Genomic DNA, 144,179 nt, shown 5'->3' on the forward strand with positions numbered 1-144,179 from the left:
CTTTGAGCCCAACATCTAGAAATTATCTCACTGATAGTACTCAGGACTCAAACACTGGGTTTATAATTTGCTCCATTAACCCGTGTTTTTCTTTTCTTTCTATAAGAAATGCCTCTATTCATTACCTACATTGCTCGCACAATGCAGTCCTAACTCTGAGAGACCATCTGCAGGACCGCTCCTGAAACGAGACAACTGTATTTAACTGAACTGACCTGTTCTCAAGACTAGGACTGGTTCATGAGATGTGAAACAGACTTCTTACCTAAGGTCCAGAACAGAACAGTTAAACTCCAGCTAAGAGGGAACAGTGTTGATAGGTGATGTTATTCTAAGAAAAAAAAAAAAAATCTTGTCAAAAGGGGAGAATGTTACTTTGTAACCACACCACAAGGACTTTTGGTGAAAATCTATTCCAGATACGTGTAGACGACTCTCAGTTAGGGTAGATTAAGTCAGAGGGCTCCACTCTGCTGGAACAAGCTAATCATACCAAATATCAGCCTTAAGTGACCCAACACCCAGTCTCAGGAAAATGCTAGCTCAATGGCTTGGTTCTGAAATTCTTGGTTAAAATCTATTCTAATGTTTCTAGCTAAGATATTAGCCTTTTTACTGTTAATATATTTACTATACAAATTAACTTCTTGTTGTGTGCATTGGTGTACTCAGACTTGCCCTAAGCTAATGATGGTCAAATGTCTGGATACTATAAATAATATATACAGTTCTGTATAAAGTTTGACAGTTTATACCTAGACACAACGAAACACTTCAGGCTATAAAATTCTTAAACTTTAGCAAATTTAGATGTTTACAGATAGTTATGCTTTTTAGGACATGTTTGCCTCATATATCAGAATAACTAGGAATCTACCTTCTAGTGCCCTGGGACAAAGAGATACTTGGTCACCATTGTCTCCTACAGGTTGCAATTTGCCAAAAAGGGGGACTGTGCATGAAAACTGCAGCAGGTGACTGATGTCAGGCTTCTGTGAATATCTCAAGTGACCTCAAGGAGATCTCAAAAACAGGAAGAACCAGAAAAGCAGTTAAGCAGAGGTATACAACAATCAGCTCTGATTAAAACATAAGGTATTAAGATGACCTCAGGGTCTTTCTCCTGTGTGGAAATCAGAAAACCCTAAATTTTACAACTATTACAAGTTATACCTTGTGACACACATGCATTTGGAGAACATGTATCCCCTTGTCCGCATTTTGTATATATAACCTGTAGCTAATAAGCTTTGGAACAGTTCTTCAAAGCAATTTGAAAGATTTTACTGGGTGTTCATCCTCAGTAAGACAACTTATAAAGCATTTGCTAATTTACCATTTTGAGGTTGGCTTTCTTTCGATTGACACCCCAATTATGAAAACACATCTAAGTCTGAGCTTTCTGGCAGACTCTTATTAGCTAGAATGCTTATCTTGATTAAATGACTATCTAACTTATTTAGCCTTAGTAGTGAACTCAAAGAAAATTTTGCTAATTTGTAAAACAACCAAATAAACCAAAAATATGCCCCCTTCCCACAACCCAAAAGAACCTTCTTTAAAAAATGTGGTCTATTAAATCTAATTGAATGTGCCTGATAACTGAGACACAGAGAGATTGTGAAAAGGAAGTTTAGAGACAGAATGTGTTAATGTCAGGATATACCTTGAAAGTTGTTCTCTAAAATAAGTCCCTGATTTAAGGTTCTTGTTTTTGTTTTGTTTTGGGGGTTGTTGGTTTCTCCCCCCATTACCTCTTTCTAATTCAAGCAAAATAGCAGAGACCAGTCTGTCAAATTGATTATGTGAATTTTGTCACAACATTTTGTGTTTCCTTGTGGCTCTGTTACAGATGTGACATACTTCCCAAGCCAATGGAGTTCAGCAAGAATAAGGAAACTGTAAGTTCCCATCTAAACCTGTTCTGGTGGGGTGTCCACCTCTCCTCATTTCCTACCACATATGTTCTAGGAGTCCCCAGAGGGATTTGCTAGCTTGGCTTCCTCATGGCACCTGTTCTTCTCTGCTCTGGCCCTCTGTGGTAATGCTGCCAAGGACCACTCACACCCAAAGTGGTAGATGTACCTACTTGTGCCCAGAAGAGTCTGCAGTGGTTGCTGTAACATTTTAACATTAGCACAGAGGCTGCTGTTGAACATAGGAGGCTGTGCTGAGGATCATGGTGCGGACACCCATGGTGGTGGCTTCTGACACCTGACTCTCCACGCACCGTCCATGGAGAGTTTAGAGAAGTCATTCTTCTGCTGCAGTCCCACAGAGTCGAACTACATTGGTTGACAATCCGAATGACCTTACGCACAGTCACCACTTCCTTCCCTTGTGTGTCAACTATCTTTGAACTGAATTTGAACAGCTCTCTTCCATTTTCCTTTAGAATGAATTATTCATCAGGGGTTTTCTTTCCTTAAAAAAAAAAATTATGTCCTCAGAAGACTAGCCCTGTTGGATCTATAAAGATGCCAAGATCCTAGGTAAATGTGACTGAAATTTATACTAGGACCCCTGCTGCATTAACTCATCCATGTTTTTTTTTTTTTTTAATACAAATGGCTATTTAGGTATCTGTACATTTTAATATATCGATATTACTGGAATATATATTTACCTAACTATAGTTAAGGAAATGACTGGATTCACACACAGAATATTTATCAGGCATTTTTTCTGTGCACTTTGGTAGGCACTAGGAGTACAAAAAAACACAAATTTGGACAAACAGGCTGTGGGTAGCAAATTTTTGCTGTTAGTTTGGGCTATTCTTAAAACACTCATGGAAACTTGCTGCAGCTTCTGATTACCCATTCTTTTTTTCCTTACATCAAACGTTTACTATAACCTATATACTTGGAACAAAGTAGTTTCCCAGTATGAGTGTTAGATTCCAGTGGCAGAGCTGTGGATGACCCTGTGCCTGGTAAAATGGAGCTTGAGGCCATGAGCAGATACACCAGCCCAGTGAACCTGGCTCTCTTCCCTCATCTGACTGTGGTGCTGTTGATCATTGGCATGTTCTTCACTGCCTAGTTCTTTATTTATGAGGATATCGACACGTGCACTCGGGATATCTACAAAGAGCTCCTCATCTCCTTGGTGGCCTCACTCTTCATGGGCTTTGGAATCCTCTTCCTGTTGCTCTGGGTTGCATCTATGTATGAGCTTCCAAGGGTTCCAACCAGGTGGCTTCACTGAATCCCTGCTTTTGTAAATTAATTTTTTTACTATTGTTGGAAGTGTCCTACCTGCTGCTCACAATAAAGGCAGATGTGTGACCACCCCCCCCCCAAAAAAATGAGCCAGACTGTTGAAACAGATTATGGGAGAATTGTCCAATTTGACATATTTTTCATCTATATGTCTCTTACTTCAGTTTCTTACTGCTTTCAGCTCAGGTAATTTCACCTCATGTAATTCTTTCCCACAGGCAGGACATATGCTTACTCCTTTCAATCCCCTCTCATCTTAAACCCAGTTACCTCAGGTTGGTCTTTGACTCCTTAAATAACAGAGCCTAGTTAGGCGTTTCTTTTAAGTATGGTCACAAAAGCAAAACCTTACTTATTTTCCTTACTAGCCCATTGAACTAGGGTTTTCTTAAACATCTGTATTTACAGTAAATGGAAAAAAAAATCAAGGTTTTTACTGAAAATTATACTTATCTACTTAAAAATCACATTTGCCTTTAAAATGATACCATTTAAGTCCCAATACACAGTATTTCAACTACATCGTAATCTGTGATAGAAGGGACAGGCTGTTTTTTTTTCCCCCTAGGAAAAATGCCTTTTGAATTTTAAATAACTTTCAGACTCTAGGTTATTTAATGTCACTAACTGATCTACTACAAATGCACCTTTAGAATATTTATTCAAACTAAATGCTACAACGTTATACAAAATTCAGCTATCAAGTTTTTAGCAAAATTGCCTGTATTTTTCAAAGTCTCAAGTTATTTAAAATAACTATATATTACAGTAGCAACAGAAATAGAGTGTATAGGATATCATTGTTTAAGGGAAGAGTATTGTCACTGGGTATCAAATATGAATAAATTAATGTATGAAATATAACTGCTAACCAAAAATAAAATGAAGTGTTTAAGATATTTCAAAATTCATAAATATTTAAAAACGTGCACAAATATGATATAAAACTAAGTAAAAGCATGTGTTTAAGTGGAGAAATGCAGGGTATGAAGATAAAAAACAACTTACATTGATGTTTGTACAAAATTATTTAATATTCATTTATTAGATCTGAAACCAAGCTACTTAGGAAGAATATTTCTTTGATAACATTTATGTATGTAAAAATGGACTCTTTGGTTTATAATTTCATCTTTTTCATTTTAAATATTCTAGAACCAAACTAAATATTAAAATAAACATTTTTTTAAACAGTATGACACATGGTTAATGTGAAACAATGATTCTACTTTATATTCCTCAGCCATAGTCATATTACATCATATTTGTCTTTCATGACAAATATCTTTTGAATAATAGGTGAATAACTGGATAATCTTGAATAAAGTTGAAGTTGAATGTAGCCAGAGTTCAACTTCTTCCTTGCTTATCTGGATTACTCTAGATGTCATCTTGATTAAACAAGATATTTGCTTCCATAAAAGTAGATTGCCAATATATACCCATTACTCGATACACCACATTAGAATTATGGCTAATCCCAATCATTATAATAGAGAGACACCAGCGTGTTCAGGATACAGGCACTTAAACTATTCTGAAGATATCTGCCAAGAACTACTTTGAATTCATACCTATTTTCTTGAGTTTCTGCTTACACACTAAATGTACTATGTAGAGAGTAAAACCACCTTACCCATCTTTACTATGAAAGTACATCTAAGTGCCATTATCTTTCCACCAATATTAATATGGGGAGAAAAGGGAAGTATTTTGCTTGAAAGGATTAAATCCATGAAGTTTACAAGTGTCTGTTGAGAACTTAAACTCTGAGCAAATTATTTGAAGTATTATGTGCTTGCTCAGCCTTCACCCCTGAGGAATTTCTCAGCCACAGAAACTTTGGAAAGTTACTACACCTAGATTCTGACACACAGATGTTTCTGGAGGGAAAAATAAATAAAGGAAAATAAAGACAAACGGCAGAGGAGAAAAAATCTGTGCAAAAGTCAAAGCTACCAGTCACAGGCCAATGAAACAAAGCCTCCTGCACTTCTCAATGCCATGAGGAGAGGAGGAATTCAGGAGCTATTATTTAAAAGCATGGAGCACTGGGTGTTACATGAAAATAATGAATCGCGGATCAGCACATCAAAAACTAATGATGTATTGTAGGTGACTAACATAATAAAATAAAATTTAAAAAAATAAATAAAAGCGACCTGTTTCCAGAAATGGCGGTTGCTGCACAAAAAGGCAACAGGCTTTTGCTTGTAATTAAAAATGATTAAAACTAGTTTATGTAATTTCACCTTCAAAGTTATCTTGCTCTACATTTTAGGACTTCCAATTTCAGAGTTGCCTAAAGACAATTAGCCCATTTTCCTCTTAGGCCTGAAAAATGCCCCATCTAACAAAGAATGGGTAATATTAAAGTCAATCTGGTTTGGGTAACTGTGGGTTCTGTCTTTGGTAAGTGGGTAAAGGACAATGGTCCAGAATTACAAAAGCGAATTTTTCTAAGAGCAAAATGAAAAATCTCTTGCATTCACTGGACTCCAATTCTAATGCTTTTTAATAATTTGATACTAATATATAAAGATTATACAATTTCCTCATCAGATTATAAGCCAATGCCCATTCCAGCCAATGTTATTTTTCTTTAAACGCAAAACTTTTGTAGATCAAGTGGTTACTTTTCCTGTGAAGAATAACTGTTCTCTCTCAAAGTTTTATTTGTATGCTATTACCTCATTAGAAAGTCTGCAAAATTTCCAGTCAATTACATGCAGCTTTCCAAAACAATAAAATCCCATGTTGCAGTAATTGGGAATTCCCTGTTATAATGGGAGTCGTAAAACCTGCTTTTATGAATAATGTTAAACTGGGTCCATATTCTGGATTTGTGTTTATAAAATGCCATAAACGGCTTAGGTTACTGCAATATTTCTGGTATATTCTGGCAGAGACAGAGCAAAGAGAGAGAGAACATTCAGAAAAGTTGCCTCCATCATAATGGAGTAGAAGCCAGCAAGGTATGATGTGGTGTAGTATTGAAAGTACAGGCTTTTGCGGTCAAACCCGATTCTGCGTTCAAACCCAGTTCTACCGATGCAGAGCCATCTGACTCTTGGAAAGTTCTGTAACTTCTCGAAGGGTTAGTTTTCTCATTTGCAAAAAGGAACTATTTACTTTACAGCATTATTGTGAATACTTAACAAGGTAATATATTTAACATTGAGTTCCATCCCCTGCCTAGCTTCCTAAAGGACTGCTTTGCCTAGCACAGACACAAGTTAAACTTGTTTCCTTTCCCTTTTCATTGTCACAGGGCAGCCAGCACAAGATCAAAATGGTGGCCTAGCAATTAAAACTGTCCTGGTAAGTTACAATCAGAAAGTAATATCACTTCCATTCCCTACCTCACCTACTACGATTATTTTGAGCCCTGCGTGTCCTTGTTGTCTGGTGGAATTCAACTAAAGCTTTCTTGGCTGATTACCATTGAGTCACAAAATATAAATATTCTCTCATTTAATTCTCAACAGTTTGGGCGAGGCAGATATTGAACACATTTGGGAGGTAATGGGATGTGACAATGTTACAGACACGTTAGTATAATTACTTATTTGTTATGTGACCTGGAGCATTACCTGAGTCTCAAAGTCTCATTTATCACCTCAATCATCATCTACAAATAATGAGGACAAGGGTACCCACAAAATAATTCTTGTGGGAACTTTAGGTTCTAGCTCAAGACCTGGTTCATACAAGGACTCACTAAATGTTAGATTTTCTTTTCTCTGCTGTCATGTTTTCTCTTGTCATGTTCTCATCGTGTTTTTTAAACACTATGGAATATTATCTTAATGACTGATATTTTAATACTCTCATTTTAACTTAATAGATATTATTTGACTGAATCTTGAATTTTTAAAACAACATACTGCCCCATATTACAACTTAGAAGGTGTTAATATATTTAAAGAGTTACAGAAATGGTGTATCTCAAATGGTGTGTTGTTTCTTGAATTCTGTCCTTTGTGGATGAAGTGCAGCCAAGTTAAAGTCTCTTTAATGGATGTGGGGCTTTAATTTCATTACTTTAAGAAGGGCAAAGAGTATCTTATGATCTAAATACTTGAGGATGATCCAGTTAAGATAGGAAAGATTTAAAACTTTCAACCAGGCTCTCTGGTCATGAAAGAATGAGGCCAGATACCACTTCTCATGTCCATCACGGTACTTTCATGAAAACACTATGCACTCACACTGCATTTGGCACAGCATAAAAAAGAGCAAGAACTTTTGCAAGCAAAACACCTAAGCATTGTTGGACTGCTCTAAGATAAAAATTTATGCAGAAGTTTACATTTCTAAAAGCTTCTTTATCTTAGAGGGGAGGTGTAATTCAGGTTTCCCAAATATCTGCTGGTTGCTCTAAGTTTCAAGGAAGGAATGACTATATAAGTTCAGCAGCTGACTGGTGAGGGCAGCATGGGGTCCTCTGGTCCAGAGTGGAAAGATTTTTACAAAATGAGGAAAAGAAATTCCTACCATGTACCACATGAGGCTGATACTTTGCAAACACCTCAAAATGAAAGATGTGCTGAGCTACATAGTTTAAATTGCACTGTTGCTGCTCAACCAGTTGTGTATGCTCCACAGGAAAATTAATAAAATATAACAAGTTGTCCTGTAGAGTTTAAAGGTAATTAAAACCCCAAAAGGCTTTGTCCTATTTTTCTCATAATTTGGAAATATGAAAACCCATAAAGATATATTATAAAGGGCCACTGATAGTATTAGGATCCTTTTTTAAAAGGAAAGACTTTGGAATGAATGCTTAAAATCCATACACCATCTCTCCACTAAAGTTTCTATTTGAGACTTAAGAAGATCCTCAGTCTGAAGAAGACAATTTACATTCTATTTACCATTACCATTTAAAAAATCATGTGTATAGAGACATTTCATCTACACTGTAATTAAGCACAACTAACTTTATCACACAGAACAACTTTACTGTATATTAGTACACTGGTAAACATATACATCATACCCCAAACTCTCTCCCTACAGAAATCTATTGGCATGTTACAAAAACTGTCCACAAAGTTCTTTGGACAAATGCTTATAGCTATAGTCATTTGTATTTTAAAAACTATTTGAAATTACAGTATTTCATTTATTTTTGTGTATAAAGTTTCCAAACTTCTGCATAAATCCTCGGAACTTGTTTTCATTTGGCTGATATGAGTGATAAACACCAGTGTTGTAATTAAGCATCGGGCTGGACCTGCCATAACTATTGCCTATGGTTGTGGATTTTATTTCTGGGCGGTGCACACCAGTATTTGGTACGTTGCTTGCTGGCTGAATAGAGCTTTCAATCTTATAAAATGGCTCAAAACGACTGTAAATGCGCCTGTCGGTTGAATGAGATTTTAGAAGCTCATTGAGCTTCGGCCGTGGAGAAGAAGCTGGTTTTCTTTCAGGAGCAAGAACTGTATTAATCTCCTTCGAATCTCGGTATTGGATCTGTTCAGTGTTAAATCTCGGGGCAGAAGCATCTCCTGCTCTTTCCAAGAACTTGTTTTCAACTGGACCTGGAGCAGGTATTATTTTGCTACTTTCATCAGATGGAGAATTTATCCCCTGAGATGAGCTAACAGTTACATCTTCCTTACTCTTGTGAATACTGCCTTGAGAGTTTGATGATGAAGAACGCTTTCTTCTAGGAGATGAATCAATTTTTGGTTCTGATTTTTTTGGTTTTTGATTCTCTTCAGCCTCAGAAACTAAAGTGTCAGAACTACTACACATTCTATAAAAGGCAGGTGCTTTATTTTTGGATAGATTTTCTTTCTTCTCTGGGGTAAGGCTAAGTAATGACCTTAACTTCTGAGATCCCTTTTTCAAAAAACTCGGAGAGCCTTTAACTTCCTTCTTTGAAGTGAGTTCTTTGCCAGGTTCATCTTTATTCATATCAAGCAAAGCAGCAACGGAAATTGACTTGGTCGTGGTGCCACTTGGAGGCTGTCTCTTTATGACCTCCCTGTTCTCTTCTATGCTCTGGGTCACGTTGTGCATGCTTTTAGAACTTTTCAGCAAGTCCTCTTTGGGTTTTTCTGGTTGTCTAACTCGATTCCTGGTAAGCGTACTATATACATAATGCTTACTATGTCCATGATCTAGGTTGGCTTTTGAGTGGTCAAAGAATGGGAAACTTCGCCTTTTGAGCAGATTCTCATTTTGTTGATTCTTTAGATTTTCTGTCTGCTTATTTACACACAAGGATGTATATAAATAGTTGTTTGCCTCTGTTTGGCCATTTGTGGTTTGATTTAAGACTGTGGAGTGGTTTTCGGGAACCTGCAAGGTGTGCATTTTTGGTGCCTCTGACTGCAACGGGAGCTTGGGGCTTGATTCTGGCACGGGTTTGTCTGTCACGTGCTGTCCACTTGTAGGGGTGTCCGGGACCTCCTTAGGTGTGTCACTTCCCTGGGAACCAATGACAGTTGAATTTGAGGAGCCAGTCGTACAACTGTTAACTTCCTGCTGTTCGGGTAAAGTTGGTTTAAACACAAAAGAGGAACGAAGCCGAGAATGAGTATAATGGGCATTGGCTTTCAAATTTTCAGAACAATCGTAGCCCTCAAACCGGTCACCTAGAGTCGATCCATTTGAGTCAGGTACAGCTTCTGAATGATCATTTAAGTAGGATTCAATTCTCCAGTTACGCAAGAAGGACTTTGTGGTATGTTCGAGGGTTGGCATTCTTTGTTGCAAAAAGCGAATATGATTATCTGTTCCGTTAAAAGACCTCCGCACATTTGAGTTCCTCTCTGCAAGATTTGCTGTTTTTCTCTGGGCAAGCCGATCAGCAAAACTCTGTGCAGGTGTGTTTTGGTGGCTCACGTAGCCTCCTCGTGATGAGGAGGTCACACTGAGGCTATCTGAAGGCTTTTTCCAATTACCTGGAGGATTAATGTTTCGATTTAGAGCCCTGTTAAGCAGCAGGTATGGTGCTGTTTCTGGCTGTTCCCCAGCATAACTATGCCTCTTCCAATTTTCATTTATCTGACTGGATTGATACTGACGGACTGTATTTGGACCATTAAAGTTTGGAATAAAATGAGGCTTGTATCCATGATTTCTTATGCTGTATTTGTCATGTTCATTTAGAGTATATATCCCTCTGTTTTTGAAGTATCCAGATTCTAGTTTATGAATTTTGTCTTGTCTGCCAAAAAGGTTTCTTTGGCTGGAAACGGAAGCTAATGAAGAAAGTGACCGCTGGTAGGTGCCATTCTCCCAGAGTGCTTTGCCAGGCTTCACCCTTGCTGATTCTTCTTGAGCGAATGAACTGGGGACACAGGATCGGGCATAGAGAGTTCTAAATTCTTCATCAAAGGACTCAACAAGTTGTCCTGTGATTATCTGAACCATGCTGAGGTGAGCTTTTTCAAATGACCACATGTAGCTGAAAAAGAATCAAAATTGGAAAATTTTAATTTTTCTGTTAGAAGATTAATGACAATATATAACTCTACTAAGAAAAAATGTGTTGTTTAACATCAACAAGAGCATTTTTGTTCATTTTCCCTGCCTACCGTAATTTAGAACATCTTCAATCATTAAATGCTTGCAGAGCCTGTATCTCCCTACTCCCACATTTGTATCTTAAATAACAAAGCAACTCAAGTCCTGGCTTTGAATCCACCCATAATTTCTGACATTACTTTCTAGAAGTCCAAAGAAAAGCCTGCTGTGCATTTTGCATCTCTGCCTAAGATTTTATGGTGTAGAAAATGTTATATTTCATAGACAGCAGCCTGGCAGAGGGCAGGCAAGCCAGTATGAGTGGAAAAGTTGAGAGACCTGGCTTTTGTTGAGCTATCTACCCACATGAGTGTGGACCTCAGTTTCCAAAATGCTAGCATAATCCTACCATTCCTTATAGTTCTAGCATGTTATAATGCAAGATAGGTCTTTGCTAATACATTTTATCTCTTTGGCTTACTCAGGAAGTGTACTTTGGGATGCTAGGGCTTGTGAACAGAGAGGGCATTTGTGGGCTGCAGTCTCAGTCCATAAAGGGCACCTTACTGCTTACTTTATGCACGTAGTGGACAGAGAACTGGTAAATTTAGCCTCAAAAGCCATGCCAGTCAGAATGCCAATTAAGATCTTTTCATATAAAATACAATTTCTAGGAAATTAAAGTTTGTAACTACTTTATAGTACTTTGTGGAACTTCTACAGTTTAGAGGTGACAGTTGAAATGTCATGTAAAATTTTAAGTCAGATTTGTAAAAATTTAGATACTGTAACATACAGAGTCATTGAGCCAAAAAAGGAATTGCTAATATGCTATTTATCAAATACTGTTCCTGATATAATAGGGGTTAATAAAGGAAAAAGGAGACAGACATTCTCCACAATGAAGGAGCTTGCTCTTTATAGAGGGGACACAATAACAAAGGCAGATGAAATACTAAAAGAATGTACAGAGTATGAATTTAAAATACACAAAATATCATAAACAAGAGAGTACAACTTAAGAGTCCTATTATTTTATCTAGTGTGTTTACTGGATGCATGGTATGAAAAGCATAACTCACTAAGTGCTCTTTTTGTACAGACGTGTGGGCCACAGGTTGACTTAAAATAAGTGATACAAAGTGAATCACTACAGGAATTTTCAACCCCACTGAAGAACTGAATACAAAACTTGTGAGAAACAGCCAGTAAAGGAATGAATAGTCAACTGTGACATAAGAGAAAATCCCCAGAGACAAATGGAAGTTTAGCTGTATTTTGACAGAAACTAGACAACCCAGAAGTTAAAACACAAAAGGTATGGAATAGCTTGTGTGGGAGGAGAGACATATGGGAGTAAGAAGGAAGTAAGAATGGCCATGTTTTGGTTGAACACAGAAAAGAAATTACATTTAGCGGAAGTAAAGAAGTTATATAAGAGACTGATGAATGGGTGGGGAAAATCTTGAAAGCAAAGCAGAGAGTTTGACTGTGTACGATTTTTTTTTGTCAAATTCAGATAAATTATCATAAAAAGATGTTTGAGGAGTGATTTTTTTCCAGTAGGTATTTGTACTATAGACTTGAAAGATGAGGGACTGAATTTACTGTGATGGGTAAAAGAATTGAAGTAAGGTGATAAGAGCCCACACGAGAGTAGAAATTGGAATAAAGAGTAAAAATGTTGAGGCAGTAACAAGAACTTGAATGTGTATAGGTTATTAAATAAAAATAAGCTCCAGGTGTTGACCTCAGGAAACTGAAAAGATAATGGTACTGGTGAATATGTTGCAACTGGAGAACTTTCCCTGCTTTGGTCAGTCAAAAACAATATTGTGGTATCACTTCAGGCAACAGGAAGACATTCAATTATATATATTCAGTGTAGAGATTATTCTCTGGAAACACTAACAGCCCCAAATAAAAGAGCTATTTTACTGACATCCAGGAAACTTTCAATAAAACTGTCAAGACTACAGCCAATCACTCTCCTGTAAACTCAGCTCTTGATAAACATTTCCCATGCAATTTCCAATAAGTGTTAGAGTCCCTCATTCTTTAACAATACACAGCAAAAGATCAGCAGACATTTGAAGACAGTTTAGAAGATGGTTTATAAAGCTTAAAAGTTTAGATGCAAAACAGACCAAAACAAGCAGGAAACAGGCACCTGGAGGAAACAGAAATTGCACAGATAAGAATATGTATAAAAACAGAGCTACAAAAAAACTATAATTAATATCCTCAAAGAAATAGAGAAAATGATGCATCTATAAAACACAAACTGGATGCTTTGAAAATGGTCCAAGTAGGAGATATTAAAAATATTTGATAAATACCATTCTATAAGTCAAGTGAACGCCTAATTTTAATTAAAATTTCAATTAAAAACCCTGTAAAACCAACTGGGTCTGAACAAATACATACACGTATAATGAGTCTTTAAGAGGACTCGTTAATTTCAAGCACTGGTTGTAATTTCGGCTCTTAACAAGTTTTCCTTTAGAACTCTAAAAGGCACTTTCAAAAAAAGGTCCCAGAGCCTAGAGGGAAAATTAGCAGATAGTAACAGCTAAAGCATGCCTATGGTAATAGCTGACTTCAGGGGCTATGCTGCATTGACTCCTTTGATTCTTACGATGACACAAGGTAGGCTCTAGGATCATCGTTACTTTACAGAGGAGTAAACTGAAGTGCAACCAAGTTGAGTAACTTGCCCATGGCCAATCACTTCAACACGTTTCGTTGTCTCCTTATCGTGGACTTTTTCAGTTCTTAAGAGGCAGATGTTTCCTCTCACACTGTCCTGTTTACCCCCACAGCTCTCCTGGCTCCTTCCCACGGTCGTTATTGTAATGAGTCTGTGCTGCCCTGGTGACTTAGCAGTTCGCAGGTGCTGGTTGGTATTTTCATCTGCCTGGTGATATGACCTTATTGTGTAGCCCATTTAGGACTGATGGCCAGAATTTATCAGCGAGTATTAGAGAAGCGCTTGAACTCTGGAGCCAGCAGAACTTGGACTGGGCTGCCAGTCCTTGACTGCTTCTGACCTTTAGCTGTGGAGTTTTCAGACAAGTCACTTAGCCTTCTGGAACTTCACTTTCATCATTATAAATGTAGATGAGAACAAGTGCCCTTATACCCTGTATAAGTGGTAAGGATGGGGGATGATATATGTGGAAGAGCCAAGCTGGAACAGAGTAGGGATTCCAACCGGTGGTCGCCTTGAAAGATGTCAGGTAATAGTAACCCGAGTGACCTTGTCTAGTGTCTACCATGGCATTTTTAATAGCCTGACTCTGAAATGCTTTTTTGGGTTAGTACTATATATAGTGGCTACATGATGATAACTATCAGATTCTTAATAATACTAAAATAAGAACAATCCATAGGTCAGGTTGCTCCAACTGATAAAGCACTTCTATTTTTATGAGCAACTGATATTATTAAGCCCATACTACGACTGTTTTCGTAAGGAGCAAAACCACTCCTAGCGTTACAGAACTGTAGGGAACCTGAAATATTAGTCAACACCCCACTCCCCATTTTGGGGACAGAGAACTTGGAACCCAAGGAAGTTTTATGACTTGCCCGATGTCTTAATGTTCTTTAGAGGCACAACCAGAACTGAAACCCAAGTCTCCAAGCTTCCATGCAAAGGTTCTTTTTTATTTCTAAGAAATAGCTAAATAGATTATATTAAAATTTAAAATTAATAAATTCTATAAATGACTGAAAATGCTGGAGGTAAACACAATGATCTTACCTGTAGGATCCATACATAACTTTCTGGCAGTCAATTAACAAAAATTTCTGTTCCAATTTTCCATGAAATTTTGCTCCTGTTTTGGAAAGATAATCTTGGCCTCTTACTGTCCGCACTCGAATATTCTATAATTACATGTAAATATAAAGTAAAATTATAACTAGAAAAGAGATATTTTGAAAGTGAAATACATGTCAATATAAAATCTTAGTACCAAAAATGTATACTTGAAATAATCTTTTAAAACACGGAACAGCAACAACAAAAAATGGTAAAAGCAAATTTTAAGATGTCACCCAAAAAAGAAATACTCAAGAAAAACAGTCACTTTAAATATGTATTTTAACATAACATAAATAGGAGGCATTATTTCACATTTACACGGAATGGTTTCATAAATCACCTACGATCCCATTGCAAGAGAGCCTTTCAGGTTATAGTAGCATGATTTCACAATAACTACAATTAAAATCCATGCTCCTTTTTAAGAAGTCAAATGTAACTGAAAACACTATGCCTAATGTTTGTGATAAGCAACATCTGCTGAATCAAAGAATCACTCGAGTCAGTGGTTTCAAGGGTATTCATGGAGAAACTGAAGCATTTATTATGACTGAGCAAAGTTAACCCAGAAGCTTAAGTGCCCCATTATCAAGAAAAGCACCTTCTAAAACCATCATGAAGATGTGTGTTTTCAGTCACATTCCAAAAAAGTACAAGGGTACCCTTCTGTGATCAATCATTATGCCATCTTAAATATATTTATGCATATGTGTATATATTTTTATTTTTGGAGTGCTGTAGCTTAACTTGCCTTAAATTCAACTGAGATAAAAATGGTACACAAAATACTTGAAGAAAAAACAAACAAACATGGAATTCTTACCCTGAGTCGTTGAACTTGACAGCCCTGTTTTTCAGTCATATTTAGGAAATGATTAAAGTTGGACTCATCAAGCAGAATGTATACAGATATCCCTCGAGTTGATGCCTCCACTATTTCTTTGAAAATGTCCACATCTGTAAATATATCCATCACTAAAGCAATGACCTATTAAAGATAAAAATGTAAAACAATTATAGATACCCAGTAGGGAAAGGTTTAGAAATTGCTTGCTTTCAATAATAATTGGATAAAATAGAAAATAATCAAATACATAACACTTATAAATGTATACACAATGTATGCGCAGTTTCTTAAAATAGGAGATGCAAAAGTATACTGAAAATAAACAAGTGACTACATACAGATTTGCAGAACTAAGTAATTTCATACTGGCTTTAAGTCAAAGGGAATCTGCATTTCAGTAGGATGCTGAGCAAAGGACGAACCCAAATCATAGTCACAAGGATGCAAGTAGGGTAGTGGGAGGAGACGGGTAGACAGAAGGCGGAAACCAGTGTTACAATTTTTTGTGGGAAACATTTCTAGGGAAAACTAGCTGTTAGTAATAAATGTTTTGCGGTACTGGGAAAGAGAAAAAAAATCTTATAGAAATATAGCTAGGAAGCAGCCAAAGCTGAGAAAGGATACAGACTTGAAGATCAGAAAATTAAATACATGTGCCTAAAATAAGCTTAGCAGACAAAATAAGCAGAATAAGCAAAAGGCAGAATGATTAAGAAGATAAACACAGAAATTTCCTAAAGAACAGACCCCTAAAATGAAGAGAGTCCAAGTTAACTGTTGGCAACAGAACCATTATTGACTCTGAGAAGCAGTGGGGTGAAATAATGCTGAAAGCAGGGTGAAATCATTCAACTGATCACCTACTATGTGCTAGACAAGAACACAAAATCCCTGCCCTTGGTGAAGATCATACTTTAGGTCAGGGAAGAAACCACAAGCAATAAATACAAGAAATAGATAAACTTGGTAATAAGCTATAAGGTTTTTTTGCATGCATGAGTGGGAGAGGGGTTAGGGGAGAGGGATAAACAGATTCCTTACTGAGCACGGAACATGATGCAGGGCTCCATATCATGACCCTGAGATCATGACCTGAGCTGAAATCAAGAGTTGGATGCTTAACTGACTGAGCCACGCAGGCACCCCTGTAAGATGAGAAGCTTATTGGGGAAAAAACAGAAAAGAATAAGAGGGATCATGAGCCCCCAGAAATTGAGAAGGTAGGGTTTGGGACTTTCTAGGTAGGTCTCTTTGAGAAAGTGTCCTTTGAGCAAAGACATAAAAAGGAATTGAGTTAGTCATCAACATGGATATCCTGAGAAATTGTGTTCCTGGCAGGGGATAGCAGCAGTGCAAAGGCCCAACATAACGAGTTTGCCTGGCATATTCAAGAGACAGCAAGTAGACAGTGGAAGTGACATGAAATCACAATGCCTTGAAGGTATTATAAAGCCTTCAGCCTTCTGTCCTGAATAAGACTGTAAGCTATGAGAAGTTTTTCAGTTGAGGGAATAATATGATCTGATTTATGTTTGAAAGGATTGTTTTGGCTACTTTGTTGATTCTAAGGGTGCGAACCAGGGTGGAAACAGGCAGCCAGTTAGAACTACTGGAGCAATTTAAGTGAGGGGTGATGGTGGCTAGGAGAAGGATAGTCCTGGTCCTAGTCACCACCAATGATGAAGACAAATGGCCAAATGCTGGATACCTTTGAGCCAAAAGATTTCTGAATGGATTGAACATAGCATGTGAGAGGAAAAGCAGGAACAGGGGGTGACTCTAAAATTTTTAGCCTCACCAACCTGAAGGACCAAGCTGTCATCAACTGAGATCGGGAAGAATGCAGCGACACAAAATTTTAGGTAGAAGATTAGAAAGGCTAGTTAAGTTTGAGGGGCCAAGTGGAATGCTAAGTAAAGAAGTCTTGGCCAGAGATATCAATTGGGTGTCAGTTGTGTGGAGATGACAATTAAATCCAAGTCACCAAGGGAGACTGGATAAAGGAAAGGAGATCAAAGACTGTGCCCTGGGACAAGAGAAGCTACCAGCAAAGGACGCTATAGTTTTAGTGGAGTGGTGAGAGCAAAAGCCCTACTGTAAGGGGTTTAAGAGGCAACGGGAAGGGGCGCCTGGGTGGCTCAGTTGGTTAAGCGACTGCCTTCGGCTCAGGTCATGATCCTGGAGTCCCTGGATCGAGTCCCGCATCGGGCTCCCTGCTCGGCAGGGAGTCTGCTTCTCCCTCTGACCCTCCTCCCTCTCATGCTCTCTGTATCTCATTCTCTCTGTCTCAAATAAATAAATAAAATCTTTAAAAAAAAAAAAAAGAGGCAACGGGAAGACAGATACTGGAAATAGCAGGAATAGGCAACTCTTCTTGAGTAAGTTGGCTATAATAAGAAGCACAGAAATGAAGATGTAGCCATGGGGAAAGCTGGATCAAGTGGAGTTTTACTTTTTTGTTGTTTTAGGGTGACAGAAATAACGGCATGTCTGTATGCTAATGGAATGAGTGAAACTGAAAGATGTAGGAGATGGTAGGAGGTGGGTGGGGAAGCAAAGAATTTCTGGAGCAGTGTCTTTGAGTAGGAAATAAAAGAGCAAATCTAATGTAAAATAAAGTAATGAGAGCAGAGAGAATAAAGACCAGGAAAAGATCATCTCTAATATCAAGACAGAAGGCCAAGGGTGCAGATGCTGGAGGAAAGGCAGGTGTGGCGGTGGTGCTGGGCAAGCTCTCTTGTGAATGCTTCAGTGTTTTCCATAAACTGGGAAGCAAGGGCTTCAACTGAGAAGACCCTAGATTATGGGAGATGTGTGAGATAGAAGATGACAAAAGGGGTATTAAGCAATCATCTAGGATGGCAGGAAACAGAATGAACTACAGAAATACCATAAAATTACAGGGCTGTATTAAGGACTCACTAGATCATAAATTTAAAATGAGAACAGTCAATGTGGTTGTGAGTTATTCTCCAGCTTTAATGATCTGCTCCAGCATGGAGCAGGCAGAGAGTTTGACTTAACCACAGATGTAGTTACGGCCATGAGAGTATAATGGAGTGAGAGAAGGAAACGGAACTGAAGGTGTAGGTAATGTGGAGTGGCTAGAGTGACTGGTCATGGGATTTAAACTAGACAAAGAGAGGAAAGAGTCATGGATGTGGGAGGCAGTGAAATGAGAGTGGAATCAATGAATCTGTGAGGTCTTGATGGGGTTAAAAAACAAATATTAAGAAATTACTTTTAACTTTTTGACAGTATATATAATAATAATAATAAGTCTTATCCTTTAAATATACATGATATACATATTAATATAATTACAGTTGAAATAATAGGTTGCCTTGTATTTAGTTCACATGATAGTCAATGAAACAAAATTGGGAAAACATGAGCGTTCTACGTACTTACTTTCTACTTTTGGAAACTTTCACAGCACAAAGGTTAAAAAATAAATAAATAAAGGAATACTGGATACTAGCAAGTACCAGAGGGAAGTGACAATCAGATGGGGATACCTGAGTTAGGTCCTAGAGGATCTGCAGTTACAGGCTATGCTGTTATCAAGGATATGACCAAGAGTCAGTGGCTGAGGTATATGTAGGACAAGATCATGGGAGGCAAGGGATTGATCTTAGAAGCATCTCTTCATGGATAGCGGAGATGAGAGTAGCACTGGAAAGAGTGATGGAGACCAAGGAACAAAAACTGTCAAGAAACGAGAGGGGATGGAAGAGACACATGGCAACGATAACCAGGAAAATGTAATGAACATAACTGTGAATATGTTAGAAGATGAAGAAAGTCATGGATGATATGTAAACTTGTTTTTATTTACTCTAATGAGAGGTTGTAAGAAAAAACTGGACCATACCCAAATTATACAAGTCGATGACATTCTTCAAACTACCAATGAAACATACTTCATCAGATTTTTTCAAGGAAGAACAATTTCAATCATTCTAGCAGCTTTACATGACCCTTTTCTTATTTATGAATGGTATGAGGCGCCAGAACAATGAAAAAGATAGTGGTAACAAACTCATGCATGTCTTGTGCATATTCTTTATAAAACTACATATGAGAACAAACCTTCAGGTCACATCAAAATTATTAATTAATGCATTTACTCTGAAATGACAAGTGGAATGACGATGTAGAACTTTGAGATAAGGAAAAGAAAATGTCTGTATTATAAACTTATTTTACAGAATAACTTCTAAAAATTTAGGTCTGAAGCAGTCTGACACTATTTTTTTTAACTAGAATTTTTTTTAAATAAGAAAACATTATTATACAACATGTATTGTTTAAGAAATTAATCAGCACATCTAAAGAATTTATCTCTTATTTGCTAGAGTCTCATGTAATAAATTAATTAAGACTTTGGAAATAAACAAAACACATTACCAGGATAAATAAAGGTTTCTATTTGCAAAAAAGTAATTGAAGTCAGTCAGCCAATGGATGATTCTAGCATACTAAATGTAGAACAAATTACAGTCTCTCTTGCATGACAGATAATACAGTGGATCAGGATCCAAGAGACTAGATTATACATCTTTGACAAGCTTATCTGATGTCAACCGAGTCAGGTAGCTTATCAGGACTTCAGGTTTCCTGCATCCTCATGAGGTGGAAAATTATATAAAGTCTACAGAAAATTTCAGCTGTGCCAAGGAAGGCAAAATAAAATGTAGTGCTTTTTTTTTCTTATGGGGGTTATATTCCTAAAGGAATAATAATTACTAAGGAGGTATGCCAACCTGATCTGAAAGTATAACAATCCCAAGTAGTTAAGTAAATCACACTGTGCTGTAGAAATGACAATGACTATCTATAATGAAAGAAAAATTATATACCTAATTAACATAAGGCTTTTCAAAAGGTACATCAATTGATTTTATAAGTCAATAAAGAAACCAGTCACATGAAATGGTACTCATTAAACTATCATGCTATATACTGTTTAAATTCTTATTTTGCTTCTTCATTAATTCCTGTTTTATTCTTGCTTTGTAAATTGAAAAACTAAACAAATAAATGCATTTATCAGCAACATGAGACTTAGAAAATTTTTAGAAAGATATCCTGGGTCATTTTTTTTAAAGATTTTATTTATTTATTTGAGAGAGAGCATGAGAGGGGGGAGGGTCAGAGGGAGAAGCAGACTCCCTGCCGAGCAGGGAGCCCGATGCGGGACTCGATCCCGGGACTCCAGGATCATGACCTGAGCCGAAGGCAGTCGCTTAACCGACTGAGCCACCCAGGCGCCCCATCCTGGGTCATTTTTAAGATTTGACTGAAACCTCACATCTTTTAGTAGTTTCAGAGAACCTGACTCAAGGTCATTGGTTTTCTCTCAGCTTACTCACAGTAGCAAATTCTCCCAAAGTGACCCAGACACTGCAGGTCACACTAAGTTAAAATAATATGAATACTGACAATGAATTTCTCATATAAGGCCATTCAGGAGATTATATAATCAGTTGTTAAGTAATATACTGTAATCGTAATTCAGAGAAAGAAAAAACATGCTCTATATGTGTATGGTTATTAGGGGTGGGTCCACAGCAGAAGGAAAAAGACTAACAGAGCTTCATGGATAAGCCTTAAATAATGAGTAAAGATTACTTTTAGCTATCTAAGCTGGAGGACCAGCATTGCAAAGACAAAGAGACAAAGATCAGAATGAAGATGATAGTAATATTTTTAAAAATGTTTATTGAATTAACCTCAAATTAAACACAAAGGTCATTCCTTATGAATATGGAATAGACTTAGGATTTATACAGGTTATGAAAGATCTTGAAAATCTGACACATGTTTAGATTTGATTTGGAGTGCAATATAAATCCTGAAAAAATAAATATCTGGTCAAAATAGTGTCCTGAGAAAATGAGTCTGATAGTAATATTCATATTGAAAGTATCTAAATTCCACTGAGTGATAATGACTGAAGATTATGAAGCCCCATTATTCTCATTGTAATGTTCATATTTATAAATGCACTAAAATACAAAAAAAAAAAGTGAGGCAGAAACCAGTGATAAGATGAAAAGAGCTGAAAATTGAAGATAGATTTGATAGAAAATGTTTATCACAATGTTAATATTCAATACCTGCATTACCTTAGAAACATGCTTCACAATCTTCAGAATTTTAATTTTGAACCCTATCTTATTTTTCTCATTGTAATCCATTAGGAAAGAAAGCCATTAGCAATATGCTTTTATATGACCTAGATACTTCATGAAATGTAAGTATACCTTGGGTTAATGTTCTGTAGTCACAGAACTGTCATTATCATCCTCAAAATTGAAAAACTGAATATTATACCTTTTATGCTTCAAAATACTAAGCACCATTTGAAAGGGTTCGGACTTCCTTGGTAATTGCCTACATAGATACAGGAAGATTTACTTTTTCCAACAGAAGAAAAGCTAAGAAGGAGTTCAAATTTAAAAAAAAAAATAAATTAATGGAGTTCTATAATATGTTTTTAATAAAATTCAACATAGCTAGAAAACTTTGAATTGAGGAAATCAAGGGAAATGATCACTTAGGGAATATATATTTTTGAGTCTACAAAATCTGTCAAAAGCAATGAGCTAAGTGGATTTCAGAAAAAAAGAGAGGCTGATGTTATGAATAAATGCTTTTGGCCTTTATCCTTCTGCAGCCTAAGGAAAAGTGTTCATTTTGTATAAAATGTTACATACAACATATTGTGTGCACTATACTATTGTTTAGTATGACAGCTTTACCTTATGAAGGCCTTAATTTTTGCAGACTGTACTAATAGTTGTTACCAATATATCATTTGCTTGGTCTATCACAAGTGACCTTGGGGAAGCCGCTGAAACAATTCGGAGTCTCACTGACCTCTGTTATACATTAAATAAACCAGAGAAGATCTTGCATTTTATCAAGTTCTAAAACTCTATGTTTCAAGAACTGTTGATTTACTCCTGATTACCCAACATCTGGGGGAATGTTTGGGCTCTATTATGGCTGCGACATAAATTTGTTGAACTAGTATGCATGTTTGACAACTCAGAAGAGAAACTGCATAAATTATTTCCTGTATCTTTTACATTGTACTATATGATTGAAGGTACTTATACACCACTGTTATGGACTGAATGTCTGTGCCCTTTCAAACTTTGTTTGTTGAAATCCTAACCCCCAATGTGATGGTGTTTGGAGGTGGAGACTTTGGGAAGTAATTAGGTCATGAGGACAGAGCGCTCACGAATAGGAATAGTGACTTTATAAAGAAAGACCCCAGAGAGCTCTCCTGTATCTTCCACCATGTCAGGAGAGTGAGAAGACAGGTGTCTATAAAGCAGAAAGGGAGTTCCAGCAGACATTGAATCTGCCAGCATCTTGATCTTGGACTCCAGAACTGTGAGAAATAAATGTTTGCTATTTAAGCTACCAAGCTACTCAGTCTGTGATATTTTTGTTACAGTAGCCCGAACGGACTATGACAACTACAAAAATGGATTATGTTTTTATCTTTATAATTTAATCAAAGCCTTTTATCAGCTCTGTGCAAGTCGGATCTTTGCTTTTTCAAAGACTGATTGATTTTTAAGATTTTATTTGTCAGAGAGAGAGCGAGCGAGTACAAGCAGGGGGAGTGGCAGGTAAAGGGAGAAGCAGACTCCCCGCTGAGCAGGGAGCCCGATGTGGGACTCGATCCCAGGACCCTTGGACCATGACCTGAGACAAAGGCAGACACTTAACTGACTGAGCCACCCAGATATCCCATAAATACTTATTTATTTGAGAGAGAGAGAGAGAGAGAGAGAGAGAGCATGAGTGAGACGGGCAGAGGAAGAGGGAGAATCTGAGGCAGGCTCCGTGCTCAGCGTGGATCCCAACATGGGGCTGGATCTCACGACCCTGAGATCATGACCTGAGCCAAAACCAAGAGTCAGACACTTAACCGACTGCACCACCCCGGTGCCCCTCTTTGCTTTTTAAAATAGCTTTTACCCTAATACAGAAAGAGGAAAGGAAGGAAGGAAAGGGAAGGGAAGGAAGGGAGGGAGGGAGGGAGGGAGGGGAGAGAGAGAGGAAGAAAAAGGAAGGAAAAGGAAGAAAAAGGAAAGAAGAAAAAGGAGAAAGGAAGGAAGGAAGAAAGAAATGGGAGCAGGCCTAAAAGCCTGAAAGCAACTGCAAGGAAGAGCCATACTCCTTTCACTGATTTCACAGTTCAGTACTTCCCCTAAAGTGACTTTTCCTCAAATCTGGCCAGGTAAGGGTCTTCTAGCACGAGCCCCCAAAGCTGAGGCGTCACAGCATCTAGACAGAGGAGTCAGCAGTGGGCAAAAGGAGCTCAGGACTTCCCAGCCTCTGTGATCACAGCACAGTCCACCGGACTGCTGAAGCAGGAGCCCTACCAGGGAAGACGGGGAGAGCCTGAATGCAAGGAGGCAGCATGGAAGCCAATTCTGTTCAACCAGCAACAGTTACCATCCCACTGACTTTGTGCAAAGCCCAACTCAGTGTGTCAAAAGGATGCTCTCTAAAATAAAGATTTGTGCTCTGTCATCATAGCACTAGAAATGCTAGTTTATTCTGCTGCTATGGAAAAATCAGAGTCACATTTTAGTCAAATTCTGGCAACATTTATAAAAAAAAAAAAACAGAAGGAGAAAGTTAAATTTATATATTTATTTAAAAGTAATAACAGACTTTACTAGGAAACTATGAAGCATTCACAATTTCTAAAAGACACAGTACATGTTATATAGTAGCCTAATACTTCAAGGTATATAAGTATACAACAATATAGATATATAGTAGCAGTACCTCCCTAGGACTGAATTAAAATGTAATATTTATATGTGACTTTTTTTTAAAACTTCATTCTTAACTTTTATTTTCAAAATTGTCAAACATGCAGTAAAGCTGAAAGATTATCAGAATGAATATCCATACTGACACCAATATTTAAGAAGTGTTAAAATGCTGTCATGTAAATGTATTAAGAAATTTGGGATCAAAATTCAGAATAAAAATTGAGATAAATTTGATTATGGCTGTAATTTTTACCCAGGGTGTGGAAAAAGGCTTGGGATGGATACATAAGGCACCTGACTAGAACAGAAGATTCACTTGAGACCAACAGCCATTCATTAGTAGTAATAAACATTTCTCTACTTAATTTCTTAACAGCTATTAACCTTTCAATTTTGCCCTAAAATTGTATGTGTAATTGGTTATTTTCACTGATGCTGTTTAAAAGAAAACATTATGGGGAAAATGACTTTATTAGGGTAATTATTATTTTAAATCATTAATTTAAACTAAACTATTCAAAATTCTGACCAAAGAGGTAAAACTATGGCAAAGGGTATGTCATTATATTTTTAAATTTTTTTGCTTTTTAATTTTCACCAATCATGAGTATTAGCATGGCATTAAAATGAGAAATAATTTTTTAAAAAATATTTTAAATTTAAGAGGAAGCCACTGGGAAAGAAAGAATTAGGAGTGGAAAATTCTTTAAAAATCATTTTATAGTCTTATAAAAACTGTAATTTTAAGTAAAACCTCTGTTTAGACTAACACATATTTAATTGTTCTGAGTAAGTGTGCTGTAATTATTGGGTTAGTTAAAACTTTCTGTAACTCCACAAAACTTGAATATATTTACATTGTTACCTAGCCCCCAAGGATAAGTATACCTGAAATAAATCAGGTGTTTAATTAATTTTTGTTGGGATGCAGTAGCTACACGATGCCTGCTCTCAAGGAGCACACAGTTTTGTTTTTTTTTATGAGGGTCATTTGTAGAACTATAAATCAATGTGATACTTGCCATAATAAAATTATGACCAAACTACTGTAAGAGAAAAATTTCTTCTAAGAACTGTATGCCATTAGTACCTGGAGCCTAGCTGAGTGAAGTGTCTCCTTAGATCTTGTTAAATAAGGGAATGAGACTACCTTCTAAGAATTAAATGTCACTGAAGAGTGGATCAAAGCACTGGTACAAAGAGTCCCTTAGCAGAGAGAGAGAGGTCTGCACAATATGAGGATAGTCAAATGAATCCGCATGAATGACAGTAACATAAATAAAAGTAGATGCTTCAACAGAAGAATATGGCAGTTGGTTAACTGTGGAAACAGAGTCACAGAGACAAATACTGTCCACGTTCATTTAAGTACTGTCCAGAGGGACAAGTGGGTGACCAAAGGCATGAACTTGAGCTTTCTGTAATATTGGCCAAGTAGACTTGGTTTAGTAACAGCATCTGAACCAGACACATTCTAAACCTCATTTAACAAGTCCCTCTTACTCTAATTTTGTGGCCTTCTAGTATACTGGGGCTTACTATCATATTGCCACAGGGAAAGAAGGAGACAGCTAGATAACTAAGGTCTGTCAGGACCGTGAGCCCTTACAACGGGCACTGTTAAAATGGCATTCTGATGTCAGACATCAGTGTTCAAAACATAGTCAAAATAGGTTTACTTTAAAGAAATGGATGAGGCTTTTAAGTCTAAGGTCCAGAGTTTAGATCTTGTTGAGTTGACGAAAGTTAACTTTTTTCCCTGAGACTCAGGAGGATCTTTTTATTCTAAAACATAATCATCCATGGGCTTGAAATACCTCGTATGTGAATTTCTGCACTATAAAGGGGTGTCTGTCATGAAGAAAGGAGTGAAGGGCACTGCAGTCAGAAAGAGAAAGAGAAGAAAGAGTGGAAATCCAGGTGTGTTAGGAACACTGCAGAATAGTGCCTGAGGAGGAGGAAGGGTTTGGGTAATAGGAGCTGAATCGTAAGGGAGGCTCAGGGGCAGGGAAGCACTACAGTGGGAACAGCTCGTGATCCAGTTTTGCTGAGACATGGAAATCTGCTGAGGAGGAGCTAACCATAAGGTTAGAAAGACTAGAATGGTCAATTTGGCCCAGATTGGAGGGGGCAGTCCTTGAATGCCAGTCTAATCAGATGCCATAAGGCACAATGGGGAAACATTTAAAAGCTTTATACTCAAAGAATGATGTAATCAAAACAATACTTGAGATTAATATGTTGGTATATATGGGATGAGTTAGAAATTGGAACATCTATCAGCAGTAGAGGGGTTGGGGGTTTCAATCCTAATGCAGCATAAATGTATAGGATCCCAATGTGGATAGTGGTAGCAGAAATAAAAAGAAGGGGTGGAGGTAAATTTGTAAAGGGTGTTTTGACAACATTCAATGGCTAAGTGCTTGAGGAACACAACACAGAGCAGCTAGTCTGGGATCATTAGGGATAAGAGACCCAAATTAAATGGATAATTATAGCACCATTATAAGAAAACTTAAAATTCAAAAGTAGTATTTCACTTTTTTTGTATGTAGGAAAGCCAAAACTGTGACAATGTGCTAAAAAAGTTGTATTTTTTGATTTTTCTATTTACCTATCCATCTATTTATCCATCCAATCATCTATCCATCCATCCACCCACCCATCCATGCAGTCATCTTTTTCTCCTTTTTTTAACCATTGCTTAGGCATTTTTAGGCATATGGGAAAAGTTGGGTGGACACCAAAAGAATAAAATGGGAAAGAGGTAATTAGGTTGATGGCATAAGATCTCAGTGGTGTTAGAATGGGATGGGGTGAGCACAGGAAGAAGAGTTTGTCTTCGAATTAGGCTACACAAAAGTGCTAAGACCACAAGGAAGAAGAGAACCCGTGGTAACTGAAAGAAATACCATACATTTCATGGTTAGAGTTAAAGTGTTCCCCTGGGTGTGTGGTAAGAGCCCAGATTATGGGCTTGCATGGGAATGAAAAAGATCTGCTCTCACGAATACAGTAAAAAGTTAGGGGGAAATCAAGAGAGTTTATGGTGTAAAGTGAGAGACCAATTGGGATTAAAAAAATGTGAACTTGTTGTTGATTTTTAAGCAAGTTTTTGAGAAATTGTCCAGCAATGTTCTATAGCTATCAAAGACATTTTTGTAACAAATAGGGAAATTTTAATACTGACTGGATATTTAATATTAATGATTTTTTTTAGGTTTGTAATGTTTTTTTTAAAAGCCCTTATTTTTTAGAGAATGAAATTGAAACAATTACCGATGAAATGATCTAATATATGTAGTTTTCTTTAATTTAATTCAGCACCAAAGGGGAATATGGAGGAAACAAAATTGACCACAAGTTGGTCATTACTGAAATGAGTGGTGGGTGCATGAGGTTTCATTATATTATTTTCTCTTTTATGTATGTTTGAAAACTTCCCTAACAAGATTAAGTAATCAAGAAACGAGTTTGACTCATCTTATTACTTATCTTTTCTCTTCCTATTTTTATCTTTTTAACTCATGTCAAATTTTCCATTTATTTTTGTACTCATTCTTCCTAAGTCACTTTTTGAGGTTTCCTTTTCTTCTACAAATGTCTGTCTTTACATATCTATTTGAATCTGAGATCAGCCACTTTCTAACTAGGTGAAATCAAGCGAGGAAAATGAACCTCTTTAAGCCTCAAATTTCTCATCTATAAAATCAAGTAAATAACTCCTATCCTGCAGGATTGTTAGAGAAATTAAGATGACGTGTATCAGGTTGCTGGTAAGTGGCCCGTGAGAAAGAATAACAAGCATTATAAGCACATGGCAAAGGATCATTAAATAGTTGTTATTACTAAAAAACAAATGTTGGTGATAATATAGCTTAAAGAATAGACATTTTTGGGCGCCTGGGTGGCTCAGTTGGTTAAGCGACTTCGGCTCAGGTCATGATCCTGGAGACCTGGGATCGAGTCCCGCATCGGTCTCCCTGCTCAGCAGGGAGTCTGCTTCTCCCTCTGACCCTCCCCCCTCTCATGCTCTCTCTCTCATTCTCTAATAAATAAATAAAATCTTTAAAAAAATTTTAAAAAAAAGAACAGACATTTTTATTATACTGAGCAGAACTTTATAGTCCCTAATTTAAAGAGAAGGTGAGTGAAGTGTTTCACATTTCTCACTTCATTATCCTCTTCATTTATAATGTTGGTCTTAAAGAAATATTCCTGAATCCTTAGAAGAACAACTACCACAAAACAGAACAAAACTTTCTATCCCTGCTTTAAGAGGCTGTAGTCTTTACTTGGGAAACAATTGTTCCACTTTAATGCCAACCATAAATAATTAACATGACATAAAAAATAACAAACACACTGCATGGCAAAAATACCACAAATCCTATTTATTCTAGTAATTTCTATTGGAATAAGGAACTTCAGTATCAAGGAGTTAAAGTCTTAAAATAATTGCAGCGGCTTTTGTATTGAATTCAACACATTGCCATGCCTTTACCTTATAGTCAAATCATATGTACTTCATCCCCTGCTCATTTAACTCCAATACTCCTCTTTTCTCTCTTGGGTAATTCCCACACTACTAACTTCTGTGAGTTGAGTATTATTTTTCACTTTGGTGCTTGAAAGTTGCAAGACAGCATTCCTTTGGTATAGGGAGCAGTGTTTCTAAAAGCTAGGAGATACGGATAATAATTTTCAGGAGACCATCAAGCTAAACTGAAAAACTTTAGCCGCATTAGACTACTTCCTGAATAATCCCTCTCCCACGCACTTCAGGTTTCTTAAGCATTTTGAACACCTAATGGCAGTCATTCTATACAGATAAACGATATACAGACACAAAACAGTAAATGTTTTTCAGTGGGGCTCTAATAAGAAGACACAGATTTTGTATTTTATTAGCAGCTGTTTTATTTTCAAGTTTTCAATATTATTATTCAAATCCCATTGTGAAAATCTTCATTTTCTCTGAGAAAATGATAAAGTATAATTTATTTGTTTTCCTAAAGTAGGTTCATAGCAAGGGACGGGTCAGATGTCTACGTAAAGTCTGTTTCTGTTTATTACATATTTGGCATCTGAAAGTTGAGGTTTTATCAAAATGAGACTGTTATCAAGAGCTGAAATAATCACATTTATTCCAACCATTGCCATTACATTAAACCCAATTGTTTCATCTATAAAATTAAGAAAGTTCCATGTCCTCATATATCACCCTTGATTGATAATTCTCCATAAATACAACATTTGAAAAATAAAATGTGTCCCATATAATACATCCTCAAGCATCTAATCAAGCTGTAAATATAGGCAAAATGGAAGTTAATGATTAAAGAGGAGCAGAATGAGATGAGGACAAGAAGAAGAAAAACTATACACAAATTCTCTTGGAATAATACATTAAATTTGTACTTCCCTTCTAACAAAATGTGGGCAAGTAAAATATTTTTTTAAAAAATTAAATATGCCTATAATTTAGGTTTCTTGAGACTTCATTTTTGGAAATAGATCAAATGGCAAAATAAACTTATACAGATAGGCATTAAAACATTCAGATGATCACAGAAGAAAAAATTATCCAAATGATTAAAATGTGGAGCAACTCAGTAAGAAATCCAACCATAAGCTTTTATTACTGAGTTAATCACATGCAGCAGTAAGCCTGCCAACTGATAAGGGGTCCAAAGTAATTTGTCCTCTGAGAGGAGTGTAGAAGAGGGTTATGCAAAATGCTCTTGGGAATTTAAATAACTGATAGAATGTAGCATTTTAAATAACATATTCAGTCTTTTTTTTAAAGATTTTATTTATTTATTTGACAGAGACACAGTGAGAGAGGGAACACAAGCAGGGGGAGTGGAAGAGGGAGAAGCAGGCTTCCCGCCGAGCAGGGAGCCCGATGTGGGGCTTGATCCCAGAACCCTGGGATCAAACATATTTAGTTTTAAGTTAAATTATAATTCATGAGCATCTAGAAAAGATTCCCAACCCTACCTCGTATATCCAGTTAAAAGATCACCTCACTATTTTTTTAGACTTAATGTTAGATCTGCCCTTTTTTACATTGAACTCAAACTTTCTAAGTAAAATTTAGGGGCATTTCTTTCAATTCTAGCATCTGGGTCAGAAAGTAAACAAACCAGCAGTTAGCAACATTGTTATAATATCAAAGTTATAAAATATTTGTCTATTATATAAATACACAGTTTGTCTAATTCTCTCCACCCCCAGAGTAAATATTAAACAAACAAACCCAGACCAAGTAAAGAAAAACAGCAATATTTTCACAGTTATGCCAGGGACAATGCCATCTCCCTTTCATACTGGAGTATGCACATTTTTTTTTTTTACAAAACTGAGATTATATTATTTATGTAATGCCACACATTGGTCATTACAGAATATTCTCCTATTATACAAACTGTCATAACATCACATGTTCAAAAAACATAGTTCTCCAAAGCAGTGTGAAGAATGCAGTCTAGACAGAGAAAGACCAGTTAGAATTCTGCTGCAAAAGTCCAGAACCCTAATTGGAAAAGGGGATTCTATCTTTCAGAGTTCTGGCAGGAAAACAAATTTCCTGCAGGGTTTTAATGTTGACAAATTTATGAAAAGACTATTTACAGGAATGTGGGCACAGTTAAGGGTACCAAGAAGGGAGATGAAAGCCTGGAACTTAAGCAGGGAATGTGCCAGGGAAAAAACAAAAAGAAAATGAACTTTTCTCTGTCCGGTCTTCACTCTCCTGTTGGTGCCCCCCCCGGGCACCCCTTACCCCCCAAGAGGAAAGCAGGCAGGAAGGACCCAGGTGATGCAGCCTACTGCAGCACCCTCCGAAAACCAAAGGGCAGAGAAATGTGGAAAAGATCTGACAAGCATGCGGCAAGAGGATAAAACGCTCACAGATGTAGAACACAAGCCAGATTTCAGAGATATTTAGGATGGAGGTGACAAAAACATATGACAGTCAACTGGATGGCAAAGTACATGAGGAGAGTGTACTTCTGGAAAACATCCAGATTTCTAGATTGTGTGACTTGGTAAGTTGGTATCGTTGATGACAGACATAGGCAGAAGGGAGGTTGGAAAGAATGAACTTGGCTTTGGGTCTGTTGAGTTTCAGCCATCTATGACACAGTAGGTGGAAACCCATATAGTCTGCTGGTCTTCGGGGCTGAGATTCAGGAGAAAGCTTCTGGCTTCCAATTTCACATATTCTGTTCTATACTTCAGAATATTCGAAAATAATTTATGGAATCAAATGTGAATTTTTTATAATGGAATTCACCAATCTAACTTTTCTTCTTAGTTTCATACACCACCGCATATTCCATGCATCCCACTCTGATGGCCATGTTCTTTCACCATCTTTCATATTGTACTACTTGTGCAGTTCCTTTTGTTTAAAATCCCCATCCTTCCCTTTCTCTAGGAAAATCCAACTTACCTTTCAGGCCCTAGCCTACCTGCAGGCCCCTTTCACAAAGCCTTTGCCAACTCCCTGAGCCTAAATTAACTACATCCTAATTTATATTCCATCTGTAGTTTATTTATACTTTTAGCATTTATTTCACTCAGCTCTGCTGCTTATTTAGTCAAGGAAGAAATAAACTACCAGATGGTGGGAGGTATACCAGTCACTTTTGTGTCCCCATCAATTTACCAATAAAACTCAATAATATTACTGTTATTTCTCCAAAGCATCAAGTGTAGTTATTTTCAAATAGTAAACAACCAAATATTTTAAATGAATATTTACATTTCTTCTTTTGAACTCAAGATTCTTGTGATTTTCTAAATAAAGCACTGTCTTGGAAACTTCTCATGGTGCTTTTCATTTAAAACTGAGTACTCAAAAATAATAAATAAATAAATAAATAAATAAATAAATAAATAAATAATAAAACTGAGTTCCAGGAAGGAAGTAGAAGGGAGCACGTGGACCGCTGTTACTACTATGTTTACAGTCTTGCGTTTGTAGGCAATATTTTTTTTTTTTTAAGATTTTATTTATTTGCGAGAGAGAGAATGAGAGACAGAGAGCATGAGAGGGAGGAGGGTCAGAGGGAGAAGCAGACTCCCTGCCGAGCAGGGAGCCCGATGCGGGACTCGATCCCGGGACTCCAGGATCATGACCTGAGCCGAAGGCAGCCGCTTAACCAACTGAGCCACCCAGGCGCCCCTGTAGGCAATATTTTATGTACGTGCACCTCTCGGAGAAAACTAGAAGATTTCCAAAAGGTTATCTGCCCGCTATTCAAATAAAGTATGTCCTGAAATATACTGTAATTGCCACAGATAATGAATGTTAAAAATGTGGGTCGTAGTAAATTGGGAATACAAACATTTGCACTGTGGAAGGTATTAATAAGAATCATATTTCTCAAAACAGTTCCATGAGTTAGGCTGGACAAGTCGTATCACAGACCAATGACATCCGTGACAAAAAGCGAACGATCACAGAAACTAAGATATTTATTTAATATCACACAGTAAGCGATGAAGTTATAACTAGAACTAATTTTCTTCTAGCTCAGCACCCTAATATGATGCCATATGACCCCTTGTCTGAATCAGTGGAAAATGTGTTTACTTGAGGGGGTTCCAGAATATGGTGACCATCTCTTTTGGTAGAATCCAATTTGAGGGGCGCCTGGGTGGCTCAGTCGTTAAGCATCTATCTGCCTTCGGCTCAGGTCATGATCCCAGGGTCCTGGGATCAAGCCCCGCATCGGGCTCCCTGCTCTGCGGGAAGCCTGCTTCTCCCTCTCCCACTCCCTCTGCTTGTACTCCCTCTCTCGCTGTGTCTCTCTCTGTCACATAAATAAAATCTTAAAAAAAAAAAAAAATCCAACTTGATCCCAGATGTATGGTTAATGCTTCACTGATAATAAGAGGCAAAGAATAGTTTGATGCAGAGTTGCATTCTTTTTTTTTTTTAAAGATTTTATTTATTTATTTGAGAGAGAATGAGAGAGAGCACATGAGAGGGGGGAGGGTCAGAGGGAGAAGCAGACTCCCTGCCGAGCAGGGAGCCCGATGCGGGACTCGATCCAGGGACTCCAGGATCATGACCTGAGCCGAAGGCAGTCGCTTAACCAACTGAGCCACCCAGGCGCCCCAGAGTTGCATTCTTGAAATAAAAATGTATGCTACGTTCTGAATGTTGTCTAAAAAATTCTGACAATCCCCACGTTATTATCATTGGATTAAACTAGTATTGAATTCTACTTTCTCTCGATAGTCTATGTAGAGCCATATCTAAAGCCATTACGGGCAGAACCTTAGTCTGAAGGGTCTATTCCAAATGTATATAAAATCATTATGGGCGCTTTCCAATATATGCATAAGTTATATGAGATATGAAAATTACAGCTGGATTTTTTTCTTAAAAAGTATAGCTGAAAAGTGGTTGTTTGAAAAATCTATCTCATTAATTTAAAAATTAAAAATCAAGTAATCAAAATGAATCGTATGTTCATCCATGCTAAAATTCACAGAATATTTACATAAGACAGGTTTCAGAATGTTTAAAGGAGCTCTTTTCTTCGGTGGTAGAGCTGTACCTTAGAAATATTTCTCAGAATGGAAGAACTATACCTATTAAAGGAGTCAAAGCTACAAAAGTATAAACAGAATGGCTCAAGAGAGAAACTGCTTAGTTTCTAATAAAGAAACGAAGGGGAAAAAAGTGGAATGAGATAATAAGGAATTTGAGAGTGAATGAAATCACGGAGTACAACTTCTATTAGTGGAATATCTTTTCTCAGCATCTTTGCTAGCATTTGCTAGGCACTTTTTTTTCCCCCCATGAAATGCCAAGAAGGTAATGCTCTCCACTGGGTCAACAAATGAGGTAGCAACAGCTGCCTTTTATTGCACTAATATCAAGTCCACTTACTTTTTTTCTTCCTCTAAATTTTGGTAAAGGAGAGCCTTAAATAAGTAGTGGTAATTTTTTTAACCCCTTGAGTGGATTTTCTTTCATAATGAGTTCTATATCACATCTGTTTAATGCCATTTCTTTGATAAAAATCATATGGTGACTCAAGCTAAATGTGTTACAACATTTATATTTGGTCCCTTTCCAAGCCATAATAAAAAACATGTTAGCTTTAGAAATTGAGATTCCTTCAATTTTTAATACATTCTCTGAAATTTGGTCAACACTATAGTGTTTAACTGGAATCCTGCACAGAATAGAAGAAATTCATTCATTTATCAAAGGCATAAATTAGGTCAATTCTGACCTCTGAAATTCTTTCAAACTCAGATTCTACGCTCCTTTTAAAAAAAAACAAAAACTAAAACAAACACAAACTTCACAAAACACATCCCCTATGAAAATGTTACCAAGATTTCTATTTCCTTGGTCTCATGCCATCAGGAGGCTCTTTATGCTACAAGCTAACGAGATGTTAGGTACAGAAGTTGAAAGTAAAGATCTAATGAGAGCAAAGAGAGTAAGGAACTGAAGAGACATGGCACTCCCTGTATGAAAATGGTGACCAGTACTCAAAAGTGTTAGCCGCACAAACATTTTACTTTTATATTTTAGCAACATTTTAACAATGCTTTGGAATTTGATGGTTTTCCACTATAACATTTCTAAACAATTGAGATCAGTAAATACAATTACACTAAGAAAAATAACACATTCTTAAATACTATTTGGTTGAATAATGATAGGAACAATCTTTAGTTTAATTAAAAATATGGTAAGACTTATCTTGATAATGGCTGTACACTACAGAAACAACAACAAAAGAGGCTGGAATATGTTTCTTTCTTTTTTTCTTTTTTTTTTTTTTTTTTACAGTTAACCAGCATTCAAGAAAGGGCACAGGGTAAAAATGGATACAAAGCACATATTAAAAAGTAGGCTTTCTCCATATAACTGTAATGAGGTTTATATTTGATGGTACTGCTTACTCTAAATATGTTGCAGTAATAACATAAAATGGAAATGGGCACTTCATAAAACGGAATGAATTTTAATATAATCAAGAAAGGATGTCTAACCAAAAGGGTTCATGAATACATATTGGATGAAGGGCATCATACCTCCTGTACCTGTGGATGGATATTTCACCATGTCATTTAGTCATAGTATTTTACCAGGACTTAAAGATAATTCTTGGCAACATTATATCAAATCTCCATATTTTTAAAATCACCTAAGCAACTGTAGGAATAGTCAATAACTTGTTTTGCTTTGACAATGTAGTCTATAGTATAGACTTAGATTACTGAGTTCTGAGTCTAGGAAAATAAGGATGTTTTACACATTTCAATTTAGATGATCAGACAGAATAGATTAAGTAGCAGCTCCATTCAGTCCATGCGATACCTATATGGAATCACTGTCACAGGTTCTGTTGCTTTTATCAGTTCTTAATAGCATAAATGACCCAGTTTATTTCTAAACTGAGCCAGACATTCTGTAAGTTGTGGCCCTTTGAAAGTGCCACTTAAATGGAGTCTAGGTTCTCTGCAGTGATGGAACAGGGTGGGCAGCTGAAGCAAGATCGGACTCCACGTTTAGTCCCATCAGCATAGTCACACACACTGATGCCTTTACACTGCAGCCATGGGGGGACCCGTTTCCTGAGGAGTGGACTCCTGGTCATGTGGTCAGTATGAGAGCAGCTCCGACAGGCACGGCTGGAGCCCACAGTGACCCCCAACCGCTCCAATGCCCGACACTGTCTCTGCAGCAGTTCCGCTTCCCCTCTGTCCTTTCTTCACCCTCTTCCTCTTACCTTGAGTGGAAGCAGAGAAGACTTTACACTGAGTAAGCGGCATGACTTTAGCCAGCAGCTCCTCCTCATCTCTGCCTACTCTATTCTTGCTTCCACATGGCTCCTGCCTCTGGGATTCCTCCCCAGGCCTTGCCAGAACATCCTTCCCTTTCCTTACGGGTAATCAATTCTCCCTCCCATCCTTTCTCCTCTCTCATTTTGTTTCTCTGTCCCTCTGGATATATATTTTTTCTTTGCTTCTCTTGACCCCTTGTCTTCTCCAGAGTTAGTTTTTGCCTCCCATGCCCACTTGGCCAACTTTGGCTTGCGTGACGTTCCCGTAGGCGGAGCTAAACTCTGGGTCTGACTATTGTTGGCCTCCCAGCTCTAGTGCTAATGTCATCTACAGTCTCATGTTCTGAATGTCTTAGTCTAATGTCTGGGCCAGAACCTCTTAAGCCCATCCATGAAACAAACACTAACGAATGAAATGGGCAGAGGTGGGGTCATGTCCATCCGTATATTTTTTATTTAAAACAAACAAACAAAACACTGTGTACTGAGCTCTCATTCTCTGCCAGGCACTGTGAGAGGTATTAAATTGGGGCTGGAGGGTGGGGGGTGGGGGGGTACCATGGATGACTGTTTATCTTAAATTACCTCAGAAAAGTGTGGGGAGGCAGTATCTAGGTTACAACAATATTCAATCTTTGGGCAATAGTACTTCTAGACAGACATGGTAGTATCTGTAAATTCACTTGACAGGGTGCCTTAGGACTTTTGGAAGATAATGCTATTCACTGCTTTAGAACAAATTTTTGTTTGTTCAGTGAACTTGTTGTTAACTGCCTTCATATCAACATATTTACTGATCATCACTCCCTAACACTGTTAAATATCTGAGAAGAACAACTACTTTGTAAAGTATTTTAGAAGAGAAAGAGTCTTTCACTTATAATTTTTTTAAAACATTGACTCAATACTTAATAACTGAACACTGAACAATATGTAAACAAAAACTTTAAACTACTTGTGATTAGTCATGGGAGCCTTAAAAAGCAAGTATCTTGGCCAAATGGTGTGGGTGCAGGACATAATTTTCACTCTAACGAAGAACTCTTCCCTTAGTCCTACTAGATAAGGTTGACACTAATTCCTTAATGAGGAAGAGCTGGGCAGTGCTATCAGAACCTACTCTGTATGTGCATGATCTGTAAATATATGGAGTCATGATTCTAATATTTGCCTGGAAAATGAAACGTGAATATATAGAAAAATTCACAAAAATTTGAGTAAATGAAAGTGTAATATTTTGCTAGAATTAAATAGTATGCTTCTAACACATAAAAAAATAGATCAGTAGAAAGGAATGGAAAAAAAATAAAGGAAAGAAGAATGAGTCAAAAATATATTCAAGATGCTTTTTGATAAAGGTGATTTTAGAACAGTTGAAGAAAAACAATGTATTACATTAATGGAGTTAGGAAATAAGAAAATAAAGAGTAATACCTCTATAGAAAAATGATTAAAACCAATACACATATCCAATAAATGTATGAGAAGATGTACAAGACCTCAGTAACAGACAGGATTGCAAATTAAACTAGTTATTAGGTTTTACCTATCACCATGTCAAAAAACTGAAACGATTAACGACACACAATGTTGGCAGGTAAAGAGAGAAAACAGGTACTCATATGCAATCTCAGAGGGAGTACAAACTGAAATAATTTTCCAAGATGACAATCTGGCAATGTTCTTTACAGTTAATAGGTGACCAAACTATACCTTTTTACCATACCAGACCAATTCTCTGGACTTACCCTAAGGGGCAACATTACTCAAATGTAGAATGTATGTATTTGCATGTTCAACACTGGATTCTCTATAATTACATAAATAACCTAAATGTCTGGAAAATAAAAGGGCATTGCAGTTACGGTACAATCAAATAGTGGGGAAAAAAGTGGTGCAGATAAGCCAGATTCAAAGCAGTATGTAGGATAGAAACCCATTTACCGAAATATAGAGAAATATACATAGAAAAAAATCTACAACTATAATCGCAAAATTATTTCAGGTTATTTTTATTGTCTTCTTTCCACCTCTGGTGTTGTATTTGTATTAATATTATGATAAGTAGAATTAGTTCCATTTTTTGGATTATCAAACTGTTTAAGTATTTATGAAATTAAATTATATAGATTTTACCTTACATAACTGGGAGTTCAGTCATTCTGAACAAATCGTTTTATCCTAAAGGCTGAAGTTAAAGAGTCCCTCAAGATTCCTGTGCATAGAGAGAAAATACAGTAAACCAGCACTCTAAAAAATTCTGTCTTAATGACAGTATTTATGAAATTTAAGTATTTATGAAAAGTATTTATGAAATTAAATTATATAGATTTTACCTTATTTATGTATTTATGAAAGTATTTATGAAATTAAGTATTTATGAAATTAAATTATATAGATTTTACCTTACATAACTGGATTTCAGTCATTCTGAACAAATCGTTTTATCCTAAAGGCTGAAGTTAAAGAGTCCCTCAAGATTCCTGTGCATAGAGAGAAAATACAGTAAACCAGCACTCCAAAAAATTCTGTCTTAATGAGACTTATTTCTGCCCGAGTGAACAATGGGTTACACGTATAAAAGGTTTTGGACATCACTAGTAGAGTAATAGAAGTAAAATGAAGAGAACAATCTTAAATCTTACTCTTATACAATATAAGGGAGGTCTGCCTAGAATTCTGCAGTCTTTTTATCTTAAGACAAACACAAAAGTATTGGAAATTGTCAAAAACAAGATGACTGTAATTAAGAAGGGCACGCGTAGCCTCTCCGATAACCAAGACAAACTAATTAGAATTCTCAGAAATACTATTATCACAAGAGAGTTGAAGACTCTCGGGATAGACCTGGACAATTCCCACTAATGCGTCCCTAGATAAGACAAAATTCCATCTAGGGATCAGACTTCCAAAATTTCTACTTCTGGAAGTTAGTAGAGTCAAAACAATGGAAATATGATCCAAAATTACTAAAAGTGAATTCATGATTTATAGACTCACATATGCCTCTGAAATAGAAATGTAGGTGCATCTGGGGACACGGTCTTCCAATTTCAGAGTCAACATCACGAAACACAATTACTCTGCTATCTCACAACACGCAGTTTGATTTCAGTGTCAGAAGCAAAGCACAGAGATACAGAAAACAATGTTCAATCCCAAAAGGCAATCCCTTTGCCATGAGTGAGATGAAATAAACAACTGTCCTGAAAGTGATTCGGGCAAATGGTGGCACAATCACATATTATGAATGCAAATAAAGTCAGTCTTATCCTCCCTAAATAAGAAAGACCCAAGGATGGGAAGACAGCTGACCTCTAAAGACTGGAAAAGGAGGCAGGAGAGGGACTCCTGAAAAAAAAAATACAGTCTCAAATTAGCTACTTGCCATACAAATGACACACCTGTCACTAAACAACATCAACCTGTCAGCGTTAAAGTGCTTAATTACCTTAAATTACTTCTTTATCAAGCTGGTTAATAAAAATGATCTGAATGTAAAATACTGACTTCTCTTCAAAGTCATTCCAAGGTAAAACTTAGTATCACCTCAACAGCGTGACTTCAACCAGCAACTGTTCCTTCTTTTGTTTCAGTATTAAAAGAACGGATAAACGAAGCAAGGCTATTTTTATAAGAACCTATGTGTTATTTCATTAATTATCTCTATCATGGCAATGTTGTGTCACCACAGCCTTTTTAAAAGCTTCTTTCAGTGAGTATGTGATGTGTTACGTCTTCTTTCATTGGACAGGAAAGTCTTTAACATAATTGTTTCAGGGGATAAGACCATCACCTCTTTGCCTTATTATAACAGGCTTTTACTGTATATGTTTCAAGTCATAATAATATACAATTTTTTATAAAGGTGAGCCACACTAAACCTGATACAATTTTGCTTACTGAGATACTGTGTTGAGTTAGGCATCTGCCAAATTCCCTAGTTCCTATGATGTTTCCAGTCTAGGAAAACATGGTTAATGTATTAAGAGGAGGGCAACAGATTTCAAGGATAACCTTAAAAAAAAAAAAAGCAGGATCAATATAAATTATATTCTGAGACATTTATCCTCTTTAACCTTCAGACTTGTTGTTTTTAGACTACTCAAGAATCCTGATTTGGCTAGATATATAGACATATCCCCAGTTCTTTCTACATATGTGTCCATAATAGCTTTTGTTGCCAGCAACTCAGCAAAGTTGACTCGTGTCAAAGAACAGTCATGTTCTATTGATGAAATTTAAATTCTGACCTATGATTGCCCTTTAATGTCTGAATACACAATTAACATTCTTTTGAATGGTGAGTATATCGGTGCCTGGTGTTATTTAGCAGTTACACATGTAAACAGAGTTCCTGTGGTCTTGCATCCGTATTTCCCAGCCATTCTTAATAAGTAGAATGGGTGGTCTATCATGCTCACTTTTGGCATCTCTCACTTCCTTGTTAAAGGGACATATGTGAGGTTTACCACCATTTAGCTAGAAGCAGAGTCGGTTCAGCCTTCCTATGTCAAGCATTTTATTTACTATGTATATGTGTTACAGGTATTTATGCATATATTGTCAATGATATGTCCCTTTTTCTCCCCTTAGTCATCAATATTTACTTGATTAACAGAAAAGACAGAATCTGTAACACCAAAATTATTATTTTATAAATGCTTCATTTTGAGTATGTGAAAATATAAAAGGCAAATATGAAACAAAAGTGATATCAACCACTGACTCCTTTTTCAATAGTACTCTCATTTTTTCTGCCCTAATATTCTTCCAGAATAACAAACTCTCGTCAAGGAAAAGCTGTCTTTACACAAGGCGATTCCTACTGTGTCCGAGAAGAATGAACAGTCTGAAAAGGCCCCCAGAGATTCTGATACGCTGCCATGGTGGGATGAGGTTGGGAGTGCCTCACTCTCTTCCGATCACTCCACCCCACTGAAAGGCAATGATCTAAAGATAGATAAATTCTACGTTCTTGCTTTCAGGTTGCCTTGTAATTTACATGAGGATACTAAGAGCTGCAAAGCCCCACCATTAAGCTGAAGTATGCTATAATAATTATTACATTAATAACTTCATGTACATAATCACATTTTGCACACAAGTACACATTTTCACAAAATTCTAGTCAATTTTAAATGTGATACTGCATTTTATAATCATTCATAAACTGTGTATCATGGAATAAACTATTTTAACCTGTTTCATGTATAGGTTTTATTTTTGTCTGTTTATACCTGAATCATTTCATTATGAATCATTTCATTATGATTAAAAAGTGTGCTCTGGGTCATTTGGCCCCTGGAGCTCAACTTATCTTCAGTCACCAATGAACCCTTGAAAAGCATTCAATTTGGCAATTTCCACTAGCTTTTGAACCAACTACTGACAGAACCAGGTAGAGTGCTGGAATATTGTGTATTTTGATTCAGGCACAGAGTTGCCGCATTTACTACTACATCCTAAAATCACAGTGTAAATCATATTTGCTTGTGGTTTTTAAAATGCTTAAGAGAGAAATATTTAGGAAAACCTGGAACCTATTCTCTCATTCACATAAATGCTGTACATAAGGTCTGTTTAAAATACAATAATAAGGCCTTCCTGATTTCTACTTTATCCATTTATACCACTAATTCTGGATTTCACAACCCATCAGCACTTGTTCTAGTCATCATTTTGATTTAAGCAAGATGCTGGACATTTACTATGGGCTTAGAATTTTAAAGTATACCTTTAAAATTTCTTGAGGGCTTCCAAGTCTAGTTGGAGAAACAGAGGCATAAACAAAGATGTGGATCACGGCATGAGTAAGTGCTACAAAGATGTGCACGTGAGCATGGAAGGCAATACTGAACTAACGTGGGAAGTTCAGGAAATGCTTAGCAGAGAAGACATGTTAATTAAAACTTGAAGGTTAAGAAGAAATTAGCAGGAAGGAACACTGCAGGAGAACAGACAGATAAGAGGTTCTCAAAACAGTATGGGCAAGAGACCATGCAAGCCTGAAGTAGAGCAGATGGCACTGGGGACAGAAGAGATAAAACCAATTTGGCATACGTTGGTGAGACAATCAACAGGTCTTGATAAAAATTTTAAATGGGGGTAAAAGAAGGTATATGGGAGAGGGAAGAGTTAACAAAAACGGATTTCAAGGTTACTATTTTCAATGCATGTTAAGATGGTGATACCATTATCCTAGTGAGAAAATACAAATGCAATATCCAATTCGTAAGAAGGGTAGAGATAAAGAGTTCAGTTGGGCAAATACTAAGTTTGGGGTGCAGGAGGCACTCAGATGGAAATGTCCAGAAGACAGTGATTGTGAACTAATGATAGGCAGTAATTCATTCTTTCTGCTTCTGTCCCAATTCTCAACAAGTAACAAATGACCTACAAGACCAGCCATCTCCAAACAAGTAACAAATGACCTACAAGACCAGCCATCTCCATGTTTGAGTCTCCGCACAAAGTATAGCGAATACCCGAGCCTGCTTCCCACCTGAACACAGCTAGTGATGAGTCTCCCAAGGATTCCTATTATTCCTGCAGAGTCTTGGGGTTGGCAGAAAATTCTTTTCTGAGCTATAGGCCGCTTTGGAGGAGAAGAGCAACTGAGGACAGCAATAGGCCAGTTAGAAAATGCCAGAACCTTCTTGTTCATCTCCGGCATTAATTCCCAGGGGATATATACAGAAATCCATGTTGGTTCCTTGGAAATGCTACTTAAGCAAAAAAAAAAAAGTAGCTAAAACATCCAAAGGGGTAGGGAGAACATAACATAACATTAGCCACTCTAAGAAAGGCCAACCTGAATAGAAAAAGGAAAAGTATGTAAGGGATAGCATGATTTTGAGAATGTCTGATAAGGCTAGGTAAAAATGTATACTAATTCAGATATTTTCCCAGGTCTTCTCTTTGGCACAGACAATTGTTTTACTTGATTACACTACAACACTGAAATTGGACAGGCATTATTTCTATTTTATACATGCCTAATCCCTCCCTGCTTGCCAAAAGCATTGCTGTGAACTGAGCTGCTCAATTCTTCTTTGGTCAGATATCTTAGTGTTACTTCCATGTCTTTTTTACTGTCATATTATCCTACTAGTCCAGGAAAAAAAAAAAAAAGTTACTAAGAAGTTCCAGAATATAAATCTACCAAACAAAAGCTTAAACTCTTTGACCTGAATTTGACAGCTAACTTAAGTCAGGTTTTTGTGTTCTTTTGTATTTTTCCAGACATCTGCAGAATTTTTCAGATGGAAATTATTAGGATTTCTGTCAAAAGTTCTAAGAAAATTTCCTTAACCCTCTGCCCCTCTATTCTATTCATAGAGAACGCAATATTACATAAGTAAATGCCAGAAATTTTGACTTTACTTAAGAGCTTTCTATTTATAAGATTTAAACCACCCAGAATACATAATAATGCAATCAAGGCTTTCATTATCAGCAACATTATAAATATTATTTTAGATTAATCATGTGTCCCATCTGTGGGACTATCTACTATCCAGATGTTACTGTTGTGGTTTTTTCATTAGGTCATGTAGCAGGTTACTGCCACACCTGTGTAGAAGCAGAATTAGCAGGTAAAGCTATCCCAGGTCTGTTAGAGGGTAGCAAGTAGCCTAAAGGGTCTGAGGGAGAGGACATGCGAAGGAATGGATGCAGTGTTGAATAGAAAATTAAATGAAGTATTAATAACAACAGAGAAGACTCAAGTGAAGAAAATACAGAGACAACTTTGAATTCAATACTAACAGTCAGGATGGCATCAAATGTATTTTTATATTATTTTGCATTTCCTATTTTTTCCAGCTGAATCTAGGCTTGACTATAATATTCAATTGTGTTTAATTTTTAACAGATATACTTGATTTTTACTAAAGAGAAGTTCCTTCCAAGGATCCTGGCTAACATATACAGTAATTTTCCTGATAGTTGTAGAAATATGACTTTAAGTACCAAAATATGTTTGTTGCTTTGTCCTATCAATTTTAAGTGGAAAACATTCTTACATAGAGAACAATCTTCCTTGACTTTTCAAGCACAGTATACCGAATATAATTTAAATCTGGAATTATTTAAAGATTTCTAAGACAAAGGCAATTTATTTTTTTAATGTATAAATAGTTATTTTAATTTAATAAACAGTTAAATGTACCATAATCGTAAGAATATCGCAGAAGAGCCATAGTTTGGATCACTGGTCTCCCTTTTCACAGGGAGATAATAAATGTTCATGAGTTGAAAACAACTGGGTATAAGTCTCAGGACTGCCTGCCTGCCTTCCCCCCCCTCCTTTTTTTATTTCTTATCTTCTGTCTTTTGGATGTGTTATAGGGTACTTGCAGAATTCTTATAAAGGGATTCATTGTTTGCCTATCATAATATAGAGTAAATATTTTCAATGTCAATAAATATACATGATATATATATAATCTTAAAGCAATCAAAAATACTATTAGTGCTAATAAATGAATTCAGCAATGGTACAGGATAAAAAAAAATTACGGTGAAAATGTATATTTATTGACAATGGCAATTTAGAAGGTTGTTGACAGCGCCAGTCACTACATTTTAGGGCCTTAACTGCTAAGGCTCATGGTATTCTTGTGTCTGCTTCCTACAGTTTTTCTCTTGCTATCAAGATATCAAACTAATCTTTCCTCTTCTTGTCAGTATGGCTCCTTGTATTCTAATTTAGTAGTTGTAATCTGATCTGGGTTGGGAAAGATTAGGGAGTTTATTTTAATTGTGTGTGAAATAAAGATAAATAGGCTCTGGAGGATGACCAGGTGGTGTGCTGCACCAAAAAGCTGTAGTTTATGGTCATGTCTATACTGGCTATTTTAGGGCTGATTCATTGATTTCTTGGTTCTCTGAATCATTCTAGATGCTATAAACAGGCAGCCGAATCTTGAAAGGCAACACGTTAGGCATATACTTTTGGTTTAAGCAATTGATAAAGTATTTTTTTTAAAGATTTTATTTATTTATTTGAGAGACAGAGAATGAGAGAGAGCACATGAGAAGGGTTAGGGTCAGAGGGAGAAGCAGACTCCCTGCCGAGCAGTGAGCCCGATGCGGGACTCGATCCAGGGACTCCAGGATCATGACCTGAGCCAAAGGCAGTCGCTTAACCAATTGAGCCACCCGGGTGCCCAAGCAATTGATAAAGTATTTTAACCAAAGATTTTTTAAAAAATATGCCACGTTATCGGTTATTGGTTTTAAAACCCATTTTCTCTAATTTAGTTGAAGTGTCTCTCAACAGGAACAACCATTATACACAATACATACAACCACACAACGTTAAAACTATGAACGTGAACTTCACATGCTCACTATTAGAACAGGTGTTGCTTTGGTTATGTGAGTGTGTATTAACATTCTCTGATCAAACAACTGTGTTTGAACACATACTGCTTGTGAAAGTAAAAGCCAGAACCACAAACTGGCACATCTACCTGAGGAAAGAAAAGGTATACATATGTTACAAAGGCAGTCTCAAGGAAGTAAAAAGACGTATAATAGAATTTTATGCAAGGCTAAAATGAGAAGGACTGAAGGGGCCTTTTACCCTCCCCTTTACCTTCCCAAGAATAGGCTTGCTCCAGTCAAACCAAAACTTGTTCTCTCCCAGCTCAGGAGTGATCATTTCTTCAATAGCTCTTTGTAATGCTCATTCTCACCCTTCCAGTATTTGGAAATTACTGTTGTTATTGTTTTCCCAGATCCCTTCTGAGTTACAAAGTCTACAACAATAGAGTATTTGTAAGCCTTTGGCTGTAAGTCATAGAGAGGTTCCAGTCTTCCATCTACCATGTGTATCAGCTGCTAATCTTGGTCAAATTACTTAACTTCTTGAAATCTCAGTTTATCTGAAAAAATGGAAAAATAAAACATACCTACGGTGTTTTTGAGGATCCAATGAAATACTCTTTTAGTCACAGGGCACCAGACCTAGCACATGGTAAAAGCGAAGTCGGCAGAACTACAATTCAGAGCCAGTCTGGATCCAGAGTCCATGCTCAAAACCATTGCCTGAAGCTGCCACGTACACTTGCATGTTCTGAACTTTCTTTCTCTCTGAAAGGAAAATGTCAAATTTGTCCCTGCTCATTTCTAATATATTTCTGGCCAAACAAAACCATTCTCCACTAGAATCCTAAATTTCAAGGGCCTGTACCCCTTCCAAACTTAAGGAAGAGGCTTTGTATTTTATTCCAGTCAAAAACAAAAATGTTAATTCAAACACCAGATGGTTGACGACAAACCCCTGTAGAGTTCTGTTTCTTAGTTTCCCTAAGATGACACATATTCTTAATTAAAATCTCTTCAAGTATGTTCTCTCAAATATTAGACACCTGCATAAACCAGATTATATCTGTCCATTTTTTTTGGTATTTTTTTTTTAAAGATTTTATTTATTTATTTGACAGAGAGATAGCGAGAGCAGGAACACAAGCAGGGGGAGTGGGAGAGGGAGAAGCGGGCTTCCTGCCGAGCAGGGAGCCCGATGTGGGACTCAATCCCAGGACCCTGGGATCATGACCTGAGCCGAAGGCAGACGCTTAACGACTGAGCCACCCAGGCGCCCTTGGTATATGTGTTTTTTATTGGCAGACATCACACACATATGTTAAGTTATAGAAAGTGGGTTATATTTCCCCAATTTACCTATGGGATTGTCATCCTAAATGAAATCAAGACATTCATCAGAATCCAATAGACTACTTATACCATCTACTAATTATGAGATTTAAAAAAATGCTTCTAGGACTTGAGAGTTTGCAAATTCTTGGTAGATCCATTGCTTCCCGAATTTAAATATGGAACACCTGGGAGAGTCACTTAAAGCAGCGGACACCAGAGTCATCGAAGGCCACCAGCTGCATATACTACAGAATTAATGTGATTAAAGAGCAAAGGCCACACTGTTAAATACGAGCCTAGAAAGAACTCTTCTCCCTCACCCTTAAACTAACCCTCTACAAATATAAATGTCCAAATGGAAAAGAAGAGTTTCCTTGGTGGCATAATTAAAGAGGACTGTTCTCTGACCACCATAAAACATACTGATTCAGGTTAAAATAAGATGACAAAATACCAATTATCTTTCAGCACTTGTAACACTTAAAGTGATTAGATTGTCAAATCACTTCCAGAATGGAGAAGTAGGATGGCTATAGTCATAAATATTGAGGGCTCACACATATAAATGTCCATTATAAAGTACTTTTTAAGATTCCTTTTTATATTTCTTTGCATATAAGTGTTATCAAAGAAGAATCCTTGGTGCTAAACTTTAGATTTTTATAAAAAAGAATCACTTTCCATCTATATTACTCTGTGCAAGTATTCAACCTCAGATTTTAATTTAGAAATTGGCCCTGTAACTTGTAACTTGATTTAGTAGAATTACAGTATTTTAATTGGTTCATGGATGTTGAATATAACATAATTGGAAATATGAAACTTACGATGCTGAGAATGTCTTTTAAGAACCACCAGGTGATGGTAAACAATTATATCTAGAATCTCTTAAGACATAAAGTGTTATTATTGAATTGATACAGAAATTTGGTTCATATTTTAAGCTCTGATATATTTACATAGTTATTAAACAGTTCAGACTTGTAAAAATTTGCCCTAATTCACCAAAGTATAAAATTTGTTGATGAGTAACTACAATACAAATAAACAGTGTCAAGGAACACGTCAGTGGTATAAATGAAGAGAATTCTAAGGAGGAATCTCATCTCATTAGCAGACATCAGGCTTCCTGTGTTGGTTATCTATCATTGCATAGCAAATTACCCCCCAAATTTAGTGGCTTAAAGTAACATATGTTTATTATCTCATAGTTTATGTGGTTGAAAAATTTGAGAGCAGCTTAACTGAGTGGTTCTGACTCAAGAGTCAAAGGTTGTGGTCATCTGGAATTGGCTGGTAAGGCGTATCTGCTTCCAAGACACTTCACTTACATGTCTGTTGGTAGGAGGTCTTATTTCTTCACCCCTTGGGCTTACCTACAAACTGCTGAGTGACCTCAAGTCACAGAAGCTGGCTTCCCCAGAGAAAGTATTAAAGGGAGCAAGGAATAAGCATTATGTCTTTTGTAACCTGGTCACACCATCACTTCAGCCATGTTGTTTTCATTAGAAGGGAGTCACTAAGTACAGTCCACACAGAACTGGGTAAGATGAGAGAGAGAAGAATCATATGTGATTCCAAAGTATGATGGCCTCAGTGTCTAAGAAAGTGATGATGCCTTTCACCGAGAGATGACAGGAGGGGAAGTATAGTGAAGTTCATAAATTTCTAGCTGTTACTTTGAACATATTGCATCAGGAGTCCCATTGGCCACACAGGTAAAGATGCTGCCGGATGGTCAGCTAGAATTAAAGACCAATGTTCAGAAGACAGGCCAGCCCAGAGTCATAAATAGCAATGGTAGCTGAAGGTGTGAAGTAGAAGGCAGCACTAAGGAATAAAATGCACAGAGAGAACAGACCCAAGGAGAAAAATCTTTGAAACATTCCCTTTCAGGAAACATTAAGAAACAACAGTTAAAGGTACAGGAAAAGAATGAATAGAGAAATATAGAAACTAATGGCAAGAGAATTAAAAGTTGACACTAGCTGACAGCAAAGCGGAAGAAACTGAGGGTGACTAAAAGGTCGCCAGTGTGTCTCAACCACACAGACAACAGTGACCTACAGAGGAGAAGAACGGAAGAGAAATCCAGACTGTAGGAATGGGAGGAAAGAAAAATAAGGTACAGACACTTGATGGAAACTATTTCTGAAGGAAGTATAATGGTTAAAACATAAGAGATAAAAAAAAATGGTAGAAGAAATGATAGCAGGATGGAGGCAAGCAATTCACTCTAGAGTAGTGCTATACTGGAAAGCAGAAAGGAAACACTCATAAATACAAATTAAAGGTATAAAAACCAAAGTAATAGCTTCTCCCATTCTGTAGCTTGCCTTTTCATTTTGTTGACTGTTTCCTTCACTGTGCAATAGTTTTTTATTTTGATGTAGTCCCGGTAGTTTAGTTTTTGCTTTTGTTTCCCTTGCCTGAGGAGACATATCCAGAAAGATGTTGCTATGGCCAACGTCAAAGAAATAACTGCCTCTGCTCTCTTCTAGGAGTTTTATGGTTTCAGGTCATATATTGAGGTCTTTAATCCATGTTGAGTTTATGTTTGTGTACGGCGTAAGAAGGTGGGCCAGTTTCATTTGTTGGGTGTGTAGCTCTCCAGCTTTCCCAGCACCATTGATTTTAGAGACTGTCTTTTCCTTATTGCATATCCTTGCCTCCTTTGTTGTAGATTAATTAACCATATAAGTGTGGGTTTATTCCTGGGCTCTATTTTGTTCCACTGATCTATTTTTGTACCAGTACCTTACTGTTTGGATTACTACAGCTTTGTAGTATATCTTGAAATCTGAGATTGTGATACCCCAGCTTTGTTCTTCTTTCTCCATATTGCTTTGGCTATTCAGAATTTTTTGTGGTTCCATACAAATTTTAGCATTATTTTTTCTAGTGTTGTGGAAAATGTTATTGGTATTTTGATAGGTATTGCACTGAACCTATAGATTGCTTTGGGTACTATGAACATTTTAACAATATTAATTCTTCCAATCCACGAGCATGGAACACCTTTCCATTTGCTTGTATCACCTTCAATTTCTCTCATCAATGTTTTATAGTTTAGAGTACAGGCAGATCTTTCACCTCCTTGGCTAAGTTTATTATTTTTGGTGCAAATGTAAATAGAACTGTTTTCTTAATTTCTCCTTCTGCCACTTCATTACTACTGTATAGAAACACAACTGATTTCTAGGTACTAATTTTATATCCTGCAACTTTACTGAATTCATTTGTTATTTCTAATAGTTCTTTGCATATGATATATCCAATAAAGGGTTAGTACCCAAAATATATAAATATATAATAATAATCCAATTAAAAATGGGCCAGAGGACCTGAATAGACATTTTTACAAAAACAAAACAAAACAAAACACACAGATAGCTAAGTGACACATGAAAAGATACTCAACATCACTAATCATCAGGGAAATGCAAATCAAAACCACAATGAGGTATCACCTCACATCTGTTAGAATGGCTAGAATCAAAAAGACAAGAAATAGCAAGTGGTGGCAAGGATGTGGAGAAAAAGGAACCTTTCTGCACTCTTGGTAGGGATGTAAATTAGTACAGCCACTGTGGAAAACAGTATGAAGGTTCCTCAAAAAATTAAAAATAGAAATACCATAGGATCTAATCATTCCACTACTGGATATTTACCCAAAGAAAATGAAAACACTAATTTGAAAAGATATATGCATCCCTATGTTTATTGCAGCAGTATTTACAATTGCCAAGATACGCAATCAGCTCAAATGTCTGTCAATAAGGTAAATGGATAAAGATGTGGTATATATATACAATGGAATATTACTCATCCATAAAAAAGGATGAGATGTTGCCATTTAGGACAACATGGATGGACCTAGAGGATATTATGCAAAGTAAAATAAATCAAAGAGAAAAGGACAAATATCATATGATGTTATCTATATGTGGAATCTAAAAAACAAATGAATAAAACACAAAGAAGAATCAGACCTATAAATACAGGGAACTGATAGTTGGTGGGGGGTGCAAATGAGTGAAGGGGACTGGGAGATACAGGTTTCCAGTTATGGAATGAATAAGGGTCATGGAAATAAAAAGACACAGCAGGGGTGCCTGGGTGGCTCAGTTGGTTAAGTGTCTGCCTTCGGCTCAGGTCATGACCTCAGGGTCCTGGGATCGAGCCCCACATTGGGCTCGTTGCTCATTGGGGAGCCTGCTTCTCCCTCTCCCTCTGCTGCTCCCACTTGTTTTCTCTTTCTTTCTCTCAAATAAATAGATAAAATCTTAAAAAAAAAAAAGACACAGCACAGAAAATATAGTCAGTGATATTGTAACCTGTATTGTGACTGATGGTAGCTACACTTCTTGTGGTGAGCATCACATGACGTACACAGTCCTTGATTCACTATGTTGTACACCTGAAACTAATCTAACATCATGTGTCAACTATAGTAAAAAACAAAAACAAAAATCAAAGTAATAGAATATCAGGGGTGTGGGTCAAGAGCAGAGATTTTTTTTTTTCCTCTGAAGAAAACAGATTAGAAGAGAGGGTAGCATTTGAGGTGGAAGAGCTGGAAACTCAAAGGTATTCACCTAGAAAGTCCCCAGTTGGGAAGGAAGCTTTGGGGATTTTATCAAAGCAGCCATTGGCATTTGAGAACAAAGATATTCAGTCCAGTTTTAAATGTTAAGTCCCATGATAAATGCGTAATTTAAAAAAAATTGTTATCACTGTTTCTTCTCAGTTAATATGACCACATGAGTATATTGTTACATAGTTATAGCAATCTGTACCAGTTTCTTTAGTAGTAACCAGGGGGAAAAAATGGACTTTTTTTACTTCTGGTGTTGAGGGGAGTAACACGAGTAACAAGTGAGTGCATTCTCTGGGTCACATTTCCTGAAATATTATTTTAAATAATTGTTTGACCTCTCAATTTCTTTGATATCACCTTTAAAAATAAAACAGTGTGCTCCATTCAATACGTGCCCTCTTTAATACCCATCACCAGGATGGAGCACTGGGTGTTATACATAAACAATGAATCATGAACACTACATCAAAAACTAATGATGTATGGTGATTAACATAACAAAATAAAAATTAAAAAAAAACACTGTGTGTTTACTATACTGGAATTATTAATTTAAATAAACCAAAAAATAAAAAATAAAAAAATAAATAAAACAGTGTGGACGCACATACTTATGTGAAACTAAGCTCGGGGAAATCTGTGACTTTGAGCTCCAGGGATTTTGCTACTGTGAAACTATGTAAATAAATCCTAAAACCTATGTTGATTGAATCAGAATTGGTCTACTTTTACAAAAACATAAAGTGGCAGCTGACAGGGCAATCTTTTATTTTAGGAATGAGCTGCATGTTTTTTTAAATTGGACTGTAAACTGAAATAAACTATTTGGAATGTAACTTACAAAGAGAGAAAGATTAGTATACTTGGCTCAATGAATACATTTACTGTTTGAATGTGGCAAATGTTTTTGGAAAAAAGATGAAGTAAACATACACTTGAAAAAAATTAATATTACAGTTTCCCAAACATGTTTTCTAGAACACAACTGTAAAGAACATAATGCTATAAAATTCTTGTTTTTGGTTTCACTCAGGGTTGCTTTCATCTTCATGTTTTGAATAGATTATGGCATTATATACTTTTGTTTAAAAAAATAAGTTTAACTGAAACAGTTAAAATATAAAAGTTATATATATAAAGTACTATTACTAAATTATATATGGCTGTATATGATATTTGTGACATATAGAGTTAATTTTTTAAGACTTTAAACCTAAGAGCATGTAAGCCCTATTAAGTTTCCCAGTTAAACATTTGTAAGTGTTTTTCAAGGACTTGCAGGTCTCTAATATTTTAAACATGCAAAACTGTACCTATCCCCTCATATATACACATGAATGTCCATCCTTACATAGGTAGCATATCTATACCTAACATATTCTTACCTGTATACTATTTTGAGTAGTACTCTAAGCACAAGAATTTATCATCTATAGCTTATACAGACAAAATTTCTTTGGAATACTGGTTAAAATAATGAGTTTCATGACATGCATTATACAGAGAAATGTTGACAAAGTAAGGGCATGAGAAGTTAAAATAAGACACAGGATGGTTTCCATTCATAAAAATATTGGAAATGCTCAAAAGAAGAATAAAATAAAACTAGGCTTTAACTGATTCACTGAATGGTTAATATCTATATTTTTGTACTAGACAGAAATTCTAAATATTTTTTTCTAAACATTTAAATAGTGATAGCTTATCATTTTTAAAAATTTTTATTTAAATTTTGGTTAGTTAACATACAGTGCAATATTGGTTTCAGGAGTAGAATTCAGTGATTCATCACTTACATATAACACCCCGGTGCTCATCACAACAAATGCCTTCCTTAAGGCCCATCCCCCATCCAGCAAAATTATGGAATGCTTCATGAATCTCCATGTCATTCTTGCACAGGGACCATGCTAATCTTCTCTGTATCATTCCAATTTTAGTATATGTGCTGCTGAAGTGAACACTATCAATGGTTTTTATTTTAAACTCCTTTAATATGTATCTGATATGTGTGCTATTTTTTTCTTAAATTCCCCTACAGATTTTGTGATATTTAATCATCCTAATACATTCAAAATAAAATAAAAGGGATTTCTCTAATAATAATTTTATTAGACCAACTCTCCTACTGGAAATAAGGTCCAGAAAAGAATAATTAAGGCAGCCAGTATTTGTGGGGCCAAGATCATAGATAGAAGAGAAATAACAAAGTAAGACAAATTTTTCCTGCCACTTTTTCACCTAACACATTTGCCAATTCAGAGCAAGGCACTGGTAGCAAGGTAAGATATGGTGAAGACCTTCCAGCAATCTCAGAGGGATAGAGAAAACAAACAAAACTGGAGGCCAGTACCACAAAGGCAAAAAGGACTCAATAACCGCTTATCACAGAGCAAAGGGAATCACAATAAAGTGAACTCAAGATTCCTTGTGGTATTGCCCTTAAGACACTTGCCAAATCCTAAATTTCTCACTGAGTAAAAGGGTAAGAAACCAAACAGAAGGAAGTTGGTAAGAGGGGAAAAAGCTTAAGAATGTTTTTGACAATCACATTGGAGTTCAGATTCTTCTAAGAAAAAGGCCCCTGTAAACATCTTCAGTGTTTAAAGGAAATTCCACAAGTGTTACCCTAAGAGTAAGGGAAAACTGGAGATAGACCACTATTCTGAAAGACTAAATCTCAGCCTCATTATATCTCAATCCCTATTTGGAATAAGAGGATCTAATCTTACTTTAGTTGTCGATCCAAAGAAAACTAAATCCTGTCTAAAGGAGATTACCTCTGCAATTTTTTATACTAAATATCCAGCATTCAATCAAAAAATACCAAGCACATGAGAAGACAGAACCAAATGAACAAACACCAAGAGAAAAAACAAACAAGAGAAACAGACCTATAGGTGATCCAGATATTGGTATTATCATAAACAGACTTTAAAGTAACTGTTATTTAGGCATTCAAGAATTACATGACTGAAAAACACCAATACCAAAATTAAGAAATCAATGGATGAGTTTAATAGTAAATAATACTCAAATGAAGAAGGGACAGTAACTTAAGGCTAACTATATAGAAAATACCCAGAATGAACTACAAAGAAAGTTATGGAAATTACAAAAATGAGTATGAAATTTATATGGGATGTTTTAAATAAAGAAACAAAGATGTATGTCATACCTATAATTAGAATTCCTAGAAGAGGAGAAATAGAATAAGGCAGAAGTAATATCTGAAGAGATGCCAGCTGAGATATTTAAACAACAGGAATACATTAAGACACAGACTCAAGAAGCTTTAATATGTCCAAGAGGAAAAAAAAAAGAAAAATACATACTCATGTAGTTACATCATATTAAAGCTACTGAAAATGAGAGAAGAAAATCTTAAAATAGAAAAAAACACATTATCTTTAAACAAACATTAAAAGTCAGTTGACTTTACAATTAAAATGAGTTTAAGAAAAAATTCCATAGGAAGCACTATTCATATTTCATGTTATATCCAACATTGTAATGGAAGACCTAGCAATGTAATAAGATAATCAGAAACTTTGAAAATTAAATGAGAAAATAAAACTCATTATTTATAGATCTGATGATACAGGTAGAAAATTCCAAATAATCTATATACAAAGTACTGGATTGAATAAGTCAATTTACCAAGTCATTGGACCCAAGTCAAAACACACACACACACACACACACACACACACTTCTATATACTAGTAAAGAAGACAAAAAAAAATTAGAACAAAAAACTTTTAAGGTATCAAGAAGGGATATACCTTGTTCATGGATTGGATGATTCAATATTGTAAAGTCCAATTCTTTTCAAACTATTCTATGTAATGTCAATGAAAATCTCAGATTTTTTTTTTTAATTGACAAGATGATTTTAAAATTCCTACAGAAAAGCAGAGGATTTAGAATAGCCAGGGCAATACTGGGAGAAAAAAACGAAAACAACAGAGGACTTACACTACTAAACAAAGAGATTTACTTACTATAAAGCTATGGTAACTAAAATACTTTGGTCTTGGCACAAGGATAGAAAATAGATCATCAGAACAGAGACCAGAAATACACCAGTATATATAAGTGGTTACATGATTTAGGGCAATAGTGACACTGTAGTACAGCATGGAAAGGATGATTTGCCAATTAAAGGTGCTGGGTCAACTAGATCTTCGTACAAACATTAACATGGACCCTGACCTCACATCATACATATAAATCAATACTGGAAGGATTTGTATACCCAAATATGAAAGATAAAATAAAACTTCTAAAAGCCAATAAATCTTAGGATAGGCGAATATTTTCTCCAAGAAACTCTGAAATAGCTAACCTTAAAAGATTGGGCTATGTTAAAATGAAGAACTTCTGTTTATCAAAAAAATACCGTTACCAGGGTGAAAAAGTAAGCCATAGAAGATATTTGCAATATAGGTATCTAACAAAGAATTCATATACAGCAAAGAAAAAGATTACAAATCAATTTTAAAAAATAATGTTGCATTGTGATAGATGGTAACTACATTTGTCATGGTGAGCACTGAGCAATGTATAGAACTGTTGAATCAATATGTTGTATACCTGAAACAAAGACATTGTACGTTAATTATATTTCAATTAAAAATATGAATCTAATCTTAAAAAGAAAATAACCCAGTTGTTTTTTCTTTAAGAGAGAAAAGAATAAGAATCCTGAACCCTATGACAGAATGGAGAATACAGCTCATCTAAAATCAAAGGACAAGTACAAAGTGGCAATATCACAGGAGGTGACTTATCATTAAGAAGGGTTTTTAAAAACTGAATAGGAGACAATACAGAAAAGGATTCTTCAAGTAGGGAAATAACCATTACAAAATTAAGAAGGAATAAGTTACCATGGAATGTCCAGAAAATGGCAATTGAATAAAACTGGAGTTTAAGGTGACTGATGGAAGGAGGAAGAAGATAAAGCACAAAAGGACACAGGAAGAGCTTCATATGTGCCTACTGAGTTGGACTTTATCTGGTAGATAAGCAGGAATCAGATGTGACAGCACCTGCACAAAAGCATGGTGGGAGTTCAGCTGGTCTCCACAGTACCAGCATGGAATGGTCTATCAGAGGTAATACTGATCGTTATGTGTTCTGTTTGGACCCCCTGCCAGGGCTCAAATACCAGCATTGCCATTTCCTACTTCTAAATCCTAGCATAAGTTATTTAACCTCTTTGTTCTCACCTCGGAAAGGAGGTAACAGAGCTATCTATCTTAGAGAGCGGTTATGAATATGTTAATACATTTAAAGAGCCTAGAACCCTGCCTGGCACATGCCATTCAATGAACATTAGATATTATTGATGTTGTTGAGAAATTTACTTCTCCTTCCCAGTAGAGAAGCAACATAACATAAAAAAGTCTGATTAATGGAGGGGCGCCTGGGTGGCTCAGTCGGTTGACTGTCTAACTTGATTTGGCTCAGGTCATGATCTTGGGGTCATGGGGTAGGGCCCCATACTGAGCTCCTTGCTCAGTGCTGGGTCTATTTGTCCCTCTCCCTCTGCTCCCCCCCCCCCCCCCCCCCCCCCCCTGCCCCTGCCCCCTCCCTAATAAATAAATACATAAAATCTTAAAAAAAAGAGTCTGGTAATGGAAATTGAGAAGCCTGAATACTATCTGTCCTAATAGTTACTAATCATTTGGGTGACTTCAGACTTTCAGATTTTCTCAATTTCCAACAGCCCATTTGTAAAAAGACTACATGGTTCATGATTATTTATTTATTTATTTATTTATTTATTTTCAGTAACTGCTCCAGGATTTCAGCAGGCTTTAATAGGACTACTATGACACAGATACTGATTTTTTTTTCATGATTATGGATTTTCCAGTAGCACATATTGGATTGATATTTAGCCAAATGGCAATGTTTTTGCTTTTCACATTTATTTACTTGTTTAAAATATCTGTTTGAATTCTTAAGGGGGAAACTGAAAGGTGATTATTAATAAGAAATTAATACAGTCCAAAGGAAAGTGTTGGTTTGTGAAAAAAAATGTGTACTGATTTTTTTCTGCTTTTAAAGCTTTGTGAGTCAACTAATTATGGAGTGTCTAATGATTACACAAAAACAGTTATGAAGCATTGTTCCTTTCTAAAGGAATATTACCAGGAGACTCTTGTCATATCAGCGCTGGTGTACCAAGGAATGACAGAAGGGGTAAGGTTGGGTGGGGGGAGCAGGGATCTGCCCTGGTGAGGAGCAGCATATCATCAGTGACATTATTTACAACTGCCAGCATATGGTGTAATAAAAAAGCAGACTGCCTTTTAGTAAATCTTATGTTGTTTTAAATTCCCTAGAGATAATGAACTTCCTTATTACCTGCATCCAGGGCAGGCAGCTCCCACTGTTCCTGCTTTGTGATGCCATTGCTTATCAGTACAGGAAATCAATTATTTTATTATGGGAAAAATCCTAAGTGAAAAAAGTAGGAGACATTTTTATACATAATTTCAAGTAGGATCTCAAGTATATTACATATAAACATTCTATTTCAGAGATCTACAGAAGGTGTTAAAATGCATACACACACCCTTGTGTGCACATATACTTCTCTATCCATCTATTTCTCTTACAGGGAAGAAAATATCTAGATTTTATTTCCTTATCTCTGTCCTGTATTTTTCCCTATTTCATGACCTCCTACCAGCCATAACCACTGAACTGATTTGAAAGACCTCCACAACTGGATCTCAATCTACCTCTCCCACCAACCCATGCCTTCCTTTTCTTCAAACCCACTCTCCTCACTCCACATTCCCTAACTGAAAATGCCAAATTTATTCACCCAAATGACCTGTGAAAATAGTGACCTCCCAAGTGACAACTTCCCAGTGTCTTATTCTGTCCTTCACTCACCTGACCCAGCATATGAGAGTTGCTAAATAATTGCCTTTGGGAGGTTCCACATCTCAGCAGGTTATGTAAGCTCCTGCTTTATCAGGTCCTGGGTCAGCATCCAGCCAGTCTTCTTACCTCTCACTCCATTCGCTCATTACTTTGTATCCTAATCTTATGTAAGTTACTTTCCATCCCTCACTTACACCCTCAGGATCAGGACTGATCTCCAAGTCCAGTCTGTGTCTGGATTCAAATGTGATCCCTAATGTCTACTCAGACATGTCTGTAGGTCTTGGTGGCTAGGTTACTGGTCAACCATCCTGGGGAAGTGGTGAAAATAGGAACTTCCAGGCCTCTGTAACCTGGTCTCTGTGCTTCCTGATTCCAACTCTCTGATGACCGACGCCACCCTCAAATGACAATGCCATCGTTCCAATTGCTCAGGCCAAAAATTTTGGAGTAACTCTTTAACTTATTTCACACCGACATTTACTATCTTCAAAATATGTCCAAAAACTAACCATCACTGCTGCCATCCCGACCATTTAATGTATCATCGTCTCATACTTGAATTATTTTCAGAGCCTCTGATGTGCTTATTCTTGAGCCCTATAGTCAATTTTCAATATTGCAGCCAGATGTATCCTTTAATATAGCATATTTGAAATTGATTGTGTCTTTCTTTTGCTCAAAATTCTCCAGTGGCTCCCTATTTTACATAGAGTATATAAGCCAAGATCCTTATAATAGCTCATGCGGCCCTCCACGTTACTTCTCTGAACCCACCTACACATCTCCCCTCTTTCCTGAGTCCAGCAACTGGCATCCTTAATGGCATCCTCTAACAAACAGGAAGCCATGTTCCTGCCCTAAAGCTTACCCTACGTCTAGCCTACTCTGCCTCAAAAAGATGCTGTCTCATTTCCTTTCCTCAACTGTCACTTTCTTGATGAGGTATACTCTGAGCACCCTATTTAAAATGCAGACTAACACCACCATCACTCTCAATCCTCCTGACCCAACCTATTTGTGCTTTGTTTTCTTTTTCTCCATACCACTCCTCATTTATTATGCTTATTATCTACCTCATTTGTATGTAAGCTCCACTCAAAGGCAGGGTTTCCTATGTACTTTACCCTCTTATGTATCCATAGAATTTAGAACAGTACGTGACATACAGTAGGCATTAAATATTTGCTTGAATGAATGAACACCCTGTCATATTTTTTACCTATAAGGTTGGCCAAAGATTGACTGATCCCCCCCCTCACAGTTGAAGCCTGAAGAGACCAAAGGACAGCTTCATTATCTGACTGCCCCTTCTCTTACTTCTTCAAATTTCCCCTGCATTTAAACTCAAGAGATCCCATTTCTTTTTAGTGCCTCCTGATGTAGTCTGCAACCTAGATGCTACATCTCATCATCAGGGCCTGGGATCCTGAGATAGGGAGTCCGGTATCGGGCTCCTTGGTGGGTGCGGAGTCTGCTTCTTCCTCTGCCTGCCACTCCCCCTGCTTGTGCTCTCTCTCTCTGACAAATAAATAAATCAGTAAGTAAATGTGTATGTGTCATGCTTGACATGTCAACTATCTCAACTCTATCCTCACAAGGAGCCCATGGAGTATTAGCATCGCCATTTTACAGATGGGAAAAATAAAGCTCAGAGAGGTTGTTTCAAACAGCTATTTGAACTGGGATTCAACCCAGCCCTAACTGACTCCAAGATTCAGAGCCTTCATACCATTCCCTGAAGCCTCTTTAAAAAAGAGCATTATTTGAATTTGGGTAATTTAAAAAGAGAGAGAGAGAGAGAGAAGTTACAGTGTTTTGTCCATACACGTTTTCAAGTCAACTAAGGAAGCCCATAACCTGATTGTGCAATAAGGTCTGAGTCCCTGCATGGTGCCTTCTTTCCTCTCCCCTCCCGTAAGTAATTGTGTTAAAAACTGTATACTTAGTATCATCAGAGTTACTGCTAATAGTAGAAGAAGGGAGTAGGTAAATGAACTGGGAAGAATGTGGAATGTGTTACCTCCCTGTAGAGCACCAGGAGCTCAGTGGAGAAAGTGGATTCACCTACAGACACCACAACAGTTAGCACAGCAATTTTAACAAGATACCGCTCTCTCTCTCTCACACATATACACAATGTGTGTGTGTGTGTGTGTGTTTATATGTATGTGTATATATATGTGTATATATATGAACATGTAATACATTTTAGAGAAGAGATATTCAAATTAATGCCACAGGACAAAAAAATGTCATTAAATCTGACTACACAAAAAAAAACATTTCCTGGAAAAAACTTTTTTTTTTTAATTTTATTTTTTTATTTACTTGACAGAGAGAGAGATAGCAAGAGCAGGAATACAAGCAGAGGGAGTGAGAGAGGGAGAAGCAGGCCTCCTGCCCAGCAGGGAGCCCGATGTGGAACTCGACCCCAGGACCCTGGGATCATGACCTGAGCTGAAGGCAGACGCTTAACGACTGAGCCACCCAGGCGCCCCTGGAAAAAACTAATTTTGACTCAAGTTCAATGAAAGTATTCACAGTGAGAGTTGCAACAGGGGGGCAGAGAGGAAATTCTTAATAAAAATCGGGAACATCAGGGCAGTGATGATCCTAGCCTAATAAAGGCACTGATAAATACATCAATATCACTTTGCTGGGAAGGATATGATCACAAAGTCATGCAGATGGAAGTGACACACTGTAACACAAAAAAATTATTCATATAATGGACTAATTCAGCAAGGAGTATAACATATTGAAATAATCTTGAATTGGGAAGCACTATTAGAGATCTGGACAGGAACATTAGATTCAAAAAAAAAAAAAAAACACTGAAAGGCTTTGCTTCCTGTCTTTCACTACATAAATGAAGATACCTGGGGAGGTACAATGACCTGTTCAATCTCTAACTAGTTAGTGGTAGACCCCTGATAATAGAGCCTCTAGTCTAGTACTACCTTTATAATGCCAGGCAAATCCCAGGATAAGCCCCATCATCTGTTCACCTTCCCATCTGTGGCCATGGGCCAATTGGTGGTTAATGTTTCTCAGTATTACTAATAGCTCCCCTGGCCATATCTGCCACACCCAACAGCAGTGACTCAGGAGAGGTAGTATAAAACACCTCCGGAACTACTCTGCCCTAATTCTCACTAGATTCATGCTTCTGTGTCTTCTTGAGTCCCTATTTCACAAGAGTAAGATTCATACCTCACAGAAGCAGCTAGCCTAGAATAAGGAAACAGATGAAAATAGCATTCTGGGTAAGCATTCACATATTCAAGACTATCAGAAATCATAACTTTTGGACATCCACCAAGAGGCCAGAAGAAAAATTACTTTAATGAAAGATGACTTTTTAAAGTAATTAGAGAGGATACTTTCATGAGAGGTGTTCACAGTAATTAGGAATACACGCATATATCATCTTGGGAACACCTCTTGAGAGACAAGTAATTACCAGGGAAAAGTCTTGCGAGACGCTATCAGATTATATAAAGTTCACCCAAATATAATTATGGCAACCACATAGGGAAAAATAGGAAGGAGTTAGAAAAAAGAGCCAGTCAATAAAAATATGGCCCACTTAGGGCACAAGTAAGAAGTTATTTCTAACTGGATTTTCCCAGTGGAAAATTCTCTAATAACAAAATAAGCATACAAAGAAAAAACAAACAAATGGAAAAAGCAAGAAAACAAAACAAAAAACCTCTATACAACTTAAGGTTTTTGTTTGTTTGTTTGTTTTTGACAGAGGGGGAGAGAGAGAGAGAGCGCGCAGCAGAGGGAGAGGGAGCAGCAGACTCCACTGAGCAAGGAGCCCAATGTGGGACTTGATCCCAGGACCCCAGGGTCATGACCTGAGTGAAGGCAGACCCTTAACTGATTGAGCTACCCAGGTGCCCACTTTATACAATTTCTGAGTGACAACTGGCAAAAAAAAAAAAAATGAGTAAATAAAAACAAATCTATGGATCTTTCAAATACTATAAAGATTATATTCTGCTTATAAAAGTAGAGTCATTCAGAGACTGTGTGACTTGAGATAGAAACAAGAGCAGATAGGGGTGCCTGGGTGACTCAGTCATTAAGCATCTGCCTTCGGCTCAGGTCATGATCCCAGGGCCCTGGGATCGAGCCCCGCATCCGGCTCTCTGCTCGGTGGGAAGCCTGCTTCTCCCTCTCCAACTCCCCCGCTTGTGTTCCCTCTCTCGCTGTCTGTCTCTCTCTCTCTCTGTCAAATAAATAAATTAAAAAAAAATCTTAAAAAAAAAAAGAGCATATAAATCAGTGAAATTTAAAAACAAAGTATTTCCAGTACAGATAGATATGATATAGTATCATTTTTATTTCCTTTCTCAAGGGACTAGAAGGTTAATTTGGTGGTCAGACTTCCAATGCTTGGACCTCTAAGAAAAGTGCTTTTGGATTCTTTTCATTATTTTAAGATTTTTTCCATCATATGACTTTTTTTTTTTCGTAAGTATCTTCTGTCAATTGCAAACAGAACAGTGAAAATGGACTTAAATTATTCTCCGAGATCACTTTTCTTGGGTTCTGCTTTGCTGGTACTTAGCCCTACCTGTTTGGCTTCATATCCCAACAGTTTCATAATGTTGATTACTTAAAGAATCTCCCTAAGAAATCTGAAGGCAAGAAAATTCGTTCTATTCATTAAAATATACATTACTCGGGGGCGCCTGGGTGGCTCAGTCGTTAAGCGTCTGCCTTCGGCTCAGGTCATGATCCCAGGGTTCTGGGATCGAGCCCCGCATCGGGCTCCCTGCTCTGCGGGAAGCCTGCTTCTCCCTCTCCCACTCCCCCTGCTTGTGTTTCCTCTCTCGCTGTGTCTCTCTCTGTCAAAGAAATAAATAAAATCTTTAAAAATAAATAAATAAATAAAAATTAAAAAAAATAAAATATACATTACTCAAACACTTTATGGAAAAAATGCCTTCCTCTTCATAATGCCATGACAATTCATTGAGTTATCCAATAAAGAGAATTTGTCTTCTGAAAATAGTTTGAAAACAGAAAGTTGACCCTGATAACTAATAAGCTTCCTTTGATTCCAAAGATTATAAGAACCTGACTTATCTGCTGAGTAATGATAGTCATGAAAATCACACTGAATCTACAATGTGTTCTGATTAGCTTTTACTTCAAAATAATATTTGCTCTTCTTATTTTAAATTTTTTCATAAGACCTTGTCCAGTTGTGGGCTAAATAGTGTAACATTTTGTAAAAAATGGGTTCAATAACTTTTTCTTTTCTGGAGTACTGTATCCTTCTAAAATCTTTAAGTAGACATAGGACACACAAAGATATTTCCAAAAGACTAGGGAATTATACATTACATATGTGTGTGTGTGTGTGTGTGTGTGTGGGTGTGTGTGTATACACACACCACTTGACCTCAATATTTAATGCATCCCAGTAGAAATTAAAACATTCTCCAACACTTTTGGAAAACAAAACACTATGTTATCTGGTTTGATTTATATTCAAATGCACAAGGTTCAAATAATTCTCTTTCTTTGAATTCAGCTTGGGTATGTACACACAAAACCCAATAAAGGTTTTCTTATTTCATGCCATTTTGATTTTGTGGAAGAGAAGCAGACCATTAGATCACTGTTTATAGTATGGACTTCACGTTCCTCATCTTGCCAGTGCAAGTGCGAGTTCCCAGCAGACAATGACCAGGCAGAGGATATTACTTTCAGAGGCTCACTAAATAAATAGTTGCCACATTAGAAAGAAAGAAAAACACACCAAACGGTCATGACGACTGTTCAGTTTCCAGTGAACGCTAGCCCAAGAACTTATGATATCTCCTGAATTTCATTTTGCATCACAGAAATGCAATGCTCCAAAGGAAACTAGCTGTGATGTAGGCTCATGAATTCATAACTAAGTTTACCATATTAATCTTCACTGATGTTCTAAATTTTCAGTTACTATTATAGTTCAAAAACATACTGTCTCCTGAAACAAAAATGAGCAAATGTTATAGTACCTGATATTTGTTATTCTACCTTTACAAGGATTCATATATATTCTTGACTTTCGTTCTGTTGTTTTACAAAATACAATTGTATGACGTGTCCACAGAGTAAACAGTAAAGTATTAAAAATACTTGGGGCGCCTGGGTGGCTCAGTCAGTTAAGCATCTGCCTTTGGCTCAGGTCATGAACCCAGGGTCCTGGGATTGAGACCTGTATGTTGGACTCCCAGTTCAGCGGGAAGCCTGCTTCTCCCTCTCCCTCTGCTGCACCCTCCCCCACTTCTGCTCTATTTCTCTCTGTTCAATAAATTAAATTTTAAAAATAAAATAAAATAAAAAATACTCATGGTTCAATCCAGAAAATTTAACTGACAGTTTAATTCAATAAGTTTGGACACCTACCATGTGCCTGATTTTATAGCTAATTTTTAACAAATGGAATAGATTAGTACTTTCTCTCATGTAATACTGCTAAGTTCATGGCTAAAAGCCAGATTATTTGAGTTCAAAAGGTATAGGGGAAAAAAAAGTCACCTTACTTTTTGCAAAGCCTACATTTAACATTAGCCTCAGAACACTGTGTTTCCCTAACATGATTGGGAGGCTTTTAGTTGCCTATCTTGCAAACTATAATGTCACTGAGAATTTCAAGGGTCTTATATTTCTGTACTCCATAAAAGCAAGCTTCTGGAGCATTTCTGGGTCTTGGTGACACAAAACAAAGCAATGTCAAGTGTGGACCCTCAAGTCCCTTTTAGATTTACATTTCTATATTAAATGGCATCTGTAAGAAATAGACACTTTATAGTGAAAAATCGTAACTCCTTATCCATTCATTTTTAAAACTCTAGACTGAGTTCAAAAAAGAGCTTAGGTAATTTTGTTGTAATCTCAAAATTGTCTATCATGGTACTGAGTACCTAGAAAACACTCAACAACTTTTATTTGATTGATTAAAAGAAAATTTCTAGTTTGTTTTTTTTTTTGAGCCCTAAAATAGAATTTCTGAGATTTATAAGCCAATATAAATATTTAATAAAGAACACAGAGGCCTTAAAATGCTAAGTAGCTCAGGACCTTACCTCAGAATTTTACATTGTCATGCCTGATTTTATACCATTTCCACACAACTGAGGAAATTAATAAGTAAATCTACGGTTTATTTAACAGCATAAACTATGTCCAGAGCAAGAATTAGGGCTCAGTCCTTTTGAGTACAAAAAAAATTTCACTAGATTTACCAATAACACATTTCCTTTCAGAGATTAAGGAAAATATAAGTGCTTTGAACTCAAGGAATGTATCACACATCATCTTGTTGCCAATTCATATACCTTAGCCTTCAAAGGGAGAAGAAGGTACATTAAAAGAAGGAAATCTCCTGTAGCAGGGACCTAACCACTCTGTTAAATACACACAAGATATGGGAAGTACAACCCTCCTATGTATTCATATGCATATTTTCTGAGAATAATAAGCATGGTCTACACATACAGAGATTCTTTTAACATACATATCTGTTATACTACTCTGGGGCATTTTCCACATATTTCATATTTTTCATTTCGAGTGGAATGAATAAGTCACAGGGATGAAAGGTACAACATAGGGAATGTAGTCAATGGTATTATAATAGTGTTGTATGGTGACAGACGGTTACTACACTTGTGGTGAGCACCAGATAAGGTACTGACTTGTTGAATCCTAGGTTATACACATGAAACTAATGTAACATTGTGTGTCAACTCTACTTCGATGAAAAAAAAAAAAAAATTTCACTTAAAAGAAAAATTTCATTTAGAAATGGAAAATATTACCTTTCTTGCTTCTTTGATCATCTTCCGAATAGTTTCCTTAATTGTAAGTAATTGTGCTCTCGGTGGATGAAAGAGGAGGTCTATATGGGTGCCCCCTAAGAGTCCCGGCATCACATACGGCCAGCCTAAGTCAAGATTTGGAGCTTCCACATCAGATTCAATGGGCCAGTAAGTCCCTGAAGATGAGGTATCATCGTAGGAGTTATCAGTACCATGTGCTGTACTTTGTGCAACTTTCTGGACATTTTTCAGAATATAATTAATTTCTTCCTCAGCTAGAAAGTCTGATACTCGTTCCTTGGCAAGAAATTCTTGGTATGCTTCTAACCCATGTTCAATTAGTACATCAATGGCTACTCGATACCATTCCTTGTAGTGAGGCTCAATGTAATTGTCTGATTTACACTCATCATTCAATGAGGACAGCATTGATGAGGTTTCCATGATTGCAAGCGTCTGACAACAGCACTTTCAAATGTCCATTCGTGCAGTGATGAGAGATATCTGGGTATTCGAAAGGAAGGAAATCAAGATCAGTTAGAATTCTGTAATGAAAATTTTTTATGATCCACATCAATCACCATTTTTGCATTTACTCATTTCCACTACCAGTAACTCAATATGACATACATTTCACGTCCAAAGTGGCATTAATTGCATCATAATTCACATACATATTACAAATAAGCTAAACAGATTTCCTTTACAAGCCACTAGTTGGTTTTCCTTTTCCAAGGTACCTCTACTTTCAGTTTCTCACCTAAGGAAAAACACTTTCCTTTCTCTGACATCCAGAAAGGTCACCCTTAATTTTAATCTGGGACTACAAATGGTCATATCAGTTTCTAGACACTTTCTTGATTTGGGTTTTACAGTATCTTAAAATAGAGTACTATCAGTACCTGGCCATCCATTAATATGTTTTTACTAGGTACCTGTTATGCATATACTTGCATACTAATGGAATATAAAAAGCATGAAATACTTGCCTTCCAGAAATGTATTAATTAGCTGAAGAAGCAAAACATACAAACTGTCTGTTACCACTTTGAACAAAGCCATATATTGCTAAGGGCCAAAATGCGTACTGCCTATAGTCAACGCTTTCAGGTTAAAGCAAGTAGAGATCAATACAGAATGAAGGATTTATGTATATCCCTATGTGCAGGACCTGGCTTCAGCTGAACCTAGGGTGATAAGAAAGAATATGATCAGTGGCAAGAAGGCATATTTTAACCCCACCCAAGAGAGAAAAACATAGCAAAAGCGCAAATAGGCATGAGCTTGATATATTCATGAATTAGTTAAAAACAAACAAACAAAAAAACCTTGGTCTGCTGGAAAGCAGGTTCCTTTCACTAGGAATAGGAGACAAATTTGAATAGACATGATGGAGCCAGGTGTGGAGGGACACAGGAGATTTTTGTGATTCAACAAAACCAGTCTTTAAAACAATTAGTCTGGCAGTATCAGGGGAATGGAGGACAGACAAGTAGCTAAGTCTTTCAGTGTTCAAACACCCAGTCAAGAAGTGACAAGAATATTCAAGAGCTGGTTCAAAGTAAGAACTCTTGAGATTTGATAGTTTGACAGCATTTAGGTGATGAACAAATTTAAGATATCAAAGATAATTCAGGGATTTCTCTTAGGTATTCAAATCTGCCTAACCAAGCTCATACCCCAACCCCTCACAATGCCCACAAACTGTCACTCATTCAATCCTTTACTGTGTAAGATACCACACTACACTTTATCTCCATCAAATAAGGGCCTTTCCAATCTTTTGAAGTCATGCTCTCCAATGTATAGATTCAAACAAAATTCAGCTCCATGAAGTGCTACAAGCACTAAAGGACTAATTTGACCATAAACCTCTTTGTCAAGGGCCCCGTCCTAATTTAAAACTTTCCACTTAACCCAAGGTTTTCAGACTCAGGACTATCAAAACTCAAACCTGATTTGGGAGGGTAATCCACAAAACTATTATCATGTATTAACTCCTCAGCTCAAAAGATGTAACAAGTCACTAATCATACAGAGGAGTTGTGAAGAAATGGGAAACGGGGCCACAAGTTTTGCTGAAAGGGTGGGGAGATCAGAAAAGATTCAGCACACATACTAACGCAGAGCTAAGAAACAAGGAAGATACAGGATCGACCTGGCTCTTTGAGTGGAGACAATCCTGTCCCCATCCCTAGGCTCAAAATTCTTACCAACAAAGTCTAAAAGTACAGAGAGGCTAAAGATTAAATCTGATACAAGAAAAAAACAAAACATGTTTATCTCCTGGCATGTACTGTGTAGAAGCCAGGGATGCTGTTAAACCTACTTCAATACACAAGACAGCCACCTGCATTAAGGAATTATCTGGCCCAAAATGTCAATGGTGCCATGGTTGAGAAATCTTCATCAAGTTGCTCACTTAATATGCATGGTATTATACTACTAATTAATGACCTTTTTGATGTTCATTAAAGTTCTTTTTTGCACCTCATACTGGACTCATTTTTAACAAAGAAATAAAGTTTTTATTTACTTGACAGAATCAATCCATTGGATTACAGTATAGTTCCCTAAGGTTTACTGAGGTGTGGTGTTCATTTGACAATTCCAGTTCATGAAGGGACAGCATCCAGTGATCCCATGAAAATCACATCTATTATTTGTAACTGCTTAAGACAGTAGTTAACTACTGGTTGTTTATAAAAATCTTAAATTTTCTTAGCACTTATTTCCTAGTTTTTAAAATTTAACTTTTGAAGTCCTATAACATATGAAGTTAAACACCTATTATCTACTTAGAAGCTAAAATGCATGAAGTGCTTTAAAAAATGGTATTGATTCCCAAGTTTTATCTAGGTAAATATATACTCTGCAACTATTAAAAAATTCACTCTTGAGCTATGGGTGAACTGTGAAATCACAGAGATCAAAAGGACCATGAAAGTAAAATAAAACCATGAAGACAAAGACAAAAAGTTAATTATGAGGGAAAAAACAATTGAAGATGAAAAAAGGTAAAACACTATAGGACTCATCAAATAGCAACGCCAGATACAATGTAGAAAAACCCATCACAGAAAAAAAATGCAACAGCTATGAGCATGGAAGTTGAGATATTACGTAAAAGAGTTAAGATAAAAAAATAAATTTGCTTGAGATTTTGTCCTGCTAGAGAAGCTAGACCCTCTAACCACTGTCTAGAGACAAACATTTATCACAAGAGCTGTTTACAAGGGATAATTGTTGAAGGAACCATTTACAAACAAATTTTAAGGGAGAACGGTAAGGTAATGGCACTTGCATAAATGGGTACTGCAATAAAACAGCACCTGTATTTAGTTACAGATTTAATATAGCACTCTCAGGAGCTCAATCACTGAACATTTTAAGGATTTAATTTGAGGACAAAATTAATTGGGTATGCCTTTAAACATGTAAAAGTGCATTATTTTATTAAGAACCATTAAAAACTCCTAGAAAGTATATAAACATACATAATAGAGTTAATGAGTAGAGAAAAAGTTTCACTATGATGTAAAAGCTATACCAACCACTAGGCTCATCTGCTAGTTAAGTGACTCATTCCAAAAAAAATAGGCTTATAAAATATGGGATTCAAATCCATGCCTCAAAGGCATTACAAATTTATTTGATATTGAATCTTTGGTGTCATCTGTGGAAAGTAAACATTGCAGAGGTATTAAACATTAGATTTCAATTCATGGGCTCCTCTGGGAAAACATTTTGGCAGTTTCATTATAAAACTAAACATGCAAATGACATACTTGTTTATGGTTTCTGATCTGAGAAGACTCATTGGAAAGACTTCTGAAAGAACAGGTCAATGGAAAAATGCTCCAAAGAGAAATTACAATTTTCTTAAATCACAAATGGTCTGAGGTTATGATTACTAACATGCAAGCAGATGACCAACGTCAAGACTGAAAGAACACCAAAAAGGATCACGGCTGCTGGTATCTCTGAGGTACCTTTTCCAACTTCTGTCTTAGGCCGTTTCTTTTCCACTACTAAATGCCATTATGGATTAAATAATGTCTTCTAACAAGGTATGTTCAAGTACAAGCCCTCAGTACCAGTGAATGTGATCTTATTTGGAAATAGGGTCTTCTTTGCAGATGTAATCAAATTAAGAGAGGTCATATTTAATCCGTGGTCCACAACAGTTGAAAATTATATATCTCTTTTTTCCTTGAATTTTTAGTTACCAAGATTGTGTTTGACTATGAATTTGATTACCAGAAATTTAAGATGACAATTAAAACATTAAAGAAGATACTATTAAATTAAAAATTTTACTATAATTGTCAAGCTGCCAAGTGCAATTTGATATCAAATTTTGGCATATCTGAACTTATTAAAAAATTCTCAGCTGGTTTCATAATAATACTTACAACAAAATGGACCAACAGTACAGATTACAGTCTTCCACAGGGTCTGATTTCCAGCAGGCCAAGGAATCCATGAACACACAGCACACCCAGTCACAGGGTTCTGAATGCAAGTATCTCCATATGTAGATCACAAATAGAATCACCCACCTTATCAAGCTCATGAAAAGGAAACTAAATACCTCCAATTCATTTCACAAATCCCAAATAAAAATTCTATTTACTCAATATCTAAACATCAATTTCTTTAATTTCTTTTAATTGGGTAATGGTATGACATTATTGACTTCATATCAAAGTACTTAATTCCAGGGTTTGTTTGTATTACCTGTTATTCAATATATTTTCCATCCCCAGTTTAAACTATAATCACTGTTATTTGGAATCAGGGAGTAATTCCTGTAGAGAAATTCATAGGAAAAAAAAAACGATAAACCCTTTTCTCGGACAGCATATATTAGATAGTCACACTTCAGAGGAATACTCTATGCATGGCTTAAAATGCAAGTGGAATTAAAGCAAATTACTCTTTTACCAACACCTAAACGACTCCTGAATTGCATTCTATCATGACACAAGCATTCCAGAAGCTCCAATGAATGAGATAAGGTCATCCTAATGGGGTTGAATCTTGTACTGTAAAGTGTTCCATCTTGCCCTGATCCTGATCAATATACGTAACAATCATTCAGATGAATCAATAGAAATACACTGATACAGGTGGCAGAAATAAACAATAGCATATACATTAGGTGCCAGAATTAATATTCAAAATGATCTTAAAGTGGTGAAATAATACAGCAACATGAATGAGTTTAAATCCAATACAGTAAGTGTAAAAGTTTTAATTTACATTAAAAATTAACCATACAAGTACAGGATTGAGCAGAGCTTGAGGCAGATTATATCACGAAGAATAGCTGAAAAATTAGAGGGTTTAATCCAAAGAGAACACTAAAAGAGACACAGAAGAGTAGTCTTTAACTGTATGAAGGGGGAAAGTAGGGTTGAGGGACAAATCACTGGTTAGCTCAGTGACTCAGAGGGGTGAGATGGCCCAAGTTCTGTCTTCTGCTCTGCCACATACTGGTCTTAAGATTTTGGTCACAAAATTTCAGGGCTCTAAGCTGCATGTCCCTCACTAGGAAAATGGGTAAAGTAACAGTACTGACTGCAAAGGGACTAAAGGAGATAAAAGCCCTCAACTCTATCAGCCATAAAGACTGCTACATAAATTGTTAGGTAGTAACGAAAGAGGACTTCAAATACTTCCATTTTGACCTCAGTGTGTACTTCCTAATTGATTAAATTCTTCTTTCCAGCTCATCTCTTAAGGCAGGGAAAAGACCCTTCAGGCAAAGTATCCTGTGTTGCCAAGGAACTGAAACTACCCCCTCAAGCAATGAGGACTGCCCTGAGCCAGCGAGACCCCTTGTGACTGACCCCAAGACAATAATGGGCCTGACCTTTCCTGCCCACCTGCAGGTACCCACTGACCTTTGCCCCACATTTTCCTTATATACACCTGGAAGTATTTTCGGCACTTTGGAGACAGTCTTTGAGGTGCTAGTCCACTGTCTCCCCAGCGGTGGCCTCACTGAAATAAACTCCTTTCACGTTTCCCCACCACTTGTCTCTCTGCCTTTGGGTTTTTGTCAGCAGCGAGTGGCTGAACCCGGTCTGTTTGGGACCCCGGAGTCAGGCACTCTTGCACCCCCACACCCTGGTTAGAGTAATATAGGAGAGAATTTTACTTAATAAGGTTCTATTTTTCTCTTACTTTCTTAATGAGTATCCTCTTTCTGTATGTAATCAAGCAGAGGACATATTTTTGAAAGAATCCTATAATGTGTAACCAGGTGGGCTCCAGGGCACCCTTGCCAAAATTCTAAGATGATATTCATTTTGCCTGCTGAAAAGATCTGTGATACCCACAAACTTGTTAACATTGTTTGGAGGGAGGGAGGTGGTTAAAAAAAAAGTGTTTCTAGTGTGACAAAGAACTACCTCATGTCCTTCTCAGTTTCTCCTAAGTCAGCCTTCACAATTCAGCTTCATTTTTTTTTTTTTTTTTGAGAGAAATAGAGAATCTTAAGCAGGCTCCATCGATTTCACCACCCTGAGATCATGACCTAAGATGAAATCGAGAGTCAGACACTTAACCAACTGAGCCACCCAGGCACCCCTCAGCTTCATTTTTTTTGAAGTTAAATAAAGAATATTCTACATATTCACTTTCAAACGCAAAACAAATAAAAAGCCAAGAAAATCAAAAGCCTCCTTTAGTAGTTTTGATAGCATGCAAAAACGTTTATATTATGATGCTCTATGGATAACAAGTAGGCTATCAAACTATGTAAGAGCAGAATTATAATTTAAAAAATTCGTCCAAAAACAAAAATAAAAACATACATAAAAATGAAAGTGACTGATTTGGAGAGGTGGTTTTATGGGTGATTTTTTAAAACTACTTTACACATTTCTGTATTTACCAAATGTTTACATATATATTGTTTTACTTTGGAGGGAAAAATGAATTTTTAAGAGAATTATTCCAATACTTATTTTTTACTTTAGAATACCCTCCTCTTTATCCATTCATGTACTAAGTTGATTGTCATAGGTAATTCAAAATGCTGCATATAAAAGAGTTTAATAATTCTTACAGAGCAACACATGAACAAGTGCAGAATATGAGAAACTAAAGCTGTATGGATTCAAGGACCAACAAGGAAAAAAAATAAAATAAAAATAACAGCATACACTTAATGAGGTCTGAGTAAGTAGCTCACTGATGCGCAACGCTGTCCCTAACTCCCCGGGGCTAGGGACAGAGCCACTGCAAGCCCATAGCAATTTCTGTGCATATTATCACTTTCCATGCACTATTTAAATGCATTATTCTCTACCTTCTTCACTATAAGCTCTGTGATGGTGGAGATTATCTGTTTAGCACAATTATCAATGCTCAGTACATAACTGTTACATAACAAGCTAATAATATACTGCTTCAATAACTCAGCATAACAGAATGAGAGTTGATTAAATATAATAGGCCAAAAGAAATCCTGAAGTATAATTTTTTTAAATGATAATATCCACGCAGAACTTTTTAAGACTGAAGCACATATTTCTTTCTATTAAATAGAAGTTAGTTTTTTGATAATACAAAATATTACCCACTGAAAAGGGCTTTTAGTAGACTAATTAGAAAAACCACTGAGCACTGTCAAAGTAATTAGATAAATCCCTAGATCTCTATTGAAAATAAACATAAATACTAATTTCAAATGAGCACTTTGTGAGAAGGATAGAAATATTATCAAGTGTCCTTTGGGAATTCTCCCTAAGAACTGTATTTTGAAATGTTTAATTATGTTAAAGTCATTCTGAAAAGTTTCTGCGTATTTAAATTAATCTTCATGAAACAAAGTTCTAGGTCTTGTTTTTCAACATAGTGATACAAATTAGCTGTAAAGTAGGAATTATTTCTCTTCTGTTTTTGATATTAGTTCTGTTATTATATTTCAGCAGGAGGAAAGGATTCACTGGGTGTTTAAATGGATTATGATTATCGATGTTTAGTATACCATTAAGGTGAAATTAGAGTTAACTATATATCCCAGAGCAGTGCTGAGAAGTTTAAAAGTCCATATTTTCCAATGTAGTAAAACAGAGCTGTGTGAGGCTTAAGTTTATCCAACACATCATCCAGATTCTGGTTTCAGAAATATGTAGATCACTCTGCCCTAAAGGTAGGAATAACTTGCAACAGGATCAGCATCTTTTTTCTTCCCCCCCTTGAGTGCTACAGTCGTAGGGGAAATGATTTTTAACAGTGACTGCTGTTACCGCCAATGGTATCTGAAAATCATTGCTGGGATACTGGGTTGTAGGACAGAAGGCTACGACTTTCCTTCAAATGCCATCAAAGCTACTTATTTTCCTGCTGTCGGGGCTTGGACTTGGGAACTTGACTCAGCTGTACCTTCAGTCTTCTCTGTCAATATGCCTCCCAGGATAATGTCATCCAGTCTTACAGCAGGAAATATTCTATATCCACAGATGATTCGAACACCTCCAGACATGACTGCTCCCCTAGGCTCCAGACTCATCTATTCGACTGGTTTCTGGACACCTTCCGTGGTTTACTTTCTTTACACTGAACATGCCGAGTTAATTCCTGTTTTAGGATCTTTGCACTATTCATTCCAACAGCCTGGAATTATCTTTCTTTTCGTTCCTATCTTACTCATGTGGCACCTCCTTAGAGAGGTCTTCCAGACCTCCCATTTAAAAAAGGACCTACCCTCTTTGCTATGCTTAATTCTATTACTTGGTTTTATTTAACTTCTAGCACTTATTATTATGTAAAAATAATCAAGGTATTTGTTTACTTGCCATTGCCTGTATCCCCCTCACGAAAATGGAAGTTGATCAAGGCCATCAAGCTGTTTATTCTAATTTATCTGTGCTACTGTCATACTGGGTATTCCTTATTTTGAGTATCACTGCTGTCTTAGATAAGGCCTATTGTCTTAACATTTTAAGTATGTTGGGATCTATGTCCATTCTTCCCTCACTTGTCCTCACAAAGGTGAAATAACTAGGGGTCTACCTATTTCCTCACTTGTTTGCCTTACCAACGCTCCCCAAGTTGTAACACCTAGATTCCCAGATTACGACAGGAAGTGGGTTCAGGATCTTTCAACCTCAGCTTCTAAACCTCTGTCTAATATAAAACAAGGACTTGATATATTTGGATGAGAGCACCACAGGCAGCAAGGGCCCCACTGAGCAAAATGTTGAATGTGTCTCATATGCCCTCTTGTCCCAGCTTCTGAGTCTACTTAAGACAACAGAGAGCCAATCTGGGTACACGCTGACATTTACAGAACAGTTGCTGTAGGAAAACATCATAAACATGTGCTCCAATACAAACCATGGAAGTGGCTTTCCAAATATGTGTAACAAAAGCAGTGTGCTTCATCTATGAAAAAGTGAAAGTTTGCAAATGTCTTAAGAAAATGTGTTTTCCCTACGCATGTTGGGAACGGCAATCAAAGTCAGTGTTTTAAGTATTTAGCAGCAACAAAAAAATCTTGGACTGGGCGCCTGGGTGGCTCAGTTGGTTAAGCGACTGCCTTCGGCTCAGGTCATGATCCTGGAGTCCCGGGATCGAGTCCCGCATCGGGCTCCCTGCTCGGCAGGGAGTCTGCTTCTCCCTCTGACCCTCCTCCCTCTCATGCTCTCTGTCTCTCATTCTCTCTATCTCAAATAAATAAATAAAATCTTTAAAAAAAAAAAAAATCTTGGACTATTAAAAAGTAGAGGAGTGGGGTGCCTGGAAGGCTCAGTCAGTTAAGCACTGGACTCTTGATTTCGGCTCAGGTCATGATCTCAGGATCGGGAGATTGAGCCCTGCATCAGGCTCCGTGTCTGCTTGACCCCTCTATTCCTCTATGTGTGCACTCTAAAATAAATAAACAAAAATCTTTAAAAAAAATTAAAAGTAGAGGTTTAAAACAAATAACATTGTGGAAACTGTGCAAGTGGACACAAGTTTATTTTTAACATGCCAAAAAATATTAAGTATTATTAATATATCTAGCCTGGAAAGATTTTAGTTTAATTTTTATAATTTAATTTGTTATAAAGAGCCACGTAAGTAAACTGAACATGTGTAAAGCAAGCCCAATGTCTAGCAATCCTTTATTAGTCTTTTCCCTCAGGATTTGCTTTTAATTAAGCCTGCTTAGGTAGCTATATCACAGATGAAATGAAGTGTTTCTTTTTTATTTTCCCCTCAGAAATTCCCCCAAAAATCTTATTGGAAAACTAGCCTGTCCTAGTGTAGACCTTGTATTGTTTTCTTCATTGGCTCCTCCCACTTGCTTATAGAACACTTGCACACCCAAAAGTTAACCAAAAAGATATAAATACATTTTTTTAAAATGTGTAAAATGCTGCTGGATTTGTAAAGATGGATTTGTAGGTCTCGTGGATTACGGGTGAACAGTGTTCCCCGATAACCGTGCTACGTTCCTGTGACAGTGGTTCTACCCTGGGCAACGGTAACGACTGACTGAAGGCTGATGCTTCTAAAGTTCTAGTCATGGTTCCCTAAACCAGACCTGAGCCAGAAACTGCCCCTGGCAGCTCTTCTGTTTCACTCCCATTTGTCTGTAAGACCTGCATCCGTGTAACTGTGACAGAGAAGGCAGACGATACCCCAAATAAGGATATCCCTACGCGAGGATGTGAAAATCAAACATAATAACTAGTTTCTTTAACTCAAGTAATTCATGATTTTATCAAGTCATTTATTCTATGTGTGATACATGCACACACCTAATTAGGATGTTCATGGGCTCCTGTCCCAAATTTTGCAGAACCATATTTTGGGTCCAATGGCCTTAAGAGAGATTTTAATTTTCTTTAGTGTCATTTTCTTGAGATTTTTTTAAAAGAAAGTTTCAATTATATGTATTAGTCCCCTACGTAGTGTTTTTGACCTTTGAACTTTTCTACATTAGACACTGACACTAAAAGTACCTTTCCCGGGTGCCTGGGTTGCTCAGTTGGTTAAGCGACTGCTTTCGGCTCAGGTCATGATCCTGGAGTCTCTGGATCGAGTCCCGCATCGGGCTCCCTGCTCGGCAGGGAGCCTGCTTCTCCCTCTGACCCTCCCCCCTCTCATGTGCTCTCTCTCTCTCATTCTCTCTGTCTCAAATAAATAAATAAAATCTTTAAAAAAAAAAGAAAAAGTACCTTTCCTGCGATGAATCCAGTTTTCAATCCATCAGTTAACAAATATTTCAACTTACTGCACAGAGGCTGTGGGCATGTCAATATCCAGTTTCAGTAACATCATGATCCTTCTTTTTTACTATCTTATTTGCACCCTTATTTGAATATTTGAAACTTTAACTTATTGTGTAAGTTTTAGGCAATTGGAAAAATGAAAGTCTTGATGTTAGTAAAATGCTTATCTAATAAGTTGAGTATAATAGAGGCAAAGATGGAAATTACTGAACATGCCAAAGAAGGCAAATCATGAGTTTTAATCAGATGATCATTGTACACATGTTCTACTGTGAAGGTAAAGAACATGTTTTTTTAAAAGATTTTATTTATTATTTGACAGAGAGAGCACAAGTAGGGGGAGCAGCAGAGGGAGAGGGAGAAGCAGGCTCCCCGCCGAGCAGGGAACCCGATGCCGGGCTCGATCCCAGAACCCCGGGACCATGACCTAAGCCGAAGGCAGACGCTTAACCGACTGTGCCACCCAGAATCCCTAAAGAACATTTTTTAAAATGTATAAAATGCCAGAAATGTATTGTTGAATAGTGTATCTAATATTTAAAGTATAACTGGCAATTTTTTTAATATTTTAACTCTTACAGAATAAAATTACCTCTGCAATGTTATTTGATTCTCATATTATCTGAATTTTATAGATTTTTAGAAACCTACAATGTACCAAAATAGAAAACTACTGATATTGAGAGATGACAGAAATAAAGACAAATAGGTGAACAGATGGGAGAAATAGCCAAATAAATAGAAATAGGGAATGGGTGAGAAGGAAAAAGAAAAGATGAGAGGTGGGACAGAAAAATGAAGATGAGCCTAAGGAGGAAAAGGGACGAGGAAAGGTGGGAAGGGACGACAGAGGAAAAGAAAAGGAAGAGAAGCACAGAGGAGGACCAAAGAGGCCAGAAACCTAAAATCCTACAAAGGATCAGAGGGCCAATAAGAGATGAAGGAATGAAGAGATGAAGGAAAGGAAGGCATGAACCCGAAGCAAGCAAGGGATCACCGGGGGACGCGGTCACGGTCACTAGCTCCTTACTGTAAGAACATCTTGGCTTGATTTTGCCGTTCTCTAACAAATAATTCAGAAGTCACATTTATTTGAGAAAAAAACAATTATTTTAAAACATCAGGAAACAGCTGCCGAATGAGTCAGAGGAGACTAAGTAGTTAGAGCAATGTACTGTTAAGAATGAAAGCCGTCACTGCTTGCGCATGGAAATAAACGACAGCCCGGACAAACAATCCGCTGGGTGACTGACTCCACTGTAGCCACTGAGGTGGCAGATGCCACTTTTTAGTGCTTTGAAAACTGCCTTTTCTTCCCCAAATGAGTAATGCTTAGTCAACCAGAGAGGCAACCTGACAATAAATAGAGAACTAAAACCCTTGGAAATGAAAATTTGACAAAACAAGTGAAAATAATGAGCTGCCCAGTGACACCGCTACAGGGAGATGTCCGTTAGCATCATTTTACAGTACCCTCAACAAGAAGTGATCACAGAGAATTTCAGAGCAGGATGGGACAGGCCACTGAAAAACCAGAGAGGCCAAAAGAATTTAGGTACTTTGCCCAAAATCATGACTAAGTCAGGTCTGCTAATACTCAATTTTACAAATGATTAATGGACATATACAGTATCTGCTGGGACTTCCAGAGAATAGGAAGGAAATACTAAATAAGTGGACCAGATTCATTAATTCCGTTTGCACTTATAAATGTTATTAGGTCCCTAACTGTAACCTTCCTGAGATCCAGGAACAGTAGCTTGCTACCTTCCTACCCAGAGTGGAACACATTGCTCAGCACAAAATAGTCAATACATGCGTGTTTAATGAATGGATAGAGTGTAAGAGCAAAAAGTCATAACCTTTAGATATCAGTACTGCATAACTTCTGCGTAAACTCTTCAAAATCGGCCACTGCCAGCATCATGGAGATTACACCCGACCCTATGCCAGTTCTCAAGAGGCTGACCATCACTAACTTACCTTCCCCAGATGTGGGTGCAGTCTACAGACTACTTGATACATAGCTCAAAAGATAAAAGGCATATGCCTTTAGGGGACATCTGGCCTCACTCCTAAGGACAGTAAGAAAATAAAACAAAATTACAAACTGAGTAGTAATTAGATGTCCCCGAGGAAAAGGTTCCTCATATCAGCCATGATCACATGATTCAAACACTTCCCAACATAGATGTGCCCAATGGGTGAATAATCCTTATGCTTGGATCAGTCTCATCTTCCTCACAGCATCAAAGCTGCTGAAAACATCATTTTGCCTCCCTGATCCCCCACCCCTACCTCCTATATATGTTAGCCTCCTGACTCCTTAATAAACCCTCCTTCACAATCCTGGAGCCAACCTGCTCCCACTCCATTTCACCTCCACATGAGCCCTTTCTACTGGAGCCCACCATTTCCCCAGTTCCTGTGTCAGCAGCCCACAGTACTCAGTTTCCAAGGATCGGCAGTACGGACAAACCCCCCCCCAACCCTACTCCACCCTTGGGGGCTGGGATAGACAGCACAAAACAATGCTAATGCCCAATGGCCTGCCTCAGTTAAGAAGGAAGCTCCATCTGAAGGCTCCAGTACATTTTCTCAGAGAACTGTTGGTGGATTTAATTTTTTGGTGGGGCTTAGGTGCCATGTGTATAAAATTTAATCCACAATATCTTAAAATCCATAACCATCGGTTAGAACACTATTTTTTGGGGTGGTGCGGAGACTGTATTCTGATTTTCAAATGATAAACTCACCAACAAAACTCTAAAATACATTCCACTTCCAGATTAGAAATTAAATAAACGAAAGTACATTTCAAAATTAGCAATAACATTGTATTTAGCAGACTCTGAATTGTGAAACATCCTTGGAACATGCATATTTTACAAGTTACAGAGAGAGAGATGTGCAAACTTACCTAACTAGCAAAACAAGGACAACTTGTAATTTTACAAATAATTAGTTAAATTAAGCTAAGTGGGGCCTCTTCAAAAGCTCTCCTCCAACCAGATAATTTTTATAGAAGAGGCCTGCTTTACTGGGATCACACTTTCACCCACAAGATTCTCAAGACTTAAACTATAATGTTACATCATGGAAACTCACTACTGTATAATATAATTGAACAGGAAACAGGTAGGTGAGTTGCTGCAGGATAGTCATAGTCAAGAAAATACTCAATGCATGAGCCTCCACCATAAACTTTAAGGGGACATGGTAGCAGGAGGAGATATAATAGAATTAGAAAATTAATTAACCCATCCCAAAAGAGTTTAGTCAGTTATAGTTAAAGTAATAATTTCCAGAGAGTAATCACAAAAGACATCACTGAGTCAGCACCAGAGGTGTGGTTTGTCTCCATCTCTGCAATCCCTTTCAGCAGCTGTTCAATAGGCAAAGCTTCCCACAGTAAGTTCTGAGCATCTGTGGTCTAGAATGTGCCAGCTTTAAAGGCAGGAGCCACCCAGCCCCTCAGGCAGGCTCTGCAGGGCACAGCCAGCACTCTTTAATAGGTACACACCTATTAAAGTACAACCACGTGTGTGCCCTAAACCCAAAGCCAAGGGGTGGAATTTGAAAGTGGAAGGTGTGAGAACTGCCATCATCCTGAGAAACAAAACGAAGACCGACCCCCAACCCCCACTTCATCCTGTTTGCCACCTTTCTCATTATTTTTTTTTTTTAAAAACCAGCCCAACAAACAAACAAAAAACCAGCTTTCTCTTCTAAGGCCCCTTCATCACTGCTCCCTTGTCCTATTTCTTGTCAGGACTGATTCAGCCTCAGTCACGGATTTCCCTGGGGCTCTTGCACTGGTTGGGGATGAGAAAGGGAAAGAGGGGAGGTGCCTGCCAGTAAACTGGCAAAATGTGTAGCAAGTGGGAATCTGGAAATGAGCTGCGGGCCATCATGGTCTACAGCCTCGACTGCCTGCGGCCAGCATGGCTTTTTCTTTGTGTTCTGGCCTCCTCTGAGTTCTCCACTTCTGGGTCAGAAACCCTAGAACCTAGAACCTAGAACCTCATCACTGCATGCACAGTCAGCACAGTATCCTGTGTTCCCACAGCCTCCTCCCTATAAAGCACCATTGTCTCTTCACATACTCATGAATGCAACAACACATGCACATTCTCTGCCTCCTCACACACCTTCTAGAGGTATTAACTCTCCCACCGTGTCACAGAGAATAGGCCTAAAGTCTCCAAGCACCTTTCCAGAGGCTATCTCCTCTAGGCACACTGTCCCTTTAGAGCAGTGGTTCTCAGAATCTGGTATGTACCAGAATCACCTAGCAGGCTAACCAAGGACACAGACCCAGGCCGACTGGAGTTTGGAAAACACCTGTGGACAGAAGCCCATTGGATACAAACAAGAGAAGAGATTTTGTTACAAATAACGTTACAAATAACGTTGTCTTCCTTTCCCAGTTCCACTCCCCACTGAAGATCTAAAGAACACACGCGCCCTTCTGCAGCTTACGCTCCCCACCTTTTTGCCCTACGCCCCCCTCCGCTACCGGCCCCCGCCCCCCGCCCGACCGCGTCTCCCCTTTACTTCCTCCCACAAGGCTCTTCCCAGACCCTTACCACCGCTCCCTCCCCCGGGGTCCGCGGCGGCCTCCTGGGGGACTGAGAAAGCAAATCCCACGTCCAGGGTGGGCGGCGCCTGTTCCTGGGGCCCCGCCTGAGACCTAACTTTTCAAACTTCCCATCGCGCTCTTGGCCACACGACAATGAAAGCAAGTTGACCAAACAGAGGAAAGCGACCTCTGCGCCCTGGCGAATTGCCGACCCCGCGCCCGCTCCCCTGGGGTGCTCCCCATCCCTCGCCCCCACCGGGCCGGCCCAAGGTGGGTGCAGCCGCACCCGGCTCGCGCGCCCGCCAGTCTCCCGCCCGCCGAGGCCGGGGAGGGGAGCCCGGAGCCCCACTTACCGCCAGAAGCGCCCCCGAGCCGCGCGCCGCCGCGCCCGCCACCGAACCTTTGCCGCCCAGGAAGCGGCGCGGCCGAGGGAGGGGAGGGGAGTTACCTGCCGAGCGTCAGGTCGGCGGCGGGAAGCTGACTGCGGCTCGGACCGCGCCTCCCCGGGCCTGGGTGCCGAGCCGAGTGAGGGCGGGTCTGGGGACGAGTTGCAACAAGTCTGAAGTGGTGTCACACCAAACCCCGCGCAACCAGAAAGCGCCTCGGAACCTGTCTGAACTCAGAAACCCAACCCAGCCCTCTACCAGCAAAGTATAAAGCCTTCCTTCCCCATCCGCCCCCGAGGCTCCCGGGTGATTACGCGTCCCGACACCTGGGCCAGGGCGAGCAGAAATCCGGGAGGACGGCGGCGCACACCTGGGAAGGGGGTGGACCTCGGAGGAGTGGGGTTGTGCTCCCACCCACGTCCTTCCAGGGCTCTGGAATGCTTGGGGTGGGGAGGGGCGAAGGGGCCTCAGGGTTAGAGCGGGGGGCGTGGGGGAGGGGGTTGTACCACCCTCGGGAGAGTGGGGCGGATTCAGCCTGCAGGAGATAATGCCAATCAGCAGCCAGCAATGCAGACCCGTACCCAACCACCTGAGTGTTTGCTGGCTTGTGAAAGAGCTGGGGGTGGAAAGGTGGTAGAAACAGTGCTTGTGTATATACCTTTTTATGTGAAAGAGAAATTCTAAACATCATCAAGATTTGGTATCGACTTTGGATGACCCTGGCTGCTGACTTGAGATGAAAGGATACTGTTTAAAATAGGAATACCTGCGTGAAGAGCAGGTCGTTCTAGGTGGGATACTGTGTAGCAATGTAGAAGGGAAGTAGAGACCTTATCATTTGGTTTTAACATAAAATAATTACAGCAATTAATAAAATTTATTTTAAAAATTTGTCTACATCTCAATAAATCTCGTAGGAATGTTTCTAATAATTGTATAATCATATAGGCTTTACGATATAGCCACTTGCAGCAAACGTTAAAAATGCAGCCTAGTATGGGAAAAATGAAACTTAGGGTAATAATAAGCATATTTTAAGCTTTTGGCATGATATGTAAATTATCATAAAATGGAATTGACCTTAAAAATGACTTCTTTGGATATTTTGCTCTGAATAAAATACTTGGGGAAAATGTTAAATTATAGGGATTTCATTTAGGTCTTGACTGATGAGTCAACTTAGGAGGATGAGATTTACATATTCTAGACACTAAAGCAGAGCAAAGGACAATGTCAGAAAGTAAAAGCAAGTTCCAAGACAGAACAGATGTAGGCTTCCCAGATTGTGGTGTCTGTGATTTATAGTTTTTTTTTCTTTATTTTGTTTTATATATATAACTTTTTTCTTCTGTCCCTCTAATTTCTGTGTCTAACCTTTTAATATTTTTGCAGTCCTGGTCTTCATTTTGACATCTGACTCACTCAATTCATGTTATCTGTGTGATACTTCATTTACTCATTTGCTTTTACGATGTTCAAAAATAATTCTGGATGTTTCTTATGAGCATTTGGGACTGCATTCAAAATATACTTACTTAAAAGTAGCAAGAATATTTAGACTAAACAAGTTAAAATGGGCCCATAGAAAGTCTGATTTTGTTAAGATATTTATTCATGCATAACTCGAGGGAAATTTCAAAGAAGGATATTTACTAGAGTGTTAATTATTAAAAGCCAATGAAAGAGAGGAAAATGTAGGTGAAGAGAGAGAATCCATTAATGGTGCTATGCTAAAGGCTTTCTGTCCTTAGTGGGATGGGAAATTATGTAAAACTGATGTGACCCCTTAAGGAGCGTACAAGCCAGGTGAAGAGAGAGGACACATAAACAAGGAAAGGAAGCTAATAATAGTACAAGCCAGTATGAGGAACTAGAAGTGGAAAGCACACAGGTCTTTAAAAAAGGTAAGAGGAAGAAATGATTAACTGCTTAAATCATAAAGGGATGCTGATGGAACTTCACAGAACTGTAGGAATTTGAATTGAATAATGACAGAAGTCATTACTAGTAGACTAAGCTTGTGTCCCTTTAAGAGCTTTATAATATACATATTTTAATGCAGTTTAAGACAATGGCTTCCAGGCAGATAAAGCCACTGATACAGAAAGAATGTCACATGTAACAATAAAAAACTAGATGTGTTTATCTAAAACATTTTTCCAAAGTACTCTGAGGGAAGTTAAGAAGCAAAATTACTGATAGTGTTGGCAAAACCTACTGGCTGAATCAGCACATTAGTTTAATAATTTTAAGACATTTCATGTTAAGACTACCATGAAAATTATTGAAATGAGCTTCATGGGATGCCTGGGTGGCTCAGTCAGTTAAGCAGCTGCCTTCGGCTCAGGTCATGGTCCCGGGGTCCTGGGATGGAGTCCCACATCGGGCTCCTTGCTCAGCGGGGAGCCTGCTTCTCCCTGTCTCTGCCTCTCCCCCTGCTTGTGCTCTGTCTCTCTCTCTCTCTGACAAATAAATAAAATCTTAAAAAAAAAAAAGAAATGAGCTTCATAATCATTTCATATATCTGCCACATTTAAATTGTTACATAAAGTATTATGTAAGTGTCACTGTTTCAACACATAGTTATTGAGAGTTTTCTGTAGGAAAGACATTGTGCCAAGCACTGGGCAGAGGATGGAAAGATGAATAAAGCATAGTAGATATAACTAGGAATCATCCATGTTTATCTGAATTCTTCACTTGTCTGTGTGTGCTTATTTATGTGTATGTCAAGATGGCACAACTTAAACACAATTTAAAGTCCACAAAGGTGTTAGAGTATTTGTGAAGAGAGGTGTGTGGAAACAAGTATAATTACATAAAATTAGATAGATACATAGATTAATAATTGTTTTATTCTCCATCACAAAATTTCTTCAGAAGGAATGAAATATACATTATTATATTCTGTGATTCCTTCATTTTCAAAATTATTATGTAGTACTGTGAAGTTTTTTTTTAATCTGTAAGCATCTAAAAGGTTAGATCATTTTAATATTTCAGAGAATGAGGTAGAGAAATAAAATGACAAAACAGGAGAAATCCTTTCTTTTTAAATAGCTATACTCATTAGATCCTACCCTCTCATGAACACATCCCCTCTTCTCTTTCTTTTCAGCAGATCAAATACATAAAAATATAAGGTCATTTACATTTTTCATAACACACATAAATAATTTTTAAGCCTTTGCCAGTATTTACTGGTAAAATGAATAAACATGCAATTAAGTGGAGGGACAGAACAAGAAGCGACGCTAATAGAAGATATTTGATATAAAGTACTGATTATTGTAATTATTCAACGTTTAAATATTCATTATTAGTCTTTTGTTGCCAGTATTTGCTAAGAGATATGAAAATTGTCCAATTTAAATATCTTTTAAATTACTTCTCCTGAAAAGTCATAAGCTCTTTGTAATTGTTATGAATGAATATGAATGCCATCTTCCGAGGTATTTTATCATAGCAATATGTAACAGTTATTATCACCAACATTATTTTTTTTAAAGATTTTATTTATTTATTTGAGAGAGAAAGAATGAGACAGAGAGAGAGCATGAGAGGGGGGAGAGTCAGAGGGAGAAGCAGACTCCCTGCTGAGCAGGGAGCCTGATGCGGGACTTGATCCCGGGACTCCAGGATCATGACCTGAGCTGAAGGCAGTCGCTTAACCAACTGAGCCACCCAGGCACCCTATCACCAACATTATTAACACCATCACAGACATCCACTGCTATCCTATGTTGTATAAATTATGTAGAAATACATCAATAGTGGTCATTCTAGGTGTCCTCGGATGCAATCATTACCTGGACTAGATTTCACAGAGGTCAACTGAGGTCTGCAATATAAATTATACTTTTGTAGTGAAAAGAAAAAAAAAGAAAGAGGCAGTGAGAGAGAGAGAGAGAGGAGAGAAAGAATCAGTAAACTGGCAACTCCATGGGCCTTTTCTGGAAGATCTAATTTGCAGATGTCTGCAATTCTGTATCACTGTCTCCCAGACATAGCATGTTTATTTACACTTCATGCCTTTGCCCATCTCTGCTCAGTAGATGTCGGCCTGTGATGCCTTTCTTGCTTCTTCCTGCCTCTCTGTAGGATAGACATCATTCAAGACTCATTTCTAATCCTTCATTGTCTAATTCTAGCTTTGGCTTGCATGGGCTCCTTAAAATGAATAAGCCTTAATCCCCTTTCTACTTCTCTACCAAAGATATGTGATTTTATAACACCCCTATTATTATTTGTATCTGGGGGGGGGGTGTTGCTTTGCTTTTTGTTTTTTGTTTTTTCTCCTGGGCTGTTGTTGAAGTTTTCTGGTATAATTTAACCTTCTCAGTGTCTTGTCTTATCTTCCAATCAGATCAGTAGTTCTCAGTACAAGGGCTACCAACCCATAGAGGACATGTGGAAAGTGCTATAATGACTGAGGGCTCTACAGGAACTTAGTGGGCGAGGATCCAGAATGATAAATGTCCAAAATATGTCCTTCACAATGGAAAATTACCCCATGTCTTGTACAAATAACAGCAGTTCTGCCAGATATAATGAAGATGAAAAGGCCATTAATAATTACCTAAGTCTAGAACTTCTCGGTTTTACACACAACAGAAATTTTTGCACAGTTTGAATATATATATCAAATTCCAGGAATCCAATTACAACATACTTTTTTAATCTAGACATTTGTTAAGAATTATTCTTTATTTTTTATTTTATATTTTAAGGTTTATTTCTTTCTTTTAGAGAGAAAGAGAGAGAGCAAGGGAGGGGCAGAGGGGCAGAGAGAATCACAAGCGGACACCCCGCTGAGTGCAGAGCCCAATGCAGGGCTTGATCTCACAACCCTGAGATCATGACCCAAGCAGAAACCAAGAGTTGGACATTCAACCGACTGGACACCCCAATTCCTTATTTTTTAAATCACAGCACTAACAGAACTACATCAGAGTTACCAATAAAACTCATGAGTCTCCTTAAACATCTGTAGGTCAAGCATCTGACAACTTCATGCTTTCTGGTCTATTTTTGTGTGAGTATTTATACACAAACAAATAGCATTCTTTGTAAATTGCATATACTTATAATTAGGCATGACATTACTTTTTAAACATATGTGCATAGGTTATTTTATCCAGAAATTTCATTTTGTTTTACTATAATAAGGGGACTTTAACCTTATTAACCTCATTTGTTCAAAAACATAGAGGGGCATTGGGTCTGAGTGGTGAGAACTACAGAGCCACATTATACCCTTTTATGGGAGAAGCAGGTCGGAAAGAAGTGGTAAGCAAAGGAGAAAACTGGGATTTATTGAGTAATTCCTTTGTACTAGGAATAATGCCTTAGATTCTAATATACACTCAATACTCTGCAGGACCAGCACAGTGACTGCATGCAACTGCTAAGTGATGAAAGAATAAATAGTTCAAAAGAATAAAGCATTCACTGAATGATAACAGCAAAGTCCTTCACATGGCTTATTCTTGCATGGTCTGGCCTGTCTACTTCTCTGCTTCACCTGGCCTCTCCTCTTCCCTTCACATTCCCCCGCCCACCGCCCCCATCATTTTCTGAGTTCTAACCCTATCATCCCCCTTTCAGTTAATCTGTTTTGGCAGATTCTCTTCTTCATCAGATCATTTGCAAATGCTGTTCCTTCTGCCTGGAAAGCTGTCTTCACCCTGCTTCCCCTCTTTTTCCCTTGAGGAACCTACTCTGTAGAATTATTCCTGTTTGTTTGTTTGTTTCAATAAATATTCCTTTTCTTTTTTTTTTAAGGATTTTATTTATTTATTTGACAGAGAGAGAGAAAGAGAGAGCACAAGCAGGGGGAGCGGCAGGCAGAGGGAGAAGCAGGCTCCCGGCTGAGCAGAGAGCCCCCCTCCACATGGTGCTCCATCCCAGAACCCAGAGAGCACATGACCTGAGCCGAAGGCAGACGCTTAGCTGACTGAGCCACCCAGGTGCCCCTATAAATGTTCCCTTTCTTATGTAATATCACTTCATGGAAATCCCTGTGTCAAAAAGTAAAGCTTTCATTAATTTTTTAATGGGTGCATAATATCCTTTTGTGAGGATAGCTATTATACATATGGCCTTCCCCTACTCATTACAATTCTATGTTGATGATATTTTTCTACTATTCTCAATGCTGCATTAAATAACCTTGTGTATTTAAAAAAAATCTATGAACTCCTCCTTCAGAGTTAAATGCAATGTTTCCATCCTCAGGAAAGTCTTCCTAGCTTCTCAGACCAGATGAATTCTAGGTTTATAAAATGTTATATGCTTTTTCTTCCTAAAAACCATCAAAATTATAATTTTAGGTTTATTTATGCAAAGCCCACCTCTTCTCATTCCCAGAGAACTCCCACTAGTTCCCAGAGAACAAGCATCCATCTGTTTCTGTCCATCATTTTATCCCTAGTGCATAGTAGGGGCTCAACAAATATATGAAGAATGAATGAGGGAATGAATGAAGAAAATGAATTCATAAAGTATTATAACTGAGTACGCCCTGGTTTTAACTCTTCTAAGTAATGCTGGCATACTCTCCCTTTTATCTCTTAACAACTCCTATAGCTCATATTTCCTCTTTCCTTCTGAGAATTGAAAATTGGTATAGGGGCGAAAAGGATAAATGGAAGGGACTGTGAGCTTCAAGGATTTGACTTGCAAATTCTTCAATATGAAACTTCCAATATCAAAATTCATCTCTTCATCATTGCTATAATCACTAGAGTGAAGTTATTCATATGTAAACACAAGCAGTCACACTTTTGAACAGTGCCCCTCTCTGCCTTCACCACTCCCCATATGACAACCAAAAGTATATTTCCCTAGTGGAAATTAAAGTGGAATTTAATTTAAATACACTAAACTTCACTTAAGTAGATGTTCCCTAGGGCTCCAATTCTGCTTACGAACATAGGCAAAATAAAACCCACCATCATTGTGATTGTTAGTTGGAAAAAAGGAATTAAGGGAGAACATTTAACCAAGGAAAAAAATTTACCAAAACACATAAAATACTATTGTCGGGGTGCCTGGGTAGCTCAGTCAGTTAAGCGTCTGCCTTCAGTTCAGGTCATGATCTTCCAGTCCTGACATGGAGCCCGGCATTGGGCTTCCTGCTCAGCAGGGAGTCTGCTTCTCTCTCTCTTTCTCTGTCTCAAATAAATAAATAAATAAAATCTTTAGAAAATAAAATGGAACAAAATACTATTGTCATAGACAGATTACATTGCTATTTGTTATTATATGAAGACTACAGTTCTTTATTTTTTAAAAATCTATTATGAAAAGCAGTTGGGATTTTAGAGTATCCAGAATGGAAAAATGGTTATGAAGAAAATAGAAATTCAGATGGAACAGAGATTGAAATCCAAGACCATTACCTAAATTTACTGAGCCCAAGTTTTAGAGCCACTTGATTTTTCATTCAAATCTTGGATGAGTCATGACTCTTTAGCATGGCATCTTAAATTCCTGTGTCATCTTAAATTCCTGTGTCTCCATATCCCCAGATCTGGTGTAATTATAGTAATACTGACAGACCTCAAATTGATGTTGCATAGCTTGGAAAACCTGCAATTATCATACAAAAGTCTGATATTACTGTGGTTATCATTACTGCAGACATTCTGCACGTACTACAAACATCAAAGCCAAGGTGAGCTCTAGGATAAATTAGAACAGAAACACAGTCTTAGTCTCTTTGTGACAGAACTCCATTCTGATGCTTCATCTAGGATGATCATGTTTTAAAGAGATCATCTGAGGTTTCAAAATAACCCCCCAAAATGAAGTTTCCATCTTGCACAACCTATGAAATAGGGGAAGGCATTTGTCTTAAATTAGGCCAATCAGATTTTCTCTTGGAATTTAGATACAACTTGAGCATGGGGAGTCTGGAGCTATCAAATCAGTCTGTGGAGTAACCATATTTAGCCATGTAGACAAAAATAAATAAATAAAACTGGTTTGCAAAGAGGTTGGGGACACACAAAGGTATAGTGCAAAGTAGAGACAGAAGATGACACTGAGTCCTAGTTGTTTTCCACTTCCTAAATCCAGATTCTGCTGTGGGCTTGAATGCAATCCTGCCCTGGGACTCAGGGAATAGGTATCCATCCTCATAAAATACTTTCCATTCCTATATTTGTAAATACAAGCTGGTTTCTGTTGCTTGTGATCTAAAAATTCTAACTAATGACTCATTTCAGTATGAGGTGAAAGGCTGAGTATAATAGACCTTCAGAGAATGTGGAATTGACTAAGTCAGTAAAGGGTCAAGTCCAGGGAGGGTTTTATCACCCCAGAGGAAGAAATTGGTAGTCCATACCATACCACAATGAGGTATTTGATTGAGCTATTATCTGTAGGCTCTTGAGACATAGTCTGAGTACTCACCAATAAGGAACATTAGGGGAAACAGTAGCAAATAACTGGATATGTGGGAGTGGGAGTGTGTTATTTGCACCTTGAAATTTTTAGTTTTAGTCCAGGATATGCTACAGTCCTGTATTCAGCGGCAAGCATATAACGAAAACCTGGGTCACTTATTTAAAATATTTGAGGTTTATAAAAAAAAAAAAAATCACAAATCACATGAACTACAGTAGGTAGATTTACCAGGTACTGGCATGGATTAAGAAACTCCAGAATCTAAGTATTGGGTGTACATATATCAAACCTGACAACCCTCTCCCAATCCTATGTCTTTAAAGCAGTCTTCAAACATTTGTTTCTGATAGTAAAACTCTCTGCATTTCATTGAAAAGCTCATTCTATCACTACATGGTCAGGAAAAAGCACCAGGATGGGGCCCTGGTGAGAAAGGCTTCTTCCTTATCCCATTGTTACCCACCCATGGTCTGTGGCTGAGGTCCATGAGCAGAGAATAATGGGGATGGTTGAGCATCGACAACAGCTCATGATCACAGGCAGGGAGTTTTTATGGTAAAATAGGGTTTGGAGAGTATCCTGACAGTGTCTTGTGGAAATGTTTTTTAAACAGATGGAGTTCCCCAAAATGAAGTCAAAAGACAGTCCAGGAAGTTTCGGGGCAGTATGAAACTCTGAGGAACAGTGACCCACAAATAGTGTGGGGGGCTATTATCCACTTGGGTCACCCTCAGATCCCAATCCAGCACCACCAGGAAGTAAGGGGTGTTTGAATACCTATGTGTGTGTGCTTACACACACACCCACACACAGAGGAGCCTTCATCATGTTCCTCTTGGGGATGGCTCTGAAAGGCACTGCACAAGGAAAAGATTAAGATTTATTTCGTTAAAGACTCATCTTGTGTGTGTGTGTGGTTTTTTTTTTTCCGCCATCATTGTGTATCAGGTATGTTGATGTATGTTGACCATGGTTAATGTTATACTTTCGGGTCATAGTATCTAAGGTGGTGAGAATCCATACCTGGACAGATTTCAAATGAACTAGAGAAGGAATGAGTTTCATTTAGGGAAAATTAACCCATTAAAAAGTCCCTCAATTGTTTTTGTCCAACCAATAACCCCCCCTCTTTTGGAAAGCCATATTTTCCCTGTTCCTTTTTTATCTGATGGGCTGAGAACCACAATACCGCTTCATTCTACCCACAGCCACCATGTCAGCATATGACCTAGCTTTCCACATTTTACTGGAAAAAAAGAAATGAGGGGACAGGCTGCTCAAATCATCCAGACAGGGCCAATCAGAGGTTGTCTCTGAAACCAAACTCCCAACATTAATAAAATTTTTTTTCTCTTTTAAATTATAAAATATCTTGGTCATACTGAAATGTATAATTATGGAATAATATAACAAGGACTCATGTAAACCAATACAGCTCAAGTCCCTAAAGTACCCCACCACAGCTCATTCCCCTGTGATCTCGCAGAGGTAATCACGCTCCCCAGTTTGGTGTTTATCATTCTGATGTCTATCCTGACACTTGTTCTCTTCACATATGTATGCATCCCTAAGTGACATATAGGATTATGTTGTAAAGTTTAAAACAATATCAATATATCACAATGCAATTAGAGAATTAGAAGCTTTCTGCTGAGATTATTAAGCTGAAGTGAAAGAGCCTGGAGGACTGGCTTCCTTCTTTCTTAGCTGAATGAAGGAATGTTGGAGGAGGAAATTAAGCCAATTTGTGAAGGAAAATAAACCATAAACAGGAGGGGGAGGGGGGGAACTTTACAAGATGACTGAGTCCTAGATACAGTCAAGTATAAAACCATCACCCCAGTTCCGTTTTAGATTTAATCCGAGTTGTGTTTTGACACTTGCACCTCAAAGAGTCCTCATATATAAAGTGGTATCTTGGGGCACCTGGTTGGCTCAGTCGGTTAAGCATCTGCCTTCAGCTCAGGCCCTGATCCCAGGGTAATGGGATTGAGTCCTGCATCGGGCTCCCTGCTCTGTGGGGAGCCTGCTTCTCCCTCTGCCTCTGCCTCTCTCTCTGTCTCTCATGAATAAATAAATAAAATCTTAAAAAAAAATAAAGTGGTATCTTGTAAAGGAATGTTGCAGGTAACAAAACCCTGAAATAGAAAATTGTCTGAGGCAACATGTCATTGTGAGCAGCAAAGATATTTGTCTCTGCATAGGAAAGTTGGAAGTATTTGATGTCTCTGATGTATCCTAGAATTCAGACCCCCTGCCTTCCTTAGGTGGAACCTTTGGGGACCTAGCAAATATATGAGAATGTTAGCAAATATTGGTCATTTTTAGCAGCCTCCAGTGAGATCTGGCAAGAATGGGACAAGCTTAGATTCCCAAGTCAGAAATCTGCAAGCAGAAAGAGAACAATATTTAGATTTGTTTATATAGCACAACACAGGAATCTGAGGTGGCTGAGAGTCAGAAAACCAGTGCCTTGTTAATCATAAAACAAAACAAATTATTTGCCCCCCAAAAAAGTTAGAACAAGTGAAAGCAGAGAGGTGAGAAAACACGATTGGCACCCCGAGTGGTTTAAGTCATAGACTTCATCTTCCAAATATCTCCTAATGTTTGTACCCAAACTGACAGTTAATACTCTCTCTCTAGGAGGTAAATAATGTAAAGCACTATCTTCTGGGATGAAGCAGGACAGGGCAGAGGTGGGCTCACCCTTCCTACCATTAGCTTAGGGCCAAGTAGAAGTCCTGTAGCAGTGACTTCGAGAGATCAGCACTTATTACAGTAACAATTATAGGGAGAAAACCTGTGGGTTGAAGATCCAGTGCTCTTGATCTGGGATTTTTTTTTTAAGATTTTATTTATTTACTTGAGATTGAAAGAGAGAGAGAGAGCATAAGCAGGGGGAGGGGCAGGGGGAGAAGCAGGCTCCCCACTGAGCAGGGAGTCCCACTCGGGACTCGATCCCAGGACCCTGGGATCATGACCTGAGCTGAAGGCAGATACTTGACAGACTGAGCCACCCAGGTGCCCCTTGATCCAGGATTTCTACTGCTAATTATCATCCTGTGGATATTTCAGAAATAAATGAACAAGTGGAAGAGTGGGCATTTCAGAAAATGTAATTTTCAGAGAATCCTCAAGGCTGGTAAACAGGGATCTATTCTATTGCTCAACCATTAATTCAACACTCAGGTCATTATAACCATATCTACAGGAAGTGGGTGGATTAAGCAATTACAGTCCTACTGAGGGAATCCTTCCATATGCTCCTTTCAGACATGGCCACTGAGGAAAATGGTCCCTTGAAATCCTTGCAGCAGTGAGAGTGAAGGGAGACATATCAGAATTTACTCCAGACCTACAATTCACTCCATGGTCAAAGAGGGGTTCCTTACTATCCCTTCCTATGGAATATAATTTATGCTACATTTCAGTAACAGCTATCTATCATTTCTTCTCCCCTTTTTCACAAATAGGAGACTTATTAGAGTTACCTTTTTTCCCCATCCACCCCCCATTGTGAGTTGTGTTAGGGTGGTTCAATACTTCAGAGAGACCCACATCTGGGCCTGATCCAGGGGGAGTACACATCAGTGGCTGTGCCATCTAAAGCTGATATTGATGTGTTGCCCTTTGGAGAGGGACTGAGTATATATTTGGTGACATTTATAATTATTATAGCATGTTAGGTGTAGACGTTTAATGAGTAGTCATAATGCCAATGATGGGCAACCATGGTTGGAATATAGGAATGGGCTGGGAAGTATTTTTTTTTAAGATTTTTAAAAAATTTATTTATTCATTTGAGGCACAGAGATACAGAGAGAGAGAGAGAGTATGAACAGGGGGAGAGGCAGAGGGAGAGGGAGAAGCAGGCTCCCCACTGAGCCAGGAGCCCGACGCAGGGCTCCATCCCAGGACCCTGGGATCAGGACCTGAGCCGAAAGCAGTTGCTTAACCATCTGAGCCACCCAGGCGCCCCTGGGCTGGGAAATATTTTATCAGTCCTTCTACCTTCGTGGATCCATTCTTTCCCCAATAACGAGGTCCTGTGCAGCTGTCAATTATATAGCATGTCCCTACCCCATATCTATGTCCAGCTTCAGAAGTAAACACATGATGCACACCTGGCCATAGGAAGAACTCCATTTTTCTTAAATAGAACAACTGATCCAGGATGGGCCTATGACCAAAACAAGATCAATCACAAGAGTCCTCCTCTGTATTGTGTATTTGATAGTGGAGAGAAAACTGGGGTAAAAAATCATGAATCTAATAGTGACCTGTCACCCCTAGACACATGGATAAAGTCCTTCTGAAGTAGAGGTAATGTGCGGAAGGAAGCAGTGGAGGTAGAGATACACATATGGAAAATTGTTTGGACTTTGCAATCTAATTGAGACTAAATCTAAAATATCTTTTAAATGACTTAATAAATTTCCATTTTAGCTTTAAATTAATCTGAGTTGTTTCTCTCCTAAAAAGTCCTGATACATGCTCTGTGGCATGTCTCTGGGTTCAGTAACAGATTTTACTTCAGGTTTCCTCCATATGGAGCTGTTCAGTGTGTTGTTACGCATTAGGCAGTTGAAGCATGGATAGAATATCTTTTGGATATATGGAAAGAAAGATATATATGTGCTAAGAAATCAAGAGCAGAATATGGTACATCTTTTTTGTAGTGCTAACAATAATCCTCTATCCTCCAGAAACTGTCCGAAACATCATGAGGATGAGAAGACAGCCATTTTTAAATTGTATCAACTCTTTGATCCTAACAGAGTCAGAGGGAGATTAGTGAATCCAGTCGGACTGATCACATTTTCTCTCCTATTTTTGGAGAGAAATGGCTTTGAAAGCTAAGTAGTTAGTCCCAGCATGTGACTTGAACTACAACATGTGAACTCAGAGGCTGTGGCAATGCCTCTGAGTTCACATGTGGTAGTAACATGCAAACTCCTTTTTCAGAGAAAAGCAGGAAAGCCATTATGCAGAGGCGAAATGCTGATGCAGATGTGCAGGGATAAACAGCAGAGAGAGGAGGAGAAATTTGATGGCTCTTCTGGGCCTAATCCTATTGTCTTCTGAGGCTCAATGCCCATCCCACCCTTATGTCACTCTTTGATCTCTGCAAATTCGATTAAGCTTCATTGTGTTCTTGCCCTACTACTAGTTGGGTTGTCTTTACTTGCAACTGGATGTTTCAGAATAAAATGGTTATGATGTTATAATAATAATTGTGATGGTAATGATAATAATAATGCTAGTTAAAATTTATTAAGCATTTTTCATAACTTCACATGTATCATTTATTCTTCTCTATAACCTCATGAGATAGATGTTATTATCCCCAATTTAATGATGAAATGACTGTTAACATATATTGTTATATGTTTAATTGAAAAACTATTCAAGCAAGTTATTATTACAAATTAAAAAATCAATAACTATTGAATTCCTTTAAATAAACTGTGATATTGACTTCCAACAGAAAATGTAAGGAATAATCGCAGGAAGAGAGCAAGTTCTTTCTTGGTATTGGTAATTCACCGGCATGGTATGATAATTATTAAGAGGTAAATATCTGCCATCAGGTGGCATTATGAGTCACTTTGACAGATACTATTATTTGATCAAAAAAAAATCCCCCAAAACAAACAAACAAAAAATGATATCCCACTGTTTTAAGTTCTCAGTAAAAATCTTGTGAATCTGTTCAGAAAGATAGCACTTAGTGCATTCTCTCATCAGTATCCAATTTTGTTTTCCCCTGATATTTTTCTTAGCTGAAGTTCTGGCTTTAAATTTTAAACAAATGCTTACATGACTCAGACAATTTGATAGAACATGAAAAGACAATTTTGTCCTTGCTGAACTCACGTGACTGCCTAAATAAAATTATCTGGAAAAAAAGTTAACCATGGGAAGCCTTACCTATGACATGACTCATCATAAAATAATTCAATATAAAGACAGAATGTGAATCTAATATATCATTGTATCTTCTACCGCACTTTGTATGCTTTTATGTAGTACTCACTAGATATTTTTGAGAAAATCAATGTAAGGTAGATCCAAATTTGAACTGCATCCAGGGATGACTTGTATATGATCCAAAAGGCTTTCATTTCAACAATTCACCACGATCACAATATCCCGTTAAAGTTCCACAGATTGCTGGGAGGCATTTTCACTGCATTACCATGTATTTTCAAGGTTATCTCCCCTATTAGAATGATTTCCTTAATACCAGAAACTGTGCCACCCTTATTTGCCTTTCCTTCTGTGGTGCCTAGTACACTGTGAGCCCTTGATAAAAACAGGTAAAATGAATCGTTATTATATTGAACACAAGATTATCTCACAGTTCCTGTGTATTCATGTACCTCGGACAGTTCAGCTTGAAGAGTCCATGAGTTGTTTGGCTACCTATCATCTCTCTTTGTTGCTGCCATCTCTGCCATTTACAGATTTCTTAGTCACACTCTACTTCCTTGAAGATTCTAGAACCTGGTTTGCTCTCTAATTCTTGGTGAATGAGGATCCACAGAGATCATCTTTCTAATACATGCTGGTGATTAAGGTTTTTATTCTCTTCTCCAACAATTTTAGCCTTCAATTTACCTCAAGTAACCACTTTCACGGTCATAACTTGGACTTTACCATTACCCTCAATGATGCTCCCTCCATAATATTGGTGTCAAACTTCACACACACTGACCACCACTTCATTCTTCTGTTTGTTCCCACTACACCTCTGATATCTAAGACTCTAACTCTTGTAGACCTTCAGTTCATCAACTCCAACACCTTTCCCTTCTTTTTTGCCCCTTCATCCCTCATTTTTCTCCTCCCTGGCTTAGATTCCACAGTCCATCATTATAGTCATTCCTTATACATACTCTGAACTCCCTATCCCTCTTTCCCTCTATTGTATTATCCTGGCCAAGAGCCTGATCCTGAGTGTATATAATCCTCCATCTATTCTACACCTACACCCAAGGCAAGACTACAGCTGGAGAAAAACTCACCACTAGGGTGACTGGTCCCAGTTTACATTTATGATTAGTAACTTCTAGCGACACCTAGAACAACCCCCATTACCCTTGTTTAATTCACCCCACACTGTACTTCCTATTTCCTATCTTCTCCTCTGTCCCTGAATCTCAAATATCTCCACCTTTCCACTCTTGGCTAATGATTTTTCTCTTATTTTACTGAGAAAACTGAAGAAATCTGAAGAAAATGTCCCAAAATTCCAGCAACCAAATATAAAAACTTGAAAATAAAGTCCTGCTCTAACCTTTGGATGAACTATTTTTACTCCTGTGAAAGGCCAATTCCAACAAATGTGCACTAAATTTCCAACTCCTCACTCATTTCCACCCACTCAAAGGCAGGACATTCTTCCTCTCTCTCCTGCTTCATTCTTTCCACTGATTCTCTCTACTGAATCTTTTCTGTGAACACACAAACACAATATAGTATTTCCCATCTAAAAGAAAATGAAAAAAAAATTTATAAGTTACTTCCTCATCCCTGCTTTTCTCTTTACAACAAAGGTTCTAAAAAGAGTTGTCTGGGGCGCCTGGGTGGCTCAGTCGGTTAAGCGTCTGCCTTTGGCTCAGGTCATGATCCTGGGGTCCTGGGATCGAGCCCCACATTGGACTCCTTGCTCAGTGGGGAGCCTGCTTCTCCTTCTGCCTCTGTCCCTCCCCCCCCCCCTCATGCTCGCTCTCTTGCTCTTTCTCTTTGGCAAATAAATAAATAAAATCTTTTAAAAATAAATAAATAAAATAAAAAGAGTTGTCTGTACTAGGAGTCTCTAATGTCTGTCTTCTTTTTGGAATCCATTCCAATGAACCACCCCCTTGACCCCCCATCCACCTAGTCAACTTAATAACAACAGCTCCTGACAAAATCATCCGTGTCCCTGTCATTCACATTGCCAGTTCTAATGGTCAACTCTTGGTTTACATTTAACTGGATCTGTCAACAGCATTTGTCACAGTTGGTCACTCTATTCTTAGAACACAGCCCCATACCCCATGCCTTTTGGCCTCTAAGACACCTCACTGGCTCTTCCTTCTGATTTTTCATTGCTAATTCATCCTCATCTTTTGGATTTATATACATGGATGCTTCTCAGTTCATCCTGTGATCATTTCTTTATACTTATTCCCTAGTGATTTCTGATGAGTCCATAATTTTATCTCCAGCCCAGTCTTCTCCCTTGAACTGCGGAATTATTTATCAGGTGCCCCTACCATATTTCAATTTGGAAATATAATAGCATCCTAAAACTAACATATCCAAAATAAAGTCTTGCTTATTTTAAGACTTCAAAAACAAAACAAAACAAAATTCTGCCCTACTTGTAATCTTCCCCGAATCAGTAAATAGTAATTCCATTTCTTTTCATTTCAGCTAAAAATATGGATGCATGTTTGATTGCTCCTTTTACAATATAATCTGCATTCAATCCACCAACAAATATTGGGTTGTTCTTTGAAATGTATCTTGAATCTCTCCACTTATTATTGTTCCATTGCCCCTTATTTCTGGTCATTTCTTACTTGGACTATTGCAGAAGCCTCCACATTTGTCAACCTGCATTCACTTTTGCTCCTATGATCATTAAGCTTAGATTCTGCTATATTTAATGGGAATACACAAGTAGTGGTATGAACAAGATAGAAACTTCCAGGAGGTTCCACAGTCATCAGGGACCTCTATCTCACTGTTCCACTGTATTAAGAGAATTGCCCCCAAATCTAAGATGTCTGCTCCAGCCTGGGCACCTGTCGGTATTCTGAGGAGCCAGGAGGGAGGAAAGCATAAAAAAGAGGTTACTCCCACTCCTAAGGAGCCGTCACATAAGATTTCACTTATTCACCAGAACTTTGTCACTTGGCCATGCCTACCATAAGAGATATGGGGGAATATGTGAATCCTCCTGTCAAAGTGTTGAGCTAACTATTACCTATTACCAAAGAGTAAGGAGAAAGTAAATATTGAGAGGTATCTAGCAGTTTCTGCCACACTTTCCCATAGTGTATTCTTCAGAGCTTGTAGCTGTTTTTGGCAACAACAACCATCCAGATACCTAGTCACTGTATGACTGGAAAGACACTATCACCTTAATTACTGGAAGAGCCTCTTAGCCCATCTCCCTACTCTTGCCCCATCATGGCTATTCTCACAGAGCAGCCAGAGTGAAATTTTAAAAATATATCTGATCATACCACTCGTCATTATAAGGCTCTCTAATGGCATCTCTTCCCACTCAGAGTAAAGCCAATGTTCTTGCAATAGCCTGAAAGGTCATACACAAATTTTCCTCTGGGTACCTCTCTGATTTAATTGCCATTGACTTTCCCCCTGTGCTCACTAGTCTATGGACACATTGTCTCCTTGCTTTTACTATAACAGAGTCGCACTGCAGTGCCTTTGCACTTACCATTGCTTCTGGCTAGAATATGTTTTCCTCAAATTTTCACAAGGCTTCCTAGAGGTGACCTCATTTGTGAGGTCTTTCCCAACCACTCTACATAAGAGAACCATCTCCGGTCATTTACTAGTTCTTTTACCCTTCTTTATTTTTCTCTATAAACTTATATGACTTTTTTCTTGTTGCTTTATGATTTTTGTGATCTCTTCCTATTAGCATGTAGTCTTTTCAAGGGCAGGGATTTCATCACATTTGTGATGAATAGCACTTGGCACACAGAAGGAATTCAGGATATAATGAGGGAGTAAATTAAGTTTATTAATGGGAAGTGTGAAAAAGTTAATATCTATTGTAGAAAATAATTTTTTGAGTTCATTAACTTTGTTTTTCTGTATATGTCTAGAAGACTATTAATTATTCATTTAATAATGGCTTCATGGGTGAGATTAGAAGTGCTGCTATGTGAATGTTTTTGATCATTCTGATCTCCTGGTGTGGAACATGACAATTAAACACATACATCCCATATCAAATGTTTATGAAATTTAAATAGATTTTCCTCACCAAGAAGTTTTGCTCAAGGAGAAATCATTCTCAAAGTTAATTAAGCCTCTTAGAATTACACTTCAATAGTCAAAGACTCACTAAAGCCACATTTTAAGGTAGTCAAAGACTTTTAGAGATCTTCATGTATATGAATGATGTGATTAGGTATTTCAACCTCTGATGATGAAAGTGTTGAATGAAATTTTTGTAGTTCTTCCTCCCTCCAATAATTTTCTATTGCTAATATCTAAAAGTTCAGGATTTCTTCCAGAAATAGATGTTTGGTTGAAAATTTCCCTATATTCTTTCTGTTCTGTAATTACAACTATACTGAAACTAATTTGACTTCATTGAATTCAATAATCTGGCTCGTATTTTAATACCTTGTTTGTTGGTTGTCTCTTACCTTGCTTCTGAAGAAATTAATTTTTTTAGCTGAGTTCCAAGTTAAGAACCATTTTTTTTCTTGTATCCTAGTCCTAAGTGGATTGCGTTGCTCTCTTTCCTGGAGACTCTAGATTGTTATTAAAACATACAAAATTTATTAATTGAGTACTTACTATATATTGAATCTATATATTAGCCTAATGCAGATAATATCATTAGCTCATCTTGAACTAGGTCACCTTAGACACATACTATCTTTTCATATATTTAAGATCCACTTGAATTTTCTATTCTGTTAACTTTTTATTTCTAATTTTTGTCCACTTTTCAATTAGGTGATGATTATTTACTTATTTGAAGGAGCTGGTTTTTGTTTTATTTTTTTGTAAATTAGGGAAATTAACTTTCTGTCTAAAAGTTGCAATTATTTTTTAGTTTGTCTTTATAATGATTTTTCTTATGATGATTTTAGCCATGCAGTCATTACTTAAATTTGTATTTTCTTTTTTTTTTTTAAAGATTTTATTTATTTATTTGAGAGAGTGAGTGAGAGAGAGAAAGAGCACAAGAGGGGAGAGCGGGAGAGGGAGAAGCAGACTCCCTGCTGAGCAGGGAGCCTGATGCGGGACTCGATCCCGGGACTCCAGGATCATGACCTGAGCCGAAGGCAGTTGCTTAACCAACTGAGCCACCCAGGTGCCCTTAAATTGTATTTTCAACTAATGAAATTCATCAGTATGTTATTTCATGGCTTCTGTTTTTTATTATATTTGGAAAAATCTTCTTCATTCTGAGATTTAAAAAGAATTATCCTGAAACCACAATGAGATATCGCCCCACAACTGTTAGAATGGCCATCAACAAAAAGACAGGTGATAACAAATGCTGGCATGGATGTGGAAAAAGGGAACTCTTGTGCACTGTTGGTAGGATTATAAACTGCTACAGCCACTATGGAAAACAGTATTAAGGGTCCTCAAAAAATTAAAAATAGAACTACCATATGATCCAGCAATTCCACTTCTGGGAATATATCCAAAGGAAATGAAAACACTAACTCAAAAAGATATTTGCTCCCCCATGTCCATAGTAGCATTATTTACAATAGCCAAGACATGGAAACAACCTGTGTCCATCAATGCATAAACAGATAAAGAAGTTATATATACATATGTATATGTATACACACACACACCCCCAATGGAATATTATTTAAGTACTAAAAAATGAGGAAATCCTACCATTTGTGACAACATGGATGGACCTTAAGGCCATTGAATGAAGTAAGTGTTGAGTGAAATAAGTGAGAAAGAGAAAGACAAATACTGTATGATCTCAGAGGTGGAATCTAAAAAACAAAAAAGAAAGACAAACACATTGATAGAAAAAGAGATCAGACTGTGGTTACTAGAGATAGAGATAGAGGGTAGAGGGAGTTGGGGAAGAAGGTGGCCAAAAGGTATAAACTTCCAGTTATAAGATAAATAAGTAGTAGAGATGTAATGTATAACATGATGACTATAGGTGACACTGCTGTAGGATTTATAGCAAAGTTAAGACAGTTAATTTTGAGTTATCAAAGCAAAAATTTTTTTCCTCTTTTGTTCCTTTTTCTACTGTATCTTTATGAAAAGATGGATGTTAGCTGAACCTATTGCAGTAATCATTTCACAATATATGTAAATCAAACCATAATATTGTACACCTTAAACTTATATAGTGATATATGTCAATTATTTCTCAATAAAACTGGATAGAAAACAGAATTATCCCACACCATTTAGGATGGCTATTAAAAAAAAAAAACCAGAAGGCAATAAGTGTTGGAGATGATATGGAGTAACTGGAACCACTGTGCATTTGCACATGGGAATGTAAGATGGTACAGCTGCTGTAGTAAACAGTAGGTCAGTTCCACAAAAAATTAAGCAGAGAATTACCATGTAATCCAGCAAGTCCTCTTCTAGGTATATACAACAAAGAAATTAAAAGCAAAAATTTGAATGATATTTAAGCAGCATTATTCACAAAGCCAAAAAGTGGGAAAAACTCAAATGTCTATCAACAGATGAATGGATAAACAAAATGTGGTACATCCATACAATGGAATATCATTCAGCATTAAAAAGGGATGAAATTTTGATATATGATACAACATGGATAAACCTTGAAAACATTGTACCAAGTGATATAAGCCAGGAATAAAAGGACAACTTTTATAGGATTCTACTTGTATGCAGTAATTAGAATAGGCAAATTCATAGGGGTGGGAAGTACAATAGTGTTTGCCAGGGTCGTTGGGAAGATACTGTTTAGTGAGTATAATTTTGGTTGGGATGATAAAAAAGTTCTGGGGACACCTGGGTGGCTCAGCCTGTTGAGCGTCCAACCCTTGATTTCGGCTTAGGTCATGATCTCAAAGTTGTGAGATCAAGCCCTACGTCAGGCTCATGCACAGGGTATGAAGCCTACCTGGGATTCTCCTTCTTTCTCCCCCACCAAAAAAAAGTTAAAAAGTTTTGAAAATGGTAGTGGCATTGGTTGCACAACAATGTGAATGCACTTAATTCCACTGAATTATACACTTAAAATTATTAAAATGGTAAAATTTATATAATGTATATTTTACCACAATTGAAAAAGAAGAGTGACTCCATTATGTCATTTAATACTTTTGTAGTTTCATTTTGTAGATTTCAATATTGGATCTATAGTTCAGTTGCAAGAAGCAGGCCAATTTTAAGTAAGGAAAGTTTATAGAATGACATTTATTTATTCAGTTTTATACTAGTTTGTTTAGCATTAAAAGGGAATTTATTTTTTAAATGTTCAAAAAGAACTCATTATGGAGACCTTTCTGAAATGTGTATTTTAATAGAAGATAAAGCAAAATCAGCTTTTATTAGTTATAATAGTGATTTTACTTGAGAAAGGGAAAAGAAGGGGCTACCCCTAAGGCTCACTTTGTATTACTTTGTAATACTTAGGTATTACCAAAAATCAAAGTGGATAATCATGTTAAAAGATAATTCAAGGTTGGAGTGCCTGGGTAGCTCAGTCAGTTAAGCATCTGCCTTTGGCTCAGGGCATGATCTTGGGGTACTGGAATCAAGCCCCGCCTCAAGCTCCCTGCTTGGTGGGGCATCTGCTTCTGCCCCTCCCCAAACCCCTCCCCTACTCATGCTCTCTCTCTCTCAAATAAATAAATAAAATCTTTAAAAAAAAAAGATATTTCTTGTCATAAGTTTCTCTCCCTTCAGAAAATGTCAATTTATTAATATCTTTTGTGTTACATTCTTTCTTAATACATTATATCTAGCTAAAATATTCTTTTTCAAAATCTAGATGAGAATTTAAGGATGACCTTAATCCATTTTTTTTCAAATACAGAAGTGTATAAAAAACTATATTTCTTCAAAGACTACAACTTTAATTATAATGATGATTGTTTTTATCCCCAGAAATTTCAACTAATATTTTTATATAAAAACCAAGGTTTCCATCTTATTTTATCTTAACACTAGCATACAGGAGTTACACTATATTTTTAGAAATTGGTCCTAAATACACATCTACTAACAATACTATTTACTAATGTGACTAGTACAAAGTGATCAAACACAAGAGTGGAAAGAGGTCAGGTCAGAGAGATTGCTGGGGCCAGATTATGCAAGGCCTTGCACTCTCTGATATGGCCTTTAGATTTTTATACAGTTGACATAGGGAGATTCTAGAGGGATTTTAACAGAGGAGTAATTTAAAGCAATATTTCCCCTGCAGTCTTCAAAAGATCCTACAGAAACATAAGGGCAGAAGCAGCTGAACCAATTAGGCAGCTATGTCAATGGTCCAAATAAGATATGATAGTTACATGGTCTAGGGTGGTGGCAGTGAAGGTGTTGAAAAATGATCGGATTGGGATATGTTTTCAAGTTAGAGTCAGTGGGATTTGCTGATAGATTGGCTATAAGGTATAAGAGAAAGAGAGGAGTCAAGGATGACTCAGGTTTTGGAATTACAAAATATGTGTTTGGAAGAAGTGGAAGATTAGATAAATACAATGGATCTGAATAATAAGAATCTTTAGTGCCAGGTGAGTAGTTTGGACTTGCTCCTGTAAGCATTACAAAGTCAATTTAGATTACTGGGTAGGAGAATAACATGATGTAAGAGGTGCTATGGGAGCACCTGACAGCATTATCTAGCTGGACTGAAAGAAGGATGATGAGGCAGACTAAGGAAACAGGACTCTGCAAGTTTGTGTCTGATGGTGGTAAGACTTGTTCCTCCACTTTCCTCTTTTGGTAATGGAGGCCCTCTCACCCAATGGGTCCTTGTCTCTATTAAGTATGCCCTCCAATGCCCTGTGGAATTTGTTGGAGTGAGAACATATTAGAATTAGTATGATTGGCCACACAAACCCCCCAAGACACAAATAGAGTTACTTGCCTCTCATAGAACTTTCCACACAGCATTGTGAGCAGGTTGGTGGAAACACTCAGCCTAGACTATCTGATTTTGAATTTTGGTTTTACTACTTATATTTGCCCAACCTTGGGCGAATTATTTAACTTCCTTGTGTCTTAGTTTTCTCATCCGTGAAATGAGGTTAAAACAATACTTAACTCATAGGGCCAAAGTGAGAACTAAATGAGTTTTATATTTTAATGCATTTGGAATGTTGCCTAGGACATGCTAAAATGTTCAGTAAATGTAAGTTGATTTTTTTCCCTTAACCTTCAAATAAAAAATGTAGACTAATCCTTTAGATATGTTCTTATAGAAATCTTGGTATAGATTGATTAGGGTTTGTAGAAGGTAACTGTGACAATATCATTCCAAAAAAATAGAATAACAATTTGATATCTGGATAAAGGAAGCAGAAGTGTGCATGATGATGCTGAATGACTAGAAGAAGAGTGGTGTCCTCAACAAACAATGAGGAAGTTTGGAAAGAACCCACATTTTTTTTTTTAATGTCAAATGCTTTAGAGCTTAACATGTTTTATTTATTTTTTTTTTTTTAAAATAAGCTCTACACCCAACATGGGGCTTGAACTCATGACCCTCAGACCAAGAGTTACATGCTCTATGGACTAAGCCAGCCAGGCTCCCTGAACCCACATTTTTAAAAGGGTTTTTGGCAAATTTGCCAAATTTGGCAAATTTCTTTGGAAATGTATTTATTTCAATCAATATTTTTTGATGATCATATGATATGTTATATTTACAATTTAAAATAATTCTATGATTGCCTGTAACGAAGTTTCTCTCTAGCCTCAGTGAAGATATTTATTGTCTAGAAAAAAAAGAACAAAGTCCTAAAGGCGTATAAAGTGTGTGTGATCACTTTCAAATATAATCTTATAAGAAAGGAGCTAGTCACCATTATTATAAGGCTGTGTTTTCTGTTTTAAAATTCCCAAACATTTTTCTCCTGGATTGAAATTTTATTTTTATTACCACGTAGATTCTATGTATGTATGCTGACTATCTGATATTGTTACCGGTCACATATAATTACATGATTTAATTTGTTGCATGTTTTCAGATAATTATCAGCCAGAAATATTTTCATCTTCTTTAATGATAAAAAAATACTTAAGATACAAAAACTTTGATATTTAAAAAATATTTTCTAAGTGATTAAAATGATATTTAGGCATGCTAAAAAGAAATTAGAACTTTTGAGATTAATAAGGTTAGTTATGGCAACAGTTTCCTATACCTACTACTCATTTGAGGGTCTTTATTTCTTTGCATCTGTGGTGGGCAGAATAATGGCCCTTCAAAGATGTCTATGTTCTATTCCCTAAAATTTGGGAATATGTTACCTTACATGGCAAAGAAGTATTAAGGTATTAGATAGAATTAAAGTTGCTAATCACTTGGCCTTGAGATGGGGAGATTACCCAGATTATCTGGGTGGGGGTCGCTATGTAATCACAAGGGTTACTATAGGTATGAGAGGGAAACAAAAGAGGGATAACCAGAAGGATAGCAATATGGAAATGACTAGACCAGCCATTGATGTATTTGAAGATGGAAGTGGACAATAAGCCAAGAAATGTGGGCAGCCTCTAGAAGCTGAAAAGGCAAGAAAACAGATTCTCCCCTAGAGACTCCAGAGGGAGCATAGCCCTGGTGACACTTTGCTTTTAGTCCAGTGAAACCCATTTTGGACTCCTGAGCTTCAGAGCTATAAAATGATAAATCTATGTTGTTTTAAGCCACTAAATTTGTGGTAATTTGTTACAGCAGCAATAGAAAACTAATATATCATAACAGAGAGACATACTAAAACATGTACAGAATAGTTTAAGAAGTTCAACTGATAAAAAGGATGAAGAACAAATGTTTTAATTCAGGATTTATAAAATTCATGATGTCTTTCACCAAAGGAATCAAAGTTAGATGTTAAACTCACTGCTCATATTAGCACCTAGAGCATTTTCATTTTATTTTTTATTCATTTAAGTAATATCTACATCCAACATGTGGCTTGAACTCATGACCTTGACATCAAGAGTTTCGTAATCTTCCAACTGAGACATCTAGGCGCCCCACAAGCATTTTCACTTTAACTCTATTCCTGGATTACTATCTCATTCTGTCTGTAGAAGTTTCAGATTTGGCACAACTACAAAAGCAGTGAATATCAAATACAAGAACTTTAAAAGAAAAAATGTCTTACAATACTCGTTTAATACATTAGAGTGGCATTCTTTTCAACCCAAATCAGTCAGAAAAATCTAATTAAAACAATTAAGGAATTTTTTTGATTCTATTCAGATTTATACCAGTAAGTTTTATAATTATTAGGCTGTATTTCTAACACTGTGCCAAATTTACAATATTACTTTCAGCACATCAGTTGACCTCATCATTTCTAGATTACAAATTTACAAAGAAATAATTAGAGACACTTAATCCAAGAAGTGAAGGGATGGTTAATTAGATTATATCTGTAAAATATTTTATACATCTCATAACATCTTTCATCTGAATATCCCAAAGCACAGTCTATAAATGTTAGTGAGTCTTATCTCAATTATCTGAGGGGGAAAAAGGCAGAGGGATTTACTACATCAGAAAATGTCATAAATTACCCACTGGTGGTGGTAGATTCTTAGGGCTATAGATGCTGTACTTCTATCTGCTTACCAGTATTTTAATCTCTATTTTATACCACTAGGCATTATCAATAAAACCAAGTATATCATAAGCCCTAAAACTCATGGAAAATGTTTCAGAGATCCGAGCCTTTGTTGAACATAATATGGAAAGGTTTAAAGTCAACTGATTTTTGACAAAGGTGACAAGAATAAACAATAGAGAAAGAATAGCCTCTTCAAAAAAATGGTGTTAGGAAAACTGAATATTCACATGCAAAAGAATTAACTGGGCCTTTATCTTAACTGGCACACAAAAATCAACTCAAAATGGATTAAAGACTTAAACATAGTACCTGAAACTATAAAATTTCTGGAGAAACAGATGAGAAAACCTTCATGACACTGGTCTTGGCAATGATTTATTGGATCTAACATCAAAACACAGGAAATAAAAATAGACAATTGAGATTACATCAAACTAAAAACTTCTGCACCAATGCACAGAAATGGGATTACTGGATCATGTTTTTAATTTTTTTTGAGGAACCTCTACATTGTTTTCCATAGTGACTGTACCATTTTACATTTGCAAAGATAGTATACAAAGAAAAAAAATAGTATGCAAGAGTTCCAATTTCTCCACATCTGCATCAACACTGTTATCTTTTGCTTTTTTTGATAATAAATATCCTAAGAAATGTGAGTTGATATCTTTATAATTTTGACTTGCATTTCCCTGATGATTAGTGATGTTTAGTATGTTTTCATATACGCGCTGGCCATTTGTATATTTTTTTTGGAGAAATGTCTATTTAAGTCCTTTGTCCATTTGTGTGTGTGTGTGTGTGTGTGTGTGCTATTGAGCTGAAGAAATTTTCTTTGGATATTAACCCCTTGTATGGTTAATATACCAGGCAATATACCGTATATATCCTATTTATGGTTTGCAAATGTTTTCTCCCATTCCTTAAGTTGTCTTTTCACATTGTTGTTTCCTTTGCTGTGCAGAAGTTTCTAAATCTTGGGTAATGTGGACTCTCGCTTAATATATAAAGACAAATTAATAGAAAAAGTGACCAATTCAGGAAAGGTAAAATTAGTGTCGATCCAGTTTCACTTCTATGAATATAATTTTAGGTAAATGGAAAAATGTAAAGAAAATTTAAAAATGACATTATAAGAGCACTGAATTAAATATGACAGAGCTGATATCCCTGTCAGCTCTTACCACATTTCTTACAGACACATTAGGGTTATGGGCATGGAGGAAAATGAGCCAGTGATATACTGTTTTTGAAACCATGCTCTCTAACACACTGAGTCTCTGTCAAGGAACCATCTAGGTGAATAAGATTTAAAAATATTGATGGGAGAGGTCCAAGGGAGGCTGTGAAAAATGAGGGGGGCCCTAATTGGAATTTCTGTGATAGTTCCACCTTAGCAACCCAGAACATAAAATTATGTTTCAAAAAATACCACTTTCACCAAAAGTGTATAATAATACCAATTTCTTCTCATCATTATCAATATTAAATATTTTTATAAGTCTTTATTATTCTTGCCAATCTGGCGGATAAAAAAATGTCATTTCATTTTCAATCATAATTTACTATAGCCTAATAACACTAAAAAAGCAAAAAAAGTTCTAGAGCTCTACTGTACAAAATTGTATCTATAGTTAATAATACTGTATTGTACACTTGGAAATTTGTTAAGAGGGTAGATCTCATGTTAAGTGCGCTTACCACAAATAATAATAATAACAACAATAACAATAAAAGTGGTGTCACATGTGTTTTGTTTGCCCAAATTCAAGTCTAATGCAGCAGGCACTACCTCTATCAATATTTTTTCAGGAGCTCCTTCTCATCCCTGAGTTGATACAGCCATGCAGTTTCAAGTGCTTATTTGGTTCAGAAAAGAGTTCATGGTTTCCATAGCAACCTCAGTTCTTAGCGGATGCAGAATATCTTGGTGAGTCTATTGTGTCTGTTCAATGCTGAAGTTGCATCTAATGTGGGTTCTTTCCCAGCTTCCTGCCCAAACCAGTGGAACCCATTCAGTTGGACAGCTCCACCTGTGACTTATCCCCCAGGTCTAAACTTTACCATGGGGGCCCCTTGCTTGCGCTCTCCGCTTATGCTGCTTCTTTACCTCCCTCCACCCCACCCAGTGCTCACAGATACCCCCAAAGCTGTGCTTTTGTTGTTGTTGTTGAGACCTTGATTCCTAAGAAAGAGACTGAAAATAAACTGTCTCTGGTCACTGTATCCCTCACAGAACTTTCAGTCCTGGCACTCTTTCCTGTCCCTGGGTGGGTGTCCCTTCTTCTTAGGCCCGTCCTCATATACACACCTCATCTCTAAATACAAAGCTGCCATAACTTTCTCCTTCTGGATATTTGCTCCAAAGGTCAAAAAGAGTTACCATCAGGATTTCAATTTCCAGTCGTGGAACACAAAAAGACTATTTATTCTCTTTTTCCCTTGACATTTTCATGTGAAGGAGAATCTATACAAATAAAACCAGCTGCCCTCTTTAGAAGGTAACCCAGAATAACTATTATTCTTCTTAAGGGGCCCAGAGCAATGAAAAGTAAAACCAAGCTACTTATCCGATGGTTTATTACATGAACTTGCTGTAAAATTCTTCATAAATCACTATACTCTAATAGTCCTATAAAAATGTGTGTGGCTTCCTGGTCTTGTATAATGGCACACTTATTTTCAGGTATCACTTCTATCATGAAGTGAATTTCTCAGCAAAGGGACTAAACTTTTTTTTTTTATACTGCAACACCTTCCCCTACTTTGTAGACTACAACTCAAGAGCTCTCTTCTCAGAGATACAGAGAACTGCAGCACCTGCAGCCACACCAGTATATGTCAGATCACTTTGGAGAGATGGAAAGACTTCTGAAGAAACTTGCTAACGAGTACTGATACTTTGAATAAATCCATTTAAAAATACAGATGTACAGGTCTGAAAAGAACTGACATACCTTGAAGAGACCAAGTGGCAAAAAGCAAGAATTATATGAGACATCTGGGAAAGGGAATTAAAGCAGGTATGACTATCACTTCAGGTGAGACTTTTCTGAAGGCCTATTATAAGGAAACACTACAGACTGATAAAATAACCTATTCTATATTCAGTAGAATTTACTTTATGTATATAAGCTTCTCCTTACTAATGAGAAGAAATGAATAAAGCCACATAAATATTACGTTCAAAATATGGTAGCCTCCACCTTCATGAAAGCTGGGTTTCAATTCCACCTTTTAAGTCTCTACAAGTTATTTATGGGAGTTCCTAGGGTGGTGTCTGAGGATTACTTATATTCTGCTCAGTTGTTTTCACTGAATCTTTTTGTGATGTTTATAAGGTTCTAAGTTAAATAACTGGCCATTAAAAATGGATATACCCTATCTGTCTACAAGAGTTAGGATTCAAGTCCTTGGAATGTGCAAACGAGACCAGGTAAATACCATCTCTAATGGGATACTGTCCTAATGAATACCATTTTTGTAGAGGTTTCAAATATTTTGGGTATGATCTGTCAGTATCTGTATTATGAAGATTTTGTAATATTTTCCTATACAAGGTGTCCTATTATTTTTTTATTTGACTGTGCTTCACCAACTCATTTGATAAATATTTCCTGAGCATCTTCTGTGTGCGAAACTTGCCTAAGTAGATGCATTTCTGAGCAAGACATAATCTCTGCTCTGATGTCTAATGGGAAAGGAGTACAAACAATGCTAATTAGAAGAAAAAAAAAGACATGAGAAATTTCATATGAAAGGTATAAATATAAATACTTCATAGTTCAGAGAAGGAAAGTACTAGCCTATTCGGTTCTCTAAGAAGACTTCAAAGAGAAAGTAGCATTGTAATGAGCCTTAAAGAATGGGTAAAATGTTTTAAAATTACATTTTATGAATTTGTTCTTTATCACAACTGTTTATTTAATCTAAATTAGAAAAAAAAAGTTTCAAATATATGAAAATAAAAATGCCTATAGGCCTGTCAGTCAAAATTAATTCTGTAAATGTAGAGGAATGAATTATTGGTCATATTTTTTTATCCTCTCTATCTATACTTGACCTTGCTATGTGATTTGCATTTCCTCCCACTAAAGGTTGTGTATACTTTGCTGTGTCTTGACTGTGGACTTAGCCATGTCACTTCCTTTGGCTGATGGGATATTAGCAGATGTGACACGAGCAGTAGCTTGAAATGTGACTGCTGTCTTATACTTCGTCCATTGCCTTGGGAAAAAAAGAAAAAAAGCTAGACTGTTGGACCCAGAGAATAAGAACTCATAAAGATGACCCACTGGACCCAACCAACAAGTTGGAGCTAAGTCTACCAGAGCCTTTCCTAGATTAACCGATTCCTAGACAATAAATAGACATGCAACTGGAAGGAATTCATTATTTTTGTAAGCCACTGAGTTTTGGGGCTGGTTTCTTATGCAGGATAATTTTGTTAATAGTTAATATGGTGCTTTCTACACTTTCAGATCATACTATAAATGCTATTGTGTAAACTGATTGCATCACTGGATATATTTTGATTAATTTTCCATTCTGTTACATCATTTTAATGTCTGAGGGATTTTTTTTAACCAGTTCTCCCAAGCTGAAAGCTGCATTTGTTAGTTTTAGGTTTGGCGGCAAATCAAAGAAAACCAAAACTAAGAGTAGATTAAACAAGGCAGAATTTTCTTTCTTACATGCAAAAAAGAAATTCTGGGCTGGTATGGTGCCACATGATGTCAAATCCCAGGACCATCTTTTCTCAAGTTTTAGGATGATGTAGTAAAACTAAGCAGAGGCGAAGAACACTTCTCATAAGTGGCACATACCACTTTTACTTATATCCAAAGGATACAACTTAGTTACATGGCCACATCTACTGTGAGAAAATGTAAGAAAAGTATCCTGTATATCAGATAACCAAGACCCAGCTAAAAACTAGAGGTTCCATTATCAAGTAAGAATTGGAGAAATCATAGTGGGTTATAATTGAAACTCTCTGTAATTGACACCCAACTTGTCTTTGAATATAATAAATAACATTTTGATTAAATTTATAGCTTTTGATGAGCAGAAATAAAAAGATATCAGAGAATGAAGTGCATGTAGGAAAACTTAGGGACTTGCTTAAGAACAAGTAATACAATTCTGGGATAGTATAAAAGTTGCATAGGGGATAGATGGAAATAAAACTTGTTTTTCCCAAAGTATTTCTAATCTTGTGTGTCCAGAAAGACAACAAAATCCTGAGTTCCAACATAAGTGATATTAGACCCTCATTTTCAGATGGCTATCTAATCAGCATACAAAGCATTTATGTTCCCTAAGTGAACTAGTTAACCCAACAAATAAAGCCATCTTTGACACTTTAAAGCCTAGTTAATTTTTTATATTGAATTAGAAAACCTTTCTTGGAATAACTAGTTATTTTAAAATGTGTGTGAAAAATATTCTATATTTTTATATATAGTTTACATTGCTTGTTATAATAAAATAATAACTTACATTTGTAGAATGTTCTATAGTTCACATTTTTTGCATAAATGATCTTGTATCATATTGGTAATATATCTGAAAAATGAGCAAAGATATATTATCTTTTATGCATGAGGAAACAAAAATCTCAAGAAATGTGTAATACCTTGCCAAAGATCACACAGCTAATTAGAATAAAATCTTGGCATTAAGGCTAGAATCTAGGACTTCTCATTCATATTACATCATATTACATTGCTTTTCTAGCCTGAAACTATAAATGCTTAATTTAAATGTAACTGGATTTAATATGATGCATTCAATGAGAAATAAATAGCAGATCCTTAATTAGAAAATATCAATAATTTAAAATTATTATTAAAAAAGTATTAATATCTAAGTGGTATCAATACTACTCAATTTACCATTACTGATTTGTTATATGATCTTAAATGAACAAGCTAGCTAATCAGTATCTCCTGATAAGAAATACTATTCTTTTAGTATTTTCTTAACGTATATGGCCAAATCATGTAGTCCATTGGTTAAAAAAACAAAATAAAACAAAACAAAAAACCAACAGAAATCCTGAAGTGACCAAGCATTCAGATGGAGTCCAGAAAGCTATGTTGCACCATCCTTTATCTCAAGTTCAAAACTTTTATTGTGATATATAGAGTCCACATTGAGCAGAAATCAGGAGAGACTGTTATGAACCATCCAGCTCATTCCACTAGTAGCCTTTGTTATGACACTTTGAGTAGAAGTTCCTTTGACTGTCCCTCTCCAGATTTTCGAGAAGACTTTGTAATGACACTTTCTTTCTTCTCACATAAATGACCTTGCTTGCCTCCACACACGTGTTATCCTCATAGCCCAATTCAGACCTTTCACTTGGTTTATCAACTGCTGTTTTGTTTTTTTTTTAAATTTTACCCCAATGAGGTGGAAAGATCTTTAAATATATCTGATGAATGCCAGATACAATTAAAAGTAACTCTCAGGGTGAAGCATCAAGATAATCAGGTCTTTTATCTCAGTGAGAGTAAAAGTTTCTCACCCAATTACTTTATTCTAAAGTAGTTAGCCTATCTTTCTAAATTTTACTTGAATTATAAAAGCCTGTCAGTTACCCTAAATTATGGGTGTGACCTCTTGGAGAAAGAAATATTTCTCTACCTCTCAAAGTTCTTTTGTGTGGTCTAAGAATTAAATTGACATGAAACAGATTAACAGAAGAAAATCAAATTTAATTACCTACATATGGGGAATTAATATAAACATAAGAGATTTCAAAGACAGTTGGGAGAATGAAGTGTGTGTATCATCCTGAAATAAGAGACAAGGGGGTAGGGGTCTGGGACTTCAAAGGGCAATTCATAGGAAGATGAAAAAGAGTAAATATTTGGTAAACAAATGTTTGCTGCCAGGCCCTACAGAAAGAGTGGGACATAAAGCGGAATTTTAAGACTTTCCAAGAGTTCCTCTCTGTCTACCGCACTTAGTTCATATTACAATTAACCCTTGAATAACATGGGTTTGAATAGCATGGGTCCACTTATATGTGGATTTTTTACAGTGCAGTACTATAAATGTATTCTCTCTTCCTTATGATTTTCCTGATAACATTTTCTTTTCTGTAGCTTTATTGTAAAAATACAGTATATAATACATTTAATTTACAAAATATGTCTTAATTGACTGTTTATGGTATCGGTAAAGCTTTAAATCAACAGTAGTCTTAGTTAACATTCTTAGTTAAGAATGTTATATTCTTTACCAAAGATGAAGAGCCAAAATGCTGATTTTCCACTGCAAGGGATGGGGGACAGCACCCCTAACCTCTACATTGCTCAAGGGTCAACTATATTAGTTGTTATCTATGGTGATAGCTTCCTTCCTGGAGCAGGTCCTCTATCTAAATTCTTTTAGGCAGTTGGGGGAAGGTCAAAGGTTTTTCCTGAGCCTCTATTTCTTAAAAAATATAAGCCTAAAATAATCCATGTGCCAAAGAGACACATTTTGGGGTGGCAAGTTTTGCTCCCCTACAAGTCCTTACCCTAATTGGATAGGAAAGAAATGAGGTACTTTTTTTCCAAAAAATTAAAAATAGAAATACCGTATGATCCAGTAATTCCACTATTGGGTGTTTACCCAAAGAAAATGGAAACACTATTTGGAAAGGATACACCACCCCTACGTTTATTGCAGCCTTATTCACAATAGCCAAGATATAGAACCAACCCAAGTGCCCCATCAGCAATAAATGGATAAAGAGGATGTGATGTTTACACACACACACAGACACACACACACACACGTACACACACAATGAAATATTGCTCTGCTATAAAAAAGAATGAGATCTTGCAATTTGTGACAACATGGATGGACATGGAAGATATTATACCAGGTGAAATAAGTCAGACAGAGAAAGACAAACACAATATGATTTCATTTATATGTAGAATCTAAAAAATGTAACAAAACCAACAAAAAACCCCAAACAGACTCAAATGCAGAAAACAAACTGTGGTTGTCAGAGGGCAGGTGGGTAGGGGTATGGGTGAAATAGATAAAAAGGATTAAGAGGTATAAACTCCCAGTTATAAAATAAATAAATCATGGAGATTAAAAGTACAGGATAGGGAATATTGTCAGTAATATTGTAATAATGTTGTATGGTGACAGATGGAGATTACACTTACCATGGTGAACACTGAGTAATGTATAGAATTGTTGAATCACTATGTTGTACATCTTAAACTAATATAACATTGTATGTCAACTGTACTTCAATAATAAATAAAACAAATAGGGATTCATTCTTTTTCTTAAAAGATTTTATTTGTTTATTTTAGAGAGAGAGTGTGTGCAAGCAGGCTGAGGGGCAGAAGGAGAGGGAGAGAAAGAATCTCAAGCAGACTCCCTGCTGAGCGCAGAGTCCGATACAGGGCTTGATCTCACCACCCTGAGATTATCACCTGAGCCAAAATCAACAGTCAGACACTTATCAGACTGAGCCACCCAGGTGCCCCAGGAGATTCATTCTTTGTTTTAAAGACTTTATTATTTATGGAGAAGTTTAGGTTTACAATAAAACTGAGGAGAATGTACAGAGATTCCCCATATACTCTCCGCTCTTACACATGCATAGACTCCCCAATTATCAATATTACTCACCAGAGTGTTATATTCTTTACCAAAGATGAACCTACATTGACACATCATAATTATTCAAGTCCATAGTTTGTCTAAGGACGACTCACTCTTGGTGTTGAACATTAAATGGTTTTGTACAAATATATAATGATATATATCCATAATTAGAATATCATACATTTTCATTCATAAAAATTCTCTCTGTTCTGCCAATTCATCTCTTCTGTCTCCCTCTGCTCCCCCTGCCCTGCCAGCCACTAACCTTTTCATTGTATCCATACTTTGCTTTTTCCAGAATGTCATATTTTGGTATAATATACTACATAACCTTCTCAGATTGGCTTCTTTCACTTAGTAATATGCATTTAAGTTTCCTCCACTTCTTTTCATGACTTGAGAGCTCATTTCTTTTTATTGCTGAATAATACTCCATTGTCTAGATGTACCACAGTTTATTTATCCATTTATCTTCTGAAGGAGAGCAATACGGTGGTATCTCATTTTTTTTCTAAAGATTTTATTTATTTATTTGAGAGAGAGAGAGAGAACACAAGCAGAGGGAGAGGGAGAAGCTGGCTCCCTTGCGGAGCAGGGAGTCTGACACGGGGCTCGATCCCAGGACCCTGGGATCATGACCTGAGCCAAAGGCAGACACTTAACTGATTGAGCCACTCAGGTGCCCCAATGTCTCATTGTTTTAACTTGAATTTCCCTAATGACATGATGTGGAACATCAAAGGCTTATTTATCATATATGTATCTTCTTTGGTAAGGTGTCTACTAATGTTTTATGTCATTTTTAAGTGAGTTATGTTTTCTTATTGTTGAGCTGTAGGAATTCTCTATATTTTAGATAACAGCCCTTTATTAGATGTGTTTTTTGAAATATTTGTTCCAGTCTACGACTTGTCTTCTAATTTTCTTGATTTTTTTTCCTAAGCAGAAGTTTTTAATTTTAATTTTAATGAAGTCCAAGTTTTATGAATATGGATTATGCTTTTGATGTTGTGCCTAAAAAGGCATCACCATACCCAAAGTCATCTAGATTTTCTCCTATTTCCTAGGCACTTTATAGCTTTATGTTTTACATTTAGGTTATGATTATTTTTAGTTAATTTTTGTGACGAGTGTAGTATCTCTGTCTAGATTCAGTTTGTTCGCATGTGGCTATCTGCTGGTTCCACCACTGTTTGTTGAAGAGACTATCTTTGATCCGTTGTATCGCTTTTGCTCTTTTGCCAAACATCAGTGGACTATATTTATGGGGGTCTATTTTAGGATTCTCTATTTTGCTCCATTTATCTATTTGTCTATTCTTTTGCCAGTACTACACTGGGTTGATTACTATAGTTTTATAGTAAGTCTTGAAATCAGGTTGCATCAATCCTCTAACTTTATTCTTCTCCCTACTCTGGGTCTTTTGCCTCTCTGATTAAATTTTAGAACCAAGTGTTTATATAGGTAAAATAATTTGCTGGGATTTTAATTGGGATTGCATTGAATCTATGGATCAATTTGGAAAGAACTGAATCTTGACCATATTTGACCTATCCATGATCATGGAATATCTCTTCATTTATTTAATTCTTTGATTTTATTCATCAGATTTTTATAGCTTTCCTCATATAGATCTTGTATACATGCTGTTGGATTTATAGCTAATATTTCATTATGTATTGCTAATGTAAATGGTACTGTGTTTTTAGTTTCAAATTCTATTTGTCCATTGTTTGTATATAGGAGAGATTTATTTTTACAGTTGAAAGGTTGCAAATATTTTTCTCCCAGATGGTAAGATTCTTTAGTAATAAAATTAAGTAAAATTGTGTATTGATAACTGTGGCAAAATCTGCCTGATGAATAAAAACTTTTATTCAGCAAATGTCTGCTATAAATGAGCCAATATGTTTAATTTATTAATATTTGGCTAATATAGAGAGTAAAATAAAAGTCAATGAAAAAGTTAATGATTTGTACCAATCTTGTTGGGACAAAGGAATGAATAACTTGGTCTAAACAGCTATTTCTACTTTACAAAACATAAACCAGTGTAATTGTACATGATCAACAATAAAGTTATACTATTGAGTGCTTTTTTAAAAAAAAGATTTATTTATTTTAGAGAGAGACAGTGTGTGTGTGAGCGGGGGAGGGGCTAAGGGAGAGGGAGAGAAGCAGACTCTCTGCTGAGCACAGAGCCTGACATGGGGCTTGATCTCAGGACCTGAGATCATGACCTGAGCCAAAATCAAGAGTTGGATGCTTAACTGACTAAGCCACCCAGGTGCTTTTATCGAGTGCCATTTTTACATAAAATTATGTAATACATTTGATGTTCTTACTGACTTTAAACCTTTGTAATAAAATCAATAATAAATGTTTATTGAGTGAGTATTCAGATACATGTATAATTTTTATGAGTTTATAATACCAATCAAATATCTAAACTTCAAATTAAAGACCTTCCGCAAGACTGTTGAATCTCAGATCCGTACCTCTGAAACAAATAACGCAATATATGTTAAGAAAAAAAAAAAAAAAAAGAAGAAGAAGAAGAAGGTAGCGGGAGGGGAAGAATGAAGCGGGGGAAATCGGAGGGGTAGACGAACCATGAGAGACGATGGACTCTGAAAAACAAACAGGGTTCTAGAGGGGAGGGGGGTGGGAGGATGGGTTAGCCTGGTGGTGGGTACTGAGGAGGGCACGTTCTGCATGGAGCACTGGGTGTTATGCACAAACAATGAATCATGGAACACTTCATCTAAAACTAATGATGTAATGTATGGGGATTAACATAAGAATAAAAAAAAAATTAAAAAAAAAAAAAGAAATTAAAGACCTTCCATTAAACAATATTACTCAGCTTGACTTTCCTGTTATTTCCCCCTCATAAATTATCTCCATATAGGACAATATTCTGAAGAAAAATATAGTAAACATACTTTACAGAGAGTCAAATGATGTAATCTTGGAATTAGGGTTCACAAAATTAGCAAATAATAATATAGGATTCCCACTTAAATATAAATTTCAGACAAACAACAAATAAATTTTAGGTCATGTCCCAAATATTACATATGACACACTTATACTAAAAAAAATTATTTTTCATTTATCTGGTTTAATTTAACTGGATTTGCTATATTTTATGTAACTACTCTACTTGGCATAAAGTTCTCAGTTGGCTATGTTAATCCAGAGAAATATGTTACAATGTTGAAGGAATGAGTAGTAGACTGAATGGTCCATTTTTAATAGTTCATTTTCCTTCTCCTGCATATTAAAGGGAGCATTTCCTAGTGTCCATATATTAGCCATCTGCTATTTTCTGCGTACATACTCAGCCTCAGAAATTCATTTCTACCCTCCCTCCCCTTGCACTGAAATGTAAGCTCCAAAAGGATAGTGCCATCCAGCCGTATGTTTTCCAATGTACCTTTAACTGCTAGCACTGTACTTTTACATACAGAAGGCAATGAATACAATTGTAGAATAAATAAATAAGTTGACCTTTAACTGTTTCTTCTCTGTGCATAAATCCTGAATCTAGATTTCTGTCCCTGGCATCTCTCAAAAGCTCTTCAGAAATGGGTTTCCAAGCACTTACAGGGTATATACAAATGTGTGCCCAGACACTGCTTCAAACTAAAATATCCTAATTAACTTAAGTGATTCCATCAGTGATTTTATATTTCCCTGAAGAAAACCTGAATTTTTAAAAAAATTCTCTCTCCTCTTTGTTGCCCAGAACCTAGGAAGACAACCATGAATAAAAATAACTAAAATGCAACATGATAAATACAACTCTCGTACTATGTTCAGAATATTATAGAAAAAGAGTAGAGAAAACAATTAATTCTGAGGAATTCAGGGAAAATTTCAAAAGGGTGATAGTCAAGCAAGGTCTTGGAGATAAGTGATTTCACCAGGCAGGGAAGGGAAGACATCACTCTAGGAGACTGGTCTCAATGACTAAAAATCTATTTATGATGTTCTCAGAAGCTTCAAGAATCCACTGCAGCAGGAACACAAGTATATAGGCATGTGTTGGGGGGAAGTGGTGGGAGTACATGAGGGACTGAAGATGAAGCTAGAAAACACTTTCAAATTTTCATTTATTTTCTTATTATTGCTAATTAGACAAACTTACTTTTCTAATTATAAAGCAATGCATATTTACTGCAGAAGTCTTCATGATCTATCAGCTGGACTCACAGCAGCCCCCTCCTTGTCTCACTTGCCCCTAAACTGGATTACCCTCAATCCACTCTGCATACCATCCCATGATTGGCTGTGCTAACGGACTCTTCATGGCGTTCTCTTAAGTAATGTTACAGATGGGATGGATGCTGTAGGACAACCTGCAATTACCTTAGCTGATGTAGTTATTCACAACCCTGCTGCTTAATGAAAATGTCAATGCCCATAGGCTTAACTACCAGAGGTTTTAATGAATTGGTCTGAGGAAGGGGGCTGGTGTCAATGTAGATTTAAAAAACCTTCAGGTGATGCTGATGTGCAGACAGAATGAAAATCACTGAGTTAACTGATAGCTGCTTCTGGTCTCACAAACAACTGAACATCCACATTTGGCATGAATATTTCCATCTCCATGAAGCAAGCTAAGCTGTTCTCATCCAATTCTATAAAATATTTCTTATCTAAAGCTAGAATTGGCCTACCCTGTGACACTGCAAATAAGTTGATCTTTTTTCACATGACAGCTTAATTTCTTGAACATTTGCTAACATGGTCTTCCTGAGGATTCTTTCCCCCCAGCTAAACAGAGAGAATTAAAAAAAAAAAAAAGTAAAATCGATGGTTTGGTGTTAGCTTAGCCCATCCCTGGTTGGACATAGCACTTGTCACATTCTATAGCTCAGAAAGATGTATACTTCTAAATGACTTGCATTCCTGAAAGACATAGTTTACAAACAGACTCAGGGAGCCTCAGATCATTATACAAGCCAGAAAATTCCTTTTTCTTGTTATCAAACACAGGAATGCCTGGCCTATATCAAAATGACTGGAACAGAATCCAGCTGGAATTTTTTACTTTAAATAATGATTTGAAGGGTAAATAAAGAGCAGAAGTACTATAATACACAATACTATAAGCTATAGTAAATATATATATAATATATATTCAACTTATTTGCAGTGTCACAGGGTAGGCCAATTCTAGCTTTAGATAAGAAATATTTTATAGAATTGGATGAAATTTATAATTTAATAAATTTATAAAATTTATAATTTATGTTGTAATATAAATATTATATGTTATACTATAAACACTTTGAATACTTCTTTTTATTTTTGGGACCCCCTTTATTCTGAAATCTGGATTTCCTTGCATTTTGCTATATAATCATAAGAAGAAGAAGAAAAAAAAAACAAAACACCTTTGCTCAGCTCTCAAAAAATATCTATGAGCTTCTTCTTTGACAATACCCAAAACTTTCCATCTCTCCATGACAAAGGTTTCTGGTTTCTTAATTATGTGCATTCTTTTGTGGATGTGCTCCCCTACTTCAACTGTGGTCTGCTCAGTGAGGAATAGAATAGAACTCTCAATTCTCTTGCCCCAGAGAGAGTCTCTACCTAATTATGTAGGCTAAGTCTTTGATGACCCATTTAAAATGTCAGCGATGAGAACAGCCCTACAGATTATGACCACACATCTCTCTTCTGGTTGACACTGGTCCATTAATCATAACCCAGCCCATTATCAACTATTCACAGAGAAGAGCCCAAGGGCTGGCAGATACTTAAGATCATATAATTAGGTCCCAAGTTAACCTTTCCTCTTTTATTACCCATATCTCCCTAACATGGATTCCCTATTAGGTCAGTCTACTCATTACGTCTTTAAATCATGTCAGGGATATTTCTGTCTGCACAGTGCAGTTATACCATTCCCCCTTTAATAGAATGAAGTCTCCTCCCATTCACAGAATCCTTTCTGCCTGTACATAGTCTACTTAACATTCAAATACTGGCACAAACCCTGTCTTTACTGTGAAACTGTCCCAGGGTGCTGAAATTCATAGAACCTTATACTTTCTTTCAACACCTGTTGCCTTTATTGTCCATAGTGGCGGTTGTAATCATTTACTATTTTATTGAGCACTGTACTAAGCAAGTTCATATATATCTTTAATCCCGGTGGGTAGCTTTCATTTTAACTGTTTTACCAATGAGGAAACTGAGAAGCAAATAGGCTAAGAAACTTTCCCAATTTGATAAAGCTAGTAGGGAGTGAAACTAGGATTCAGTTCTTGGTCTGCCTGCTGCTATAACACCCACTCACCTTACTTCTATGACTTGCTTGGTCCTGAGTCATGCACTGACTTGTGTTATTATTTGACTTTGCCATATTTCACATTGTTTATGTTTAACTTCTAAGCTAATAATTTGCAGCGTATCAGCTTCATGGGAATACTTATATATTAAGTTTAGCTGTACAAAACTCAAGACTATTTTAAAAGCCTGAAAGAGCCCAAGGGACACTGTGACATTTGCTATTTGAAGTCAGGTTACACCTGTTTCTATTCAACTAGTGTCTCCCTTTCTTTGTTGGAATTTAATTACACCTGTTCCAATTAAGGGATTGCATCCAGAGGATATCTATGCCCTTTAGAAAATGAGAATTTGACAGAAATGGGTGAAATGTTAGTTAGTCCTAATTCTCAGACAACTTCCAAAGAAATTCTTTTTCCAGTGCCTTCTCTGAATGGTTGGGTTCTTTCTCCTTCCATTGTCTCCATATTAACTTCCTGCTTGCTATGGCCAACTTTTATTGGGCTTCTGGCAGTCTTACCTTCCCCATGTAGTGTACTATATACCAGGCCATGCAATTGTAGTTCTGTGTCATGTTCACTCAGAGTTTCGCTCTTTTTTAAAAGTTGTGGTCAAAATGTATACTAATGAGTGCTCTTTCTCCAGGTCACTCATCTTCATCATAGCAACTGGCATGCATTTGATTAGAAGCCAGGTGGAAAGTGTGCTTGATCTAAAGAGTTGACCTGAATGCTAGCATCTTAGGCACTGTACAGGTATTTCCGGCAGCAAGATTTTTCAGCCCCCATAAATCAAACAACATATACAGCCCCTGTCAATGGTTCTACTGCAATGACTTAGTTTCATGACTTTTGATAGTAAATAAAGAAAGGAGTATATCTCAGCAGTACTAAAGATGTGAAGAAAGCAGTAGAAAGGCACCAAGGATTGAGATGCCTTCAGAGCTGGAACATTCCACTTTAATACTTTGTAAAATATATAGGAGGGTAGAATCTTCCTTTTCCAATCCCTTGTCAAGAAAGTCAGAGTAGAAGATACTGGTCTTTATCACGATATATAAATATTATGTTGTGTGTGTGTGTATATATATATATATATATATAATATAAATTTTCCTGCAGTTTCTAAATTGCATTAAGGTCATAGCCTCTTTTATTTGAAATATTAAATGCATTTTAGGACAAGTAATTAGCTAACCATCAAGCGCTCTTATAAGGCAGTGCCATATAATTAACCTCATTTTACCAAAAACAGTGTTGGGTCAGAAAATGTTCTTATCCTTCAAGATTCTTTTGGCTTGTCTAAGAATTAAACTGACATGAGACAGATTAAGAAAAGAAAATACAGTTTAATTACATACATACAAGGGCTCCATAAGAATTTGAGGCCTACAGGCAGTCAAGCAATTGAGGCTTATTGGCCATCCAGAGCTAAGCAGGAGATAGGGTTTTTGAGACTTCAAAAGGAAGACAATTCACAGGAAGATGAAGAAGAGTAAATGTTTGATAAATCAATATTTGCTGGGATATTCTAAAACAATGGACATAGAGAAGAATTTTAACAAACAGACTTTGCATTATACTAGAGTTATCTAGTGATACCTCCCTTCCTGGAGCAAGTCCTTAGTCAGTTAGGGGGAAAGTCAAAGATTTTTTTCCTGAACCTCTGTTTTTTTTAAAAATAATCACGCTAAGGGCACCTAGGTGGCTCAGTTGGTTAAGACTCCAACTCTTGGTTTTAGCTCAGATCATGATCTCAGGGTGGTGAGATTGAGCCCACGTGGGGCTCCTTGCTCAGGGCAGAGTCGGCTTGAGTTTCTCTCTCCCTCTCCTTCCCCCTCTGCCTCTCCACCAGCTTATGCATGTTTTCTCTCTCTTTCTCTCTCTCAGATAAATACATAAATAAAATCTTTTAAAAAATAGCCTAAAATAATCCACATGCCAAAGAGACACATTTTGGTGTGGCAAATTTTGCTTCTCCAAAACAGTCCTACAGAAAGACCATGGAGAATAGCAGAATTAGAACTTAAATGTAGAAGAATTAGAAGAACTTAAATGTAATCTTTATAGTCATGATATTTTCTTTGAATAAATAATAAATCTAAATCTGTTGGTGAATTAGGGCAAGAAGTCTGTACTTGGAGAGGATTTGGCTCTACATATGAGGTCAATGAAGGGCTTGAATGAAATAGCATTGCCAAGTATTAAATTTGCCATCATAGTTTCCTCTAATGATCCATTGATGTCATCAACATATATCCAGAATATAATTGACACATTCTAACTCAAATTAACCTTTATATCTTCTTATAAGACAATTTTACTTTTATTGTTATCTGCACTTTTAAGGAAGGCATATCAGTTTTTCCAGGACTAACATTATTACTTTCACTTATTGTATATATTAAAAAGAAAAAAAAAACAGTCCCTCAAACCCAATCAATCATTAATATTAAGTTCCTCTTAGTAACATAAATTTTTTTTTTAATTTTTTTTTTAAGATTTTATTTATTTATTTGACAGAGAGAGACACAGTGAGAGAGGGAACACAAGCAAGGGGAGTGGGAGAGGGAGAAGCAAGCTTCCCGCAGAGCAGGGAGCCCGATGCGGGGCTCGATCCCAGGACCCTGGGATCATGACCTGAGCAGAAGGCAGACGCTTAATGACTGAGCCACCCAGGCGCCCCAGTAACATAAATTTTTAAACAGTGAACCTCATTAATGTGATCTATGTATAATACATAGGAGATGTATATTCTTCAGGAACATTCACCAATGAAGAAACAATCTTTTTGACTGAATGACTTAGAAAGAGCCCTGCCTGCCTGATTCATTGTGGATCACTAGTATGAGTCATAAGTACCAAAGCTCAGTTACAGGTCCATGACATGATATCACATGGCCATGCTGACACTCATTACTACTTTTTTTTTTAAAGATTTTATTTATCTATTTGACAGAGAGAGACACAACGAGAGAGGGAATACAAGCAGGGGGAGTGGGAGAGGGAGCAGCAGGCTTCCCACTGAGCAGGGAGCCCGATGTGGAGCTCTATCCCAGGACCCTGGGATCATGACCTGAGCTGAAGGCAGACGCTTAACGACTGAGCCACCCAGGCGCCCCAGCACTTATTACTTCTTAACCTCTAATTTCATATTTAACTTTTTCAAGGTAAGATGGATCTGGTATCTGTAGCTATAAGACTTTCATCAAAAGCCTGGAATATATGAAAAATTTTATTGGCGACTTAGAGTCTGCTGAGGGTAGGTCATACAAGGTATTAATTTAATGATGAAGGGACTATTATTTTATTTTTTAAATACTGAGATTATAATAACAGTGTGGCCTATGTAGACTTTACACTATCTTTGTTTGGAGATGGCTGACATTCCAAAAAAAAAGTTAAATTCCAGTAATTTTCCATCTGGAAAATTAAAACACCTCCAGTGGTACGAATGGAAAAAATGTCAAAGTTTTACCTACATTGTATGTAGGTACTGCATAAAATTTTTTTCATTGATTGATATGCATGAAGAAACAGTTGGCATATTTTCTCATTGAGTTGAGTGCATTTGACTAACAGGTGAGGAAATTCCACTCTTTATATTACATTATGTATTTCCTGGAAAGACAGGCATTTTAAGTAATGAAGAAATTGATAATATGTTAATGATTTTAAGTTGTATATAATAATATTTAGCTTTACATCTAACTGATTTTCTCTTCCTCAATCTCTCTAATAAGTTTTCTGCACCAATGGAGGAAAATGATAATATGGATAATCAGAAACAGACATGATTTTTAATGTATATTTATATTTTAGTGTTTTTTTTAAAGATTTTATTTATTTATTTGACAGAGAAAGAGAGAGAGAGCACAAGCAGGGGGAGTGGCAGGCAGAGGGAGAAGCAAGCTCCCCACTGAGCAGGGAGCCTGACACGGGGCTCGATCCCAGGATCCTGGGATCATGACCTGAGCTAAAGGCAGACAGTTAACTGACTGAGCCATCCAGGTGCCCTATATTTTGATGTTTAATTCTGAAACTCAAGACAGGCCTATCTCTTATTCTGCTTTATTGTAAATCTTCAAGGGCACAGATCCTATTTTATTTGACTGTACCTCTAGGACATGGCTTAGTGTCTGGCATATGGCCGCTATTTAAAAATATGCATTGAGCAAAAGAATATATTCCCCATCATTATGAATAGCCACACAAACAAGGTCCGTATTGGCAGAGCAGGAGAGCAGTCCATTCCAAATTATTCGGCTACTAGAGTCTCTATGGTTCACTGCATGCTAGAAACTGACTAGTAAGTGTTGGAATTTAGGCCCTCTTGTTATGTGTTTGTTTTGAATATTTTACTTTTAGATTTCCAACCAGAGCTGAGAAAATTATCAACAGGTTCTAATGTTCTTAGTATCACTTGCAAAAATTTCCCACTTTGGAAGATCTCTTATTTGTTGCACCTCTCTGTGAACTTGAATGTGATCCACGTTCTCTAAAGATAAAGAGAATTGATGTATTGACTCTGATAATAAGCTCCTTTAGCACTGGCACCAAGCCCAAATCATTTCATCATCTTCTTTCATGTATTTTTTGCTTTTGTCATATGTACATCAAGTGCTTATAAATTATGTCTAATTTATGTTCTAGACCCAATCAATGAATGATAAGCAAAGGGGTAGTAAAACCATGCTTTGGTATTTACTGGACTGAGTTTTTATGAATAAAGACTTCTATCCATTGAGATATTAAATTGCATATGTGGTTTTAGTGGTTCACTGAGACATCATGGCTCAGTCACCACTAGATTATCTATTTTGTAGTTTATTCATACATGATTGGGAGTTCTTTCTTCCACCCAGGAGAAAAGAACCCCATCAGCTGATAACCATATACATCAGGGTTCGGGACTCACTCCTGTGAGAGTCATTTTCTCCTGATCAGCAGCCACACTCTCCAGTTTAAGTTTTAAAGCATTTGGAGGTCAATTCATAGAGTAATGAGCATTTAAATAATACCTATTATGAAAAATGGAGGCTGGGAAGAAGAGCAAAGACCGAGAAAAAGAAGAGAAGGAAAAGAAAATTGGCTCATATTCTCAAAGATTTTATAATCCAATAGTTTAAATGAATACACCTAGTCCAAACTAAAGGATTGTTAAAAATGAGAGATAGATCAAGGCACTGGGTGGTTCTTTTTATATTTGAAAATACGGAGATTTAGAGAGGATAACATTAGGGGTACAAGTTCTTATACTTACCTGTGTGGCTTCAGATCTTTGGTCCAGATCCAGTAAGCTCTCATGTCTATACATTTAAGACATTTTATAATACAATAAGATAGGTAACTAGACAGGGCAGCCATATCAAGTGAGGATTTTCAGAGTTGTAATTGAGCTAGAGGAGATGCTACGCTAAAAGGAACTTTGTTAATGAAAATGGAAGGAATGGTGACAATACAAGTTAAGAAGTGGGAGAAAAATAAAATCAGTATTTACTACAAGAAGTGAAATCTTTCTCTGTCCAGAGGGAAAAAATGAATATCTGTGTAGACAAAGAAGTACATTGGGCTAGAAGTAAGAGAAATATGGGAGCTCACTGCAGATGGATTTTAAAGGCATTAGCTGAGACACAGAGTTAACATGAGGGAGTAGAAGACTTGAGAGAGAAGAAAGTCTGGACAACCATTATGGTGTCTTCACTAAAGAATTACCAGGTGATCCATGAACTAATTGCACAGAAGTGGAAAGGAAGGACCCAGGTGAAATCTGGCCCATCATTTCTGCATTAGATCTAATACTGGTCAGGAGCTAGAGCAAAAGTAGAAGAAACACAGGTTGGAATTTTCCAGGACTGGGATTGACAGGACAGGCATGACAGGCATGAAGGAGTAAGCCTGGTCGGTAGAAGGGCAGCACTGGGGGCTGCCATGGAATGCTGTTGGAGAGTCCACTGTGAGTTCGGCTGCTTTTTATTTATCAGTAAGGCTAATCAAGGCTGCTTCAGTGTTTTCTCTCTGGTCTATCAGAAGATTAAAAAGGGACTAATTTCCTCACTCCTGAGCATAAGCTCAGGTTTATTGGGGGTTATCCTGTTTTTATTCATATAAGTTAACATCCTTTATATGAGTCACAAGAAAAGCAAAATGACCTAGCAGAACTCAGGGATATAGAAAAAACTGCTCACATGCCCACAGTGTAAGAATAGCCAGGGTAGGTACTAACACTGATATAACGCAGTAATACAGTGTAGCACTTTTAAAAAGCCTCTTAAGATACCAATTGCTGAGACAGCTAATTTGAAAAATTATTCTGAATCAGGCACATTATAAAGTGCTGTCTTTGACATGAAAGAGGTAAGTAAAGATTCAACAAGTTGACTTTTCAGAAACTTTCACCTATATGTGGTGCTATCTTCCTGATCATGTGGGAACTGATCACTAAAGGGGGTGACTCAACATGACTCAAGTATTCTTATAACATCAGAGCATGTTGCTTCAGAGTTGATCTTTTTCCAATGGCATCTATCCTGAGGGCTTCTAATAACATTGTTCTTGAAAATGAATGCCCAGCCAGTCACATGACAATAGAAAATCTTCTGTAGGGAGTGTCACTAACATAAATATTCACCAAAAAATGCATCTGGTTAGCACCAATACAGGATATTATCTTCATGAATGTCCACCCCACTGAGAAAAGGAGAGCATTTACTGCTTGATGATTTTATCTACAGCTTATTTACATTTGTATATATTAAGAGTAATCATAGTAAATAAAGTGTCAGATATATCCTCCTGCCTTTCTGTTTTCAAGGTGAATGACAATTGTGAGCAGCTTCCTGCCTTCAAATTTCACCTGCAAAGATTTCATTGTTCTTTCATGTCTGGAGATAGTGTCATGGAAAAACATTCCGCTTGGAACAACATTTACTGGGTTCAATTCTGACAATGACTAACTAGTAAACTTGGGCAAGTTATTTGAAGTTTCCCTTTTTTTATTCCTTCCTGGACTGAGCAGGTACAATACTTTTGTAGCACCTATTGCATATGGCTGTTAGAAGAATCAGGTAAGGTCATGGAAGGAAAGGGCTCTGAACCTGCAGTCGGTGTATATTTGTGTGTGTGTGTGTATACATACGTATTATAATATATAATATGTTTTATATAATATATAATTAAATTATTTATTATATATACCTATCATTATTAGCAAATTAAATAAAAAGACAATAAGTACAAATTTCACAAGTGGGTTGACCTAAATATAATGATTTCCAGTATAGGTAAAATGTTCTGTATACATTGCAGTGAACTCCCCAGGCAATCCAGAGTCTACAGAAATATTGGAATTTTGCTATACCAAATGTTAGCTTTATTTTTTTTTAAAGATTTATTTATTTAGTTGAGAGAGAGTGAGAGCGAGAGAGAGTGCGAGTGGGGGGAGGGGCAGAGGAAGAGAAACTCAAGCAGACTCCATGCTGAGTGTGGAACCAAGCAGGGCTCCGTTCCACGACTTTGAGATCATGACGTGAGCCGAAACCAAGAGTCTGTCCTTCAACAGACTGAGCCACCCAGACGCCCGTCAAATATGGCTTTAAATAAATAACCTGGAACATAACTTTTTTTGGTTTTGGTAAAGGTGACTTTTGTTGAGTAATTGATCTAAAAAATTGATACAACCCCACAAACAAAAAACATACACATAGGGGCACCTGGGTGGCTCAGTTGGTTAAGTGTCTGCCTTTGACTAGGATCATGACCTTGGGTCCTGAGATTGAGCCCTGCATTCTTGTCTTCGGGCTCCACATTTAGTGGGGAGTCTACTTCTCTCTCTCTCTCCCTCTGCCCCTCCTCCCTGGTCCTGCACTCTCTCTTTCTCTCAGATGAATAAGTAGAATCTTAAAAAAAAAAAAAACAACTAAAAAATACACATAGTAGATTTTTTCCATAATTAGTCATAAAAGATAGATATCATGTCAGATATTTGTAGTTATAAAGTTTATTAGTCTGTCCAAATTTTTTACAACCCTATAAATATTTTAACAGACCTTTCTATAATTAAATTGGCACCACAGCAAATGGGCACTGAATTACTGAGATGATAAAGTGAATGTTGTTAGTTTTACCTTCTAAACTGAGTTTTCTGTCCTGGTTGATAAAGTGTTTAAAAGTTTGTATATAAATTCATCAGTGTCTATGAAAATAAATCAAATTTGAAGTCAAACAAATCATGAAGACTACAAGGATTTTATTTTATTATTTATTTATTTGAGAGAGCGAGCACGAGCAGGGGGAGAGGGGCAGAGCGAGAGAGAGAAGCAGACTCCTTGCTGAGCGGGGAGCACGATGTGGGACTCGATCCTAGGACCCTGGGATCATGATGTGAACCAAAGGCAGACACAACCGACTAAGCCACCCAGGCATGCCAACTACAAGTATTTTAAAGGTCTATTTCTACCTCTGCTATTTTACCATTTTCTACTGTGAGTGTAGTTTCTTGCTGTTCATTTTTTGTGGATTTGTTTGTTTGTTTGTGGATATTTCTTTTTAAATCAGGGCCCTCTTTTGGTACTGAGTTCCTAGACTGAAAAAAAAAATTGAAAATTAAAATAAAAAATAAACAACAACAAAAACTCAGAAATTTATTTTGGGCTTCATCATAATAGAAAATAAAGTATTATGCAGTATATTTAATTGATATGCCAAAAGAATTATGGCCTTAATACAAAAATTGAACTGCTAAAAGGTTAAGATTAATCCTGTGTTGGAGAAGATAATTTGGATCTTTGTATTCTTATAGTTTTAAATGTGAAGATATTTTAAAAGGTAAAATAAAATCTAAGGAATAAAAATATACTGAAGATCTAATAAATCAGAGCAATTTACAATTGGGCCTTTGATACTAACAAAAGTAGAAATAAATTTGAATGGTGTTCAAATCACTTTTGCAATGCCTTTAGTAATTCCTAAATTTTTTTTTATATTCCGCTCATGACATAAACGTGAACATGTTCAAAATAAATAATAAATATAGAATACACTTTTCAGCACATTGAAAACAAAATATTCTGAGCATCAAAAGTGAGTGAAATCAGTTTAAGAGGTAAGAAATACCTTGACAACATGTTTTGATGGTTCAGACATTTAAAAATATAACATACTGGGTTATTCCAGAGTGTGAAATATCTAATTTATTGGGTACTAATTGACTCCTTTTTCCTTGACACATAATACATAATTTTGGTACCATTTTATCTTCAGACATTAAGCAGAAAATAAACTCACCAATTTCTGAAAATTTTTTAAGTACAGTCTATCTAGTCTAAGTGCATAGTAAGAATATCTGTAAGTATCAAGTCATACGAGTAGTTTGCCCAATAGGAGAAAAATAATTTTTCATTTCAGAAGATTTTTTGGTATAATCCACTGTCCTGGATGGTGAGTGAACTTTAGGTCATCTACAGGGAAATCTGTGAATATGACAATTGTGTGCAAATTTTTATGCAAAGGTGTTTTTTCTGGAGAGATAATTCATGACTCTCATTCAGTAATAAGAAGGACTATGTATTAGACAAAGATGCAATAAAGAGGTTATTCTGCCAGAGTAGATACCACTTTATGTATATTATTTAAATATTTGTTATGAATTTATCCAACAAATATGTATTGACCACCTAGTCTTTTGTACCTCACTAGCCCTCCCCCCCAAAATTAATTAAATGAAATTTAAAAAGATAAAAACTGCATTTCTTGCCTTCAAGAGTGGTATAGTCCAGTCAGGATATTGTCAAGTAAATGAATGTATATAGCAAAATAATTGTTAATTTTGAGGTTTGTATACAACACTTTGATCTGACAAATGAAATTGCATTTAAGCACAAATTTTAAGAAGAGCTTCAGTCTTTAAAGCTCTTAATCATCTCAGTAACAGAAGGATGAAAGGTTTGTGTGGCAGATGGATCAGGCATAAGGATACTTCCAGGCAGAGGAATTAGTGAGTGTAGAAATAGAGAAGACTCAATAGGCCTGGTGTGTTCAGAGAACTAGAACAGAGAATTCTTCTTATTAGAGCTCCCAGTTTGAGGCATGAAATGGAAGAAGGTGAAGCTGGGCTTGTAGGTAGAGCACAGATCCCTTAGAGCCCCTCATCCAAGAAGAAAACAGAGATTTTTAATTTCAGCCTGTATCAGAAGTTCCCAAAGTGCAAAATCACAGTTCTATGAAGATATTGATCTTTTCAGTCCTAAGGTGATAGGCTGGGAATCAGCGTCTCCTGAGAACAAGGACTGGTTCCCTAAGGCTATGAGTAACATGTGGCACATAAATATAATGTTCTTAGTGTTTTGTAATGTGTAAAAAAATTGGGAACTGCTGAGTATGAAGGAGATTCACTGTGAAAATAATGTTGAGCTGAAAGTTATTGCACATTTTCTGTCTCTTGATTGATACATATTTTACTGTATCATTAAGTAGTGACTATATTTTATATACTACTTATTTTACTTTAAAAAAATTTTTAAAGATTTATTTATTTATTATTTATTTATTTATTTGTCAGACAGAGACACAGTGAGAAGGAACACAAGCAGGGGGAGGGGCAGAGGGAGAGGCAGGCTTCCCGCGGAGCAGGGAGCCCGATGCAGGACTCGACCCCAGGACGCTGGGATCATGACCTGAGCAAAGGCAGACGCTTAACCGACTGAGCTACCCAGATGTCCCTATACTACTTACTTTACTTAAATCAATATATGGAAATGTAATGGCTATTCTTTTGGGTGGGATTTCTCTTCTTTTCAGCTGCCTCCAAATTTTATCTATTACAATGTCATCACACAAACACAAAGGAGAGATTTTAAAATAAAAAAAATATAGTGCAGATTTTCACTTCTTAAGCAATAGATGTTTCCTTGTACTTCAGTCATTTCTTGTTATCATATTTTCACTATGGTTTTAATTTCAGCATACAATGTTTTTTTTTAAAAAAAAAAACTATGTTTTAAATTTTGATGTAATTTTAGAATCACATACAGTTGTAAGAAATAATCTTATAAGAGGGATCTCATGTACACTTCACAATGTTGTCCCTCAATGGTAACATATTGCAAAAACTGTAGTATAATATCATAATCAAGATACTGACATTGATACAATTCACCAGTATTATTCAGATTTCTCCAGTTTTACTTGCACTCATATGTGTGTGTACATGTATGTGGATTTAGGTCTATTCAATTTTATCACCTGTGCACGTTCATGTAGCCACCACCATAGCAAGATACTGAACACCTTTAAGATCCCTTGGGTTGTCCAGTTAAAACCACACTCATTTCCCTCCCACACCTCTGCCTTCCCCAGCCACCACCAATCCTAGTTGGTACCTCTGAGAATCACTAATCTTTCCTCTATTTCTCATATTATGTCATTTCAAAAATGCTATATAAATAAAAATTATATCCTATGTATCCATTTGGGATTGCTTTTCCACTCAGCGTAATTTCCTGCTGATTTGTCCAAGTTTTTGCATGTAGTAAGTTTGTTAATTTCTATTGTGGAGTAGTATTTCATGATACAGATGGACCACAGTTTGTTAAAGCTTCCCCAGCTGAAGAACATCTGTGCTGATCTAGATTTTTGCTATTACAATTAAAGTGCTAAGTGAAAATCCATGTACAAATTACTGTGTGAGTATAACTTTTCATTTCTCTGGAATAAATGCCCGTAGAGTGCAATTGCAGGGCTATATGTTAGTTTCATGTTAGTTTTTAAAGAAACTGCAAAAATGTTTCCAAAGTGACCGTACCATTATAATTCCTACCAGCAACGCATGAATGATCCAGTTTCATGACATCCTCACCAGTGTTTAGCGTTATCACTATTTTTTTTTAAAGATTTCATTTATTTATTTGAGAGAGAGAGAATGAGAGAGAGCATATGAGAGGGGTTAGGGTCAGAGGGAGAAGCAGACTCTCCGCCAAGCAGGGAGCCCGATGCGGGACTCGATCCAGGGACTCCAGGATCATGACCCGAGCCGAAGGCACTCGCCCAACCAACTGAGCCACCCAGGCGCCCCAACGTTATCACTATTTTTAAGTATAGCTATTCTGATAGGTGCTTAATTATATCTCATTATTTTTTGTTGTGGTTCAGTTTGGGTTTTGGTTTTTTGCTTGTTTGTTTGTGAGGAATTAAGGGCCTGAAGCTGGAATGGCCCTCAATTGGGTAAGTTACTTTGCTTATTGGATCCTCAATTTTTCCATCTGTAAGCATTAGAAAAAGAAAGCAAAATATAGAACATTTCACAAATTTGTGTATCTTCCTTGTGCAGAAGCCATGCTAATCTCCTCTGTATCATTCCAATTTTACTATATATGCTGCCAAAGCAAGAACTTTCACTGTAGTTTAAATTTGCATTTCCCTAACAGCTAATGATGTGGAATAACTTTTCATTTGTTTATACAACATCTGTATATCCTCTTAGGTGAAATGTTGTTCATCTCTTTTGCTTCTTTTCTAACTGGATTGTCTCTGTTTAAGTCTTCTTTGATTTCTTTCAATGGCTTTTTGTAGTAAGTTTCTGTGTATAGATCCTAAACAATGTTTTATTTTATTTTATTTGCATTGATTGTTAATGGTATTGTGTGTTTAATTTTGGTGTCCTCGGGCTCATTGTTATATAGTAATGCGATTGATTTTTGTGTGTTGATCTTGTATTCTGCAATCTTGCCAAACTCACATATTAATTCTAGGAACTTTTTTATAGATGTCTTGGGTTTTCTACAAAGATAATCATGCCATCTGCAAATAAAGGAATTTTCACTTTATTTTTTTGTTTGATCTATATGCCCTTTGTTTCTTTTTCTTTCCTTATTGCACTGACTAGAACTTTCAGTACTATATTGAATGAGTGATGAGAATGAGTATTTTTGGATGGTTTGAATTCTTAAGGGGAAGTGTTCACTATTAAGTATGATGTTAGCTGTATAGTTATTGTATTTTTCTAAATCAGGTTGAGATAATTCCTTCTATTCTTACCTTGCTGAGAGTTTCTACTGTGAATTGGTGTTGGATTTTATCAAATACTTTTTTCTGTGGCAGTTGATATGATCATATGATTTGTCTTCTAGCCTGTTGATATGGTGAATTGCTCTGATTGAATTTCAAATGTTGAACCAGGCTTGCATACCTGGAATAAAACTCATTTGGTCATGCTATCTAGTTCTTTTTAATACATTGTTGGATTCAGTGTACTAATATTTTGTCAATAATGTTTGTTTTTAAGTTCATGGCAGATATTGACCTGCAGTTTCTTTCTTTCTTTCTTTCTTTTTTTTTTTTTTTTTGAATTATCTTTGTACTAGTCAGTATCAGGGTAGTACTGCCCTCATAAAATGAGTTTGGAAGTATTTCTTCCCCTTTCATTGTCTAGAAGAGGTTGTATAAAGTCATGCATTCCTCCATAAGTAATTTGATAGAATTCTCCAGTGAAACCAGCTGGGCCTAGAGATTTCTTTTTCAGGAGATTTTTAATTAAAAGTTCAATTTCTTTAATGATTACAGGACTATTCAAATTACAGTTTCATATTAGGTAAATTTAGTTTATGGTTTTTGAGGAATTGGTCTCTTCTTTTTTTTTTAAGATTTTATTTATTTATTTGAGAGAGAGAGAATGGAAGAGAGAGAGCACATGAGAAGGCGGAGGGTCAAAGGGAGAAGCAGACTCTCTGCTGAGCAGGGAGCCCAATGCAGGACTTGATCTCGGGACTCCAGGATCATGACCTGAGACAAAAGCAGTCACTTAACCAAATGAGCCACCCAGGCGCCCTGGTCTCTCTCTTTTAAGTTGTCAAATTTATAAGTAAAAAGGTGTTCATTCCATTTCCTTATTATCCTTTTCAAGGCTGTCAGATCTTTGGTGATATTTTCCATTTCATGCCTGGTATTGGTAATTTGCATCTTCTCTCTTCATTTCTGTCACACTAACTAGAGGCTTATCAATTGTACCGATTTTTCAAAGAATCATATTTTTGTCTCATTGATTTTCTCTGTTGTTTTTCTGTTTACATTTTATTGATTTCTGCTTTCATCTTTATTTTATTCTCTTTGCTTTGAATTTATCTTGCTCTTCTATTTCCAGTTTCTTGAGGTAGGATTTTTAATTTGAGATAGCTCCTCTTTTTTGGTGTAAGCATTTATTGTTACAAACTTACCTCTCGACACCACTTTAACTATATCCCTCTTATTTTTATATGTTATATTTTCATTTTCATTCAGTTCTATATATTATGTAACTACTTTAAGACTTCTTTGGCTCGTGAATTTTTAGAAGTGTGTTGTTAAATTTCCTAGTGTGTAAGATATTTTCTTGCTATCTTTGTTATTAATTTCTAATTTCTTAAAAGCATACAATTTATTATTTAAATTCTTCTAAGTTTGTTGAGGTTTGTGTGATGGCCCAGGATATGATATATCTGGGTAAATATTCCATATTGAAAAATGAATGTAGTATATTCTGATGTTTTAAAGTGGAGTGTTCAAACATGGTCTATTAGATTCTGTTGGTTAATGATGTTATCTAGCTCTTGTAAACACTTGTTGATTTTCTGTCTAGCAGTCATATCAGACTGAGAGGGAGGTTATTTCCTCAACTACCATTACAGATTTGTTTGTTTTTCTTTCAACTCTTATTGGTATTTGCTTAATGTCTTTTGAGGCTCTGCTTTTTGGTACTAGTTTAGGATTATTCTGTCTTCTTGGTGGATTTGTCTTTCACATCATGCAGTGTCTTTCTTTGTCTCTAATAATTTTCTTTCTCTGAAGTCTACTTTATCTGATATAAATATACCCACTCCTTTTTTAAAATCAATGTTTGTGTGGTATATCTCTTTTCATCCTTTTACTTTCAACCTAACTATGTTATTCAATTTGATGTGGTTTTTTTAAACGATATATAGTTGGATTGTGTTCCTTTTCCCCATCCTTCTAATCTCTGCTTTTTGATTGTTATATTTAGATCATTTACATTTATGGTAATTATTCATATGTTAGTGCATATAATATGGCCATTATTATATGTAAGCTTGTCGTTTATTATTTGTTTGCTGTTTATTCCATTTCTCATTTCCTATTTTTTTTAAGATTTTATTTATTTATTTGAGAGAGAGAATGAGATAGAGAGAGAGAGCATGAGAGGGGGAGGGTCAGAGGGAGAAGCAGACTCCCTGCCGAGCAGGGAGCCCGATGCGGGACTCGATCCCGGGACTCCAGGATCATGACCCGAGCCGAAGGCAGTCGCTTAACCAACTGAGCCACCCAGGCGCCCCTCATTTCCTATTTTTATTTTCTTTTGCCTTCCTGTGGATAACAAATATTTTTTAAAATTCCATCTTGATTTATTTATAGGGTTTTTGAGTATGCCTGTTGATATTGCTTTTTTAGTGTTTGCTCTGGGTCTTGGAATATGCATATGTCTTGTCATAGTTCCTTTTATCAGTATTTTACCACTTCAAGTAAAATATTCAAATTTAGCTTCCATTTAGATCCTTCTATTTTCCCTACTTTTAAACATCATTTTCTTGAGTATTAGGTAGTGTTTTAATTTTTGTTTCAATCATCAAATAGGATTCATAAAACTCAAGAAAAGTACAATCAATTGTATGTACCCATATTTCTGCTTTTCTTCTGTTCTCTCTTCCCCCTTGATGTTCAGAAATTCCTTCCTTTATAATTTTCCTTCTGTTTGATGGACTTCCAATAACCAATTAAGAGTAGGTCTGTTAGCAAAGATTCTTTTCCTTTCCCAATATCTGAGAAAGTCTTTATTTCTCTTCATCCTGAAGTATAGTTTCACCAGATGTAGAATTCACAGTTGACAGTTCTTTCCTGTCAGCACTTGAAAATGATGTCCCACTTTGTCCCGGCCTCCATGGTTTGAGACAAAAAATTTACCACCATTTGAGTTGATCTTCCACTCTAGATAATCTATCATTTCCCTCTGACTGATTTTAAGATTTTTTCTTTGACTTTAGATATTACAAGTTTAATTATGATGTGCTGTAACATGGATGTTTTTAGGGTTAATCCCACTCAGGGTTTACTCAGCTTCTTGAATTCATAGGCTTATATCTTTCACCAAATTTGGGACATTTCAGCCATTATTTCTTTAAATGCTCTTTCAGCCCCAATGTCTTGTAACCTTTTAGGATTACAATGATACAAATGATGAATCTTTTATTATTTCCCCTCAGGTCCCTAAGGCTCCTTTTCTCCTTCTCTCTTTCTGTCATTTCTTTCTTTCTTCTACTCTATTTTCTCCCTGTTGTACAGAGTAGGCAAAGTCTGTCAATTGTCTTCAAACTCACTGATTCTGCCCTCTGTTATCTCTACTCTGCTGTTGACCCATCCAGCAAGTTTTCATTTTCATTACTGGATCTTTCAGTTATGTTATTTACATTTGGATCTTTTTATTACTTCTAGTTCTTTGCTGAGGTTTTCTATTTTTTGTTTGTTTGTTTCAAGAATATTTGTAAAGGCTTCTAGAAGAATTTTTAATATGACTGCATTAAAACCCTTGTCATACAATTCCAACATCTGATTAATTTGTGTTGGCACTATTTGATTGTCTTTTCTGATTCAAGTTAAAATATTCCTGGTTCTTGTGATGATGAGTTGTTTTCTATTGTATCCTGGACATTTTGGATATAATGTTAGGGGATTTTAGGTCCTATTTAAACATTTTATTATAGTATGCTGTCTTCCTGTTCAGGTTTAGCCTGCAGGTCCATGCTATTTTGCTGACTGTGATTCCAAAGGTAGTTTAATTTTCAGAGGTTTTATCTTATTAGTTTGGTCTGCTTAGTTTATTTGGTGAGACTGAGACCCCTTGCTGTCCTTTCCTGGTGTGGCAAAAGGAGTTTCCTCTTGCTGGGTCACCTGGTGCATCTAGGCAGGGAAAGGGAGTCTCTGGCCTGTAAGGACCTGAGACCCCTTGCTGTCCTTTCCTGGTGTGGCAAAAGGAGTTTCCTCTTGCTGGGTCACCTGGTGCATCTAGGCAGGGAAAGGGAGTCTCTGGCCTATAAGGACCAAAAGCACATCCCAGGCCAGGCAGCTTGTTGTGGTAGAATTCCTGACCACTTGGTGTCACTCAGTATGGGAGGGTAATCTCCATCTCATGGAAAAGGAGAGCACTGACCCTGGTTGTCCATTACTAGCATGGCTCCAGATCAATTCCCCTTGACAGTGGTGGTGGGCTTACCTGGTTTTGTTGGCAGGATTCTTGTTTGATCCAAGAGAGAATGGGACTGCCTGGACCACTTTGTGTTGATAGTTTGGGCTCTGAGAAATGCTGGCCTCTGTTATTTTCTTCTGTTGGGTAGAGGGTAGTAAGATGCCCAGTCATTGCCCTATCCTGTTTCTCTCCTCCCGAGGTTCCTAACCAGTTTGACTTCTTTCCCATTTTTATAGTTATCCTTTGGCTTCCTTTTGCATTTTTTCCAGGGCTTATAGATGTACTTAGCAGGTAAAAGCTGGATAAAATGAGTTTAAAAATCATGCCTTATTTTTCTTTAAAGAGATAATTTTGATAGTTGTATAGAGGTAAGGGGATTGTCAGTGAAACTAAAGAACCAATAAATAACTATTGTAATAATCAAGGGTTAAGATGTGGTGAGACATCCCACTGTAGATAAAAATAATATAACAGTCCAAGAGAAACTTTAATGGTTAAATGAAATGAACTGGTGCCCAGGAACCTAATGCTTCACTAATACATGTTTAGAACGTTTTTGGAAAAGAAAAGCAAAACGCTTCCCCTTTAACTTTAAAATAATAATAGCAATATAATAATGATGATGATGTAATAAAATTATTAATAACTAAGATGTTACTTTGTGATCAACATTGTACTAATGCCTCAAATGAACACTAATCTAATAGTAATAATTGTATCAGGTGGTTATTTTTAGTAACAGTATTTTAAAATCGAGTCCGCCAAGGTTTACAGAAGTTAAGAAGCTTGCCTGTGTTCACCCAACTAGTAAGTAATGAGGCTGTGACTTGAAGTCAATTCCTACACTGTGTGGTTACCTGCCTCTGTGTTAAATCAACACATAATTTATTAAATCTAATTTGTTAGTGATTTGAGGCTCAATTTTTAAAACCAGAGAAAGTGTTTACTTACTAATATTTTGATATCTGCTGTTAGGGGTCAAATATATTTAAACTGTTTATGGGCACCTGGGTGGCTCAGCTGGTTAAATGTCTGCCTTTGGCTCAGGTCGTGATCCTGGGGTCCTGGGATTGAGCCAAGCATCACCTGCTCAGTGGGGAGTCTGCTTCTCCCTCTCCCTCTGTTGCTCTTCCCCACTTGTGCTCTCTATCTCTCTCTCTCTCAAATAAATAAGTAAAATCTTTAAATAAATAAATAAAAACTTTTTAAATCTATAGGCCTACATTGAAACAAGATTTCTTTTTCTCATAATCTAAAACAAGAACATAATATCCATAAGAAACAATAAATTTGACCATGTTTTTATTATAACTCCTGTCATTGACTCTTGCATAACTAATAAGTGTGTTACTGGCCTAAGTGGAAGGGTTTTGTGCCCATAAAGAAGTTATATATACACCAATTTGCTGCCATTCTTGCCCCTGCCCACAAACCAAGGAGGATCAGGAGGGAAAAAAGCACAGTAGTGTAATCACCAAACAACATAGTGCTACAAATTGGCAATTACTACTGTTCCCTCCTCTTCAATATTCTTCAGGCAAAACAGGCTTGCAGATGTAAAGAAATGGCACAAAATTTTCCATTGTGTAAAATTTGGCAAAAATTAGCTCTTTTATGGTGTATGGTATAGCTTGAATTAGTCATTAAATTGCTTTGCTAGATATAATACATTTCTTATGGTGGTTAATGATGCCTAATGATGTCTCAAAATGAGACTCTGAAATTTCAGTTCCATTTGCATTATTCTGAAAAAATGTTTTTGGAATGTTAATAGTATGTTCCATTATTAGGTCTCAAAATCCGTTCCAGTTATTCTCATAGAGGAGGGGAAGGATAAAGAATCTTCAAGTAATCTGTCATAATATGACCAAAGAGAAAGCACGGCATTTTCGGGTAGGTGAATTTTTATTAATATGTTTCCAAAATGTTAATTTTTCTAGCTATAAAATAGAGCAAGTGTTAATTACACCATTTATTTTCTTTTAAAATTCCACAAAGGAAAAAAAAAATTCCACAAAGGAGTGTTTGGAAGATATACCAAAAAAGTGGTCAGATTAAGCTCTTTTGTATAATTACATCTATAAGGGATCATTTGGTAATCATTACTTTAAATACATTAAGATATCATTTACATTGTTATAATTTATGTAAATAGAAAGTTATTTTGGGCATAAAATTTAATCTTATAAGAATTATTTCACTAGCTCATAATGCATCTTAAGTAATTTAAAACATATAACTAGTCTACATTTATCAGAATTATTAGGATTTAAAGGTTAATTTAAAAATTAAACAGATTTATCAAGGGTTTGGAAGATTTGTTCAAGGTGAGGTTTGTGGTGCAAGTAGAACTGCACTTAATCATATGCTAATTAAATAAAAATATGATAGCAATAACACTTTCCTTCAATATCTTTCTTTAATCACCAGAGCACCTATTACTCCACCATGCACTAATTTATGATTATGTTTAGTGTTTCTGAAAGAGTAAAATCATTTGTGAGGATTTTTCCAGTCAGTAAATCATATAGATGTTTGAGATTCTAAGAATCAGACACCTGAATAATTTTTAAGGCAGCTACTTGTCATCAGCCTAAAGCACATCTTTATTGAGCATTCATAAGGTGCCGGGCATTGTAAGCAGACAAGGAAACAGGTAAGAAACTTGTCCTGAGTCTACAATTGGCAAACACCAGTGCAGAAGGCAATCTTCAGTTTATTGGGCTCCAACCCCACCAAACCTAGCGATATTTCTGACTATTTTCCTTAAACTATATACATGTAGTAACCCTATATCTCATTATCTATCTTCACATTTGTTTGTGGAAAAGGCATTTTCATCATTTTTCAGATGAAGAAGTAAAGGTACAATGCAATTCAAGAACTTAGGTTGCTAGACAAGTCTTTGTTGAGGCAAAAATATTACAGCATCACAGGGGTAATAATAAACAGTAGCCTAAGGACCTGAATGTTCTTATTAACATAAGTCTGTGTCAGCAGAGAAGAGGGGAAAAACAAACAAACGAAACAAAACAAAACAAAAAAAACCCTGGAATAGGAAACCAGGCTCTCTTAGTCCTTTGCTGTTCCACATTAGAGAATAGCTCGTGGTAAGAGCTTGTGACTTCTCTTGAGACTTTGGTTGCCTCATCTATGAAATGAGGATAGTAGATCAGGAGCCCTCATTCATCACCCAACTCCACATGTATACGATTCTATAACTTCAAGAAATACATGCATTGAAAAATGCGACTTCAACCACTGAGAAACATTTTACGTAAACATACTCATGACCCAACTTTTACTTGGAGAAGGCAGGGTTTTCTTATCCACATTTTTCATTTAAAGATTTGGATTTTCAATGCTTGTCAAACATATGAATATTGATGCATCTTTAGTGGTAATGAAATTTGCACTTATCAAATTATTAGTATTCCATATTCATAATTTAATAAGAAATGCATATAGCTTAAGGAATAAAATGATATTCTTATGTGGTCACACTGTTTAATATCATAATACACATTTTAAAGATATCCATGATAATGATGAAATTAATAGTGAGAGGATTTATAATTGTATATGGCAGGCAAAAAATGGGTGAGATTTTGAGCCAAAAGTTAAATAAAATATATATACTGTAGAAACAACATAACTTTATTTTTAAAATTAGATGCCTAATTTCCAGTTACTAAGTTTTCTGGCTCCATTTTGATGAGAACCAAGAAACATACAAAAAGGGGCTTGGAGCTCCCAGTCAGGATGAAGTGTTCACACTGACATAAAAGTGAGTCAATATAAGTTCCAACTATTTTTCAATTTTGTCTTTC

General features: G+C 36.8%; 1 protein-coding gene, 2 non-coding genes and 1 pseudogene across 4 annotated transcripts; 1 reads left to right on the forward strand and 3 right to left on the reverse strand.

Annotated features, from left to right (window-relative positions):
- The first annotated feature begins 2,940 nt into the window (after positions 1-2,940).
- LOC110582021 lies at positions 2,941-3,210 on the forward strand (annotated as a pseudogene).
- Positions 3,211-4,237: 1,027 nt separating this feature from the next.
- Positions 4,238-82,327, reverse strand: FAM83B (family with sequence similarity 83 member B). Of its 2 annotated transcripts, none has more exons than XM_021691968.1 (5): positions 82,205-82,327; positions 66,033-66,536; positions 15,362-15,526; positions 14,476-14,600; positions 4,238-10,650 (listed from the first exon to the last, which is right to left on the reverse strand). In XM_021691968.1, the coding sequence occupies exons 2-5, from the start codon at positions 66,474-66,476 to the stop codon at positions 8,349-8,351; spliced, it is 3,036 nt and encodes a 1,011-aa protein (XP_021547643.1). In that variant the 5' UTR covers positions 66,477-66,536; positions 82,205-82,327; the 3' UTR covers positions 4,238-8,348. The 2 variants fall into 2 exon arrangements, with proteins under 2 accessions (XP_021547643.1, XP_021547644.1); XM_021691969.1 differs by lacking the exon at positions 82,205-82,327 and adding an exon at positions 79,253-79,310.
- LOC123325561 lies at positions 53,152-53,258 on the reverse strand. Its single transcript, XR_006540500.1, has one exon. It is a non-coding gene; the product is annotated as a U6 spliceosomal RNA (small nuclear RNA).
- A 53,078-nt stretch (positions 82,328-135,405) lies between the features above and the next one.
- LOC123325570 lies at positions 135,406-135,508 on the reverse strand. Its single transcript, XR_006540509.1, has one exon. It is a non-coding gene; the product is annotated as a U6 spliceosomal RNA (small nuclear RNA).
- Between the last annotated feature and the right edge of the window lie 8,671 nt (positions 135,509-144,179).

The sequence above is a fragment of the Neomonachus schauinslandi genome, chromosome 8 (genome assembly GCF_002201575.2).
Source record: "Neomonachus schauinslandi chromosome 8, ASM220157v2, whole genome shotgun sequence".
In the NCBI taxonomy this organism is placed as follows: domain Eukaryota; kingdom Metazoa; phylum Chordata; class Mammalia; order Carnivora; family Phocidae; genus Neomonachus; species Neomonachus schauinslandi.

Bases quoted from the DNA above. Each gene is read 5' to 3' on its own strand.
- FAM83B (XM_021691968.1), bottom strand. From the start codon at position 66,476: ATGGAAACCTCATCAATGCTGTCCTCATTGAATGATGAGTGTAAATCA. The intron at 14,601-15,361 runs GTAAGAATTCCA...ATGTAATTATAG, and splicing joins GTCAAGTTCAACGACTCAGG to AATATTCGAGTGCGGACAGT. The intron at 10,651-14,475 runs GTAAGATCATTG...ATTCTTTTTCAG, and splicing joins GTTATGTATGGATCCTACAG to CTACATGTGGTCATTTGAAA.